This window comes from Phytophthora cinnamomi (genome assembly GCF_018691715.1).
Source record: "Phytophthora cinnamomi strain GKB4 chromosome Unknown Contig14, whole genome shotgun sequence".
Taxonomy (NCBI): Eukaryota; Oomycota; class Peronosporomycetes; order Peronosporales; family Peronosporaceae; genus Phytophthora; species Phytophthora cinnamomi.
This window is the reverse complement of record NW_027150947.1, coordinates 1,672,466-1,813,203: the sequence shown is the minus strand read 5'-3', so window position 1 is coordinate 1,813,203 and position 140,738 is coordinate 1,672,466. Positions and strand designations below refer to the sequence as shown.

At 51.5% G+C, this 140,738-nt stretch overlaps 22 protein-coding genes across 23 annotated transcripts; 12 read left to right on the top strand and 10 right to left on the bottom strand.

Annotated features, from left to right (window-relative positions):
* Positions 1 to 10,133: 10,133 nt before the first annotated feature.
* On the top strand, positions 10,134 to 11,783 carry IUM83_01327 (RING-H2 finger protein ATL81; the record flags this gene model as incomplete). Its single annotated transcript, XM_067925172.1, has 1 exon — positions 10,134 to 11,783. The coding sequence occupies one exon, from the start codon at positions 10,134 to 10,136 to the stop codon at positions 11,781 to 11,783; it is 1,650 nt and encodes a 549-aa protein (XP_067797325.1).
* A 1,177-nt stretch (positions 11,784 to 12,960) lies between these two features.
* IUM83_01326 (Phosphatidylinositol-4-phosphate 5-kinase) lies at positions 12,961 to 13,698 on the top strand (the record flags this gene model as incomplete). Its single annotated transcript, XM_067925171.1, has 1 exon — positions 12,961 to 13,698. The coding sequence occupies one exon, from the start codon at positions 12,961 to 12,963 to the stop codon at positions 13,696 to 13,698; it is 738 nt and encodes a 245-aa protein (XP_067797324.1).
* Positions 13,699 to 13,717: 19 nt separating this feature from the next.
* Positions 13,718 to 14,584, bottom strand: IUM83_01325 (Tail-anchored protein insertion receptor WRB; the record flags this gene model as incomplete). The annotated part of the gene is made up of 3 exons (XM_067925170.1): positions 13,718 to 13,760; positions 13,853 to 14,337; positions 14,417 to 14,584. The coding sequence occupies 3 exons, from the start codon at positions 14,582 to 14,584 to the stop codon at positions 13,718 to 13,720; spliced, it is 696 nt and encodes a 231-aa protein (XP_067797323.1).
* A 184-nt stretch (positions 14,585 to 14,768) lies between these two features.
* Positions 14,769 to 18,362, top strand: IUM83_01324 (exportin-6-like protein; the record flags this gene model as incomplete). The annotated part of the gene is made up of 3 exons (XM_067925169.1): positions 14,769 to 17,458; positions 17,539 to 17,680; positions 17,751 to 18,362. 3 exons carry the CDS (start codon positions 14,769 to 14,771, stop codon positions 18,360 to 18,362), a joined length of 3,444 nt encoding a protein of 1,147 aa, XP_067797322.1.
* Positions 18,363 to 22,867: 4,505 nt separating this feature from the next.
* On the bottom strand, positions 22,868 to 27,520 carry IUM83_01323 (uncharacterized protein; the record flags this gene model as incomplete). The annotated part of the gene is made up of 6 exons (XM_067925168.1): positions 22,868 to 23,345; positions 26,421 to 26,495; positions 26,560 to 26,628; positions 26,705 to 26,754; positions 27,046 to 27,406; positions 27,474 to 27,520. 6 exons carry the CDS (start codon positions 27,518 to 27,520, stop codon positions 22,868 to 22,870), a joined length of 1,080 nt encoding a protein of 359 aa, XP_067797329.1.
* A 4,609-nt stretch (positions 27,521 to 32,129) lies between these two features.
* On the bottom strand, positions 32,130 to 33,200 carry IUM83_01322 (purine nucleoside phosphorylase I, inosine and guanosine-specific; the record flags this gene model as incomplete). The annotated part of the gene is made up of 1 exon (XM_067925167.1): positions 32,130 to 33,200. One exon carries the CDS (start codon positions 33,198 to 33,200, stop codon positions 32,130 to 32,132), a length of 1,071 nt encoding a protein of 356 aa, XP_067797156.1.
* Positions 33,201 to 43,680: 10,480 nt separating this feature from the next.
* Positions 43,681 to 44,625, bottom strand: IUM83_01321 (putative aquaporin; the record flags this gene model as incomplete). 2 transcript variants are annotated; one of them, XM_067925165.1, is made up of 1 exon in its annotated part: positions 43,681 to 44,625. In XM_067925165.1, the coding sequence occupies one exon, from the start codon at positions 44,623 to 44,625 to the stop codon at positions 43,681 to 43,683; it is 945 nt and encodes a 314-aa protein (XP_067797327.1). The 2 variants fall into 2 exon arrangements, with proteins under 2 accessions (XP_067797327.1, XP_067797328.1); XM_067925166.1 differs by having other exon boundaries at positions 43,681 to 44,442.
* A 465-nt stretch (positions 44,626 to 45,090) lies between these two features.
* IUM83_01320 (putative nucleoside diphosphate kinase) lies at positions 45,091 to 47,221 on the bottom strand (the record flags this gene model as incomplete). Its single annotated transcript, XM_067925164.1, has 2 exons — positions 45,091 to 45,187; positions 45,261 to 47,221. 2 exons carry the CDS (start codon positions 47,219 to 47,221, stop codon positions 45,091 to 45,093), a joined length of 2,058 nt encoding a protein of 685 aa, XP_067797326.1.
* Positions 47,222 to 48,935: 1,714 nt separating this feature from the next.
* IUM83_01319 (putative nucleoside diphosphate kinase) lies at positions 48,936 to 50,902 on the bottom strand (the record flags this gene model as incomplete). Its single annotated transcript, XM_067925163.1, has 3 exons — positions 48,936 to 49,019; positions 49,298 to 49,341; positions 49,417 to 50,902. The coding sequence occupies 3 exons, from the start codon at positions 50,900 to 50,902 to the stop codon at positions 48,936 to 48,938; spliced, it is 1,614 nt and encodes a 537-aa protein (XP_067797670.1).
* A 354-nt stretch (positions 50,903 to 51,256) lies between these two features.
* Positions 51,257 to 51,685, top strand: IUM83_01318 (thioredoxin-like protein 4A; the record flags this gene model as incomplete). The annotated part of the gene is made up of 1 exon (XM_067925162.1): positions 51,257 to 51,685. One exon carries the CDS (start codon positions 51,257 to 51,259, stop codon positions 51,683 to 51,685), a length of 429 nt encoding a protein of 142 aa, XP_067797671.1.
* Positions 51,686 to 51,865: 180 nt separating this feature from the next.
* Positions 51,866 to 53,048, bottom strand: IUM83_01317 (Nucleoside diphosphate kinase 7; the record flags this gene model as incomplete). The annotated part of the gene is made up of 2 exons (XM_067925161.1): positions 51,866 to 52,913; positions 52,987 to 53,048. The coding sequence occupies 2 exons, from the start codon at positions 53,046 to 53,048 to the stop codon at positions 51,866 to 51,868; spliced, it is 1,110 nt and encodes a 369-aa protein (XP_067797228.1).
* Positions 53,049 to 54,138: 1,090 nt separating this feature from the next.
* On the bottom strand, positions 54,139 to 55,181 carry IUM83_01316 (M96 mating-specific protein family; the record flags this gene model as incomplete). The annotated part of the gene is made up of 2 exons (XM_067925160.1): positions 54,139 to 54,148; positions 54,208 to 55,181. 2 exons carry the CDS (start codon positions 55,179 to 55,181, stop codon positions 54,139 to 54,141), a joined length of 984 nt encoding a protein of 327 aa, XP_067797677.1.
* Positions 55,182 to 55,820: 639 nt separating this feature from the next.
* IUM83_01315 (uncharacterized protein) lies at positions 55,821 to 100,321 on the top strand (the record flags this gene model as incomplete). Its single annotated transcript, XM_067925159.1, has 4 exons — positions 55,821 to 55,997; positions 56,065 to 56,252; positions 56,326 to 56,530; positions 100,148 to 100,321. 4 exons carry the CDS (start codon positions 55,821 to 55,823, stop codon positions 100,319 to 100,321), a joined length of 744 nt encoding a protein of 247 aa, XP_067797674.1.
* A 9,985-nt stretch (positions 100,322 to 110,306) lies between these two features.
* Positions 110,307 to 111,523, top strand: IUM83_01314 (Glutathionyl-hydroquinone reductase YqjG; the record flags this gene model as incomplete). Its single annotated transcript, XM_067925158.1, has 3 exons — positions 110,307 to 110,400; positions 110,510 to 111,249; positions 111,332 to 111,523. The coding sequence occupies 3 exons, from the start codon at positions 110,307 to 110,309 to the stop codon at positions 111,521 to 111,523; spliced, it is 1,026 nt and encodes a 341-aa protein (XP_067797675.1).
* Positions 111,524 to 112,131: 608 nt separating this feature from the next.
* IUM83_01313 (Mediator of RNA polymerase II transcription subunit 10) lies at positions 112,132 to 112,845 on the top strand (the record flags this gene model as incomplete). Its single annotated transcript, XM_067925157.1, has 1 exon — positions 112,132 to 112,845. One exon carries the CDS (start codon positions 112,132 to 112,134, stop codon positions 112,843 to 112,845), a length of 714 nt encoding a protein of 237 aa, XP_067797271.1.
* A 1,553-nt stretch (positions 112,846 to 114,398) lies between these two features.
* IUM83_01312 (DnaJ subfamily C member 3) lies at positions 114,399 to 116,176 on the top strand (the record flags this gene model as incomplete). The annotated part of the gene is made up of 4 exons (XM_067925156.1): positions 114,399 to 114,452; positions 114,589 to 114,669; positions 114,754 to 114,986; positions 115,066 to 116,176. The coding sequence occupies 4 exons, from the start codon at positions 114,399 to 114,401 to the stop codon at positions 116,174 to 116,176; spliced, it is 1,479 nt and encodes a 492-aa protein (XP_067797272.1).
* Positions 116,177 to 116,669: 493 nt separating this feature from the next.
* IUM83_01311 (uncharacterized protein) lies at positions 116,670 to 117,894 on the top strand (the record flags this gene model as incomplete). The annotated part of the gene is made up of 4 exons (XM_067925155.1): positions 116,670 to 117,206; positions 117,281 to 117,467; positions 117,566 to 117,597; positions 117,667 to 117,894. The coding sequence occupies 4 exons, from the start codon at positions 116,670 to 116,672 to the stop codon at positions 117,892 to 117,894; spliced, it is 984 nt and encodes a 327-aa protein (XP_067797270.1).
* A 311-nt stretch (positions 117,895 to 118,205) lies between these two features.
* On the bottom strand, positions 118,206 to 119,339 carry IUM83_01310 (uncharacterized protein; the record flags this gene model as incomplete). Its single annotated transcript, XM_067925154.1, has 2 exons — positions 118,206 to 118,628; positions 118,695 to 119,339. The coding sequence occupies 2 exons, from the start codon at positions 119,337 to 119,339 to the stop codon at positions 118,206 to 118,208; spliced, it is 1,068 nt and encodes a 355-aa protein (XP_067797226.1).
* A 1,678-nt stretch (positions 119,340 to 121,017) lies between these two features.
* IUM83_01309 (uncharacterized protein) lies at positions 121,018 to 122,248 on the top strand (the record flags this gene model as incomplete). The annotated part of the gene is made up of 2 exons (XM_067925153.1): positions 121,018 to 121,749; positions 121,823 to 122,248. The coding sequence occupies 2 exons, from the start codon at positions 121,018 to 121,020 to the stop codon at positions 122,246 to 122,248; spliced, it is 1,158 nt and encodes a 385-aa protein (XP_067797350.1).
* Positions 122,249 to 128,039: 5,791 nt separating this feature from the next.
* On the bottom strand, positions 128,040 to 129,415 carry IUM83_01308 (uncharacterized protein; the record flags this gene model as incomplete). The annotated part of the gene is made up of 2 exons (XM_067925152.1): positions 128,040 to 128,489; positions 128,552 to 129,415. The coding sequence occupies 2 exons, from the start codon at positions 129,413 to 129,415 to the stop codon at positions 128,040 to 128,042; spliced, it is 1,314 nt and encodes a 437-aa protein (XP_067797349.1).
* Positions 129,416 to 129,597: 182 nt separating this feature from the next.
* On the top strand, positions 129,598 to 130,710 carry IUM83_01307 (uncharacterized protein; the record flags this gene model as incomplete). Its single annotated transcript, XM_067925151.1, has 1 exon — positions 129,598 to 130,710. One exon carries the CDS (start codon positions 129,598 to 129,600, stop codon positions 130,708 to 130,710), a length of 1,113 nt encoding a protein of 370 aa, XP_067797084.1.
* Positions 130,711 to 132,204: 1,494 nt separating this feature from the next.
* Positions 132,205 to 133,317, top strand: IUM83_01306 (uncharacterized protein; the record flags this gene model as incomplete). Its single annotated transcript, XM_067925150.1, has 1 exon — positions 132,205 to 133,317. The coding sequence occupies one exon, from the start codon at positions 132,205 to 132,207 to the stop codon at positions 133,315 to 133,317; it is 1,113 nt and encodes a 370-aa protein (XP_067797312.1).
* Between the last annotated feature and the right edge of the window lie 7,421 nt (positions 133,318 to 140,738).

Here is a 140,738-nt window from a genome sequence, read left to right as displayed (position 1 = left end):
ATATCCATCGCCAGTGCGACTGGGAGGAGTTTGTTGAGTTCGAGGATCCAGTGTTCTGTGTCCCTGGCGTTCGCGACCGGGGACTCGTGGCCAAAAGAGGAAATTGCAAAGTGAATGAATTAGCCTGCTTAGAAAAAATGCAACCGAGACTGTGAATGTTCCCTACGAGGCTCGAGGCGCTTTCACAGCGCCCTCACGTGCCTCCATGACCCAGGTGTGATATCCTACGGCCTCGGTGAGATCTCAGCTCCATCGACATGGGTGGATCATCCTTGTTTACATGAATCCAGCCCCCTGATGCTCATCATCTGGGGGCATCATCTGGCAGCCGCCAGAACACTTCCCCTCCGCAGAGTTAGCGGCGTCTGCGGCTGCGTGTCGGGCGGGTGGGGTGGGCCGACTGCTCGGTGGAGTGTCGAGACCCGGATTGACGAGACCGCTGTACACGAGCCCTTGGTTGACGAGACACGGCATGCAGCATCTCTGCAAACTGCGGCTCCTCCTTGTGCGCCTCGCAGTATCGAGCTAGCAGCACCGGAACATCCGTCTGGAGTGATGCATAGGATTCCCACGTATTCTCGAGCCCGTCCAGGCCAAGCCATTTCACCTCCACCTGCCACTGATTAGCGGTGGTGTTAAGGCGAATCCCACGGAATTCTTCGACACAGTGGCCGCCTTGTGCGTGCAGAGCGTGTTGCAGTAGGTCTTCAGTGACTTCCCGCGCTGACTCAGCGTAGAAGCGCAGTCGAGACACGTGGTGTGTAGACATCACATGGGGCTCCACCAAGTCTTCGACTTCAAAGATCCAGTCACTAACGGCCTTCGTGACGCGTTTTGGACCCTGCCACTTGATCGACAGCTTGTTTGGGGCCGCTACAACCGACGCAACGAGCACAAAATCACCAACGACAAAATTCGGGGGCTTGGCTAGGGCGGCACGACGAGCTCGCGCTTGCATCCGGCGCTGGTCACCGATTTCCGCCACATCTCTGTGCATTGCCTCCAGCGCCTTGGCAGTTGACGATAGGTTTTCCTGAATCTTTACGTGCAGCGTTCCTTCATCCATCTCGGAAACGGATCCCGACGAAAAAATCGCCGATAGCGGGGTGGTGGCTGGGAGACCCATGAACGCTGTAACAGGAGCACGCCCGCCTAACTTGTCTGATGGTTGCTGGTTCAGGGCTGCCTGTACCATCCCAACAATGCTTTCCTATTTCGCTGGGGAGAGGCGCCGCTCACTTAACACCGCTCGCATGCATTTCAGCAGCAACCGATTCACCACTTCCACCGTGCCGTTTGCCCACGGGCAGTAGGCTGTCGTTAAGTGGTAATTTGCGCCGACGGCCTTGGCGAGTTCATCGATGACTTGGTTCTTGAAGTGGGTACCCTGATCGGAAACCCACTGCTTCTCAACACCATAGCGGTTGAACCACGCTTGCAAAGCCGCAGCACATGAGATGGCGTCCGGGTTTGCCGTCGTCCACAGCCCCACGAAGCCACTAAAGTCGTCCTTCAGCACCAGAATATACTTGCTACCTGAATCTTCATCTTCCGGTAGCGTGAGATAGTCAAAATGCAGCACTTCGTTTGGTGCGGTGGCATGTATCGCGGGGCCGTATGGGCTTGACTCCTTTCCATCACGCGTCGCGACGCAATGAATAAAGGACTTGACAAACCGGGACACATCTTCACGGAGCTTAGGCCACCAGCACCAAGCAGAAATAGCTGACGCGGTGGTGCGTTCGCCTCGGTGCCCGCTTCCTCCGGCGTGCGCCACCACACATATCCTCGGAATGAGATCGCCGTTATCTGGGATCCAAACTCGGTCACCTCCAAACACAAAACATGCCTTACTTTCGTCCTACGTGACATGCTCAGGCCTTGACTCCTGCAGCTGCTGCGCGGCGCAAATTTCGGCAAACGTTGGCCACTCAAAAGAATTCTCCGTGAGTGGCGATACCGCCGGCACAACCACGACCTGATGCACTCGAGCGACCGATTGACCCATGGGCGTCGGTGGACTACCCCACCTACTGAGCAGATCAGCCCAACTATTGTCTTCTCCACGAACGTGTTCGATGACATACCGATAGGTGGTCATCGTCATTGACCAGCGTTGCAGCTTGTCGGCTTGGTACCTCTGCATGCTGGAATCAGTTGCGAACGGGTTAAACATGTGCACCAGGTTCCGGTGGTCCGTGAAGAGATGGAAATCTCCAGGACGTAGTAGCAGGTACTCGAGCCTTTTCGCAGATTCGACTGTCGCGTAGGCTTCCTTCTCTATCGTAGGCCATTTGAGCTGTGCCCCCGTAATCACCCGCTTAGAAATGCAAGAGGAAGGTGGTCTTGCTCACTCAACGGCTTACCCAGGTCCTGCTCAGATACTTGGGTACAGATGGCTCCCCACAAATCTTGCGACGCATCACAAAACAGACACACGGCTTGTGTGGGATCCGGGTGCGCAAGCGGCACCATCTTCATCAAAGCCTCGCGAACTACGCCCAAAGCATTTACATGCTCGCGATTCCAGCCAACTTCAGAGAGAGAGAGACCTTGGAGAGTTGCTTTGATTTTCGACTTCCAGCTTTCGTGGCGGCAGCGTCCACGACGGCCAGTAGTGGTGCAGCGAGGGTCGCATATTGCGGGATATGCTGTCTCATCCAGTTGATAGCACACATTAGCTGCTGCAGTTGGCCGGCATTTGTGGGGTCCGGCATCTCGACCAGGCCCTGCACCCGCGTAGGGCTGTGACGGATACCCTCCTTGCTCAATCAACTTTCCACACCATTTAGCCTCCTGAAGAAAAAAATGGCACTTTCCCGGATGTAATTTCAGTCCAAAGCTGCGGCACGCCGCGAGCACGCGCTCCAACACCTCCAGCAGGTTTACAGGATCAGCCGCGTAGCCCAGGATGTCATCTAGCCAGGCAAGCACCCCATTTATAGAGGACGGGTCGGAATACCTCCTCAACCACGTGCTGGCAGTAGGCAACCGAGTCTGTCCCGCCCATCGACACCCTAGTAGGTGTAATAATGCTGCGATGCGTCATTATAGAGAACATCTCCTGAGAGGCGGGGTCCAGTGGCAACTGCCAATAGCCCCGAAACCAGTCAAGCATAAAGTAGCAGGTCGATCCTTCCAGCAATCCGAGGGCGGCCTCCTGGATAGGCATCGGCCACAGGATTGGCTCCGTCCTGGCATTCACGGCTCTCATGTCCACAGTCATTCGATAGGTCCCAGGATCGCTCTTGGAAACAATACGCGGCGGGGATGCCCAGCGACTCGAGGGGTTAATGAACGCCAGACCGTTATCTAGCCGCTCCTGTACATGCTGATCAAGGTATGCCATGTGAGCTGGTGGATACCGTCGTGTGTTGCTCCTCACAGGAGTGGCGCCTTCACGAAGCCGAATGCGTAGCGGCTCTACGCGCACTGGAGGATCTCGACCAAACTCCACGCGAAACACATCCTGGTAGTCCTGCAGTATGGTTCTCAGCCGCTCGACTTCCTCAGGAGCTAATCCAGCGTCCGCAGCCTCGACGACCCGGTCCGCTAAAATCGCTGCCACCTGCGCTTGGGCGTTGTCACCCGCAACCCCTAAGTCTGGCGTCGCCGCTCTCAGCTCGGCGTCATTGATCTTGGCGGCTCTTGGCGGTGCGTGCTGAAGGGAAGGTTCTCGAATGAGATGGATGGCACCCCCGTCGCTTCCACTGAGATCCTGCATATCCCACTCGTGGCTGGTGTCACACGCTTGCGCCAAGATAGCATCCACTGAATAGGCGAGCCGCTCCGTCACCGGGCGTGACAGCACCAAAGTATGCTTCTCTTTCTCATGCTCAAACACCCAAGCAGGCGAGTTGCGGAGTAGCAATGGGCCTGCCGTTGTCTGGACCTGGATAGCTCCGAACCTGACACGCTTCGTGACTTCAAAATGACTACCATCGAAGGTAGCCAACTGACAGGGACTGCAGGTCTCCTCCCGCACAGCGACACCTCGATCCTTCAGTTCGTGTATCAGCCCCCGGCTAGCCACATTGACATCCGCTCCTGAATCCAGTAGCACGTTGTCCAAGTCGAGGACATTTTCAAGGCGCGCCAGGCAGCCACTTCCGGCTTGCACAGGGACCTCTTGAAGCTGTAGGGCCTTGACGTGGTGGACTGGTTCAGCGGGCGCGGCGGCGCGCGCTTCTCCCGCCATTCTCGCAAGAGCTGTTCCGCCTCCCCTGCACCAGCGCGGGGACAATCTTTCACCCGGTATTCTTCACTGCCACACTTCAGGCAGGTCCGCTTGCGACGCGCTGTCGGGGGTGTTTTCGTGGGGGCAGCTTTGGTGGGAGGTGGAATCGGTTTCCTAGCGGGCGGTTTGCCCGTAGATGGAGCCTTGGGACTTGCTCGGGGCTCCCAGCGCACATACTCCTTGCAGCTGGTGCGCAACCACTTGATAAATGCCACGACGTTCTTGGTGAGCGACTTATTCGACTCCCGCGATAGCTCGTTCTTCACCGTGCGCCGGAATTGATCTGGAGCCAGGGCATCGGTAAGGTAGCTAACGATTTTCTTCGGCTCCCTCTCCACCATCCACTCCATGTTCTCCTTCTCGAGAAGCTGGTACATCTCGTGCGCGAGCTTTGAGACACGCGAGTCCGCGTCCGCCAACTGGACGTCCGTGCTCAGCTTGGTGCTCATAAGCGCCTTCACCTTGTCAAAATCGAGCTCACCCGCAATGCGCCCTTCCCAAAAGTAGTCGATCCAGTCCTCCTCTGTAATATCATCGAGGGGCTTGCAGATATCAAACAGCGCGATGAGGCGGCGACGTTCATCTTCGACACACGCGCCCACAGGCATACGGAAAGGCCGAAAGAATGCTGTTTCCAAGGCGGAGAGCTGCCGACAGTACGCTTCGTACTTCTTCATGAACATCTGCTTGTCTTGTGCCGTAGATCCTCGAAACACCGGTGGGGTTGGTAGGGTTGGCATGGTCTGTACACGTTTGCTCGGTGGCCCCTCCTCCTTCCTCTCAGCGGACCCGTCGTTGGCTTCGCCGCTCACGTCCACCATGTCGACGTCCTCGTCGCCGGAATAATCACGGCGCGGCAGCGCAAAGGGACCACCAGCATGAGACAGGAAGCGTGCTCTGGGACGACGGGGAGCGGCACCTTGGGTTGACGGGACCGCCGTGGTCGGCGCGAGGCTTGCAGGCTGGCCCTCGTCAGCCTCCACGGGGAGTTGTGAGGCGAGGGGCTCGACCGGCGGGTCCTCGCCGTCAGAAAGTGTGAACCCGGCCATCACGGAGCGGGGGGTTCAGGGCGACTTGCACAGTCAGGAAAGCGCTTGCACAGCGACGAGTCGACTTGCACAGCCGGAGAGAGAAGCTTGCACAGTCGGAGAGAGAAAACTTGCACAGCAGTCCACTTGCACAGTGAGGTCCTTTGCAATTAGTACACAGTACTAAAGCTAGCTTTGTTCTGTGTCCCTGGCGTTCGCGACCGGGGACTCGTGGCCAAAAGAGGAAATTGCAAAGTGAATGAATTAGCCTGCTTAGAAAAAATGCAACCGAGACTGTGAATGTTCCCTACGAGGCTCGAGGCGCTTTCACAGCGCCCTCACGTGCCTCCATGACCCAGGTGTGATATCCTACGGCCTCGGTGAGATCTCAGCTCCATCGACATGGGTGGATCATCCTTGTTTACATGAATCCAGCCCCCTGATGCTCATCATCTGGGGGCATCATCTGGCAGCTGCCAGAACATCCAGAGACGACACATGCCGCCAAGTTCCGGGTCACGTGTCGTCTTCCAAATGGAAAATATGCCTCGTTAAAGCAGCGAATTATCACACGTCGTTTCATGGAGGATGACCGAGTGGTCATCGTGTGGAAGTCCTTCATTACCGGCGATGGTTCATTGCGTGGAATCCAGACGGACGAAACTGGGTGGGGTATCATTCGACCCTCGTTGACAGGGCAGGGCACGATGATGCAGGTGTGCGTGAAGCACGTTCCGCTGCATCTCAACGGGTGCTGCCCTGCTTCGGAGCCAGTGATGCGTCAGTACAACAACGTGCTGGAGAATGTAGTTCAAGAGATGACCGCGAAATCCCAAGTGGAGCAGAAGCGCTATTGTTGGAGGACGCTCTCACAGGCATCAACCAGCTGTGACTTCGCATCGAGACGTGTACTCGACCGTTGTCTAGAAGAATTCCACGCGAACGTACATACCGCCACTTGAGAAATACACACCATCCTAGGCCGATCAGCGCTAAGAATGCCAAAACACTCGAATTGCACGATGAGAGAGTAACATGTCATTAGCTATCACTCTGTTTAATGACCCGATTAATCTCGCCTAACCCTAGCGATTAAACAGTTTGGTGAGGTTTTGGAAGACACCCAAAATGGCACCGGGATCATACAACAGCGGTGTCTTGTGCTTCTTTTAAGTTAGTGGTCGTTGGAAAATGTTAAGAACTCGAGGAGTTACATCGATCTGAAAATATTTCCATTTCCGTATGAGATAATGGATAGGATTATCCCGACAGGTCAGGAACAAAGACGAAAGATTGCCAGGACTTGCGTGATTATTGCGTTATGTAAAGTGGATATTACTCAAATTGTAACTTAGGCGCTGGTTCTACCAACGCAGAATGTGGAGTGCATCTCATTTTGTGGTAGCGGCGAAATATGTTAGATAATAACCACCCCCGACATTCCGGATTTTATTTGGAACGTGTGACCTCAATACTTTTCAATTTTAACGCATTGTATATTGTTTGAAAACTCATGTAAAAAATCGAATTAGAGTGATTGTCGCTTTCTTCGAGTGTGTTTAGCTTTGATGTCCGGATATGCACGAATTTTGACTGGAGATTATCTAAATGGTGCGGTCTCATCTACTATCAAATTATGATAAAGTTCACAAACATGTCTGCAGAGGACACTATATTTGAACAGTTTGTACTTACTTGCGACGGATGCTCGAGTTTTTTTGTCTACCTGATGTACATAGTGATAATACTGCAAACTTCTGCTCACAATTAGAGCCTGCTGGAAAAGATCCAAGCAAAATAATAAACGCGTGTCTTGTGCAATGGCTCGCGTATTTTTTCGTTCTCGTTTCGCTGGTGCTCGTAGTTACCGGAGTCCCGCTACTTGAAAAGCAGCAACACTGCTTGCGATTGTGATTTTGCTACCTTGATGCACAACTCGATTCCTGTCGAGCCACAATAAAATCTCTATTAGAGAACTGTGAATACCGTCACTCAGACCGTACTGAGGATCCATCAAATTCGTTTTCACTCTCGCTCGTGCTCCGCAAATTCGCTTGGAGTGTAACGCTGAGTCGATGTCGTAATTCTGGTGTGAAAGAAGGAGGCGATCAAGCTACACAACTTTTCAAGATGTGATGGAGTAGCGAAACTCGGCATTGTCGAACTGTCAACATCCTTGCGCACATGGGAGAGTGTCTACTTAATGTTATTAGTACTTCGAAATAACGTTAGTAAGTAGTCGACGCAACCGGTGGCAGTGATTGACTAGAGGCAAAGCTGGCACGACAGTGTGTGTACGTGTATAGACTATACAGTATAGTGTAAATTCTGAAAATAGGATGTGGGACGTGGTAGGACTATCCGTTCATTTCTCCGTGTTGCAAAATGGTTGGAAATAAGCGTAAATTGGGGAGACGTCGGATGTTGCATGCACATCGTGAGAAGCGCCCGTGTGTTGGTGCTGAAGAAGCAAGCTGTTCAACTTCTTCGGTGAATGGAGATGTGGAGAATTTGCTAGCTCAGCTTCATGCAGGTTGATGGACACCCATCGTGGAAAATTCACAATGAGGTTATTTGGACAGCAGCACGAGGAGACATCACAATACTCCATTCGCAAGAGTGGGAAAGGGTTTACGTTCTACATAGTCAAACGTGAATTCTTTCTGCACAAGATACTCAACGTTATGGAGAACAATGTTCGGTTGACGAAACTTGATACGTCGTAGTGGCGAAGCGAGGATTCGGATCGCGACACTTTGAACTGTTATTTGTTAGCGGGTTTTGCTGCCTAGTTTCCTTGTAGTAGTATTCTTGGTATGCACTACACCTATGGAACGGCTGTGGTGATCAAGAACACGTCATATAGCTGTACCTACACGTTCAAGGAAGCAGCAATCATCGTTGAAGTAAGAAGATCAGCATATCTGATTATCGCGTAGTACAAATTAAAGCAGAAAGCGCAGACTTGTCTGGCCTTAAAGAATAGCAAGAGAAGTAAGTTAGAGCTGAAATAGTAGCTTTGTCTAACCTCGAAGCGTAGCCTAACCTTAACCAAGTTAGAGCAGAAAGAGTACTCGTGCACGACCTTGACATACACTGAAGCCGCATGCATGATAGGACGGTTTCATTGCGGTTGTAAGGCCTTTGATGGAGAAAATGCTACAGTAGTGGATTTGAGTGTACTCTCTGGTCCCAAAAAAGAACCTTGATCCGAGCCCGCTAGCCACGTACAGCCACCGGGATGACAATAGCTAGCCTGGCTTAGGGCAGCATCCCCGACAATCTTTAAAATAAGTTAAATACCTAGTTACATTTCCTCCTCCAAGTGCAGACACTCTCTGCCTGCCACTGGCAATTTTCACCGGGAAAAAGCTAGCACCAACGAGTCGTTGGCAACGACAGCATTGCTGCTTCGTGCCGCGTTTGTCAACGCAACGACCACACGTTGCAGTTGGCGCTTCAACCTGACCCGACAGGGACATGGCCAGCATGGTTGCAAATGGACGATAAGCACGCTGTACATGTATTTTGTCCGAAGGCAGCTCGACCGAGCCACTTTGCACAACCAGCCACCTCTTCTTGTTCAACGTGATCGGTTTTCTCCTCATTGGAATGCCGGCTTCGACTCACAGTCACAGTAAACCATAACTAAATACTGTAGCTTCAAATTGGACGCCGCGTTCCAGACTAGCCGAATTTTGCTTCGTGGTGTACAGTACAGTCAGGTCAGCGCAGAAGAGATTTATAACATGCAGACTGCGCTTTGTCGTTGAACCTGGAACCCTGCGACCTGGATCCAAGCAGAGTCGATTACTCTAGACCTCCTAGCCCGCTTTGCTTGGCAGGAAATGAAAGGATGATGCGAGTTTGCGCTGCGTTAATCGCAGCAGACAACACCGAATGTGTTGCTCGGTTGGCCCAGGAGCTCCTAGCCTTCCGCCCATCTGCAGATGCGGTTTAACAGCCACGGCAACTCGACGCCCTGGCTCACAACACAGCTCGTGCATCGATCTCGAGTTCCTGCGCGGCGCACAGTGTGCGCTGCAGCACGGGGATCGCCTCTGCGCGGTGGTGCCAGGCCGAGGCTCAACTCGGTCCCTCCGCGACTCGAGTCGCCTGCTCGCACGCTCTTGGCGACAGACCACGCACGGTATCTGTACGCCACTCTCTCTGACGATTGCACCAGCCCGCGACATCTCTTGCACTGCGCTGCAACCCGCGCAAGTGTCGAAACTTCAGTCGGGCACAAGCTGTCGCCATGAAGCGCAAGGCTGCTGTATGCATGCTGTGTGTACATGTATAATACCATTGGGCTCCGCTACAGACCGCAGCGGCCATCGATGGGCTGCACTTGACTCGCAAGTTGCTTGGTTGCCGCGAGGCAGCTGCCCGCGGCTCCAGCCGTTTTCCAGCTTGAGGATCCTGAAAGTCGGCGGCTAGGGCTAGGCGCTCCCGTCAGCTGAAGTATATGGCGAACTGTATGCGGACGCATAGAAGCGGCGCGTCCGGATGGATATTCCACGTTGAAGAGTGGGACTTTCTCGCCGTTTTCTCCAGGACCCGCGAGACCCGATCGCTCGCCGTCCTCGCTCCACACCGCGTCAGTACCGATCTCTCCCCTCCGAAACCACATAATTGAACCCGTCGTGCACCCGCCGTGCGGGATCAGAAGTTCCAGGCAATCGCCGCGTCGGTTTCTGGACCGCACGCGATACCGCGTGGGTTGCCGAGTTCCAGAACCCTCTGTACCAGGCGCGTTATAGGCGTCATTTTAGAACTTCCCGTGGCGGCGTGAAGGGCAGAGCAAAAGGTGGCGACCATAGTGAGCTCAAGATAACCGCAGGGGTGTCTCCCACCAGCAGCACACCATGGACGGCATGCAGCAGCAGCGCGTACTGGCCGACGGCTGGGGCCAGCAGGCCTCGGGCAGCGTCTTCTGCGCCGACTCGAGTCTGCGCTACATCTACGAGAGCAACAGCGCGCAGTCGCTCTCCCCGCAGCAGCACCAGCAAGCCTTGGCGTACGCGAGCGGCAAGCCCCAACCCCAGCCCTACAATTACCCCAAGCCGCATACCGGTACTACCAGTACCCATACCGGTACTCCCATGACCTTCGCCGGCAAGCGGCCGCGCGACTTCGCGGCCGAGAGCGGCGTGGACCTGTTCGAGGCGGAGGTGGCGCGGGCCTGCACGGCCATCCGCAAGCAGGCGGGCGCGCTGCCGCCGTCGTTCCTCGAGTGCTCGGTGTGCCTTTCGGCCAACGCGCAGGCGCAGATCCAGGCGTGCGGCCACACGTTCCACCCCAGCTGCTTCCTGCGCTGGTTCCGGCTCAACCGCTCGTGCCCGCTGTGCCGCGGCGCCGTGGACAAGGTGCAGCTGGCGCCGCCCGCGGACGAGCTGGAGGCCATCATGGCCGAGATGGACGACGAGCTGCTGGCCGCCCCGCGCGCCGCCGACGTCCAGGCGCTGGACGACCCGCTGCTGGCCAACTCGGACCAGCTCATGTCGTTCCTGGGCGAGGACTTCGACGCCGACATGGAGCTGGCGGCGCTGGACGACGCCGGCTTCGGCCTCGACATGAAGCAGGAGGCAACCGCCATGGACATGGAGCTGGACGAGCTCGTGGACGGCGGAGACCACCGCCCGCAGGACGTGGCCAACACGTACAGCGGCGGCTTGGCGCCGCAGCAGTTCCCGGCCGCGTCCGCCATGCCCAACTACTGGAACGTGCTGAACCAGGGCTTGGCCCCGCCCGTCATGCCGCCCGCCCCCGCTGTACCGCCCGTCAGGATGGTGCACATTGCCCCCAAGCCTGACGCACAGCAGGCGGCGTCTCCTGCTGCTGCTGCTGCTGTGAGGACGTCGGAGCCCGCGTTCAAGGTGCCTGTGCCGCCTCAGCACAGCCACCACCACCCGCATCTTCAGGCGGTGCGAGCCTCGCCGCCTGTGGCCCCCCGTGTGGTCTCGTGCCGATGCACGGGAGGCTGCAGGAACGGACGCTGCGCCTGCGTGAAGGAAGGAGGCATGTGCGGCGCCTCGTGCCGCTGCACGTCGTGCAAGAACCCGTTCTTGATGGTCAAGGCCGCGGGCGCCGACATCGACGCGCTGCTGCAGGACGACTGCTTCATGCACAACGTGTCCAAGACGAGGGACATGGTGCAGCGGCTGCAGGAGCCCGTGGCTGTGCCGTGCTGCGACGCCACCATCAAGGTCGTCGACTGCGTGCAGGGCTACGCGTGCGCGCCGTGCAAGCGGCGGTACGACTTCTCGTGGTGCATGAACAAGCTGCTGGACAGCGAGCGCACGCCGCGCAACCACTGCGCCATCTGCAAGCGCTGCTGCGACCACCGCGACGTGCACTGCCACGACTGCGGCCGCTGCTACTTCGCCGGCGTGGCGGCGAGTCTGCCCTGCCCGTGCAAGGAGGCGTCGAGCCACAAGAAGCGCCGCGAGGCCGCGGCCAAGGACAAGGCCGAGGAAGCCGAGGAGGAGGCTGAAGGCGAGTGCTGTATCATGTAGTCGACCCCCACGTAGTTCTCTTTCAACCCCCCACCGCCACCATGGAGGTTCTGAACAACTCGTGTCGTCACCTTGTAACACTAAATTATTGGCGCCACTTTTGTGTCCTCCACGCCTTGCCTCGTCGCAGAGGTTCTCGGCATCGGCGCCGCGTTTGTGCGCTGACAGCCTTTGAAGTTGCCGTGCTCGATCGGTCGACTGGTTCAAGCTGCCGATCCGCACGAGTGTGCTGGTTCAACCTGGTTGCTGCCGATCCGGGCTAACACGGCAAAGCAACTTACTTTGACTTGCTTGGAACAAGTGGTTCAGAGTGAACTTGAACACGAACGGCCGATGCAGCAGATCCGGGCGGGGTGGGTGCTTGGGGCGGCATAGCCGACTCGTCGCAGGCTCCGCTGCAACTTGAAGCGGTTCAGGGTGAACTTCCAGCGATGTCGCAACGGCGACTTTGCAGTGGCAAGAAGGCGCAGGCAAGTTTCCACGTGGCCCACTCGTTGGTGGTGTTGTCGTGCTGTCAACACGTTCGACCAAGCTCTCCGTTGAGATCCGCCACACACGCAGCGCGCTGAGAGTCTCCACTCAACTTAACTTGCTCGTCATGTTTTGTTGGCGTCATAATGAAATGACTCAAAACGTTTGGAGATAAGACATGAGAACTTGTCCAGCAAAACTGCATGGAGACTTTGTTTCAATAGAAGCATGTTCACCACAAAATCCACAGGAGCTCTGCGAAAACGTTGGGACGTTCGCCAGCCATTTGATGTCAACTGTCCGAGCCTCAGTTGTAGTTGTGACCTGCGTGATTAGTAAAGTCGCGATGCCATGGAGGAACTTTCCAATTGAGACTCGGCGTCTACCAAAGAACGCGAGCTACCAGCTTATCGAATACTCTATCTTGATCGGCTGTGACCGAATGCTGCGTTTGGTAACTATTATCCCTATGAAAGTGGGACAGCTTCGACAGCACCGGAAAAACACATTTCGGATGAACGTCATGTGATCGAACTTGCTACTTATCGCGCCAGCAATAACCTGTGAATCCGACGCTTTCAAGATTGCACATGACCACCGCGTTGCCAAGAATACAGAGGAATGCTGTCTCCATTCTACTGCAGGTATCACGCTCAGAGCGGTTTTAGTTGGCGTAACGTTCGTTCTCTTGGAGCCCCTTGCCGAAATGCGGGCCCTGTACAAGGGAGAACTCGCAGACGGGATCCGGCACGGCAAAGGCGAACTGACCTTCGTGAATGGGGACAAGTACGAAGGAGAATTCTTCCAGGGCTACAGACATGGGCACGGAGTTTTTACTTCTCACCACGGCAAGCGCGTGTACGACGGTGAATGGCGCCGAAGTGAGAAACATGGCGTAGGTAAGGAGAGGTGGCTCGATAGCGGCGACCGGTACGAAGGCGAGTACCAGCACGATCTCTTCCACGGCAAAGGCGTCCTGACGCGCGGCTCCAACAAGAGTAAGTACGACGGAGAATTCCAGAAGGGACGTCGGCATGGTTACGGCCGAATGGAATTCGCCGTCGCCAGGAACACCAGCGCCTCCTCTGGCGCACTCAAAAAGATCATCGGAGCCGCACTAGCAAGTAGCGCTGGTGACCAACAGCTCCCAACAGGGATCGCAGTCTACGTTGGTTCTTGGAAAGATGGCAGGATGAACGGCGAGGGCAAGTACACGCGTCCGGACGGTAGTTTCTACGAAGGGTCTTGGCGCGACGGACTAGCCCATGGTTTCGGCAAAGAGCTCGTCATGGCGACGATGGAGGTGTACGAGGGGACATGGCACGCTGGACTTCGCCACGGCGACGGCACCGTCACGCGCAACGGGTCTCGCCGCAAAGGAACCTGGGAAATGGGGCAACGTATCAAATGGACAACAGCCGAAGTTCCGTTGCCAAAAAGTTGATCAGTAAAACATAGCACCGCTACTTCTTCGCCAACTTGGCGCCTCGTGGACCCTTCCGTCGCCTGCAAACACAAAAAAAAAAACAAAAAAATGAAAACATCGTTGAGCAACCCTCCTGGTAGTATATCTACAAACAAACAAAAATGCAACGTACATGGTCCCCGTTGGGACGTGTCTCCTCTTGAGCACCATCGGATTTACCGCCGGCGTAGCAGTTGCGTTGTCTGAGCTTTGGGATGCAGCAGCAGTCACCCCCTTCACCTCTTGAGTGGCTATTGAGCTGCTGGAATTTTGATCAGCACTGAGTTTAGCTGCTGCAGCCATTGTCTTCTGCTTGTGCTCCAGCTGCTCCTTCTTCCGCCGCTGCTGCTCGGACAGCATGGACAGCGGGGGTGAGGCATGAACACTGGCCAGCAGCGTCACCAGACTCTGCGGCGCGTCTGTAGCCATGATGGGCAGCTGGAAAATGCCCCTCCGGGAGATGGTGGGGCTGAACTTGTATGTGAGCGACAGGAAAACTTGGGTCACGGCGTCGTCCTCCGCCTCCAGCTCCACGTCCACGCACTCGCGCTGCTCCAGCGCCTTGTACAGCAGCGTCTTGAACGCGTCCGCCTGCATCTCCAGTCCCAGCTCCTCACTCTAATGATACCAGCAAAAGTGTAGCCATCAGCAAAAATGTAGCCATCAGCACTCGCCCATTACAACACGGCGCTCTTACGTGCCGAGTTAACGCGGCGGCGTCCACGCGGAGCTCGGCGACAGCATGTCGCGACTGCAGCGTCACCACGACAGTAAATACGAGCGTATCATCGCGCTCCTCCCTCGCAAACAGCAGCCACTTGGGGCAGCTCGACTCCTCCTCGCCTGCATACGAGCGTGGCAGCATTTTTGAACCCATTTCCAATTAAAAAAAAAAAATTGGGCGCAACACAATGACACCTGGGGCGTAATACACCGTCGAGACACAAACCGACAGTACGCAACGTACAATCCGCGCACCACACACACACACAGCCAGATACCCTCGACCTGCAGCACGTCGCGACGTGACGTGACGCGACGCGACCGCCATGAGCTCAGCCAGCCCGAGCGCCATGATCGCCGAGGTGGAGGGCGCGCTCACGCGCCTGCTGGACCCGGCCACGCCCGCGGCGGACAAGCTGCAGCTGGAGGCGCAGCTCACGCGCTTCAAGGAGACGCCCGCGGCCTGCCTGCCCGTGCTGTTCCAGCTGCTGCAGACGTCGCGCAGCGAGTACGCGCTGTGGTTCGCGGCCACGACGCTCGAGGAGTACGTGGCCCAGCGGTGGGCGCACTTTCCCGTCGCGGAGCAGCTGCACGTGCGCCAGTTCGTCTGGGACTACCTGCTGGCCTCGGCGTCCGCCGCGGGCGCGCAGATCGCGTTCGTGCAGCGCAAGCTGAGGAAGGTCCTGGCGGACATTGCGCGCGTCCAGTGGACGCCGGCGGACGCCCGCTGGCCCGACTTTATGAGCCAAGTTGAAGCTCTGGTGGTGGAAGATCGCTCGCGGGAGAGAGGCCTCGAGCTCTTATCTGTCGTGGTGGACGAGTTCGGGAGAGACGACGCGCTCGTGCTGGCTACTGTTAAACGTCGGGCTAAGCACAAGTTGACGACGCAGCTGCCCAGTGTCCTGGCGCTGCTGGCCAATATCTTGAAGGGGTGTAGCCATGTCATGCGGACGTCGGGGGACGCCCAGGCGGTCGTCGAGCAGGACCGCGTCGCTAACGTGGCGTTGACGACGCTCAACTCGTTGATCACGTGGGCGCCCGTGGCCGACCACGTGAGCGACGCGTGGATCGCGCTGCTGTTCGAGCTGGCCAGGAACTGGGAGGGCGTGTTCGACAGAGGCTTCACGTCGCACATGTGCGTGTCGAGCGCCACGGCGCTGCAGTGTCTGGCGGAGCTCATGAGCAAGCGCTTTGTGCCTGCCAGAGTGGACGACATCGTGGGCCAGGTCATGTTCGGCTTGTGTCCGCTGCTGCAGAAGACGGTGGAGGACCAGCTGATCGGCAGGGCCACGGAGCAGTACCTGGACAAGCTGAGCGAGTTCGTGGAGCTGTTCCTCACGCAGCATTTGAAGAGGCTGGAGAACCCGAAGTACGGCGATATTCTGCCCACCTTTTTGCAGTCGGTGCACGCCTTCACGACCAAGCAGCCCCATGTGGAGGGATTTCTCAACTGCTTGAGTGTGTGGGAGGTGTTCGTGTCGTACGTGGAGGAGGTGGAGCAGAATGAGGGCGCTGCCAACGAACGCGTGCGCGCAGTGCTGACGGCTTATGAGAAGGGGCTGGTGGCCGTCATGCTGCACCTGGTGGAGCGCGTGACGTACGAGTCGAATAGAAACCAGTTGGACGAGCTGGATGACGGCGACGACGCTGGAACACACGGAGACAACGAGGATGCAGACAACAGTGCCGCGTTTGACTTGGAGAGCACGGGTGGTGCCTATGGAACTGGATCGCTGCAGGATCTGGCGCAGGTGAGAACGGACATTGCGAGTGGAAATGGCTCCGGGGGTGCCGCTACGATGGTGGAACTCTCGGAGAGGAAGCAATTTGTTGTGGACTGCATTGCACTAATTCGACGAATTGCAGCTTTGCCTTCGTGCGCACCCCCGTTACTGGAGATCATGTTGCCCCGTGTGCAGGACGTTACTCAGAAGGTGCTGTTCCACATCCACGAGATGCCGGTGATCGCCCAGCAGTCGGAACAAGGGGAGCAGCAGCGCTGTGTGATTCGAGATCTGACGGTCAACAGCGCGATCCTCTCCAGTGTTTGTGCGAATTACTACAGTATCAGCGACGACGTGAACCAGCAAATGGCTGGCTGGCAGATCCTGCACTTGTTTATCACCATGTCGGAATATATGGTGCAGCACAGACTGCACACCCGTGGCGACGCATTTGCCGAGTTGCAGTGTGAGGCGCTGACGAGTATCAGGTTCTGCTTGAGCTGCATTCCATTTGTGATTAAGAGCGGCGCTAGACAAGACGTCCTGAATGCTTCGGAGAGTGTGCTTCAGGTGCTTCTTCACACGCTCGATACGAGCATCGTGCCGTCCCCGCTAGCTGTGATGCAGAACTCGATGCAACTGCTAGCAAACCTTGGTTTTGTGCTGTCGTACGAGGATATGCTCCAGATTCCGTCCATGACCCAGCTGGAGGCGCACATTCACCAGTTCAGCTTGCACCTACCGCTGGCGATTCAAGGCGACCTCTACACTTCCATGTCCAATTCCATTTTGAACTCGGCGATTTCTCTTCGAGGCAATGGCGCATCGAATGAATCCCAGCCGTGGGAGAACGCTTACGGTTCTTTGCTGATCCCGATTCGTGAATCGATTGATCAATCAGCTGTGGCCCTGCATCAAAACGAGCAGCGCGTGCTTGAGCACGCCATGGTTGCTCAGCTAAGGCGGGACTGCTACTTGGTTCGCTGCCTCGCACGCTCGGTGGAAACGAAGCCGAAGGTAGCGAAGGACGCGTTCTTTTCGGTATTCCAGTCCTCGTTCCCATCGCTGATGGCGCTGCTGACGACCTACTTCACAACGATTCGCAAAATGGCGGCATCAAGCGGACCCCAATCTAAAACTCAGATTAAGAGCGCGCTCAAGGTCGTGAACGAGATTGTGCGTTTGTATGCTCAGTTGCTCAAGTCGATTCGCAAGGAAATGCAGAAGGATACCGTTTCAGAAATCATGCGCACGTTCGTGGAAATCTTTAACGACAACCAGCTTTCAGCAGTGTACGTGGCCGTCCTTCATAACGATGGCTGGATTGCTCTTTGTATATGCTATCTAAACTAACTTGTTTTTTCGCTAACAGACTGCACACCCAAGGCAATGCTGGATTGATGGTTCTGTGCGGGTTTTTGCAGCTACTGAAGATTGTCGTCGAGGAGCCGACGTCAGTGTTTTCCTCGTTCTTGCAAAACATTCTTGACCTGTGTTTCGGCCCGCTAAAAGAGGTAAGTTTGGCACTTGCTGTACCTTCAGTTTCGCCGTTGTTCCACAACTAACTGCATTTATGTTGCTTAGTCAATTTTTTCCCACCCGGAGAGTGATTCGGTCATTCTTGGCTACTTTGTGGCCTTGGTGGAGCAGTTGCTGGAGAAGCACTACCGCTTCTTCATTGTGTACTCCGGTCAGTTCACCCCCGATGGCGTTCGCGAGCGCGGATATGCGTCAGATCAAGCCCATACATACTTCCTGTCTATCTTCCAGAGTCTCGCGAGTGTGCTGAGCCGCGAAGGCTCCAATCTGGCTCCGCGCATTTGCAAACAAGTGCTCGGGTTGCTGGACCGTGTCGACAAGGCGCAGAGCCTGTTCGCTTTCACTGGATTCCAGAGCGAGCTGCGGATGGGATTCCTATCGACGCTCATGAACATCCTGACCCGGGGCGAGATGAACTTGCTCCAGGACGAGGTCATCCAGTTGCTGCACCGCGTCGCAGCGGTGGACTTTGCGTCCTTCTACCAGGTGTTCCTGAACGGGTACATCAAGGAGATTCTGACACAGCCGCAGCTCGAGGCAGCGTCAAAGATGGACGGCGAATGTCTGCAGTGGAGCGGGCAGACGGATCTCCCTACGTTCTCGCAGGAGGTCGTAGCTTTTTTGAACGATCTCAAGGTGATCAAGGCCCAGAACTGACAGTTGTAAGTGGCAGTGGATGAATTTAGAGCCGCGACGAACGCTTCGATCAATAGTGAGATGTCCCAAACAAAAACTAGTTTTTGAAAATGCAGTGACAAAGAGATGAGTCATGCTCATCAACATAGTTATCATTTTTTCTTAGTGTGACAGAGTGCCGAGATGTCATCGATGGCGCCGGCAGCTCCCAGCCTCACCAGAACCTCCACGTCTTGGTCCTCGCGCGACAACCTTACTGGGGCCACGAGTCATGCCATCGAGTCGGGTGGGCAAAAGACATGGATTTACAACTGGGGTTCTCGGATGTGTAGTCAACTACATTTTCATTCTGGGCAACTTTTTCTCGGGCGAAAAGCCGGCCGACCAATCCAGAGCTGCATTCCTGACAGCAACAATAGCGCTGACAACAACTTGGCATTATTCGCCCGTAATGTTTCTGTATATTGTCGCTGAGCAAGCTCCACCGCAGAGATAGTCCTGGAAAGTGTTCGGGTATCGGGGCAGTTGATGCTGCAAACTTTTGGGCTCTACGCTGTCGTACTCGGGAACAACATACACGATTGTGGCCTTCACTAGCCCACCGGTAGCGTCGACCAAGATTTACCTCTATCTTGCCTGCATTTTCAACATGCTCTACGCAGCTGGGGTTGCTGAAGCGTGTAGAAGCATTTTTCGCGGCGGACGGCCAAGCAAAGGCGACGGAATCGAAGTATTCGTATTTGCGATGGGGTCTCCGCGCGTTGCCTTTAACTGTAAATTTTTCCACTACCATTATGCTCTCCACCGGTTGTGTTCACGTATGCAGTAAACTTACAATCACTTCTGAGGTGGAGCTGGTTGTTTTCGGACTTGTCAGCATGGGTTTAAAGGACTAGTCCTCGGAGTTACCAACCGCATCGTATTCGAGAAGAAAGACATGCGTCCAGAGTCGATGTACATTGCCACGGCAATTCTCACGGCCATTTTCAAAACACACAGCTCCGTCTTTTCATTCTACTCTCACGTTCGGCGAGCGAAGGGATTCGTTGTGTTGGGGTTGGTCGAACCCGGTATGAGGATGTCTGAAGTTTCGCTGATGTAGCACAGCATTCGTGTACGAGAGGCTTCTCTGACAAATCCTACCAAAACACAAAGTGGCTGCTACAAATTCATAAAACGGATTAAGCGAGATCCAGGGGCTACTACTTATCCAACGGTCAAAGTTATTCCGCTGAAAGGGGTTCCACGAAACATCGATCGTCCGTTCGCTTGCTGTCATTTGTCGGAACCGAGGTAGTTTCCACACTGCGATCGCCACTGCCGACATGTGCCCGGAGTACATTGCGATTGCCTGCTCAATTTCTCTCTACTATTTCCTCCGAAACACACCTCGTCATTAGCAAGAGGACTCACAACGGGCCCCTGCCAGCTTGGTATCGGGATCTTTGTAGATTGGGTGTGCTGGATGTGGGAGGTTAAACAAAGTGTTTCGTTCCGCCACTTCAACCATCTTAACGGGATCTTCACAGCTCTTTTTCGAGCTGTGCGTAGACACCGATCTCTGTTGTATGTGCGTGACCTGTAAATACAGAAGAAATTCCTTCCTTCCTATTTCGAAGTAGTAGATAGTAGGAGTATTAAGGTGTAGTAGCCTTGAACTTGCTACTTCGAAGTACTTCGATTCAGTCTAATGCATAGGCTAAGTGGTAAAAGCTAGAACTATTCACTTTTTAAAGTACAATAGCCCATATAGCGGCTTGAAACACTTACTCGCTGCAACCAAGCCATTTCTCCTCGACTGGGTCGCACTTTTGACCGACACCTCTCTTAATTTCGGTTCGCCGCAGTTCAATATAGTCTTCGTCTACAAGACATGAAAGAACTTGGAACCGAGCGTTGTAGCAGATACCCGTGATATTTCCTGGGAGGTGGCACTCGCGATACGGTTTACCATCGCACATCTCAATCGCCTCCTTCATTGGGAATATAGTCAAGCCAGCCGTATCGAAAACTGATGCCTGACAAATGTTGGCGCTGAACGCCTCGAATACCTTCTCTGTGGTGGCATCACCATGATACGGCGCCATATTCAGACTCTGATCCGTACCATAGCTCAAGCATGTGGTTGCGGGAGTCAACATCGCACTGTTAGCCCGACACGAAACATGATCCAAGGCGCATTGGCCCATGAAACCATTGCAGCAGAGGTAACTGGGCCCACCTATGGCAAACTCCACCAGGTTGTTCAGTGGCGATAGATCAGGTATCATTTCGAGCCTTGGCATGATTGACAACAGTAAGCGGTTGAGCTTTGGAACATGCTCAAATGTTGGTAACTCTCGCAGTAGATCCAACCAAGCGAGAGATAAGCTTTGGAGACGAGGAACTCCAGTGAAGGGCGGAAGCTCTTCAAGATCCAGGTGCACCCCCAGGTGAAGTGTCGACAACCAGGGCCAATTGCTGAACAAATCGTCAGGAAGTTCGTTGAGGTTTCGACTGCCATATTTCCCTTCGATGTAACTGCACCAGATAGCGTATGTGGTCAGTCAGTAAGAATCAAACCCGAGGTCCATGTATTTACTTACACTGTCTCGAGCTGTCGGAGTTCTATCGCCCAGGCTGGAACTTTTTGTGTGCTAGTGTACATGAGGTAACTATTAACAAAGAATAGTAGAGATGCAGGACATGTTAGAGCTGAAAAGTAAAATACAGCAAAATACAGCACCTAGCTCGCACATAGTTTTTAGATTGCGACATAATCGCAGCTCTTCGGGCCATTCGAGTAGCTGGCGATTGATCACTTGCAACGATGTTAACATTCCTGGTGCTGCCAGCACTTTCACTTTCTCGTATGCATCGATGGGGCTTATCCACTCTTCGTACGTCTTCGGTGCAAGATCGATGTCAATGAGGATGAGACAGGGACAATAATCGTCTTTGGTTCCCCATTGATGAGCGTACACTACACACTCGGAGTGTATCGAGCATAACGCTGTTGAGTTCGAGACAGCCTTGTTGGTAGCCAGCAAAACAGCGAGACTCAATGCGAGAAATACAACCGCCACCCCTTTTGGCACCGCATTCTGAGCAACAGGGATAAATCTTGCAGACTTACGTCTCTGGAATCTACGTGCTTGCTGGCGAGTATGAACTAGCGCGACTAAAACGCGCTCAAAGCGGTAGCAAAACGTCAGATTCATGCTTATCCGCAACAGAAAGTCAAGCACCGAGGAAATGCGAAGCGAATCGAAGCATATGCGAAATAGCGCGACTTCCGATGGGCTTGCGAATGATCTCGCAATATGCTCAAAGCTCCCAGGTGGTAGAATTTCTAGGTAAATACGAAAGACGTCTCGATCGAAGTCAAAATTGAAGTAGCAATAGATGAGCGTCGCAATTGGGAATAAAACAGCAGCAGACAAGTCAAACCTGTAAGCCAGATACATGTAAACTCGAGTATTAGGATACCATTAAGCAAATAAGCACATATAGATGAAAAAGGAAAGCAAACGTACACCGAATCGATGAAAATCTCCGTCAAAGCTGAGAACCGATTCGTCAAGATGTTTACAGCACAAGACAGTGAATTCACCGCCAGAAAGCACGCATATCCGTACGTCAGAGGCGTAGGGATTCCGTTTTGGAGAAGCCGTCGAAGCATCGCAGTCTCCGTCGTCAAGTCTATCAGCTTCATGAACGCATTCTGTACGTTGATTTGATCAGGATGGAAATGAAAAGAATGTCAAACAATAACTTCAATCGTACCCATTTTTTGCGATTTTTGCCCTTGAGCGATGTAAGCTCATGCCACAGTGCACGAGGCTTCGACGCAGTCATTTCTTTTTGATGAGCCAAGTCAATCAGCCTATTCCTCCAGACAAACATCTGCAGTGCCACAATCAGGTAGAGGATATTGACGATGACGAGACCCACAGCTCCAGCCAGCGTAATGCCAGGATTCGAATCGTTGATCAGCCAAAACTCTCCGTTGTCGTACGATGTCGTGTTCATGAGCCAATTAGCTGCTTTGTTCGGCTCCAGTGCTAGGAAAATCAGCCACGATGTCCAGACGATACAAACCGCTAGAACGCAGACCATCAGTACACCGAGAAATCCGAACGCCTTGCTGAACGAGAGGTGTGTTTCTAGCTCCAGACTTCGCCTGCTAATCTGAACAGCCATCTTCCTGGCTGAAGGCCCACTAGGCAAAATCCGGCTGCGCTTCATGCTGCGTTTGCTATCAGCAATCGTTTTTTGTTGGACTAAGCATCGGGGTCGTAGTAATTGTAGTGCTCCGTCTTTGCCAGAACATTTTGCACAATGGTCGAACGTCACGTTTTGAAGCCCTAAAATACTACACTAGTAGAAAGTACTCCGATGAAAATACCCCATGCATCGCATTTCTTCACCACGGCAGGTTCTGATCTGGTTGAGAAGTTTCCGTGAGATTCACTATCATAGGATTACCTTGTTCAAACGAGTCTGTGATTGTAGGGGTGAAAGATTGCAGGAGCTACACATTCTCCCTAATTTATTGCCTTGCACTCTGAAGTCATCCGCGCGTTACTGAACACGTGAGCCACGTCCTCCAAGCTCCCAAGGATCCGAAGCAATGGCGTGAACAGGTCTGGCGTCATGTGGATGCTGGTCATGCATCCCCTTTCGCCGTCCCAGTTGAACTCCGTTAACGCCTTCACATGGACTTGCTGTCCCAGTAATTTCGCTCCAATTGGGTGCAGCTTCCCGTTCTCTTCGTCGTCGAGTAAGTGAGGAAATACTACGCGGAGCGTATTCTCGGTAATAGTGAACATGGTGGTGCTCGTTGCGACCACGGACCCGTCAGTACCGCTCTCCAGACGGTCTAGCTGAATCTCAATGCCTTTGAAACCGAGACTCAGGTACCTCCAGTTCTCCAGGAGAGCTTCGACACCCTGCACAGTCCCGTAGTGCACGTCAGGCGCCACCGCTGTACGAACAAATCCCTCTTGGACTTGAGGGTTAAGTCTGATGTAGTGATCGTCAGGCGTCATCACGGGATCACTACGACCGAATCGGAAGAGACGATAGTACTCCGCCGTCACGCCCCACACCGTCGAGCACGTCGAAGAGTACAGCGTAGAGATCTCCTTCTGCAGCTGCAGCTGGTTGATATGTCCGTGCAAAGCTTGGATACGGAGCTCTAGCTCTAGCAGAGTCAGTCTCCCCTTCCTCCTGTAACGCTCTTGATACTGTCGATCACGTTGTCGGCGTAGCTCAATGCGACGAGCTTCTGCTTTGTTTCCGTGTGTCGACTTAGCTTTTCGGAGTTCTGTCGTACCAGTCGAGTCGTCACGCGCAGTTGGAAAAAGCTCTCGGCTTCCCAAGAAAGCATCGGCTTGCGTGAATAAAGGGGATATGTCGTTCGAGGGGGAAGTTGAGGGTGCACTCGTCGTTACTAGCGGTGCGAACCTTACTGGCGCACGAACACCAGTCCGTCGGATGCACGGAGGCGTTGAGATCGATGGTCCATCAGCTTCGTTGGGGGTTGGTGGGTCTTCTAGTGTGCATCGTCTCGGTGCCACATCGATGCTGCGAATGATGTCGTCCGTCAAATTGCTGGCGTTTGGTGGATGAAGAACGCTTTGAGCTTCCATTGCGTGGTTTACTTGGGGGTCTGGCGGCGTGGCTTGAAATGAATTAAGGATTGTCACGGTTGATGTGAGCCTATGATACCCCGTTAGGCGACAACTGACCGACGACACTGGCTTGATCTCCATGATCACGGTGCGGCAGAGGTCCGCCAATACAGTATGATATTGAATTGGATCCACCAGCTGTCACTAATAAAAACTGCAATTTTAAGCTAAACAATAATAAAAATTGCCGCAATTTATATTTATTGATATAGAAATGGTACAACTTATATCACTTTACAGAGGGATACAGCAGTTGAGATCGCAATTTTCAAGAGAGTAGGCTCAATCTAATGGTGCTAGCTGGGAGTTGAACGGCGCCATCAACAGGTTCAGGGAACCCTAGGCGCAAAACTGTCCTGATCCCGTCACTTTTAAGATTAAACTCGGTTGATCGGCGATAGAGGTGCTGGTAGTGGTGTCAAATGAGCAGCTCAAACGGGGAATGTATGGGCTGATCGCACGCACACGTGGAAATAAATATCGTTCCGGAGGCGCATGGCTGTGTAGATGCGCCATAGAAGGATCTCACCAAAATGGCGCCATTCGTCATGGACATTGCGGTCGTACGGGAAGATCAGCAGCTTCCACCCCAGGGAGCATCGAAAATCTGGAGCCCATGGTTCTGTCACAACACCTGGACGGGGTCACACTCGAAGAAGCAATACGTAGCAGCCTCTATAGCCCGGCAGCCAGGGCACACACAGTGTTACGCCAGCGGTGATACTGCACTCAAGTGACCCTGGCCTATACAGACTGGAGGTTTATTGGCTAGACTTTCGGTATTTGCCAGTGGGGGCACTTTTTACAAATTTATTGCCAATAATTGGGTCAATTTTATATTGTATTGAGGTCAGTGTAGTCCAGTAATAAAATTTATATTGAAAAAACTGATTATTTATTGTATTGCACTATTTTTTCCGACCTCTGCGTTGCGGATAGGACGTGTACACAAGACTCTTGACAAGAGGTTGTGTTGCCCACAGCCGACCGCTTTGGCCGTATACATGTAACATGCTGCATCTGCCAATACCGCAGACGAACTCACTTTAAATCGAGTAGTGGCAGTATCAGAACGCGAGTGTAGTGGGATGTGCACTACGTCCCACCTTCTTACCCCAGCTTCGCCTGGCAAACCCCTCCCTTTTCCTAAACTGTTTTTTTTAATTTATTTTCTTCGAGTTTAAGCAGTTTCTCTAGACCAGAAACAATTTAGTGCTGTTCTGTTTAGCTGCTGCTAATGTTCTCGCTCCTCCGAGGGTAAAGTGGCGCTGGCAGACTCGACGTGAGAGCAACGATACCGTGCAACACCATTACGCAGTCAACGGTTGACTCAGCTGTCACCAACCTGCTGACAACGCAAGATCCTTTGCGAGTTCCACTCCCACGGCAGCGTGGACGAGCGTCTGACTCACTGGTTTTGAAGGAGCGGCAAGAAGCTGTGCGGATTCCATGAGGCTCGAAACGGGCCCCGTTGCCGGCCAGCACTGATAGAAAGGCACAGCTGCCTTCCTATCCCCAATGTGATCCCGGTCGTCCATCGAAAGGGCCACATAAACTTCAAATGCTGAGCACAAAGCTTTACCTCAGTAATCTTCGAGCGTTGAAGGAAACAGTGTGCTGTCACTTCCTTCGCTGAACGTGTTTCCTGAAGATGGATTCAGTGACTTCAAAAAAGGAATGCCCTTCTATCCTGTTGTAAATTGACTCCTCCAAGGCGTAAAAAGTTTATTCGCCACAACCTAGCCATTTTTCCTCAACAGGATCACATTTGGGCCCGACTCCTTTTTCAATTTGCAGTCGCCGTAACGCGATGTAGTTGCTGTCAGGGAGGCACGATAGAACCTGGAACCTCGTGTTGAAGCAGATACCCGTGACATTGCCGTGGAAAACGCATTGGCGAAACGGTTTGCCATCGCACACCTCGATTGTTTCTTTTGTGGGGAAAGCTAAGTAGTCGATCCAGTCGAACAGATTTTCCTGACAAATATATGGCGCAAACTTTTCGAATGCTTTCTTAGTCGCGGTACTTCCGAAATACGGCGTGACAGGGAGGGTTGGATCACCTTCGCTCATCAGACATGTCGCGGCAGAAGTATTGAGCAGAGCGTTCGGTTTGCATGAAACATGGTTCAAGTCACACGGACCGACGAAGCCATTGCAACAGACGTGGCTTGGTCTGTAAACGACAAACTCAACGAGGTTTTGCAGCGGTGACAAATCAGGAATTACCTCCAGTCGGGGTAGAACTGACAGGATCAATCGACTTAACTTCGGTACACAGTTAAAACTGGGCAATTCGCGCAGCCGCGTTGTCCAGGCAAGCGTCAGGCTTTGTAGATTTGGTACCCCTGTTAGAGGTGGAAAATTCTTCAGGTTGAGCTGAACGCCCAAATGTATCATTGACAGCTGCGGTAGATTGATAAATAAGTCTTCGGGGAGCTTGAGTAAGTTTTGGCTCTCATATTTCCCTTCGATTTGACTACAATACACACATTTGTTCATTAGTCTGGCACCTCCAATGCAGAACTAGCCTGGTGACATACATGGTTTCTAGGCTTTTAAACTCTTTTGCCCATTCTGGCACGAGTCGGTTGTCTGTGTAGATCAGTTGTCTGCGTGGATAAGCAATGATGTCGCGTTAGAATCAAAACTAACAATAACAGGACATCCAACCACGACACGACGAACATTGTTTTGATGCCGCGACACTTGCGAAGCTCCTCTGGCCATTCCTCGAGCTGGCGATTGATAATCTGGAGCGATTTTAGCGCCCCAGCTGCAGCAAGAGTCTTCACCTTCCCATAGCCATCATTTGGCTCTACCCATTGGGAATACGTCTTCGGTGCAAGGTCGATATCGATCAGAATAAGGCACGGGCAGTGCCCTTCACTGCTCTGCCATTGGTAAGCGTAAACTACGCACTCCGGGTGGATAGAGCACAGTACCGCTGAATCTGTGATAGCTTTGTGCGTCGACAACAAAACGGCGAGTATGACTGCAATAAACACTGCAGCTACACCTCTTGGTACCGGGTTCTGGTGAGCAGGGGTGGAAACCTTCCGAACAGTCCTCTTGACCCCTCGAGAAGCATATTCGCGGTATCGCGACCGAATCAGCGCCTGCAGAACGCGCTCGAACCTGAAGCATAAGGCGAGATTCATACTGATGCGTAGGGTAAAATCCAGCAACGAGCTGATACGAAGCGAGTCGAAGTTCACGCGGAACAACGCAATCTCCGATGGATCAGCAAATGATCGTGCATTGTGTTCAAAGCTGCCAACTGGGAGTTTTTCCAGATATGTCAGGAAAACCTCGCGATCAAAGTCGAAGTTGTAGTAGCAGTAGACAAGCGTCAAAATCGGAAATAACACGGCCGCACTCAAGTCGAAGCTGAAAAAAAACAAACACGGTGATTAGCCTGTGAATCGAATACACACAACGACTCGGAGAAGCGTACACTGAGTTGATGAAGACTTCCGTTAACGCTGAAACCTTGTCTACCATCACATTGGCTACGCACGATAACGCGTTTAATGCCAAGAATCCTGCGAAACCGTACGTAAGACGCATAGGACTCCCTCTTTGGAGCAATTGTCGAAGCATTGCAGTCTCCATCGCTAAATCGACTAGTTTTAAAAAAGCATTCTGCATATTCAAGCAGGCAAGTTGAGAAATCAAACGGATTCAGGTATACAGGAAGAGCAAGCGCACTCACCCATTGCTTGCGATTGCTTCCTTCGTAGTTCGTGAGGTCATTCCATAGGCGCCGACCTCGTCTGTAGTTTGGTCCAAAAACCTTTATCCACCGTGATGAGGCCCACACATACGGTTTATTGCGAGTACTGGAAGATAGGAGTTTATTTCGCCAAAATATCATTCTCATGATCACCAAGAGGTAGCAAATGTCCACAACAACAAGACCCGCAGCTCCTGCCAGCGTCAAATCGGGGTCTGCGTCATTAATATACCAGAACTCTCCGTTGTCGTATTCCCCAGTGTTCATGAGTTGGTTTGCTGCGTGGTTTGGGGCCAGCGCCAAGTAAATGAGCCACGATGTCCACCCTAAACATACCAGGAGAATAAAAAGCATCGGAACACCGAAGATTCCAAAGGCTTCATGAAACGAAAGCTGCTGCATCAGTTGATTGGTTTCTAGCGTGAGTTCTTTGACTGTCGGGCCCTGCGGAAAAATCCGGTTCCGCGTCACACTCGTATGTGCAGGCTGAGCACTTGATAACATTGCAAGGCCATGACTCGGTGAAACTGAGGTGCCTACCACGGGCATTGTTGATCGAACAAGACGAAGGATGGTCTTGCCGATTATTTCGTTCAGGCGTCCAGGCATATGCAAAAATACCACCCCAATCATGGCAAGCTGGTTATTTCCATCGCAATTCTATTTTCTTTTCCACTATCGTTATTGCGAAGAGATCGCGAATGAATCCCATCTAGTTCCACATGTAAGCGAAGAGGACGGGTAGAACTTAATACATATTATAATAGGTACATGTAATGCTGTGTGGGACTACTTCGAAGTAACAAGTTACTCCATTAGCATTTTTCATGCAGAATGCGATATCATATTCCAGGCAGATTCTTGCCAGGACCAGAAGGTTAGGCAGTGGGAAATATGAAACCATAAGCGTCTTCCACAGTTTTTAAAATTAATACATGTGAAGCCCAGATAGGCGGCTTGATGATAATTTTTTGCCTCACTCGGGCTTCTCTCGCAGCGAAATGCATCGGTCGTGATGTAGCATATGACCACACCAAAACTCGTTCTGACCCCAGCCCATGGCATGCGACCACACACCGAACTACCTACCACAGGCTGATACATTAGAAAACTGCCAGTAAAATTTTATCGATCCTACTTAGACTCAATTGTTGATGTCCAATCAGTGATCTCTACGCTAGTTGACGTCAACGTTTTCTTCACCATGGCGCGGCATGTACCTGTGCGTACCATACCGAAACAGTTTATGTTGTCATACACGTAGTGGTCGGTAAAAAAAGATTTGTCACTAAAAGTGGAGATTTTTCAGTCCTGACTAGACCAGAGGACGGATTAAGAAGTACTGTACCATATTATTATTGTATCCACCAGCTGCTCGGCTCACACTGAGCCGCGCGCGACCAATTACTATCCGTCCTCTGTAGTGGTGTCAGCGCGTAAGAGTACTGTACAGTGTAGTTAGGTAACATACAGTACATTCCGCAGGCTGTCGAGCCATGTGAAATCTGCGCCGCGCGGGAGGGGGTACATAGATGTATGTCATGTATTAATACACTGAGTCCTTCGTGTTCACGCTACTTTCACGCAATCTGAGTATACATCCAGATGTTGCACAAACAACAGCACATATGGGCTCACTACTCTGATGTGCTCACTTAGCGTTTTCCCGCAGACTCAGCACGTCGTATCAGTCCTCATTTCGAATCGACGCGAATGGTTGGATCAAACGCGTTATCATCCACACTAAGCGACGACCTAGCTGGCGTCAATCACACACTGGATGACCTGGATAAACCACACGATCTCCTTATCAGAACTGGCAGCCCATTAGCGATTGTCATGGATAAATCATCGACCACTAGAAGCGATCGAAACGACTCCGACGCCAGCCGAGGTACTGGCGAGAACGAATCAATCAACAAGCGTAAAACCTGCCCTTCGAGAACGGCGAGGCATCGTCGAATCTACCGGAGAACCCAGAAACTCGGACGAGAAGAACTGCGGCGCCAGGTGATCGAGTTGAATGATAAACTCTTGCGACTGAAACAAACCCAAGCGAAAGAGAAGGAGAGGCTTGAGGCCTCGCGCTCAGCGTCTTTTTACTTCTGGAAATCGGTAGCACTCCGTCAACTGGAAGAACGTCGACTGATTGAAGCCGAGCAAAGACAACTTATCGCAGCTGTCAACACTCAAACCACATACATCGACATTTTGAGCAACATCGCGCACACGGATGTTATGACTGTCGTCGGCCTGAACGACTTTTCTTCTCTCAGTCCGAGCTATTGTCCCAAGATGATTGAGGCGGCGTTATACGACGCATGTATTCGGGAGCTTAACACGAACTACGCACGGGCAGATGAAGTGTTGGCGACTTGCGTCTTCGGTGAATTGAAACCGAATATAACGGTGCGATCAGAGCTGAAGCGCGAATCGGATGGACAGTTGGAGTACCACCAACGATTGACCAAAGAAGTCCAGCCATTTTCGCTGTACGAAACTGGTTGTTTCCTATGGGATGCGATGGAGCGCTACCACACTGCAAAAGTCGCTTACAAGCGCCATGAACACGTCAAGGACCCAGAAAATACGTATGCCATTACATATACGGACAACGTCACATTAAGGACTGGCGAGGTGGTGGTAGTACGGCAGCGCCTAATTCTACGTCGCTTTTTCGAAGATGAACGCATCGTTTTCATATGGAAAGTCATTTCTGAGGGCCAAGGGATTGCTGAAGGAACGTACCAGGAAGACATGGGTTGGGTCTGGTTGTATCCTTTGACAGACACAATGGAGCCCGGTACGATCCGAGCAACCTGTAGTCGTCGTTCACCGATGCACTATTCGTCAACAGTAACCGAGGATATAAATTGCGAATTTGAACGGATGCTACAGGAACACTACGAAGAAGCTTCGGAAGAAATTGCGTCTTCATTAGATCAGCTCTTACTGGACGACGCGTTGGCCACTGCTGACGTTTGACCCGTAGTAAGGATTGATAAAGCGTATTGGTAAACAATACATGCTCAGTTCATATACTCGATGCATTTTGCTTCATACGCATTAATGTAAGTGGTTTGTTTCTTGATTGTGATTAATGGCCGTCTAACAGCTCCTACTGCTAACATACTTAGTCGTGCTAAGGCTTTTTACCACATTTCAAAGCTCGAGGTGAAGATGCTACGACGCCAATCGAGATACCAGGTAGGTAGATAGGTTGACAACTATAATACAGTTCTTACGCTCCATTTCCTGGCTACAAATGAACTTTATTGAAATGGTTTTGCTTTATAATTGTCTACCTAAAGTAATGCTTCGAATGGGGGGAAATTGCACGGAGAGTCTCCGAAGTGTGCATCGTTCATACCAGATCCGCTGATCAGTGCATCAAATTTCCCTTAAAAATATTATGCGTTGAAGTTTTAGCTTTTAAAAAAGCATTAAAGTCCACCCATGAGATAATCGGAGGACACATTTCAACAATGTCTTGCTTGGGCACATATGGGAATCGATGTATTGAATGGGAAGCATGAGGAACAACGGGAGTTGAACACTGTTCGAACCGTTAGCTTATCTACAGCAACGACGAACCGCGAAAAAAAATGCCCACAAGGCAACACAGTTAAAAGCCAGATAAGGAATCCAGACAGGTGCCTCGTGAATCGCGTTAAAAACTACCTCAATTCAGCTCTCATACGAACCTACCCACTTTATGTAGGGTATAATCTGATCTCCACTACACCATCGAACCTGCAGTCACTATTCGCGATGCTGTTGGCTGAACCTGGTCGATCACGCAGTATGCGCAAAGGTCCAGGAAAATTTTGTACCAGCAAACCCCTAGTACAGGTGCAAGCTTCTACTGATCGGATTTCGAATTCTGAATAAGTGCTGAAGTCTCGCTTGACAGTAACATGAAGCCCCTGCCAATTCGTAATAATATGTAGTAAATGGAAAAGGGTCCGCCCTTTATTGGCAGCTTTGGTCAGGCCGTTGAGCCACCGGAGCGCAACATTCTATTGTTTGTGTCTAAGCATAAACTATTGAGTCCTGCACTCGCTGTTGTCTGTTCCAAGATCTACTGTAATTAAAGGCCCTTGTTTAGTGCTTGTGAATCTTGTTCCATTGGTCTTTGATGATCCAACATACTAGACGCGTTGTTTTTGAAAAGATCCTTGCGCACGCGTAGAATTCATGAGTATCCTAAATTTCGACATACTCTACAACTTTGCAAAACGACGTTAGCGGTAATTTGTCTGCTGGGAGAGACGAGATATGCATGCACAACGTGGGTCTGTGTCGGTAGCGTCTAGTTTATATTCACGGGGCATCTAGGCAGCAAACCTCCTAGCTGGATAACTTAGAATACCTCGTCTACGCGTGGTGTTGCTTGCCAATGGCTGCGATCAGGTCTCGCACGTACGTTTCGATGTCGTGCTGCGTGGCCTGAACGGTTTCCAAAACTTCATTATGCGATGCCGCCTCGCGCTCCTCCCCGGGGAAGAGCGCCTTGTTCGTAATGAGCGACAGGCCGATCACCTTGAGCCCGCAATGCGCGGCCACAATGACCTCGGGCACGGTGCTCATGCCAACAGCGTCGCCCCCCACCAATCGGAGGAAGCGGCACTCAATCGGCGTCTCGTACGTGGGTCCAGACACGAAGCAATACGCGCCCTTGCGGAGCTTATGGCTGAGCCCCAGATCCTCTGCCACTTTAACTGCCAAGTCTTGCAGCTTCTTGTCGTAGCAGTTCGACAGCGGCGTGAACCTGGCACCGAAGCGCGCGTCATTGGGGCCAATCAGCGGGTGCTGGCCGGACATGCCGGGCATGTTCAGGTGGTCGTTCATGACCATGAGGTCCCCCACGTTGAAGTCCGGGTTCAGCCCGCCGGCGGCGTTGGTGACCAGCAGGTACTTGATGCCCAGCAGGTACATGACCCGGATGGGCAGTGCCGTCTCGCGCATGGCGTAGCCCTCGTAGCAGTGGAAGCGGCCGCGCATACACACGACGCGGAAGCCCTGCAGGTCTCCGAAGACGAGCTCCCCAGCGTGGCCCTCCACGGTGGAGCGTGGGAACTGCGGGATGTCCTCGTACTTGATGGTCTCCGTGTTCTCCAGGCACTTGCTGAGCCCGCCCAGGCCGGAGCCGCACACGACGCCGATGAGGGGGCGCTGCGTCACGCGTGCCTGCAAGAAGTCGTTGATCACGTCGATGCGCTCCTTGGGCACGGCCTCGTCGGCCATTTGGCCCGTGGACAGGCGGCGAGCGTGCTGTTGCTGCGGGTGCAAGTCTTTATTGGCTGCAAGGGCGGAGGTGGCGCTCACGGCGCTGCAGGAGGCGCGTGGACTGAGACCGTCCACGCTGTGGCTGTGCTGCTGGCGTGGTTGGCTGCGAGAAGAGGGCGGGGAGAAGGAAGGAGGAGGCGAAGGCTTGGCGGCACTCATCGTGGCGGAGCTGCCATGGGGCGCGGCGAGGAGCTGGGAGGACGTCGTGGTGGCTGGAGGGGGAGGGAGCTGGAGACGTGCGTGGTAGGAAGCAAATTCAATTGTGAGCGGCGGTTGGCACTGCGCAAAAAGGCAAGTTGAAGTTTTGAAACGACGAATAACCCTACCCCCATAGGCGCATATTCGCATTCAGATCGGCTTGGACAGGTGTAGCCATGTTGGCAACAAGTCGCTGGTGCTCATGGATGGCTGCTGGGCGCGCATTCAGCGGTATGGCGGCGGCGGATTGCTGTGGTTGAAGCGTGACGACTCGCGTGCGCGCTTCGACTCGCTGGGCGGGCGGCTGCTTTCTCTGCGAGAGTCCTCTGTCACGCGATCAGAGACGAGCGGCGATATATGCTGTGTACAGTATGTATACATACAGTACATGTATATGCGCCAGTCGCGAACTGCAAGGCGAGGCGCTCGTCGTCGCATCGGCAGGGCTCTGTCGCAGCAAATTCGTGGGGTGGATGTTTGGTAGGCTCACGTCTCGGCGCAGTTGCAGTTGCGTCTGCGGCGGGAGCGAACGATGGTTCGTCACCGAGCACTTGGCACCGCAGATTTTGCGCCTCCAAGCAGACCTGTTGCACCGGACGACGTTGAAGTACCCGGCGCGTTTTTCTGACGGTCGTGGTGTTGCGCGGTGACTCAGCGCGAAGGAGAGATGGCTGGCTGTCGGGACTTGCTTTCGTGGTGCTGCAGGACCATAGGCACAATACGCACAGCCTCCCAGCAAAGGACAGTGTCGCGATAGGTTGCAGTTAGGTACGCGAGAGAGCATTCAACTGAGTTGACAACTCAGAGTAGGTATCACATCACGGTGACCTGCAACCCTGACATGCCCCCCCCCCCCCCCCCCCCCTCCCAGTCTATTATACTTCGAACAAGTCTGACCAAAGCTTCGTGGAGTATTGCCAGTTCATCCTGCACCTCCAGGACCAGGTACGTGCTGTTAATTCCACTGGTGAATATGAAAAGGTGAGATGAATCAACCCGGTCTCTCGCTTGATTGTAAAGTGGCCCGGTTGCCGGCTCGACGAGAAAACGGAAGTTCAGAGAAGGCGAGGCTGACAGTCCACTGGCATTATAAAGGCCATCTTTTTTATCTATGCACCGTGCCGTACCTGAAGCTATTTTAGTATTTTGGGATTGATGCCTTTCAATTAAGGAACCGCCTATGCTGGTGGATAACCGATGAAATCTCTCTCTCTAACCTCGACTACCCTGACATTCAAGACCCAGTGAACACGCTAGCCACGAGGTTTCGCATTACCAAGAAGCTTCCCAACGGAGATCGGGTTTCTCTAAAGGAGCGCCTCGCGGGGTATCGATTTACGGAAAACGAGCGAACAGTTTTTGTGTGGAAGGCTGCTCTTGCGGGTGAAGGCCCATGTTCAGGTATGCAGACGGACGAGACGGGGTGGAGCGTCATTCGACCCTCGAAAACAGGCCAAGGGACACTTGTAGAGGTATTCGTGCGTCAAGTTCCTGCACACTACAACAGCAGTGCCGAGCCTGTTGTTGCAGACCGCTTCGACAACTTGCTCCAGAGTGTCATTGAAGAAAATAACCAAGAAATTACGAACGGGGCGAAAGCACTGCTACTAGAAAGTATGTTGTCAGGAATCAATGCTTGAAAACAATGGAATAGTCATGTCCAACGAATATTGTGATTGAGTGGCTTCTTATTTTCAGAATTGTGCTCGTTGAGTAGACGAAGGGTTTACTAGTTGGTATGAGTGCTATGTGAATCACATGCAGACTAGGGCTGACTCTCGTACGATACCACTAACCAGACACCGAACTGATACAGTTTCTAGGAAGCCGGAATGATCCCAGTCGCTCTCCAATGGGTTTTTATGCGTGGACATGCCACACCGTCGAACCAGATACACTAGCAGTTTACTTCTCTCTAGAGATTGAATGATACAAAGCAGAAAAAGAACGGTGAGGACAGGAACGACCTTCATTCGGTTCAATATTGCGTATTATTGCGGAGATCTCGACCTTATCACCTGAGGCAGGATCACGAAAAGTCCCGAGCTCACTTTCTTCATGCACAACGGAGGTTGAAACAGATGCCTACCTTCGGGGTATAAGCTACATTACATGTATGGGTATTTGACAGACAGAGCAGGTATTTTGATCGGTAAAATAATCGAGCTTGATGAGAACAAAATACACAAGCTCTCATTGTCACCTCTACATGATTATTATAGAACTGAAGTCACTGGCAATTGGATTCAGAGGTATAATAGCTCTGAAGCAAGTTCAGACACGAAGATTTTGTATTTTCGTCCTATATCTGCAGTTTCGAGACACATTACGGGGAAGATGCTGCGGATGCGAAGCCGGCGCAGGAGATGACCAGTGGGATGTAAGGTATTCCTTACCTAAGTACTAACCCATAAGTAAATCGGTCAGATTCCTCTTACCCGGAACCCGAGCATTTCCAACTTTGACTTCCTGGAATGTATCTCGAAAGTAAAAAAAAAACTAATGGATGATCTGACTGAATGAACATGCCATATTTCGTCGAGTGAATACTTCGCGACCACAGACACCAGTCGTCCCAGTGTCCCTCGTGAAATCAGTCGCAACACAGCGGTGCGACCTAGGTTTTGGACCAAGGAGAATACACCGGAGTCCGGTGTCCACAGCGTTGAACACAGCCATCGGCAGGTGAGGATGACAATGAGAGTTTGTGTTGATTTTCTTTTTTCTGACGTCGTGTTGCTACATCGCAGCGGTGGCTGCCCGATCAAAACCTGTTGTAGACGCATGTAAGCTCGCAGCAGTCCGAGAAGTCTTGTCGCTACCGTACTGGGGCGAGTCGCAGCACTAGTTGATCGCGTCGAACCTCACTGCGTTCATCTTGACACCTTGGCAGCGGGGCGCTTTACAAATCCTTGCCGCATAGCTGGACATTGCGGCCACGGCAACAAGAAGAATGGCGCAGGAAGTGAAGGTTCATTTCTTGATCACTTGTCTTGACGGGGCGGGCGGGTATGGCGGTCTTGGTAAATCGAGCACTGTTGCGTGGTTCAGTATGACCTAAGGCGAGCTGTACATGTAAATAGTTTGGGATGATGAGAGCATGAAAACTACGATAATCACCGCCTGCTTCAAGCCCGGACGAAGGACAGCCTTGTTGACACTCTAAACACTTGCAAAAGGATTCGTAGATATAATATAGTTCGCATACTCGCAATGCCTTAGGCGTCAAAGTGTCAGCCCCCAGTAAGTGCGTACCCAGTCATTGCTTCCATGAACCTATTTATTATAGCTCTACAATAGTGTTCGAGCAAGCATGAGCTATACAGCAAACGCTAGTGATGGCAAACTGTTTGTTAGCATGCATGTATAGCAAAAACTACTAGCGTGTTGGTGTAGTTAGATGAATTTATCCTGAAGCTCTCTCTCTCTCTCTCTCTCTCTCTCTGTCTACGAGACCTTGTGTGAGCTCATTATTTTTATCCGTTTCGCTGCAGTCTAAACGGATCTGGTGACAGAGTGCAGTTTCCACCGTGAAGATGGATTTCGAAGAACGAAGAGCGGCTCCCAGAAGCGAACTCATAGCTGATTTGGAGGCTTTGGCATGGTGCAAACAGTCTAACACGTATGCAAACAGCACTAACAGATTGCTAGTGTTTGATGTCATCACCGTTCTTTTTCTGCTTTGTATCATTCAATCTCTAGAGAGAAGTATGCTGCTAGTGTACCTGGTTCGACGGTTGGCGTGTTTACGCATAAAAACCCATTGAGCGGTGACTGGGATCATTCCGGCTTCCTAGAAACTGCATCAGTTCGATATCTGGTTAGTGGTATCGTACGAGAGTCAGCCCTAGTTTCCCATAGCACTCATACCAATTAGTAAAGCCCTTTCGTCTACTCAACGAGCACAATTCTGAAAAAAAAAAGCCATTCAATCACAATATTCGTTGGACATGACTATTCCATTGTTTTCAAGCATTGATTCCTGACAACATACTTTCTAGTAGCAGTGCTTTCGCCCCGTTCGTAATTTCTTGGCTATTTTCTTCAATGACACTCTGGAGCAAGTTGTCGAAGCGGTCTGCAACAACAGGCTCGGCACTGCTGTTGTAGTGTGCAGGAACTTGACGCATGCACACCTCTACAAGTGTCCCTTGGCCTGTTTTCGAGGGTCGAATGACGCTCCACCCCGTCTCGTCCGTCTGCATACCTGAACATGGGCCTTCACCCGCAAGAGCAGCCTTCCACACAAAAACTGTTCGCTCGTTTTCCGTAAATCGATACCCCGCGAGGCGCTCCTTTAGAGAAACCCGATCTCCGTTGGGAAGCTTCTTGGTAATGCGAAACCTCGTGGCTAGCGTGTTCACTGGGTCTTGAATGTCAGAGTAGTCGTCTCTGTCTTCCTGCCGGTGAAGAAGATGAGAGAGCATCCACATGGACTGACACGTACTCTCGTAATTGAAGAGCATGTGCTGCCTCCACACGTACTGGATGGAAACTTCATCTGCACTCTTGGTGACGGTGCGCCGAAACACCGTTGTCTCTGCTGAGGTCGGATTTAATCCACTCGCGTTGAAGACCGAGTTGGTACGCTTATACAGCTCGTTGACATCGTGCATATCCATAGCGTAGAGTAAGTCGTCCGCCGGCTCAAGAAACAATCCCCTTGACGGTGCCTCAGACAGCGCCATGTGTTTACGAACGAGGGCCATCAAGTCGCCGATGAGCGCGTTCTTGCCGGCGATTGTAGTTTGAAGCCAGGTTCGTCGGGATTCCGACGCCACTAGACTCTCCTGGCAGTACCTGGCTATCGCTTCCCACTCCGACACGGTTGACCGGCGTTTCAGTTTCGAGTTTGACTTGGCTCGCTTGTTTGCTTTTTCCTGTTGTAGCATGCACTCAAGGGTGACAAGTTGCTGCGTCAACGCTTCCTTCTCGAGCCTTTGGCGCTCGTATAACCGAGGTTTGCGCTTTGCTTCTCGGATTGATCGTTTGGTTTGGCGTGGAGCTTGGAGCACCTCATAGGTAGTGATGCCGCTGAAGAGCAACGTGTCAGTATCGAAGAGTGACGAGGGTGACGGAGGAGAGGTATACTGGTACATCACACAAAAAAAGTTTAAATGAGCGTTGGTTGGACAACAGTTCACTGATTATTCACCGGCAGAAGCAGCTCAGAAACCATAAACTGCACATGGTCGAAATCGTCTGTTGGCTCTAGCGGCGCTGTACGTGTACATCCATTCACATATTCAAGCCAAGGATCACATGGACCAGGTGTGTAGACTCTACACACCTGGTCCATGTAGACTAGGGTTGACTTCCCAGCTTACACGTACAACGGCACGTTTGAAGTTTATTGTGCTCTATCTGCCTATGCCAACGAGGAACAGAACGAACGGGTAATCGAGTCGCTACACATGTATAATACATGTACAAGGTCATTTACGCGTGCAATGCATGGATACTGTACCAGCTTTTCGTCGATGTCCTCGGTTTGCGGTCTGTGATTGGCGGAATCGTTGTAGATACCATCTAATTGGCGGAATCCCAAGTTCAACCCTTCTTGTAGCAGTGCGAGTGGCTACATGTACAACTTCAGTAACATCAGAAACAGAAGGTTATCAGCTTCTACCTGTTCTTTATTCAGGCAAAAGACTGTAGTTGCGACTCGCTACTGTTTGCCATTCCCCATTCTGAGGCAGTCTGACTTTCAGCCCTCTACAGCTGGGGAGTCAGCCCTAGTTTGCACACCTGGTCCATGTGATCCTTGGCTTGAACACAGTGCATGGCACTTGCCATCGGTATATGCTTGGGAGATAATCGCAACGCGGACCACTTGTGGGTCAAACACCTTGTACAACGGACGAGCTCATTGTTGACGACTTGGTGGCCTTGGCGCCGCTCTTCGAGTGTACCTTGATCACTAATCGACCCGCCGATCCATCTCTGGCCAAGGAATAACAAGAATCCAAGAGCAAAAGTTGTCATTATAAGCGGCAGAAACAGGATATAAAAGCCCTAGACTGACCCATATGCGAAACTCGAGCACGGGAGATGTATCTGAACTACTGTTGCTTCGATGCATGCATCTAAGACGGCGGGATGCATCAAATGTGCATTATATTATCCATGCATACATGTATCAGAACTCTACGAGCCAATAAGCTCATTCAAAGTGAGCTAGGAACCTCGACAGCGTAAAACATTCCCACGGCAGCAGAAAAGCATTCCTCCTCGAAGTAGGAAACGTCCATGCCACGACATTCAAAATCCCAGTTGGCTAAAATAGCGAGTTATAACTCATTTTGACCTGTTTTACTACAATCCTTTTTTGCTTTCGGATCGATGTTTGTGGCTAAATCAGTAGATATATATACCTGCCACCGCTTAGAGGGTGGCAGAAGTCGAAGCGTGGAGCACCCAAGCGTTCTGTCTATCAGGTCACCGCAGCGAAGCTGAGGTCGGTGACCAGGTATCCCTACCAGGAAGGGGCGCTCGAAGGCATCGATCGCTGTGATCAGCCTTCACGAAATATGGTTTAACCGCAATCGAGCAGCGTTTCAAAACGCTACGGTAATCCTACCATTCAGAGCACTCACGGCAGGCAACTTTCACCAGTTTACTGCGCACCTTCGCTCTATGTGAGCGAGATGGGTCTTGTGTACGAGTTCATCCCCGCCGGATTGACTTTCACCATGTAGGTTTGTGACTTGTACGCCAATCGCCCTTTCAAAACTGCAGTTAAGAAGAAATTCAGATCTCTCAGAGAATTCCACTTGGTGGAGTACCAAGTTGATCGCGTGCAGGTAATTCACTCACTCAATAACCTCTTCACAAGTGTGTGTGGAAGCTGCGTCCCACACAAGGCCAATTTCCATGTCGAATCTGATCATTCAAAGCGTTCTTCTTAGCGCGTGCTCCGTGCGCCTTGTCCCACCTCGCGTTCGAGCCATCTTGGAGCGAGACTCAGAGCTTTGACAGAAAGATCGAGTACATGTTCAACAAACTCGGACAAGATCATCTGCAAGAAAGCGTAGTATACAACTCTCTTCTCCTCAATCAAACGGCTGAATCGCTCGATTAAGGAGCGAATCTGCACATATGCATTTGAAATTACGTAGCTGAATCTTAACAGGAAGAAAGCATATTTGCAAGCTGAGAGCACCTCTTAACGTTAAGAAAAATGATTTCTTCAAAGCATTTCATTTGTGAGGTACGGTATCTAGTTAATTAGTGTGGAAAACTGACTTTCCACGGGAACGCGACTCCTTAAAACGAATATCATTGCGCCGTCGCTTTGACGCCACAAGACTACATGTGCGATTATTTTTAAATATCGGGTTTAAAAATGCTCAAACTTTTAACCCCTCAACGACCAAAACAAAATTCGTACTCAAAGAATTTCCATTCATGTTGTCAAATACCCCAGTTAGAGCCGTGCAACATTTAAAAGTTGTATAGTCCCGAGTAAGTACGGGTACCTTTTCTGAAAAACGCGACTTGTCACTTTGACTGTATCTCAAACATGCTGGAATATACAACGTCGCCGTTAGCTTAATGCAGTATCCTACACCAAGTGGAGCATAACGTGGACATCGTGTACACTACTGTACTTTCCGTGGTTGTCCGAGACGCGACGTTTGCTCGTCCATGACAACGAGTGGTAAGCAATCAAAGCCGACACTGGAAAACTCACTAACATTAGAGAATGAAATGCTTCATATATATTGCTTTGGGTTAGCAGCGAACACACGCATCAAGTGATTGTCTGCGCGAAGCACGGCCCTTCCCACCAGTTGCTTTGGGTTTCCAACTGGCATCGTGCGTCCGCTGACTTGTGCTCTTCATCACTTGCGCTGTCCTGCTCGTGTTCATCGGCGCCCTCCTGGTACTCTTCGTCTACGGACTCCCGCGCTTCGGCTCCACGGCTTTCTTCGCTTTCTCGATGGCGCTGCTTTCGATTTTCAGCACCACTACCTACTTCGCGGTTCTGGATATCGCGCCCACAGCGGGGGCGAGGTCGCTCGGTTCCGTTCTTCCACTGGAAGTGCCATGTCTGATGGCATGTGGGCGTGTCGTTCTTGCAGTGGGACCAGACCTTGTTGCACAAATACGTTCTGCAGAGCGAATATAGTTAATCTTGATGCTGTTTGTATCGCTGTCTTGAGAAACCTCACCTTGCTTTATCCGACGGCCTGAATCCCAACCCAGGCAGTAGAACTTCGTTGCACACTGCTCCCCAAGGAAGCGCTTGCGGATGGAGCATACTTCACACTGTTGTTGTCTTCGTTTGCGCGGGCCAGTTATGATTAGGTAGTCAGGACGCTCTCGCGGAACGTGATCTGACGGCAGCACCATCTTCCACAGTACAGTTCTAACCTGTTCACATACAACACCAACATAAGTTGTCACCGACAACATCTTAGCACACAACATGTTGTCTCCAGCGATAACAAAAAATGCTGCGGCTTCCGTGAGCCCACGGCACGTGCAATATATCACGTACTTTAGGCAGTATGACGATTTGACGCAGCATGTCATGAATAACTTGGAGCCCGATTCATGGGGTCTGTTGGTAACGTACGAACGGATTGGGTAACGGCGACTGTGAAGTGGTATCATGGCCTCTCCGAAAGAAATCAGAGGAGGTGCAGTATAACCAACGCGAAAGCATGTTTGTAGAGATGTTCGATGCTTCTTGGCCAGATTTTCCGTTCAATTTGTTGCTGACTTGCGTTTGTACATGTTCGTGTTTTCTTTCTTCTTCGTCGTCGCTTCGATTCGCTCCCGAACCGCTTCCAGAGCTTCCTTCCCTGCGGATTGATCATTGCTAGCTTCCTCTGACCGCTTCTTCGCCACTGCAGCCTTTTTTGCAGCTGCTGTTGCCTTTCTCACCTCTTTTGCGAGGGTACGTGAACTCGTCGCGGGGCTTCGTTGCGGTTGTCGCCTTCGTTGCTAATGAATCCGATATCGCAGCTGTCATAGCAACCAAATCTTACTATCAGTCCAAATCCAACAATGAGTATCACATTGTAGGTACCTGTTGGACTTTCACAGCTACAGGCTGCTTAACAGCAACAGGCTTCTTACCTGGTACAGACGCTACAGAAGCTGCAAAATCAAGACGTAACAAAAAATGATGTCAATACAGGTATGTCAATACACACATGTTGTAGGCAAGTCATGTTGTATGTGCCTTGTTCTTCTTCTTCTCTTCATGCGTCGTTCTTGTCGTCGTTGCCCTCGTCCTCATCGTCGCCTTCGTCGACCTCGTACTCGATGTCATCGTCTTCGGATTCGGATTCGCTCACAGCTTTCTGCCTTCGAGCAACCTTCTTCTTACCGGATCCGGCAACAGTCTTCGCACCAATCGCTCTACGCATTTGCAACACTATCCGTTTGCTGGAGGCCAGGTACAATACACCTGTTCCCATTGTAGGATGGCGATAAGCTTAGGCGGGCTTCTCTCTTGGTCGGGCAGATGCGAAGTCAGCAGCCGTGGGCCTGTTCCCATTCATGAACTCGCGGTGCTCTCTGGTGAGGCGAGCACGATCAGCGCTGTGAACGTGCCTCAAGCGCTCGATAAAGGCCTGCGCTTCCGAGCGGGTTTCGCGTTTGACTGGCATTCATTCCGGCGGCTTCTTCCCGAGGGCGCAGATTCTCAACTGAGGCTGAGCTTGTCTGCCTGCCACACAATTTGCACACAGAGATGGGCCTGATTTGATGATTTCCCGCAACTTTTTGAAAAGGTACCTTTTTATGCTCAAACTGAACCTTAACCCTGTGCATCTACCTTTTTTTTAGGGATGTGCATATACTTGATTTCACTATATTTTGGCTGTTTTCGAGCCAATCCCTATTAAAACATGTTGTACGTACAACATGATTTCATGCTGTTTTATACAACCTTGGGTTAAGAAATAACCCACCCTAGGATTTCCATTTAATTTTATCTTTCAAAGCTAGTCACGCTCGCTGCAATCAACTCCCAAACCTGGCATCGCGCTGCAAGCGATGGCCGGTGGCTGCGGACTCGCGGATTTCCTTACTCGCATACTTTGCAGCTATTTTTTTTTTTACTCTCAAATCCACTGGCTCGAAGGCAACAAAGGTTTGTGCTACTGCGATCGCCAGCCTGGTGACGGTCGTGTTCAACGTCGTCTGGTACAACAACAACAAACATTTTTGATGCCTCGCATGCAGCTGCTTTCTTGAGCGAAACTCGGGCGGCTGCGAAAGATCCACCCGACGAAAATATGGTGTCTAGGAAGAGCTTCGACAAATTGTGTGATTTTTTTATACCACTACACGTAGTAGTAGCGTTGAGAAAGATTCCGAGAACTCAAAGTTGAAAAAAAAATGCATCTCCTAGGCTACTTCGAGCGACGATTTCCATTAAACTTTACGAGTACGTATGTGCTCACTTGAGATAGCAGTAACAACCTCAGCTCTCGTGTTCATGCGGGTGCTGCATCTGGACCAGGAACGTGTACAAGCCAGCGCCAACAACGCCTCCCACCAGAGGACCGCAGATCGGGATCCAGAAGTAGTAGTGGTCCGCCGTCCACACCTTGGAGCCGTAGCCCACCACGTACGTCAACAACCGAGGCCCGAAGTCGCGCGCCGGATTCATAGCGTACCCCGTGTTCATACCAAAACTCATGCCGAGCGCCATGATCATGAGCGCAAACGCAAATGGCGTGCCGACCGTCCCCGGAGACCGGTTGTTCTGGTCCGTGATGGCGTAGATGCACAGCAGCAGCATGCACGTGGCCAGCGCTTCCGTGTAGAAGGCCGTGACGTTGCTGATGTCGGCGCTCGGGTACGTGGCAAAGTTTGACTGCGTGGTCTCCTGGTTCGGGTCCACCTTGTTGAGCTTCTGGTAGTCCAGCAGGTAGATGGCCGTGGCGCCCAGGAAGGCGCCGAGCACCTGCGAGGCCCAGTAGCCCGGCAGCTTCCACCACGGCAGGCGGCCGTACACAGCGTGCGCGAAGGTCACCGCGCAGTTCAAGTGTGCGCCGCTGACACCTTCCGAGCAGTAGACGCCCATGAGCACGCCGATGCCCCAGGCCATGTTGATGCTGAGCCACGTGCCATTGGCCTCGTCCGAGAGCGACACCTGGTTGTTGACGCCCATGCCGAAGCAGATCATGACGAAGGTGCCCAGGAACTCGGCCAGACACTCGCGGATGTGCGCACGATTCATGACGAACCACTTCTTGTGGTGCTCCTCGCCGCGCTCATACTGACTGCGGTTCGTGCGGTGCAGCGAACGTTCGCAGCGGTCGATGATGCGGTGCGCGAAGTTGGGCAGGTGGAAGGCCGAGTACGCCGTGGTGGCGGTCTCCGGTGCGGGGCCGCTGCTTGGCTCCAGGTTGAAATGCGCCATCTCGTTTTGGGACAAGTCTGGCAAGAGAGAGAATGGAGGTGGGCGGAGTGGCCACCGCATGAAGACGCTCAGCGATCGGGGCCCCCTGCTCTGCGCCGCTCGTGGTGTCGTGGCTTCACGGACCGCTGGAATCCAGACTGCTTAGGGATTACGGGCCGTTCGACATTGCAGGAGAACGGCCAGCGTCGCCCAAATGGACACCTTCGGTGGCAACGCACGCGGTGTGATTCACTGTGAAGACGTCGGAGTGTTCTGGTGTTTTAAGCTGACGTCGTTCGTGGTTGCTAAGCAGTGAGTGATGACCCCGGCTCATAAAGTTGAAGCGGGTTAATTGCTAGGATAAGTTCAGATTCGTGTCTTCGGCGATCGATTAATCGTGTTGTACCGGCAACACCGCGCAGCTTTCATATTCGCGCTTATATTCACTTTTACCGGCATGAAATTTGTATATCTTGAGCGTCGTGCTCAGTTGTAGCCTCCGTATAGGTTGAAACCTTGGTCGTCGCGTATCGGTGGTGTTGAGGTGAGACGGAACTCTGCTCGGCCGGGAGCAGGCGACGAGCTGCAAGGAATGACAAGGGCTAGCGTAAGCTCATTGCCGGCAGTAACAAAACTGAAAGTGGGATCATACTTACTACGGTGACTCGGTCGGGATGCTGGCGTCCGACAGTCGGCGCTTCATGATGCCGCGCCAGCCGCGACGCCGCCGCTTGGTTTCTTGGAAGGCAATGTAGCGCTCCACCACGTATGCCTGGCCAGCCTTGATGCCCATTGCAAACACTGGCAGCAGTGGCAGCGGGCCTGCAAACCAGGGCGCTACAAGTCGACTGGACTGAGCGATGCAGGCCAAAATGGCGATCCCTACGCTGATCATGGAGAGCGCGTTCCACACCGAGAAACGGCGTGTGAATGTCGACGATGACAGCGCCAGTGAAACGATGCCCATGATTGGCGACACAACCAATGCAAGAGGTGGCACCAGCAGCACGGGAACCATAATGGACGCACTGCAGTCGTGATCCACCTCACCATTGGTGACGCATTTCAAGTTCGCCAAGATGGCAAACGTAATGGCCAGGTCCACCATCAGAAGTGTGAGCAGCGAAATGCTCAGCATCCACGCCAAGTTCAGCGAGCTGCTACGAGGTAGATTGCGAGGCAGCAAGTGGAACTGTAAAAATGATTTCAACATTTGGCGCGGCGCTCGATCGGCTAAACGCTCACGGAGTTCGTCTGCGCAAATAAGCACTCCGGGTACAGGTAGCGATGCATCCACTGGTCCCAGCCAACCTTCGTAAAATGTGTGGTGAGCAGCACTGTTATGCCGTTTCTTCTTCGATGATCCAGATGCCATCAGCACTAACACATCATCCGAGTTCCCACCACGACCCGAGTGGCTCGCTAATCCGTCTCCGTGCGAACTTGACGACCGAATGCGTAGAGCCTCTTCTCGGATACTACTAACAGGGTTTTGAGTCGCCCCGTTACCACTTACAGGACCGTTGGAGCTACGGCTTCTCCCACGTGACGAGTTACTGTTTGTCAGAGCAGTGCCCCACCCGCCCATATCATAGAGTAGACCATCAGCATTACCGAAGCTCCCATTGCTTCGGCGCGGTCCAGGATAATCGAGAGAATCACCGCGTCCATACCCATATACGTCATTGATGTTGTAGTAGTTGGTGTCCTTGGAATAGTGGCTGCCGTAGCCATATCGATTTGAAGATGGCGGTGCTTGTTGATGGGCTTGCTGGATGTTGTTGTTGCTGCTGACATTGTCCATCGACTCGTCAGCAGTTGTGAGGAAAAGACCAAGCTTGAATTCTTCGCCCATGTCCAACTCGTCCTGGACGTAGAATCTGCCAAGGTAGATGCGCAAGCCGCCAAGCTTGCTTGAGTTGGTTCCCAGCGCTGCCAGTGCGCGTTGCTTTTCTAAGTACACGGCTACAGGAATAAGCGATTCCACAAGCGATGCTTCGTCACGCTGCACGACGCGCAACAGCTCGTTAAGCTCAGCTACAAATTCAATCCACGGCTCGTCGATGAATGCAGTAAGCTCCGGGCACTGAGGGATCGATCGGACGAGTAAATCGTTAGGATCCAGGTAAAACGGAGAAAAGTAGGTTCCACAGCCAGCAAACAACAGCACAAGCGGTAGTGACGGCTTGCCGATCTTGGTCGTGGGTACGCACACCGACTGCGAGCTCTCCTTGTACAGCAACTCGAGGTAGACAAGTGAATAATCAGCACAGTAGCCTAGTTTTACTGCGTTTAGTAGACCGCGCGCACGGGGGCCCTTCATGCAGGCGTGATTGTACTTCGCTACGATCCGCTTTAGCTCGTTCACACGAATGTGTCGTCGGAAAAGTTCCACCTCAGACGCAAACGGGTAGCAGAGCAGTGCCACTAAGAAGTAGACAATTTTCCCCCAACTAGAGCATGGCCCACGCTGCCATGCCAGAACGCGGTTGATCCGATCAGCCAGATTCTTGAACTCCACGTCGTACAACACCTTCTTGAGGGATGGTGGGACCGTCGTGCGTAGCTTGAGTGGGGATTCTGGATCGTTGTACCCTGCTAAGTAGAGTCGTGCCATGTGCTCAGGTAAATCACGCTCCATTAGCTTCGGATAGCCAACCCGAGGCCAATAGAAACAACGAAATACAGAAGCAAACCAGCTACGTTGTGAGTTAGCGACCGCTGATGATAACAAATGTTGTCGCTCACCCTTGGCACCTCGGCTGTTGTACATTCGAGTGTATGATGGCTCTTTGCGGTTTCTGCAGGCGTAGCCCAATAAGATGAAGAAAGCCACGATGCTCATTAGGACAAGAGCAAACCCAAACTCGCCGCCGCATGCATCGAGTAGTTGCTGAATTGGCGAGACACAGTAAAAGCCAGAGTAACCGGGATCACATGCCCAATCACAGCGCGCACTCGTGGCACCAAGCCCAATGTAATGGGCGTTTGACGGCGCGTTGGTGCATACAACGCATTCAGCGCTGTTGCTCTCAGACTTGTACTTGCCCACTGGACATAACCGACAAAAGAGGCCCCCAGAGCCAGGTGGACATGGGAAGCCGAAAAAGGACCCACTAGCACCGGCAGGAACAATCGACTTTTGCGCCACCGTTGAGGCCGGTGTTGGTGCAGGCAATCCTGGTGTATCTCCACCACCGTTAACAAGTTTGAAGGACGTTGCACCCCCAGCCACTGTGTAGTTGCCATCAAACCCTCTCGTACACCGATCAAATGTACTAAGCTCGCACCCTGTGAGTTGCAAACGGCCTCCGCCACCACCACCTCCACATAGGCGGGGCACAACTTTCGAACTCATTGGTGACTGGGCCTCAGCTTGTCCGTCAGCAGCGTCGTGCTGGAGTTTCCCGATAAGAAACGCGGGTTCCTGCCAGCTCTTCTCACTCTCAAAACTTTCAATAGCATCCGTGCATTCGGAGCCACCACCGACAGCACTGATGTGGCCATGTCCGCGCAAATATTGCGCCACGGACAGTCCTAAAAATCCCCCGGAACCACCTCCTGCCCCATTTGCTCCGCCGTCGCCATTGCAATGAATTTCACCATTTAGCACAAGACCTGTAGCGCCAAGCATGACGATACCTCCACCGTTACCACCGTCGACACAGCCGCCACCAGATCCTAGCATTCCAGCGCCTGAACGTGTACCGTACGGTAGACCGCCAGAGGCGTAGTTGCCGATCTTCGTCACCACGCTCGAGTCCGCTCCCCGACCGCCGTAACCCGCGCCCCCACCGATAGAGCCAACACACGACCCCATACCAGGCCCCTGGTTAGCCAGCTCGCCCATACCATCGGCTGAGACGATAGATCCGGGTGAAATTTCGACAGAATCGGTCGCACATATCAAAACGGCTCCACCACGAACACGACCAATAGGTTGCGGAGGGAGCTCCTCGTTTTCTTGGAGCTGATCTTGTAGCTGCTTCTTTAGCTCATCTGACTGTCCAACATAGATGGACCCACGTGCGTGAAGAACCAGAGTAAAGTTGCTCATAGCTGGTAGTGCCGATGGGATATTCGGTATCGGTGACCCATTCGCAGAAGCGTCATGGGGATCTTCCTTCCCCAGGTCCTCCTTTAATGAATGAAGCGATAGCCATTGTTGCTCCTTACACGATCGAAAAGTTGACTTGATGTTTGGATCATTTAGTGCTGCAAGGTGGCCGTTGATCGTGATTGAAAACTCGGACGATACCGAGAGGGCACCAACTCCGATAACACCGCCAAGGTACACATCACCACCACTTACTAGCGCTAACATTTTACTGTCAACGATCTTGGTGGCCGTAGAAGAAGTCGAAGTAGACGTTGCTGGTGTTGATGTCGGAGCAACGATAATAGGACTCAGGGCACTGGAGACGTTAGCATCAAGGTGAATGTTCTGGCTTGTAATGATCTGTGCACTCCATGTAAATTCGAGAGCTGCTGTCGCGTCCATCGATACAGAACGAGCAGAGAGCTGAAGCGCGCTCGTAGGCAGTATCATCTGAGAATTACTTGAGACGAGCATGTCGCGCACACGAATCTGCAGTAGAGGAGGCTTGCTGTTGCTGTGTACACTAATCGAATCAGGTAATTGATGCGGAAATCCCACCAGTAGTGCATCCAGGAGAAACGAGCCATTAAGTACCCTTAAGTCTCCCCCAGATAGTTTTAGAGAACTCGTTGCGACAACTGCGCCGTCAGATATCGTCAACGCATCAATATTTGCTGCCTCATCATCTCCAACGTACAAACTCGTAACCGCACCTCCAATTACTGTATCCATTTCGTCAATATCCAGTGCGTCTCCGTCATCACTTAAGACTCGGTTCGGCCACAAGCGCTGCATATCGTTGTCAACAAGCAGCTGGGCTTCGTGCACTCCGTCCGAGTGCTGCACGACCTGGTAGTACGTACCCGCTGCACCAGCTAGTGCCGAGACCTGTACGTGACGAAAACGGTTGTTCTTCGAAAGCAGTTCCTTCACCTGGTCCGAGTTCAGCGTGCCACCAGTCGTATCGATTGAGTTGGTGTCGAGTTGGCTCGACATGAAGGTTATCTGCACGCGACCACCACCACCTGCAGGGTAACAGTGCGTAACGCCGCGGTCCGCAGCATTATCTGTACAAAACGCATCTCCGCCCTTCGCCTCCACTTTTCCGCTCACCGACAGCGCGTTGGCGGAAATGTACACCGATCCGCCTGAACCTCCACTAACTCCCTCAATCGCAGACGCTCCGTTCGCCTGAATCGTCGCGCCATCCATCACCACGACATCCTTCGACGCTTTAATCTGAATGCGCCCTCCTCCATCCACCGTGACGACATGTTCACTCGAGTCGCTCCCTGCAACCACAACCTGGCTTCCACTGCCAAGCAAGAAGGGCCCAATGGTGGCGCTGGGGTCCCCCGACGCTCCTGACGACGCCGTCATGACCGCCGGGTCGGCCATCAGCGTCTTCTCCCTCGCCCACAAGTCTGCGAGCTGCCAGCCGGCGCTGCTTTCCTTGAGCAGCGCCTCCTTCTCCTCGATCAGCTGCACGTCCACCGTCCTCCCTCTTACATCAAAGAAGCCTCTGGTCGTCTGCTGCGTGAGCATGGTAGCGTTAGCAATGAGTCGCTGTCCTCCTCCTCCACCATGGCTGGCTCCGAACTCGTCCGTTCCCGTGAAGAGCCCGCGGCCGCCGCGGAACGAGCCGCTGTAGGTGGCCGAGATCTGCGCTTGCACCTCCAGGTGCACGAACGACGCCTCCACGCTCAGCGACGACGCCTTCAAGCTCGCCTTGGCGCCCAGCAGCACCATCTGGCCCGAGCCCACGTGCAGCAGGCAGTCGTCGCCCTCCACCGCCACCGCCACGCCCGGCGCAACGTGCAGATCGCCGGCCACGTCCCAGTGGCACGTGAAGCCCGCGACGGCGGAGACGCCCGCCTCTGCGTCCTCGTCTTCTGCGCTGGAATCGCCTGCAAACGACGCGGCGGAGACCGTCGCGGCGTCCAGGAAGGAGCCGGAGCCGGCGGACGCTGCTGTGGGAGGCTTTAGGGCGCTGCGAGGGCCGCAGACGAAGCTCACGGACTCGCGGAACTCGCACGAAGACGTGCTGGCGTTCCACGCGCAGTGCTGCAGGAAGTCGGCGCAGTGCGGGCGCGTTTCGGCGTCAGCAGCGTCGACGGAGGCCGCAGACAGTAGCGACAGCAGCAGCAGCAGGTGCAGAGGCGGCCGTGTGTGGGCGCTAGGTCCCCGTGGAGAGGCCATGCTCAGCTGCGGCCGAGCCGGAGACGCGCGCGATGCGGAGTGCGCACAACGTGCTGCGTCGAGTGCGGATTTGGATGTGGAGACCCAGGAGTGATGGTCGGCGGATAAGGTCTCTTCCGTATCACATATCAGAGCGTTGTGAATATGGTCGGTACTTGACGCGTCAAAGTTCCCGTTCTGAAATGAAATCGTTGTATGAGGGGTGCAGGATCTGTTAAGAACGATATCTGAGTTCTTTTAGCGCCGGGTCGAAAAGCCGCCGTGTGACCGTTACCCCGATTGAGTGACTTGTGGCACTACAGTCAGTAGCCATGCATTTGAGAAGTGGACGCCTGGGTGGGTGAGAGCTAAGACATGTCGTACCTGCTGCCGCACCTGGAGAGCGGCTGGGCCGTGGACCAGGCCATCCTGAACGAGGGCGACCGCGTGGTGGTGATCCGCTTCGGCCACGACCACGACCCGACGTGCATGCAGATGGACGAGGTGCTGTGCGGCGTGGCGGAGGACGTCAAGAACTTCGCCGTGATCTACGTGGTGGACATCACGGAGGTGCCCGACTTCAACACCATGTACGAGCTGTACGACCCGTGCACCGTCATGTTCTTCTTCCGCAACAAGCACATCATGATCGACCTGGGCACGGGCAACAACAACAAGATCAACTGGGCCTTCAACAACAAGGGCGAGATGATCGACATCATCGAGACCGTCTACCGCGGCGCGCGCAAGGGCCGCGGCCTCGTCATCTCCCCCAAAGACTACTCCACCAAGTACAGATACTAGACAATACACACACACAGCACGCAGCAGAGCAGGGCAGAAACAGGAGCCCCCCCCCCTCTAGCTACTGTGAGTTTTCATTTAGCTGCTGTCGGAACTCAATCTTGAAAGCTTTTTTTCTGCAGAGACTGATGTTGTGGAAGGCTGTTGATGGCTGAGGAAGGCTGCGACGCAGTGGGGTTATTAGCTGCGCACTTGGCGCCGCGAGAGGATGTCGAAGAAGTACTGGCACTCGAGCGCGCCGTCCTCGGCCAGGTCAGTGCAGTGCACAGCGTTGCGGACGCGGTCGTGGCCGAACTTGGCGCGGAGGGTCTGCGGCTTGAGCTCCTTGGCCATCTCCACGTCCCAGGGGCCGGCGCTGGCGCGGAACTGCGTCACGACGTCGTTCGTGTGCTGCCCCACGAGCTCCATGGCGAGGCACGGGCCGGTGGTGAAGTGATCCACGGACTCGTTGAAGTGCGGCACCACACCTTCGTACACCTCGAGGAACTCAGCCGCTGTGGTGCGGTCCAGAATAAACAGCTCCATAGCGGTGATGTCCACGCCGCCGTCGCGCTGGATGGCGGACACCACCTCTCCGGCCAAGCCTTCCTTGATCACGTGGGGCAGCACGACGCAGCATGTGCAGTTCTCGAAGGTGGCCGTGGGGGCGTGCGGCGTCTCGAAGTAGAAGCTGCGGAGCTGCTGCGCCTCCAGAACGGACGCTGCGCTTTCGAACTCGCCTGGCTGAGCGTTGAACCGTGCGCTCAAATTCGCCACGACCTGCTTGAGTTTATCGAGACAGTTCTCCTGCACAAGCTCCATGGCGACGACGGGCCCTCCAGCGAGTTGATCGACTCGCGTTTCAAAGTCGCCCGTCCCTCGCTGTAGCTCATATAGCTTCTCCACGTGTTGCCGGCCCACTTGCATCATTTTGATGGCCGAAAAGGCGAACTGCTGGTGTGACAGGAAGTCCAGCACGGCGCCGACGTGTTTGACCATGTGGGCTTTGATCACCAGCACGGACTTTTGCTGCTGCCGGCCGAGCTTCTCGGCCGTGAACGGGTCCAGGTAGTCCTGCAGCTCGAAGTGGCGGCCGTAGATGAGTACCTTGGCCCCCAGGAAGAAGTCCTTGGCCGAGAGCGCTGCAGGACACTCACTCTTCTTGAGGAAGAGGCGGCTCGTCTTGGTGTCGAAGATCTCGACGTTGTGCGTGTCCACAAAGTACCGCACGTTGTACTGGCGATTGAGTCTGCAGCAGCAGCAAACGAGCAACAACGGATCAATCAACCAGCAGCTCTAGGGAGGCATTGCAGTGGACGCACTGGGCGTGGGTGTCGAACCACCGAGCCTTGAACGAGTAGATGGTCTCCCGAATGGCCTGCATGGTCTTACACCGCTAGAGCAAGGGGTAGAGAGAGATTGCTCAGCCAGCGGATTTACGGCTGTATAAAGGAAGAAGAGGGCGTAGATCGAGGCAAGGAGTGTGCAGGAGGCTTTGACGAGACGAGTCTCTCTTGCACCACGTTGAAGCGCCGCGCTGAGCTTGCACATACAGACGTCAAGTTCTCACACGTCACAGAGGGCTCCCCTTTTCAACAAATCAGCGCCGAGGAGAGACTTCAACATCCCTTGAGTGTGGTGTGGCCCTCCAGCAGCGCTCTGGTCTCTTGAGTTACGTTGAGAAGCAAGCCGTTCGCGATGGATTCGTAGAGCGGAGTTCCTGGTTCGTCCCGAACGCCACGCCACGGAAAGCTTTCATCGGTGAATGGTCGGTCACAATTTACTCTGGCAATGAGTTTTCAGAGATACGCAACCTCTACCTGGGGCATAATGGACACTGCGGAACTTGGTGGGGCTCACTCGCTTATCATAAGCGTTCAGTACTCCCCTTTGCACCCACACGGTAGGTTGCAACGTTGAAATCGAGTATTATGTCGATATTGCCAGGAAGTTAGCACTACCGACTGCGAACACAGCTAGCTACTGTAGTACTATAAATCCGTCATCTCACCAGTTTTGTTAGAATGAGCTTTGCATGCCGTAACTACTGCGCGAAGCTTCGGCCGCCGCTATGAGTGGCAGCTATGTCATCCTGCAACAGGAGGTCTTCCACCATCGTACTCAACGCAACGACGTCATCCTCGTACGAGTTGATGACGAAGTTCGTAAGTAACCCAACCTCGCCTTGCTGCATCGGAGCCGAATAGTCCACGCGTTTCGGAACGACATACACGAAGTTACGCATGACACTACCTGTGATATTGACCCCAGAGTCCGGAGGGATGCGTTTCAACACACTCCAGCCAGTTTCATCCGTATACATTCCTGAAAGCTCTTCTTCCCCCCGCGACATAGAGCGCCAAACGATGGCGAGACGATCTTTTTCCGAATAGCAACGCATAACCATGATGACATCTAGCCACGCTTCGACGCCTCGTCGGTGAGACTTGCTCCGATATTTCACCGCGATCGTGTCATCTCTCGCTGTCACCCCATGGTACGAATGGTAACAATCCTTGCTATACTGTCGCTTCACCGCGTACCACATCGCCGACGACACGCGTTCAAACTCGAACGGGAGGACATTTACATCCTGCAGTTCGGCATAGAGTTCATCCTGTCCCTCTGCGCCCGTTCTCGTCTTCACGTAGGCCTCCCTCAGCGTATCATCCACTGACGTCTCCATTCCATTTTCAAGGAACAGACTATCCATCCGCGCGTACAGCCCATCCAGCTCACTCAAGAAAAGATCGTACATCCTGGTGGGGTCTTCACCGCCAATACAAAGCCGTTTGTTGTATCCTTCTCCGTCCCCAAACACCGACACATTCGGCCGCTTGTGCAGCACCTGCTCCAGTCTCTGAGCCAATTGGATCTGCCCTTCCAGCACCGTTTTGAGCCGTCGGTTCTCCTCTTCAGCTGCGTTTCGTCCCTGGGCCTGGCGCTGAGCGATACGTTGCCAAACGCGAGCACTGGCCCCTTTGTCCCCGCGATTCGTCATTTCCGAGCCTATCAGGCTCAAATTTGGGCGCTTTGCGAGCTGCAAGACTCTCAGTTCGCCCTCCATCTCCACGACCTTCTTTCGGAGGAAGGCCAGCTCGTTCTGGAGGCGTTCGCGCGATGGGTTCCTCATTTTCCCCGCCCCTGTGGTGTTGGTTTTCTTCCTTCCCGGTCTTCTCCGTGGTTTTGGCTCGTTCGGAGCTGAAATTTGGGCTACAATATCTCGAGATGTGGTGGATCCTAGTGGTGAAGTTTGAGTTGAATCGGAGGCATCTAAGGCTTGTAAAAGCGCCGACACTTCGTCCGGCGTCAATCCGACACGGTCGCCGTCAGTTGACACGTCGTAATTTGGGCTGTAGGCGTCGGTGGAGGGCGTGGAGCGGTTCGAACTCAGCGCCAACGCGTCCTCTACATCATATTCCGCTGTTATCTCCTGGAGGAGGTCGGGGTCGTCCAGGAGAGCCATGGAGGCAGATGCATTCACATTCACCTGGTCGCTAGTGTTGACGGGCTCCATTCCGCTGATGGAGCGAAAATATGCCATAATATTGCTACATACGCAGTTTTAACCAATGAGGAGGTCGTTGAAGTTTGTCTAAAGGTAGCCATCTTGGCTGATCACCCAGGTAAAAATACCCTATAATGTACTATAGTTTTTATATAGACCAAAGTCTACGTCAATTCAGTGCGAGTGGATAACTCGCTGTATGTCGATTTTCTCCCGACGATGGCGGCCAAAGGGGTTGCTCCAAGTGGCTCGAATACGAGGACGCCAGCGGGGTCGACGTCCGTACGGACCAACCGAACGAGTATCAGGCCAGGCCAAATTGCCCCCTCAGGGCCGACGACCGAGCAGCTCAAGCTTGAGAGCAAACGAATTCTCGGACGTGGACAAGTAGGCGCTCTCTGTTTCGGCGAGGCCTATGGCATCCTCGGTGTTCCGATGCTCTGCATTCTTCTGGTTTGTATCGCGTGGACATCCTGGCTCATTTTCTTGGCTGTGGCGCCAAACAAGGCGGCGAACCTACTCATGGGCACCAGTACGTACGACAACGGCGAGTTCTGGCTGATTACCGACACCGACGTGCATATGACGATCGCTGGTGCGATAGGCTTGGGGGTTGTGGACGTATGTTACTTGATTGTGACATTACGGATGCTGTTCTGGCGCGACAAGCTGTTCGGATCAGCCTTTAGCAGTCATCCGAGCGGTATTGATACTTCCAGACGTGGATTCATGTTATTGGTGAGCTCGGTCATTCCAAAGTACAAACTTGTCCGCCACCTCTGGGAAGATTTGACGGGTTTTGAAGGGAAAAACCGCAAGAGCTGGGTACGGCAGTGCCCAACGAGCAGTCTTTTCGTACTTCGCATTCTCATACTGTGCATTTACTGTTTAGAACGCGTTGCTGAAGCTAGTTGACATCGCTTTTGAGACAGGGATGCTCCGCCAGCTATTGCAAAACGGGAGCCCCACGAGCCTCACGTATGGGTTTGCGGGGTTTATAGCCGTCAACGCGCTTTCCTGTGTCATTAACGTGCTAACCGACCGCTTCTCCGCCTTAACAGAAGTCTTCATTAGCTCCATGTACGTTTGACAATACGATTGCTGTGCTGTATACAATTCTACATGCTTACATTTTGCTCGAACATATTATCAGCTTCGACTTAGCAGCAGCCGTTCTGTTCCCGATCGGGGTGTTAATTTATTGCTACCACAACTTCGACTTTGATCGGGAAGTGTATTATACGTACCTGGAAAAGCTCCCTCCTGGAAGTTTTGAGCGCCTGGCTCGCTCCTTTGCAAGCCCGTCCAACATCGCACTGTTTCGCGTGAACTTCGACTCCCTTCGCATTAGTTCAATAGTGGGTTTTGCGTTGCGAATTAGCATGAATCTGACATTCTGCTATCGATTCGAGCGAGTACTGGAGGCCATCGTGTGGACACGGCATCGCAACCGAATTGTCCAGAGGCTCAGGCCACAAGCTACCCCTGCTTTACATCACCCGGTGCCGAAAGGAGTGGCGATCATATTCGTGGCAGTCAGCTTGGTTGTGTTGTTGTCAACTCAAAAAGCAATGTCCGACTCAGAAGCACTCTGCTCCTTGCACCCCGAGTGTGTTGTATTTGCGCATCGGTGGACGTCCAGCGACGAAAACTGTCCATGCCTCATTGTTATCGATATCGACATTGCGCCTAAGACTTACGACGAGTGGATTAACCCCATTGACGCTTATGAAAAAGTGAGGTCACTAGCTGCGGCCGGTATGCTGACTTCGCTTCAGGTGATCAACCGTCAATTATTGGAGCTGCCAGAAGAGCTTCGCAAGTGCAGAAATCTGAGAGTCATGTGAGTTTAAGTATCAGTGTGTCTGTATCGTGATTTTCTGACACATGTGTTGTATTTGTTATCCATGTCTACTAGTTATTTGATGTACACAAGCACTCAGCACATCCCCTCGTGGACCAAAGAGCTGCATTACCTGGAAACGATGTAAGCGTCCTTTCATATTATTTATTGAATCGAGGAATGCTAATATCCGTCTTGACACAGCCATATCGAAGGAAAATACGGCGATTCGAATCTGCTTGGTTTGCCAGAAGATTTGTTCAACAACTTGGCCCGACTGTCAACAGTACACTTTGGAGTGCACGAAAATATCGATCATATTCCGCCGCTTGCTGGTGTTCCGAACCTTCAAACCCTCTCTCTTGCTTGGTTGACGAAGTTGCGAGAGCTACCGACATTCGAGCACATACCAAAGCTAAGCCGACTCGTCCTCTCACTTTTGCCCAGCATGGAGCAGCTACCTGACATGTCCTCGCTGCAGAATCTTGTGGAATTTGCACTACTTCGTCCAAACCACATTTGTTGCAATGGTTTCATGGGATTATGTAACTTGAGCCACATTTCATGCCAGAGTTACCCACTAGCCAAGGTCACTGCGGCGACTTGCCTGGTAAATGGCACCGGCTCAAACCCCGTCACTCCATTTCTAGGAAGCGTCAGCACGAAGACCACATTCGAGAAGTTTGCGCCAACAATTTGCCAGGTATCAGCTTTCGATTCGCCTGACTATGTCGACTTTCCTGTCAAGGAAACTATTGAAATGTGCGCAGGTAAACCATACCGCGAATGTTATCTCCCCGGAAACAGAACTGGTCTTTGCTACAATGCAAGATTTCAAGTTCTATCATGTCTAGCCGACGACAACTATATCGCCCTTCGCAGACTGCAGATTCAAAAGGTGGTTGGCCCAAAATGTGACCCGGCAGAGGAGAAGTGGCTTGGCTGTCGTAAATAGAGAATGCTGCTGTTGCAATCGATTTTAGTCGAGCAATCACGACTGTATGTTTAGTATTGCTACGTTATCTACTAGGTGATACTATTTTCTTCGTGATGGATGTAGAGCTTCATTTTTAAGACCACACGCTTTCTCATATGTAGCCTCCGTTTGTTTTACTCGTACTTAATTGAGATGATTCTGTAGTGCTGTGGAGACAACCGTACCTCACAAATGAAAAGGTTTGAAGAAGTCATGAATTGCATATTTCTTAACGTTAAGAGGTGCTCTTAGCTTGCAAATATGCTTTCTTCATGTTAAGATTCAGCAACGAAATTTCCAATATAAATCTGCAGATGTGCGAGCGATTCAGCCGTTTGATTCAGGAAAAGAGAGCTGTATACTACGCTTTCTTGTAGTTGGCTCAGATATTCTTGAAAGAGTTTATTGTTTGGCTGATGAGGGTCTTGTCTGAGTTTGTTGAACATGTACTCGATCTTTCTGTCAGAGTTCTGAGTCTCGTTCATGGCAGAAACGGCTTTTTCAACCCAGTGAATCACCTGCACGCGATCAAATTGGTACTTTCCACCAGGAGGAATTCTCTGAGAGATCATCAACTACAGGAATTTCTTCTTAACTGCAGCTTTCACAGGGCGATTGGCGTACAAGCCGCAATTCTGCATGATGGAGGTCAATTCGGCGGGGGTGAACTCGCCTTCTCGTTTACATACTCAATAACCTCCTCACAAGTGTGTGCGGAAGCTGCGTCCCACACAAGGCCAACTTTCTTGTCAGGAAAAAGACTAATTAGGAAGTCGATATACTCTTTCGCGGTGGGGTATCTGTCTAATAAGACAGTTGAAAAGGACACTAGCGTCACCACCTTCATCTCACCAGGTTGAGGATAGACGATCTAGCGTCCAATTATGCGTTGCAGTCATCACAATGAATGGCGGTAGAATCACAGATGATAACATTTCCGCAGATACCATATAAATATCGACCATCGAGGTAACAATCAGTGCAACTGCGTTTTGATTGGTAAAAAGTCGCTCTAAACTACACGCGGAGCGCTGGGTGTCCGCCATTCTTCTTGTCGCGGCGAAGAGCTGCTAGGATCGCTGTCACTGGCCGCTGGCGTCCGTACGCTGCGTAGTTCCTGTCGGTAGCGACGTCGCTCGTGAGTCCCGCTCGAACGAGGTACGCCACACTATCCCAGAAAGCTTTCCGTCGCGAATATGCGAACTTATTTGCTCCTCTCTCTGCTCGTGTGAATTCTTTTGCAGGTTGGTTCCATTCAAGCCGAACTCATACGCGTGTCACAACCGGAACAAATCTCGCGGCCTCTTGGCCAGCCGCACGACTCTGCGAACTGCACCAACACCAGCAGCAACGTCAGAAACCTCACTGCTCTCTGCCAGCGTTCGGACAACAGGCTGCAATGCGATGCGTCGCATCACAGCCATCATTCTTCGGTGCTCCTGCTGCATTTCTGTTCTCAGCCGAAGGACCTCATTCATGGTGTTTGAGAGCTGGCGCTGCACTCCAAATAACTGTGAGTGTAATGCTGTGAACTCCGTTCGAGTATTGTCTGCGCTCATCCTGGTGGGAATGTTGCTGTGTTCTACAGGTGTGCTGCTATCAGAATATGGGCCGTCTTCTGTGAGCTCAATAAGCTGGAGTTGTGCACCCTCCCCCACGACCTGAATGGGGACCCGTTTGACGGGATTTACCGTAGGGTTTCCGCCAGCATCCCGATACGCTGTAATCACGCGTTGTTTTAGCGCCGTAGGGACTAATGGATAGTCAAACGAGCCGTCGGGCACCAGCGACACCCACAACAAGACTATACTCAGTTCGTGTGCTACGCCTTCTCCCATTTTCTGCTTGATGACGCTGCCGATTCGGTTGACGAGCAAGTTATCGGTGACAAATCTCATGCCATCTTTGATAACGTAAAAGCACGGGCCCAGTGGACCTGTTAGCACGCTGGCCGTTGCGGCGTCCGGATAAGGCTGCGTGTTATCAATATAAACGTCGACGACACTCTTCTGGGCACGCCATCTCCCGCGACGATTTATAAAATCTCTGATCAAACCACTTCTTGTCCCGTAAGTCGCTGCCCCTTTACACAAGCTGTGAGTCCCCAGGTTGCCTTGCTTTAGCTTGTGAAATTTATCACCGTTAAATATCTCTTGCAGAAAGCGTCGGACAACACGATCTCCGTCCACCGCGTTCCCAAACACGTATGGAGACGCGCCATTTCAAGATGAACAGCCAAATTCAACAGGACACACACTCGTGGGTCTAAGCTACCCAGCAAAATCTGCTCCGGGGCGTCACGCTCCTCGGAAATATTCTTTGACCAGCGTAGTTGACAGAGTAATGTGTGAGGGTGCTGTATGTTAGGAGTGAAGCTGTCGAGCTTTAGCTGCATCATGTCGTCGATTCTTGTAATCATGTGCCATTGCAAAGTGAGAACACTGCTAATGACGTACTTGATGCTGCCTTTGTCATGATTAGAGAGCACAACCTCGAGGAGGTTAATGAACTTTTCGTATTCGATGGGGCGGTGGACTGCACTCCTTCTCGGCGAACATCGAAGCCTTTCACCATTTTGATCACCTTATTCACCAGCTCCGAGCGCATCGGATTGCCTTCTTTTCGAATTGGGTCCCAGGTAACAGCAACACGAGGCATAAAGCACGAGATAGCTTTTTCGGCGAATGCGAGAGTGGAAGATCTGGCAAACACTGGCTTAGCGTCCTCGCCAGGGTATGGCTCACCAAACGCACGAAATTCATCCACCGGCTAACATCTTCAGGAGTGATGGTTAGCAGCATCTCTGTCGTAAATACGGTCTCCGCAGTGTAGGCACGAGCATTGTTAAAGCTCATGAACTCCGTCAAAATCGCTCTGTAGCTCTTCGGTCTCATTTTTCTCCGTCTTACAATCCACACCGCAAAGCCAGTTTTGCAACAAGGTGAGAAATGACCACGTCTTTTTTTATGGAGCTGGTAGCATATCCATGCGACAATACAAACGCCTAGATCAACAGAAATTTCAAACGATACCTCAAAGTTAGCAGGGGTTCCGCCATCTTTGGGGGCGATACCACAGCCTAGAGCCGTTATCCACCAATGGGATCGCTCGCTCAGCGGAAATACTACCTTGATAGCAAAAGGCCAATTACATTACGGTATATCGCGCAAGCGATCAATCGACAAAGTAAGAGACCAGCAAGTATCTTAAGAAACGAAAAAATGCATTGATTAAGAGGTGTTACCTTAGCCTTGCAGGCACATACGCAGGTAGCGGTATCGGAGACATTGTAATGCTTTTTTGTCAAGGTGGCCTAGCGGCTCAGCTCCGCAAAACATCCCGAACGCGATCAGCACGTAGATGCCACAGATGTAGTTATCTGTCTGTACTCCGAGTCCGGACTCGTACGTCTGCACGCGCAAGCACGTTTGTACAGTAGCTGGAAGAAGCGGCATTAATGGCTGGGCAACTGCACGGACGCCTAGAAGGTAGGAGGAGGAGCTAGAATCATAGATATAAACCTTGCCTTTGGCAAGGTTCACCATGATCGCGCACCAATGGTTATTGTTGCAGTTCACCGGGAAGAGCACCATCTCTGTGGACGGTCCCTCCATTGCCCGCCGAGTATTTGTAGTGTCCGCACTGACGCCTCCATCTACCGTAACAACCAGTGCAGAAGCGTCAAGTTGAGCCCAGTTGTCGAATCTGTGCGTCGCAGACCAATGCGCGTGACTGCTATCACTTCCGCTTGCCTTGTCCACGTGACTTGTACCTCCCCGTGTGTGTACAGACGAAGGGCTTGACGTAGTGCACCCACTCATCCGGCACAAACGGCTGCGTCGACTCTTCATCACGAATTTTCTTGTCGCGTGCGGCCCCTTGTTATTGGTACGAACTCGAAAACTCTAGCAAACAGCAAAGCATAATACGGCATAGATAAACCAACATTATCGCGTATGAAATGGTTGTGCACAAGTAGCATACCTGGTACGTATTGACCATATACTCGCGCGGGTATTCGTCCAACTCTACCCAAGAGCCGAACTGCCGCTACTCGGGAGGTGTGTGTGTGGGGGGGGGGGGGGGGAGAGAGAATGTATACACTATACGCCGGACGGATAGTGTCATGTCGCAAAATGGTTTGAACCTACCTCTTCAGTTGGGTGCAGCATTCACTCTCTTCATAGAATGTCCTCGGAGTGAAAACAAATCGTAATAAAATATTGAGAGCAGTGCTAAATCACGAATTTACCTCAGCTACATGCAGCTCCGTGCAGTAGCTATGTTTTCCAGCTGATTGCCAGGAAACACAAGACTGCTTTTTAATTATTAAAATAATTGATTGGAATAGCATCATATTCCAGTTCTTGGCGCTGTCCCTGTTACAATCTATCAGTAAACGCGGTTGGAACTGTAATGGATCAGTGTAGGACCTTAGCGAGAATGAGCAGCGTCACGGCGTCGATACACACGCACCACCCGGCCATTCGGCGCCTCGCACCGTCAGTTTGACCACAGCGGTGTAGCTAAACTCTTGTTTCCACGCGTTGTGTGAAGATACATTCTCTATCCCATGAACTAGCCATCCTGTACTTGCATTCCCAGCATTAGTACTTTCGGTTCATTTTTTCTGATAGACGACTAGAGGTGCTAGTTGCCATCTTCGTACGGCCACCGAGAGCCTTCAGCTGTACAATTTGCTGGCTGGAGCCGCCGGGTATGGTGTGGGTTACTCGGTATGCGGAGTTGACCAGCCGAAGTGCCACCAGCGTTAACCGCAAAAACAAAATTAGGTTGGCAGTTCGAACAGCTTGTTGAGTTCGCATGACAAGGGGATCGATGGAATTCCTTGACCCTTGTCCAAACGTTTTTCGTCGCAGAATACGAGCACAACTTCGCTAAACATCTGCCAAGAGTTGGATTCGGTTTGTGTTGCGACGGTTGTCGCCCTTCCCGAACTTCACTTGGAGCAGCATTGCACGGACTCCGTCTACGTCCCCGTTTGCCAACTCCCCGTCGAGATGGCACTCCCACGTCGACCAAACACGTGATGTCTCCCTCCGGTGCTGTCCTGTTGCTCCACCGCGCCGCGGTTTACTGGAAGCATACATTTACTCAAGTGCATTTTTTGTGCAAAGGAGATCTACCCTTGGGACAACACGTCTACTAGGTCACTGCAAGCAAATTCATGTGTTTTACTGCCACCTATCGAGTTATTGTAACTCCATCGTAGGTCACACAATGTTTGAACGGATAGAACGGGATTTCCATCATGTTACCTCAAGTTTAGACGCCGCGCGTCGAGCAAGCTTACCGCCAGAGCATGTACCAGTTTTGACTTCGCAGAGCCAATCTGCGTACGTCGCTTAGTAATACTTGAGGATCTCGGCGATCCTTTCCTTGCTCAGACCAGCCTTGTTTAACTTCGTCTCGATAGTGGCCCGGGAATGCTGTTTACCCCTCCATTTATTGAAGAAGCTACTCCAATAACCATTGTTCAGTTTGTCGATTTTCCATGTGGCGTACCTCTCTTCGTTGTCATCGTCGTGCATGGCTGTGTAGCTCCGCAGGGACCTCTTGTTCTCGTTCGCTGGAACATTAATCGAAGTGCCCAACTCCGATGGCGCCAGCTTTGGAACGGTAGCCTGGTCGGTGTTCGTGGCGGTAGGCAGAGCGTGTCCATTAGCAAAAAGGATGGCCGCAAGAACTACCGCGAGGGGGTTGGAGAGACGCATATTCGCTTGATTGGTGATGAGACGCTTGAGGGATCGACAGAAAATTGCAGAATGAAGTCCTAATTGGTCGTGCCCTCAGGTCGCCGAACGGTTTTGGTACAAGTTTGTGAGTCGCCGCTGAGCCACTAAGTGGCGAGCCACCAACACTGGCGACCAAGAGCTCGTACATTATCGCAAGATCGGAGGTGGTAGGTAGTACAATCACAATTAGTACTATACAACACTGATAGTGCTGTAACATTAGTTGTAATAACATTATAAATTCCAAGTACAGTCATTAGTACTAGTATAAACATAGTAGAAAAACACGATATTAGTACTAAACAAACTACTAAATTTCCTACTAAATTCCAGGCTGAAGTTCAATGTCAACACCACTAAGGACGCGCGCAATGGGTGTTCCTCCCTGAAGATCGCAACCGGGTCCGATGAGATGCAGTAAGGCCGATTGCTGTTTGCCTGATATGACGGAAATGGCGCCGTGTTGTATCTCCGGCCATCCTGTTCATCATATCTGCAGCGATCAACTCTGGGGTGAGGCTGAGCTTTCCAAACAGTACGGCTAGCACTACTAGGGTCCATGATTTGCTAGCATCTAACCCGGCCACTGCTATGCGTAGCTTTTGCAGTCCAGCGTGTGTTCTAACGACCAGGAATAATGATCAACCGCCTATATTTGTGTCGAGGTAGGCTACGGAAGTGGATGAAGCTACTGTTGCGGGTTCTGACAACCTTACTCAAGCAACAGCGGGTCGTAAATCTGGTGTTGGGATTCCGGCTGATATTGACCATTGCAAACCCTCGCAAGCTTGTTTGTACTAATTTTTCATCACAACAACGAAGAGATTGAGCGGATGAGGAAATGCAAGCGGAATCTGTGGTAAGGGCGTTTTAGTAGTTTGATATTACTATTAATAATATTGCTATTTTTAATTTCCATGCACTCATTTTGAAATATTAAAACATTAGGAAATTAACATCATTTCCCGAAATATGAATATTAGTTTAGGGGCGAAATCGATATTACTATCAATCCCTGATACACGTGTAGACATAGTACATGTAACATTGTAAAATGCTGTTGGAGTGGTTAGAGATCGTATCGTGTCGTCGCCTTGATGACGGTACCACTACACTGTACCGTGAACCACGGGTGCATCGCAACGTACGGCCTCGAATTATATAGAACGGGAATTTTTTTACGAGTGGTGCTATGAACCCGTTGTTTACGGTACGTGTACAGTAAGCCAAATCCAAGTTCTTTGCAATCAGAACATGCGAATGTCCGTCTCAATCTAAATCAGTATCAGTTTTTTTTGTGCATGTATAATTGGCGAAAGCACACGAGAATGGGCGAAAGGGCACACTCAGGTAGCTGCTGCCATTATGTTTGCATACAGTATCTGCTTTCTCTTGCTGCGGCTCAAAATTACAGAGTATCGTTCCTGTGTTTACCCGCTCACCCTAAACAGGTGGTCGTGTTTGACAATTGCATTACATGTATATCAGGGTCAGCCAAAGTTAATTCTGTAGAATCACTCAACAATTTTTGCAAATCCTTTGGACTTGGCTGGACTACGGTGAGTCCCTTGATCGGCGAAAACACGCAAGTTGAGTTGTTTTTTTTTAGCGCGCTTGGGCTTATGCTCGTCGGATGCTTCGCTTTATGGGCGTTAGTGTCCATTTGTCTGCTAGCAACAAGTCTTGACTCCATACATGTATGTATGTATTCTCTGGATTTTATCCAGAGTCCTTAGCTCAGGTACCATTATTCTCTAATCGAAATACCTGCTGGATATGATTCAATCGATTCGGTTCAACAGGCGCTTGAGGGGACTGTGATGTTGAATTACCTGTGCTCAAATCAAATTATGCTGGAATTTGACCCATCCGTTTTACTGTATGAAGTAAAAAACCTAGTTAGAACACTATTATTTCCAGAAACAAAAGTGTCCGGGTTATTGGTCAGATAATTTTATTCTACACCCAAATCGTTGCACTTTCGAGACCTAAGTCGCACATTTTGATCGAGAAATATTGGCATTCCATGAATCTTGAGAAATTGCCCTCAAGCCACCTAAGTTTTAAAGTTCGGTGCTACTAAGAAGCAGTCAAGGTCTAGTTCAATTCACTCATGGACGATGACATGCTTCTCTTATTTTTCATTTTATTTTCCGCGGATAATGCGGTTAGCGCCCAGGGTGCACTATACTTCTCCTCCGTACCTGCAGTTACGGCCGTATTATGTTTTTTTCTCTTTTAGTGAATATGATATAATATCTGTTGACAGAGCTACTGCTATAGTTTACCTGACACTCCCAGATTGAAACTCATGTTGCGCATCTAAGTTTACCTACGTTGGACATCGTTATACCCAAGTTCACCAAATAAACCTTCCACAGCCTCAACGATAAAAGTGTTGCTTCCCGTGGCCGCCGAATGTGAGCGTCGTACCACGTATTTTCTATTGGAGTAATGGACCTCACAGAGAAATGAGGACAGATGAGGACAGTAGGCATGTAGTTCTCAAATTTCCAAGTCGGCCTAACTCGCCCTGTCAACCGAAGAGCCAAACCATAAAGTTCCAGCCCTACATCATCGTTATCCTTGCTGTCGCTGCTGCCGTGCCCAGCTCTGCTACGCGGGACCTGGGAGAACAAGCTACTCCCCGTTCCAAATTTCTGAGACCATGCGACGTGGATGCCTGTGGCCCAGCCAACTCCGACAAAACATTAAAACCAGCAAATGCTGCAGCTCTCTCGTTGATCATCATCTGTACAAAACCTGTAAGCTGTGTTGTGTTCAAAGATGCTCAACTCCCCGTGCAATGTGATGTATATAACCACTGCAAGTGTGATAGGAATCAGATCACAAAATATCACACAAGCTGATTGGCTACTAGGTAAGATTCTCAGAGTCATGTGTACTTTTCAATTTAATTGGCGTATGCGCTCACTAGTTTTTCTTTGCTGGTATTTACACAGTCGATTGTAAATTGTGCCACAGGTAATCTCTTCTGGTCGCTTTGGTTTAGTTTCGTATAACTGGGAGAGCATATTTGCGTAGGCGATGCCAAGGACGTCATCAGCTGCTGACACTGACATTCCCGAGATACTGTTTACTCCTTCTGGTAAGATTCCTGCTTCATTTACAAGATGAACTATTGTGGTTTGCAGATATTTTGTCGCTCAGATTTAAGGCTTAGATCGATCTCTGAGATAAAATAATTCGAAGACTTAAAAATGCGAGACGGTAGTAAATCGACCTCCAGGCGTAGGTAAGTCGCACCACCTCTTCCTACTTAACATAACGGGCGCATCGTTGGTTCTCAGGACACCGAGGTAACGTCGCCGGCCACTGCTACTCCGGTACGGCTCTATTGGATGTGTTTAACGGCTCATTAGCTTGGTCTGTGAGTGCACGTGCGGCTCCTGCATCACTCGGCTTTCCGCTTCTCTTTGGCGCGAGCTGCTCCCCGCCATGTAAGACCACATGATACTACACTACCATTTCACTTTAGGAAAAGCGTTTCGTATGAACTGATGTAGCTCCTCTAAATAAAATGTAGGGTGGGCTTTCACGTACTTTCGAACACGGGTAACCACGACACTCGGCCAACGCGACGAGCGGTTAGCTCGATCTCCTTCATCAATCACACCATCGGTCAAAAACAAATTGTACCAACGTTGCAGTGTTCGCACGTTACGCCAAAATATATCGCTAACATACTGCACACAGATTCCATACACATGCATAAGAAAAACAGCTCGTCAACGGTAGTCGATAGAGTGCATGCTGCACTTGTGCAAGATGAAGGTTTTCGGAAACTGCGGTGCTTCGACAAATCGGCAGCGCGATCTGCCGACCACTCGTCAATTGTCCAGATGTACGTGTCCAATTGCAAATTATATATATATATATAAAGCGAGGCATTATAATCCGTACACAGCCATCGCGATTTAAAACAAATCGGCCCGAATTGCGTTTTTGAATCGGCAATTCGACCACAGATAGCGTAAATCGAGATCGATATCGAGGCTGGTGAAAATAACTTGGTCGAGTTAGTGGCCATCTGTTTTTATATCGGGCACGAGATATTATAACTGGGGCAAAACACTAGGTGAAAACGACAAACGCATTGCAAAGCATAATACATGCTCCATTACTTTTCGTACGCGTGAGTGGCGCATCTTGTCGGATACTTTGGTATCATGCTGCTTGTTGATCAGTCTATACGGTCGAATACCGGTGTCCTTATTGCCAAAAAAACCATAGATTCCACATCTGCTTCACGCTCATTCGAGCAGGAAACTCCCAGCCTTTAGGTACAACATGTGCAAGTTGGCCGTCGTTCCAGTTCCAAGACCGCCAATCTGGTTGCTGCACATCGGTTGACGTAGCCGCTCTGGGATCGTAAGGATGCTGAATAGCGCTGATCGCGCTTCGGAACTCCGCTGCAAGGTCGGAGCGAAGACTAGAGAGGTCTCGAAGCGATACCGGGGCGACTCCGTTCACAGCAAAGTGCTACCTCAATTCAGTAACTACTTTTGCAGCGACATTTTCTGGTAACACGGAGGATACATCAGACTTGAGCTGATTAATTTCATTGGTTAGGTCAGAGACCTCTTGCCGTAGATCTTTTACCTCTTTTGCAGTGGCAAGATGAGCTAGTATGCCTGTCGCTTTCAGCGCGCAGACTGGAGAAGCACCGATTGATATAACCGTAGAGCCTAGTTGTAAATTTAGCAAAGGATTCGACGAAAAAATTCTCGCTGCAAAATTCGGATGACTAGAATTGAGGGTAGCACGCAAAAACTGTTCGTGATGAATTACCGAGGCCAAAAAATACGGAAACGACGACCGTATACCTCGTGGATAAATTCCAAAGCCACTCACTAATTTTTCCCAGTATTCACAAGTCATTTGGGCTGTTACCACCGGAGGAAAATGCGGTGGCAGCACCCCAAATTGCTCAGAATTAAATGGCAGCCCTGCAATCATTCTACCGCAAAGCTGATCTGCTCCTTCGCCGAAATGAATGTACCGGTCTTTTAATTTTCCTAGGCTTAGGCCCATTCTTAGGAACACGGAGACGGGCGTGGGGCCGTTGACTTGTCCTAGGGCATAGGATCTGCTGCCCTTGCGTAGACGGTGCGTTCCAAGATCACCAGGACTGCAACTTAGCACTGAAATCTCGTCTTCACCCAAAGAACCAATTACACGGCGTAGCATTCGTCCACGATTTTTACTATCGTCACCGAGAAACAATTGCTGTTTACCACCTGTTAAGCGCTCCGGGCAGCAAAATAGATGCACCGCGAGAGCTAGAATAGGACAACGTGAAGGTTCGTATGGATTTGCGTACACGTGCTTTCCGTATTTCTCAGCACCAGTCTGGTCACCTTTATGACCTTGCTCCTCAACAGTGAGACAGTCATCGACCCATTCAATGTGCTGTAGCATAATGGTGCTAATTGAGTCCGAACGACTCATTAGGTTCCACATCAAGACGAAATAACCCCACCCAAACAGAACTGTACGCCATGCTTGTCCTCTCTTCACTGATGTTATTGTCATCAACTTCAGCGCCAACATATCAAAACCACTAGTTTTCAGCTGACTTTTCCCTTCATTTATCTTCATCAGCCCACGTTTCTTCAAGCTGTTGATCACTTTTTCGTATCCATCAAGCACTCGCCTCAATTCAGTATCCGCTGGCTGCTCCAATTCAATCAACTTACTGTGGTAGACGTCAACCAGCGCACTACGGTAGACCCAGACAAAAGACACGGATAGCAGAGGGGTTGAAGCGTCTCTTGCGTCCATGTTGGCACGGTCACATGCATGTGCGGGGCTGCAGATGTGTCCAAAGAACGCCAAGATGACGTTTTTCGGCAAGGGGACGCGAAGCTCGCTTGTATCGCTGTCAATACAGTCTGGGTGGTGACGTTGAAGCCACTCCTTCATAGCGTTGATCTTCGAGCGGTATGTGCGCTTCGTGCTGCTGCTCGTTCGCTTGGACTGGAGCGACGCAGCTACTGCGGCAGAATCGCTTGGATCATCTCGGCTTCTCTTCGTTTCTCGGGGCATACTGAAATGTGGCTCCCCAACATCAAATCAAAGGTCGCCGCTGATCTATGATAGACGGCTATCACACTTGACGTGAATCTATGCATCAAGTTCACATCATACTCAGTGCCAGTGATTAAGAGATAGGTTGAAGTGCATTTTGCTCAAATATGATAACCTACTATCACACGCATGTTGCAGAAAAGCAGTGTACTATCACGGTTGCAGCAGATGTAGATATCAAGTGGGCGGCTGAACGAGCAACTCAAATCAAGGCATACACTTTGTTGTAGCAACCAATTTGAGATTTTTATCAACACAAACAATACACACCATGCACTCGACTACTCAGTGATCATCAAAATGGACGTGTCAGACAAATATGTATTATGAGTTACTTTCATTTAATGAAGTCCGCGCGGAGCGCGACGGCGTCTGGGGGAACAAAACCAGAGCTCGGAAAAATAATTATTTATTTTAGTGAGAAGGTGGGTCAACTGTCACTGGACTCTGTAGCACCCGCGGCAATGACAGCATCACCCGTCACCTCCATCCTCAGCTTTACGCCATTTGACGAACGAACCCTTGTTCGACTCCAAGTACTCCCTGCGTCCAAGGCGGCTAGCATGCAGCTCTTGGTGCCCACTCCTGGCCGTGGTCAATAGCGACCACCGCTGCAGAACGGCAATGACGCCGAGAAGGAGATCAACAGGCAGTGTCATACTGCAGGATTCCTGCAACAGGGAAAAGAATCCTGCTCAACCCGAACATGCTGTTTCCTAACTTTTGTTGTTGTTAGCAAGCTAATGATGTTACTTACATAAAATATTAAGAGACGAAAGAATAGCGGATCAATGCCCACTTCCGAAATAGCTGGAGAGCCGCGACGTGGATCGCGTTCGGGGGGAGCCCTTCTCATCGAGGAAGGGTGTGAAGTAACACAAAAGCACAATCGACTGTTGACGAAGGGATTTTCATTTGGCTGGACTATACGACCTTCTATTAGGGGTATTGCGATCTTCCAACAGACCGTGAGCGCCGACATGGAAGGCCTACCAGAGCCACCTGGCGAGGGCCCCCTGGGGCCCATAACAGAGCATGTTATCCGCAGAGCGCTTGCTGGAGGAGAGGATATCGGCGAGCAGACGCTGAACGACGGAATAACAGATGGATTATGCAACCAGGAAGCACAGCTTTCATCATAGATCAGAGTGCAGAAGTCGGACAATGAATCGATGAAGAGTACATCGGACCCACCAGCGTTTGACGAAGCTACCGCGGAGCCACTATCATTTACGGAGATGTATGAGTATCTACGGAGCGAATTGAGAGGATTAACTTTGGGAAAAGCAAAAAATGTGGAGAGTGCAATGGAGTACATGCAGGATCTCTTCGAAGAAGTATTCACTGCAAGGCCAGTCGAACCTCTCCCGCCAGATCGCGAACATTATCCTGATCTCAGCAGCGAGGAACTCGACAAACTTACTCAGCTTTTCCTTACGGAAATTGCAGACGATCGGGCGAACGCCAGGAAATGGCGAGCTCGCCTCCATGATCTCACACGAGCTGTCTACAAGTCACGCAAATCCCTAGCGGAGACGATGGAAGTAAGCACACAAGCAGCCCAAGCAAAGCCAAAACAGGCTGGCAACCCGTGGTTGGAAAGGGCTAGCTCTACTACGAATTCAGCAACAGAAGATGTCGAAATGAATGGAAAAACGCAGGATTCTACGTTCCGATTTCTCCGCAGCAGCTATCCACAAAATAAATTGGTGATTTGCGTCGCCTCTGCGAAACCCGGTATGGATTTCCGAGTCGCCTCCGTCAACCAACCGATAATGAGTGGGAAATAGTCAAGGGCATCCTCGAAGGAACGATTTTGTGCATGGAAAGACTGCCAGACTTCCTCAAACGAGTATGCACCAACGCTGCACTACGCGTCATTCAAAATACTATCAAGGCGCAGGTTGAAGGCGAACTTATGCTGCTACTCTCCCCTGATTTCAAAGTGTTCCCAGAATTTCAGACACGGCGCAGGTTTACAAGTGATTTTTTTCTCGGCATCAAGAATAGCGGTAACAATCCTGCCAAAGTAGCTACGATGCTGCAAGAAGCCAAACAGATCTGCTATGATCAGGGGCATCACACAGTACACTTAATATTCTGGACACGAGAGATGGCAGCAAAATGGGTGAAAGAGTTTGGTACACTGACCTTCCGGAACAGGCGTTTCCCGGTCCAGAATGCGCACCAAGAAGATGCATCCTTACCTGAAGACAACACACAGAGAGCAACGCGAATGTGGGCTAGGCAAATAGGAGCTGATGGAATCCGCAATGAACTACCACATGATCGTTATCATGTTCGACTTCTCAATATTTCTCGTTTCATGGACGAAGCCGCTATTAATGCGTTTATTCAGGTGAATTTTGCGGGAGTTTGCACAACGTGGCAAGAGCCTTGTGATAACAACCGCGCACTTCAGACGGACACGTGGGATATATTCTTTCGAAGTCCGCATTGCCCTCAGTTCTTAGAAGGCAAACGATTCATCAACTGGGCAGGAACCAAAATTCTAGTGCACCATGTTAGCAAGAATCGGGCTTCACCGTGTTTCTCAAGTGGTAGCCACGGGCACACGCGAACGGTCTGTACTGTATCGGATAGCTACTGGCGCACGCACTATAGTGTGGAAGTAACGGCATTCACGATAGCTGAACTTCCGCGCCAAGCCTCTACAGTAACCAGCCTGCAAGAGCTTTCTACCCTTTGGGTCAATGAGCAAGAGGATCCGGTAGGTCAACTACGAACACCCTCACCAGTAGCACCTGTCACGTTGCTGCAACGAAATCAAACAACAAAGCCGACGTCCAATTTACCAGAAAAAAATGCATATACAGTACCAACAAGTGCAGAACAATGGCTCGTGGCCGGGAAGTTAAATCGCACGCAGAATAACAAGAAAACTCAGCAGAACGCTGGCTTCCACCAGGAATTACCAACCGGTGAACTAGGTCAGCCTTCAGTAAAATCGACCGTGCAAACAGACTGCCAAACACCCACGAGCAAGGCGTCCTCAAAGCCGACTGAGAGCGGGACATCAATCTCTGACGAGGTAAAAAGAAAGTTAAGTCAACGGTCAGCAGCGATGGAAAAACAGCAACGATTAATTGAGCAGAAAATACTATCCAAACGCACCAATTACGACCCTCAAGCCCTGGGTCGCTGCCAAGAACTAGCACTGGAAACGCAGGTATCCTGGAGTGGAAACAAAGTGCTACAGGAATGTGGGCTCCAAGAGATGTTTACACCACCAACAGGCAACTGTCAGTATTATGCCACAGCTATGGCATTACTCAGAAGAAGCTTCGACTCCATGGAAAGCAAAATCGCAATCGAGAATTTGACTGGTAAATTAAAAAAAGGCATTGTCGCGGCCTCGAACCATTCTTTGAGGATGAATTCCCACACGGTATTCGTGAGGCAATCCTCAGCACACTAGATACTACAAAAGATGAACTAACGCCTGTGCAGTCTGAAAAGGCGCTACGGAGCCACTTACAAGCTATTGGGCAATCGAACTCGAAGAGAGATGATTATATTGATCATCGCTACTGGGGAAACGAGGTAACTCTGAGAATGATGGCAAAAATTCTGAACAGAAAAATTTATGTAGTTGTTGCGGCGAAGGGCTTAGAAAACCCTAGTTATCAAATCTTTATTCCAGCCCAACGGCAAGTATCCAGCGTGGAATTTTCTTCAACGACAGATAAGAATTTCCCACTCGGAGCACCAACAGGGTGGATAAACGACATCCAACATGAAATTCATCGCGGGGCTAAAGTGCAAGAGAGTCCCATTGTACTGCTTTATCAATCTGAACACTACAGTTGGCTTCGGTTCAAGCACCGAATGGAATGTGCGGAACCTCTTGAAGAAATAAATCAAGTCAGCCCGATGGATGTAGATGACACCATTGATCTTACCAGGGAAGAAAATGTAAATGTAGTTCACCGTGGCCAACTCACGGGGTCGGAAGGAAATCAGACCAGCAATATAGACCGCGATCAAGACACGATCCGGGAAACTAATCAAGATCCGGATCAGCAAGAGCGTAAGGAAATAGAGCTATTTGGAGAAGCACGGAAGCAGGAACTAGAAGCATTCCCCACTGCCGGACTGCACGGCCTATCACCAGGGAAACGACATGAACTTCGCGAATTGAATTTGGAGGACAGAGTAGTAGTGGGAAGGTGGACTAGTGTCTACGAGATAACACCGAAGACACTGAGGCAATGGAAAGCAGAGCTGGAAACAGCGGGTTGTTCATATACCTACACAGATACACAATCTCCAGACAGCTGTGAAACAGGGTCGGAATGGTCTCGGTCCGATGCCATAATGACAGAGCCCGAAGCAGAATCCACAACACAAGCGACTGGGATTGGAAGGTTTCGAAACGATAATGAGTTCAATGGACTACAGAAACGAGCTTTGAAGGGGGCATGGAACCAGCTCCAAGACCGTTGGACCGGGTCAGTTCCGCTTCCAAGTTTGCCAGCATCAACGGCAAACTGGAAAGAGGTAGTTCAAAAAGAACCAACAGCGTTGATGCAACTCCTCCAGCACTTTCAGTCGCCAGAATATATTCTTGCTGAAATGACTGATGCAGAACTGGAGGCATGGACACTACAAACTCGAATGGCGGTCTTACTTCACTGTCTGGATCACATTGCGACGACCTCGCCCAACAAAGAATTCGGGTCATGGGCCCGACAATGGAGTGAAGCGTTTATAACGCAAGCTCACGCAAACCTCGAATTGGTGGAACATTATCCAGAAGAACTCTGGAAAACCCTAAAGAAACATAAGTACGCAGGTTCAGCGCTTCTAAAGCTCTGCCGCTCCAACCAGCGGAAAAAATGACTAAGATGCTGCTAACAGCACATATTTATAAGGAAGAGCTGCGAATGACATTCGTTCCCGCAAGAGAATCCCCAGGATCGATCACGGAACACTTGGATACCCTTTTCGCAGTAATGGAGAGAATTCCCAGCATTAAAGCGGCCATTGAGCAACCTGATAATGTTGGGTACTGGAGCAAATTGGAGACTTTATTTTCAACCACCCTGGTTGGAAAAGAATCCGTGGAAAATACGAATACAGTCAAATCACTCTAGCTGAAATAACCATGGACTCTAACGACCCGACTCGGGGAGATTACTACGCAGATCTCAGCAACATAGCATCACTATTCGAAGAGCCCATCCTCAAGCAAAGACAATCGACTACCAAAAATAAAACAATTTCAATAGCAACACAGAATCTACGAGGTTTTGCGAAAGCATATCGAAGAAGATGGATAAATAGCTGGAGAAGGTACCGTGAACATCGGGCTCCAGACATCATCCTAGGACAAGATACCCATCTCCGGACCGATCCAGAAATCGAAGAAGTACGTGCACAATGGCAACGAACATGACAACTATTACGTACAGAGACCCAGCTTAGTTACTGGAGTGTTACAGACACACGCTCCGCCGGGATGGGAATCCTGGTTACGCCAGAAATTAGCAGCCGTGTGAAACCTTGGAAAAAAGCATCTTGGACTCATCGGATAATGGCAATTGAAGTAAATAAATGGCTCATTCTCAACATATACGCACCGGCAAAGAAAGAAGATAGACCCCAATTTTTTCGCGATCTCGAACCGTGGCTAAATAACCATGACTCAATCATCATGGGAGGAGACTTTAACTGTGTTCTCCGTCCTAGTCGTGATCGTATCACCAACAGACAACCGAGCTCAGCCCCCTGCGAAAGCACAATCTTGCAAAATCTCATAGACAAACAAGATATGACAGATGCGATTGATTTGCACCAAGATTTTGATGAAGATGAAGAAACGATTGACCCTCTCCATTATTTTACTCGATGGAGCAATGATGGAGCGAGCCGTTTAGATTGATTCTATGTGAAGGGAGAACCATTTCTTGCAACGCAATCACTAACTGTATTTGATGCAGCCCATGATTCTGATCATCAAGAAGTAAGACTTGATCTCTCAACAGGAAAATCTCCGGCTACACGGCCAACACATAAAGTATTTTACCCCATACACAGTGGACGACCACAAAGAGTGCATGACGCAATCGAAGAGGGTCTGTTACCGCTACTAGAAGCTTTCGACAAGAATCCCCAGCCGGTAGCACGTTGGGATGAACTCGTTGCACAAATTCAACAGCTACTGCAACAAGTCAAACAAACAGATAAAGTGCAAACAGCTCGATATTACAGGAAGCTTCGGGCGGAAACGCTCGGACTCAGAACGACCAGACGAGAAATACTGCAAGAAAAGGCAGTTAAATCCCGTGCAGGCGCGGCAAGATCGTTTGGATGTAAACTTAGTAGATCTGATGAGGAAACAAGGCGTTTCTTCAAACGCAACTGTGATTGGCAACGGGATCAAACCATTACAACGATCAAACCTTCTCCTGACCACTTCTATCGTGACGACTGCCCGCTGGAGGAAAGAATGGCAGCAGAATGGAGTCACGTGTTTAGAGCATCTCACGCAGATACACAACACCCTGATCAAACAAAGATTAAAAATTCTTAAGCATACCAGCAAACCGACGTTTGACTCGTAAAAATGCCAGGATGCTGGTTGAACCTATTACCGAATCGGAAACTTTGAGAGCTATTGAACATTTGCAAGCACACAAGTCGGGTGGGACGACAGGTCTGAACCACGAGTTTTATAAGGATTTCGTGGAGCTGCTTACACCAACACTCACTAAGCTCTTCAATAGTATCATGAAAGGTGATGGAGTTCCAAGATCCTTTCTGGCTGCAACAGTTGTTCCCTTGAGAAAAAACGGAGACTCGGCAGACGCGATGGACTACCGACCCATTGCATTGTTAAATACAGCTTACAAGCTCTTTGGCCGTATTCTAGCTGAACGGGTCCATGTGATACTCCCCAAGTTAATCAGCAAATCTCAACAGGGCTTTGTGCGGGGGCGCAGTATCGACAAAACAGTGACAATATTGCGTAGTATCTTGGAAAAGAGCGAAGAAGACTCAAGAATGGAATGGTCTGATTCTGCTGCGGTGTTCTGTTTAGACCTCAGAAAAGCGTATGACACCCTTGACAGAAACTTCTTACAGAGTGTTCTCCGAGCCTATGGATTCTCTAAAAATTTCCTCAAAATAATCAGAACTCTGCATGAAGGAACTACAGCGCAGTTCCTAGTCAACGGCAAACTTTCTACGCCATGGGTGGTAAGATCAGGAATTAGACAGGGGTGTCCGTTGGCGCCTCTCTTATTCATTCTAGCGGTCGATACATTGGGTCAAGCAATTAACAGTCAGTCAGAACTAAAAGGAATTGCGATTTCAGGATCAGGTAGTGAACGACACAAGTTTTCCGCCTTTGTGGACGATAGCACGATATTTATGAGCTCCAAGAAGGAACTTAGCCTCGTTAAACGATTGCTGGAGGATTTTGGCGGAGTATCAGGACTTCGGGTTCAACCGCACAAAAGCATTTTGATTAGCCTCAACACCATCGGAACACCAACAAAATGGAATGGTTTCCCTGTCCTTCATCCCTCCAGTACAACGAGACAACTTGGATACTGGGTCGGCAATACATCGGCCGCTAATGACAACTGGGAGATCCGAATTGAAAAAATTCAACGACGACTAAGAATTGCTACTACTATCAGCAACTCGGTGGCGCAAAGGGTAACATTGTTCAATGTCGTGGCACTACCATCAATACTGTACACGGCTAAGCAATTTATACTCCCAAAGGACGCCCTGCGTCGGCTAGAAAATCTTCAAAAGCAATTTATCTGGAAAGGTTAAGCAAGTACAGCAGCAACCAAGCACAAATTCAATCCGGCTTTAATTTTTACCCCACGTCAACAAGGTGGGTTAGGACTCCAAGAGATCAAATCAGCACTAAGAGCGACCCGAAGTAATCTCGCGGAGAGATGGCTCCACGAGGAAACAGATATCTATTCTGCAGCTTGGCATAGATCAGTTCATCCCGAAAAACTCATGAAGAGTTCATGTTGTGGTTTTCAGCCTACTAATGTAAGTATGATTGAACGAAGCCTGCGCGAATCCAAGGGTATACCCCAGATATCCGCGCAACGCTTAGGTCTGCAAGAGCTTTGGTGGGCACACTCCACAGGCCTACTACCAGATGTTGCACAACGTGAAGAGATTAACGTCGTCAACAACAAAATACTGCAACAAGCTCCTGTTATTGGATAGAAGGAAAACTACTGCGTTTCACCACAACAGACATCAACCATCATGATATCCCAGCAGATTTAGCAGGGTTTCTGCGAAATTCGACTTGGCATGACAACGCGTGCATACTTGATCTCCAAGGTCAACCCCTTCGCCTCAGTAATTTCCCCGCTTTAACGTCGGCAAAGCTTGGAGAGATTTTAGTTAAGCCAGAACCCGGATTAACACCAGGCCAAGAATACGGAACTTTGATTCAACCGCCACTAAGTTCATCGATTTATAAAGCTCGCCAGCACCGCCACATTGTTCGTTGGTGTAGAAGTGTTCTTCTCAGCCTGCCGTGGAGCTTTTGGACAGCGCCTAGCGCTCCTCTGAGTTCGTATAGTCAGCCCCAGCTGCAAAGTAATCTACAGTGGGTACTCCACAGTACCAACACGATTATGGCAACAAGAATCGATTGTTATCAGAGTGACGCCGTCATGCAGGTTATGCGCAATTCGGACGGGTGGACGTGGGGCATCAGCTACGCCTCGAACGAATACAGGCAAACAAATGACTATCTTCAATGGGCTGCGTGGGAAGTACGAGACGGAATTGCGTTTACATCTAATGCACAAACATCCAAATATCCGTGGACAGCGCCGCCGGGAACAAAAGCGCTACAGTTAAGCTTTGCAATCCGCAAACAACGGTCCAAGGACATTAAACGTAATCTTCAACCGGATCTGACAGAAGTGTTAGCCAAAATCCAGAAGAAAGGAGCGCTATCACCTTGGAGAAAGTTTGCGCTTACTCAATCTCCACACCAAATCTGGAACAATCAAGGTCTATTCACTGATTATCAAAATTGGACAATCTACCGCATTTCGCTAGGTGCATTGAATCTTTTCCATAGTGGATGGCACCATAATAGGGGGTGTATGGGGCCTACATGTACCGCTACACTGGAGACAATAGATCACATAATTTGGGAATGCGAGAAAGCCCAAATCGCATGGAAAACTTGGTTAAACAGCTGGCTGGGCCATCCAACTAAACCCAGCGACCGCAATTCCCTGCAACCTTTTCTCGCCTCACGACAAGCTCCTAGAATAACACAATACTTTATCGCTACTGCTCAGCAGTGCATAACCAGATGGACTTCTCAACACGATGAAGCCATGGCAACACTGTGGGTAATTTGGTCAACTCTCACTCCAACACTATTGTGGCGTCTCCGAAATCGACAAGTATTTGACCAGCTACACACATCAATAAAGGAAACAGCATCTGTTGTACGTGCAGCAGGAACGTTTCAGGTGATGGCAATCGCTAGTGCATGGAAAGCCAACCACAAAACTAGGATTCAAGGCTATTGTCTCGAAACCTGCCACCGCATTATGATGTCGACGGATGAGGAAGTAGAACCTACAGAGCTCACCGTGTGGATGCTTCTATACCACATTAGGAAATTACAGAAAGGAGGAGGATGGCTGCTATACAAGCTACAAGAAGAAAATGTGTGGGTGCTACAAGCGGCTGGAAGTATCTGCTTTCCTCCACAGACCACACACAAAGATGATGTGGAATATCTTCTGCGTCAGGGGACTGATGCAATATCACGAACGGAAGAGACAACCAACGTATTGCTGCGAATTGAAAACATGGAGACTGGGACGAAGCTAAACCCAAGGAGCTCCACACCCACAGAGCGTGAACATCCCTTGGATCGTTTATTCGCAGTCCAAAAGGTGAAGCCAGTACGGTCAACGCTTGCAGTGGCAACATTTCTCGCCAAGAGTAAGGAGACCGTAAATTGTAAATTCCCGACTGATCGTGAGCAAAATCCTCAGGCTTACCGTTGGAGAACAGCTGGACACCTCCAGAGAAAACCAACTACCGCTCTACCCCGACAGATGAACACATTGATTGCTCGTCTAACTGCATATCAGGCATCTATAGATAAAACCTAACACCAAATAGAACGCCGTTAACCCCCCCCCCCCATTGCGGATCAATGCCGTGGACATGGAAGGGTAGCTTCCTTATGGCGGCACGCCCGAACTGGGTAGTGTGCGACTTGGCCAGGAACACCTGTGTTGCTGCAAACATTGATACATATTGCCGTAACCTGGTCGACCTCGAGATCGAGATAATACTTCGATCAAGAAGAACAACATTTCTTGTCGTTGTGGCCAACTTGCTTCATTTCTCGTCCTCCACCTCGTCGATATCTTCATTCGCTTCGGCATGCGATTCATCATCTCGGTGCAGTGCCGCCATAACTTTTGGATTCCACTTGACACCGGAAAACATTTCGACGATCAATTCGGCTGGAATACACACTGTAGCACACAAAACGTCAAAATAGGGATATTGCGAAATTCTCGTCCACTTCTGCCGCAACTCATCATGGCGGTCACGCACAAGTTTCATCTTGCCAAACTACGCAGTCACGCACTATAGCGTTCTTACCTATTATACATCTCACCCAATTCTATTAGGAACCGTCGGATTCATAGCCCAATCGAGCAGCCCTCCCGGTTTAAGTGACAGCGATCTAGAATTAGCGCTTGACTATATTATCATATACCAAAATCCAGAGCTGTTCCAGGCGAAGCCCGGCTTTGCGTATGTATGTATGTATGTATGTATGTATGTATGTATGTATGTATGTATGTATGTATGTATGTATGTATGTATGTATGTATGTATGTATGTATGTATGTATGTATGTATGTATGTATGTATGTATGTATGTATGTATGTATGTATGTATGAATGGATGCATGAATGGACGCCTACCAAAAATAGGGAAATCACCCAACATAGATGCAGCAGATATGACAGGACATATCACCAAGTATGTCAACATAGCCCAAATTCTGTCCACCACAAATATCTTAATGACCAATCTCTGGTCGATTCAAACGGTCTCATATTAGAAAGATATCGATTCAGTTTGCACTACATAGGACAGTTCGAACGGGACACTTGTACAGCCAAATCTATCCAGTTCTGCTTGAAGTTTGGCTTGAAGGTCGCCATTTCCCTTCGAGATCCCTCCTGCGAGCTTCCTGCGAGCGCGATGTTCGAGGACGACGACAGCATGCTCCTGCTCCTGTGTGAGGCGTTTAGGACGCACAACGAGCGCGTGTGCGACGCTCGACGCGACGTCCACCAGCTGATGCTGGAGGAGGAATGGCGCATCGCCATGCGCGCGCGCCACTACCTGACTACTAGGTGCCTCGATGCACCGTACGAGTCCGCATGGATGACTCTCTACAAGCATGGCTCCGACCGGAATTTTCTGAATGCAACGAGTCTAACCAGGTAAGCTGCAACTAACATCTATGACTCTATTCCTACGCTAACACCTCCTCCATGTACATGTATATAGGGGTGCATTTCATCAGCTGCTGGGTAGGTTCGCTAGCTTCTACGACCTCCCGCCCCCGTCGGCACGAGGCCGTCCCCCAAAGCTGCGCTACCTACACCAAGTGCTGGGGCTCGTACTAAGTTTTTACGTGGGATCTATGGAACAGAGCTCGCTGTGCATCACGTTCGGGGTGCCGCCAAGCACTCTATCACGAACGCTGCGCAAGGCCGAAGAAGCGCTATCGCTAGCGCTGACTGGTTACGCACCTGCACGCATCTCCTGGCCCTCGCCCTCACGTCAGGTGGAGCTTGCACGCATGGTCAACAAACGCGAACCTCTGCTGACCCACACGTTCGGATTTATCGACGGTAAAAACTTACGCGTGCGTGTACTGTACATGTGAATGATATTAGCTGCTTTTAGTCTATATCTACTAACTTTAGACGGATGTGACGTGGGTAATGTACAGGTCCAGCAGCCCTCTAACGCCGACCTTCAAAACGCCATGTACAATGGCTGGCTGCACTCGGTCTTCGTGACCGGCACGATTTGTTTTGCGACCGACGGCTGCATCATTTGGTCGAAGCACAACTGCCCGGGGTCGTGGAACGACTCGGACACGTCCTTGGAGTTCCGCAACAAGCTGACGGACCCGCAGTTGTGCCCCAATGAGCTCATGAATGTAGTGTCTGACTCTGCATTTCCTTGTTCTACGGCCATGACGGGGAGGATCCTGACCCCCTTGAAGGACGGAGACATCGAACGAATTGAGCCTTGTCTTCGCAGTGCCGCACGCACACTGCACAATGCGATCACCTCCATTCGGCAGGCTGCCGAGTGGGGAATGGGCAGTGTCCAGAAAGTTTACAGCCGCCTGAATCTGCCGCTACCCTACGACCCGATCCTACGAGGCATGCGCCTCAACAACCTATTTAGGATGGCGAAGTACAGAGTTCGCACGGTCGGCATCTCCGAGATCAAGACCACGTTCGCGGGCGTGATGGATTTGCCGAATCAGGACGTGTTTGAAGCTCTATGATTGCGTTGGTGTAAAGATGGTTGAATTCAAAGTTTCGTAGTTGATTTCCTTAGTTTTCGTACAGCAGCGCTACCGCTGGATGCATCGGCACAGCTACTAACCAATACAGAACAGGGTTCGCACTCGAAGCTATGTAAATGGACTGTGTTGCTGTGATCGTCATTACTAAGGGCTGTTTGAGATGTTACGCAACTAAATGCACTTCCTCCCTCTTTGTATCTTCCGCGCTGTTATCTTCACCACACTAGAGCATTCACAGCTCATTCTTTCTTTGTTAGAGCTCCCAGGATGAGCAAGAGTTCTTGAGTGCGTGTACGAGCGTCTTCCTTGTCACGACGGGCGCGCTCCTCCGCCTCCTGTTTCTCGTGACGGCATCGCTCTTCTGCCTCCGCCTTGTCCGCTAGATAGCGTGCCTCGCGTGCCGTTTGTTCGTCACGACGACGCTGATCTTCATCAGCGCGGCGAAGTTCCGCCTTGCGCTCGTTTTCCTCGCGCATCACGAGCAGCATTTCGAACATGGTGCCCACCATGTTGCTGGAGCTGCTCTCCAGGTCAGACAAGCGCTTCTTGAGCTCTGCGGTCGCCCTCATAGACTTCACGCGCTTTGTTTTAGCATAGCTTGCCTCAGCCAGTTCTTCGTCTTCGTCCGCAGCACGCTTGCGTCCCACGGTATCGCGGAACTCAGCCAAGTTGATGCCTCCAAGCCTGTTGGAGGAAGTCGCGTAGCGCTTCTCCGTCGGTGGTTTCTTGTCTTGCGGACGTCCAGCCGAGGCTGGTTGGGGCAACTCATTGCACTAGCAGCGTCGGCGGTTGCTGTGAACGCAGCAGAGACCGCCGGTCCCGCCGCACTCGGGCCTTGACCCGTCTTCTTTGTTGTAGAAGATCGCAACTTTCTCTGCGTCAACTGCGCAGCCAGCGGAGACGGTCGCGGCGTAGCGAAAGCCTCCAACCCCTCGCACACACCGGACGTGTGCAGCAAGTCCGAGAAGACGCCGCTGGCCATGTTGGTGTTGTCCCCGACCGATGTCTGCGTCTCGCCAGAATGCACGGAGTCGCTGGTGGAGACTCTCTCGCTCGTGTCCGCATCGCCGCCCACGCGCGGGTTGTCACCGAGCCCCTCGTCGCCCTCGAAGTCGAAGCACAAACCGGCTTGATACTCCTCCTCCTCCTCGCCCTCCTCCTCCACTTCATTGTCGACGACGGCGCCGTCGTCCATGTCGACCACACTGGCCTTGGCGTCGATGGACTGCTTTAGCAGCTTCGCTTGCTTCACGTGCGGCGGCATGTCGGCCACTCCGGTGGGTTTGCGTGCTCCGAAGAGCATCTTGAACTTTCGGCGGAGGCTCTCATGGTCTCGCTCTGCGACGCCACGCCCTCGGTTGGAGTTGTAAGCGATTGCCAGTCGCTCCCATTCGTCCTTACCGAGGGGCAGGTAGTGCTCGACGAGCGTCAGGAGGCGGCGCACTTCAGACAGCTTGTAGTTAGTACTTCCGGTCAGCTTCGCCATCTGAACAAAAGCATGAACACGTAAGTTGCAGTGATCGGTGACGGTAGCACTAGCCAGCAAATCAGCGTACCAGGGATGATGAAGGAGGAGAGCCGTCTTGGTGGTACGGAGGAGGTGACTTGTGACGGCTTGGTAAAAGCAAGAATGAAGGTTAGTAGAGCTTGGCATCCGCTCGGTCGGGCGAGGTTTGAACGAGGCCGGCACAACTCAGCTAGCTTGAAGTTTTCGCCTCGGAACTGATAGTCGTGAGGTCTAACCTGCAGGCCGAGTTCGCGCGCAAACCGAGTGCGCTTGCAGTAGATTCGAATAGAGTATGCAGAGGCTTGTTCATTTTGGCGCCAACGTAGCGGCAATCTCCGCTGACACGTCAACATAGCTGGCAAAGCTCTAACACTCGAGGCAACTTCAACGCAGTTAGCTTCAACAGCAGGATCAAATTAACGTGAATACAGCATACAAATTCCATGCTTACCGATGCAGCAAAGCTCCCACTATCTTCCTCATGACTGCAACCTGTCCTTCACGTGCGCGTCACGCCTACGGGTCTTGTTGATCTTGGATGTCGCGATGGCGGCAATTGGGGTAACCGCAGCGACACACGAACCAAAGGTCGGGCCCGTAGTCGACGGTGATCTCGTCGCCCTCGTACACGGCGTGCGTCGTGGCAATCACGACAGTCGTCCGGCGTCCATTCGCCACTTCCAGAAACTGAGCCACCGGTGCGCACGAGTGGTTGACGAAGCGCATCAAGCCACCCATCTGCCGAGCGTTGATGGCAACGCGGACTGGGTGGCTGGGCCTCTCGGGGCGTTGTGTCATGATCAGGCAGTAGCCCTCGTTGCGCGGCCGAGTCGCGTGAGAGACGCTCACGTGTTCGATCTCGCCCAAGTACTCACCCAGTACCTCACCCGCATCAATGAACTCCTGCGCCACCACGGCCAATTCGCGGGTCGCCGCGTTCCTCGCCAACGCGACCTTCGACGACTCGACCAGGCCGTTGCCACAGTTGCCGCCGTACGGACAGCAATTAATATTGCAGTATAGCTGCATCAGCGAGTTGCGGCAGCGCCCAACTCGGCACGGGTCCACACAGTCGCACCAACCAAAATGAGGAACCGCAGGAAAGATTATCCCTGTTGGGTTAAACTGCTCGCGAAGGTGCGCCACCGCAAATGGCCACCGCGCAGGAACGAAGCGACCTTGCTGCTGGCGGTGAAGAGCATGACGTTGGGCAGCACGTAGCCTGACACGAACACGCGACCCACGGGTTGCACGCATGACAGCCTGGGGGGACACCGTCGGCAACGTGGCCTCTTGATGCTGGCCAGAACGACGTTGATATGGAGCGACGACCGCTCGACGCTCCCTCCGCGAACTCTGGCGCTCGCGAAGCGGCCGCCGAGATGGTGGAGACGGAGTTCGTGAACGTCGAGCAGCCGCTGCTTCAGGCAGGACCGGCGACGGAGATCGTGGGCGTGAAGCAGGCGGGTCTTCGAGCAGGACGGGAGACGACGTAGTCGGACTGCGTGGGTTCCAAGTGGTCGGCGGGGTTTCAGGCGGGAGAGGATCCGTCGTGGTCAGCGTGGGCGCTGCCGCACCAGCCTTCGAAGGCTTCGTCGGCGGAGGGTTCGACGTCTCCCTCGGCACGCGAAGACCGTGCTGTGGCGACATCCACGGCGGCGTCGTGGTCCCCGTGGAGTTGGCGGGCGAAGAAGACTTGGCGCTCTTAGCCGGCGCTTGGACGCCGCCTCGTTGCAAGTTGGGCGACACGTTCTCGTCGCCGCTCGACGTGTCCACGATACAGCGCGAGCTCCAGTGCACGGCGGAGTGGACGAGATGAACCATGGTTGCTGTGCACGTTAGAGAAGTTAGAATAGACTCGACTTGCTCGCTAGTCAAGGTATTGCGTACGCCTTCTTTGTTGCTGCACGCAGCGCTTCCAAGCACTTGCCACTTGGCCGCGATTTTTCGAAAGTGCGAGGTTGAAGCTGGTGCGCACGAAATGAGTTATGTCCGTGATATATGGCAGCGACATCTGCAGAGTGATGGTCTGCATATTCTATACAAATTTCAACAATAACTTTTAAGATGGCTACACGAAATAAACATAGGGGTAGGGCTGTTTATTGAGACGATTTTTACGTCTCACGAGATTTATGTCTCGATATGTCCTGTCATATCTGCTGCATCTATGTTGGGTGATTTCCCTATTTTTGGTAGGCGTCCAATGGATGCATGTACAGACAACGACGAAAAAACTCGGCAACACAAACATCCGGCAATCGGGGTGGTACCTAACAATTACTATGGACTTTGCTGTCAAATTATTAACCAATAGAAACGCTTCATTAGGATTTTTTTGGCCAATTACCTACCAAAAAATTAGAATGGTTCGTAGCAGAAGACGCCCTCGATCTACCTAAATCGCCACTTAGATATGAAAAGTATGCGCGCCAAGCGCAGCTTTTCGCTCAAGCGCAGGAGAGAGGCACTTGATTTTGTTTCCGAGGTTGGAATCGAGGCAGCGGCGCGCGAGGTGGCCGCTGTGTGTGTGATCGTCCACGAATGAACGAAGCAACAGAAACAAATCGTGGGTTCAAGGGCAACGCGCAATCCAAAACGTTGAAAGGGCAGGGGCGCAAGGAAAAATTCCTTACGTTTCTGACCTTTTAACTTACATGAAGGACACCGGCCGCGACGAAGCAGTAAGTCAGAAACTTGATGTTAATGTCTGTATTAATTCTAGTAGCGTGAAATTACTTAGATAATGTCAACTGCTGGGATACCGGCTTCTTTTGTTTGTTACTGATTCCCGCTTATTACTGATGAAAGCTCTGATCCGATCAAATCGCAGCAGTTTACTCCTCTATTTGTTATTGACGGCATCGCCACATTGTGTACTGACCATCAGAATCGAATTGGCGCCATGCCACGCAGGTGCGCAACAAACGCGGCTGTCGAGGAGCTGAGAGTGCTGTCGGTCTGAGCGGATTGTGGTGATGTCAATGCTGTTGTTGCCACATTTTACCCAGGGTTGGATTAGTTTGGCCACGAGCAGCGCCGCAAACTCATCTATCAGTGGCGGAAACACCATGGCCTCATCGATGCTGCATGCAAAACCGCCAAGGGCCGGCGCAACAAGAAGGCCAGACGCCGCGGAAGTGGTACCGCCCTCCCCATGGACACTGAGAAGGAGCTCGTGGTTTGGGTGAATGACTTGAGAGAGAGAGAGGGGGGGGCGTTCCTATTTCGACGGTGATGCTTCAGTTGCAGGCATTAGATGTTGCTGCCTACGATGTGACTAATACCGCGCATCATGGTCCTGGATGAAGGCGTTCAAAGCGCGTCACAAATCGTCTATGCGTGCCAGAACACACCAAAACCAGCCACCAGAGAATCTCGCCAGCACACCGAGCTGAACGCCCACACGATTACACCAGGTTACGCGAGGGCTGGGCTCGGCTTGCCCGAGGTTCAGGTGGTTGCTAGCGCATTGGTAGGTGGGCTGGCTAGCCTAAGCTTGATTGACCGCAGTGTCGGGCAAGCAGCCGACGATAGAGATGTTACTAGTTGTTAGAACTGCGATAACATTTTCAACTAGTCGTAGGCATGTGCGTCGCACATACATTGCATTTTTAATGTATTTTCTATGCAGTCCAGTACCAACAACATTGCTGTCAGTAACAAACAAATGAAGTCGGTGATAGAATTTAGTGGAAGATAAATCCAGAGTGGATGAAATCTTACCTGAGCGACAAGGACTACGGGGAAACTGCGCTGGAGCGCATGGTTCAACGCATTCCAAAATGGTTATTTATTTGAAGAAGTGATATTTGGGGAATTATTCGTATTAATATGTTTTATTTTGCTGTAAATTATATTGTTTAGCTACAGATTTTCTTCACAGAAACTGCAGGAGGCCAAAACAATATTACGACGAGTTAGAAAACACTCGTGCAAATTTAATTTGGAATTCTGGCCGAAGGAAGGTGACTTTCGTGGCGGTGTCGTCATAAATGTCGACGAGACTCTTGTTCTGCATGCCGCCCACCAAGAGTTGGGCTATGAAGGGTTGGCACGATTCGGCGCCCATCCTCGGCAATATCAAACATGCGGACCGGATGACCGCAGTTCTCACGATTGGAGATGACGGTAAGAATTATTTTTACTTGCGGTGATGTAAGTTATCTGATGTAATTATTTTATTTGCATTATGGCTGAACCAAGTTGTCGATTTTATTTATCATCCGTGGTGTGCCTGGAGGTAAGATAGAAAGTGAGGAGTCCGAGTTGTACCCTCCCGGACATTTTTACTCTATGCAAGAGTTTGTGTGGATGGATAGAGAAGTATGAAAATTATACGTAGAACAAATATTAAAATATGAATTTGATCGGCCAGCTGTCCTCCTACTTGACAGTTTTGATTGTCACGTATCGTAGGAAAGACAGCTCCTTGTAGCCGAACAGTCAAATGCTACTGTGGTCCCGATGTCACCGAGTAGTACCGCGGTTTGTGAATCGCTGGATGTCGGCCACTTCAGGCAATGCTGCGAAACACCGTGGTGGTACAGCAAAACAGAAGCGCCTCCGTGGTATCAAGTCGACCATTGCTGCATGGAAATCTATTAAAAAGAAGACGATAAAACGTAGCTTCAGGAAAAAAATTCAGCGGTACCCTGAGATATCGATCAAACGTTCTGTGCTGTCATATGTAATCTTGTTTTTTCTATGCATGAAAATGATATTACGGTCAATTGTAACGCTCTATTTTTTTATGCTGATTTTTTTGTTTGCCGCTGGGGGGTCGCAATCCTATCTAGGATGGCATTCAGTTATGCCGGATATTTTCGTCGTTGTCTGTATGTCCTTTGTGATAGTGTACACACATACACCTTCCATTTTCTTGTCACGCCCAACATGATGCCACAAAGCACGATCCCAAGGAACCGCACGTTCAACTGGTTGCTCGCGAAGCAGCGTATTATTGTCGAGCATACAATCGACATTGTGAAAGCAAGATTCCCCTTTTTGAGCTGCCTTTTAAAGACAAAATATCGAGCGACGAAGACTTGCATCTCGTATGCAAAAAAGATCGAGTGTTGTTTCGTGCTGTACAACAGGTGTGCTGAATTATCACAATGCATTTAAAGTTGTAAAGCGTACGGTAACTTGACATGAGGGCGAAGGCGATGAAGAATGGATAGATGACAGTAGCGAGAACTTGCGCATTTGTGACCAAGAGGTAGTACTAATGAGAAATGGTTTGTATAACGTGTAAATACAGCCATTCGGAATATAACATCGTTTTTATGCCTTTTTATCCGTTCTGGTAATTTGCTCTAAAAACTGCGGCAAGTTCAAGCTCTAATTGCTTGTGCTGTAGGACAATATGTTGTTTGAGTAGTTCAAACTGCTGGTCTATCTTCTTCTCAGTAAGGCGGAGTTCTTCTCTGAGCAGACCAAAGCGCTCTTGCTTTAGCGGTAACTTGCGCTCGCTGAGCTCAATGTCCGCTTGTGCATCTTGGCTCCGTTTCGTTCGCGGAGGCTGCTCGACATTATTGCAACAGGCCGAGGACTTCGAATGACATTAGACGATGTGATCGAGCCCGAGATCTGGAAACCTCCGTCAGCCTCAGCTGCTCCAACACCATCTATTTCCGCGCTGTTAGCTTTGCCTTGGCCGCCAGAGTCGTCTTCTGTGACCAACTCAACTGGTGCAGACCGCTTTGTGCTGCCTCGTAAGTTGAACTCGGTGAGGCACAATATTTGCGCTGGGCACCAAAGATCTCGTCCAATTGGTAGAAGTACTTGCATGTTTTGGCTAGAAATTATATCATAGCAATACGTATATCTCAAACGGTTATCTATCCAGTTAGAACAAAACCACACCGTGAGGAATTGTATAATACCATTTTTAGTTGGCGGGTCGCTTTCTTTTACACCAAACTCATGTACTCTTTGTACGAACTTTCGAGCTCGGTGTTAGATTACACCTGGGTAGGAATTTTGGACTTGAACGTTTCACTAGCGCTAGCGTAGAATTTGGTCTTCACACCCGTCGTATACCGTTTAACGTCCTCCCCTCTAAAACGCTATTCAGGTGCATTCTTCTGCCTCCGGCCAACTCTTGTTCCCCATATCGACACAACGGGTGTGATCCCTACCACGGCAATCAAGGGCAACGCAGCCATCCGTTGGGCCCGCGAATTTCGCTCAATAAAAGCGAACCTACTGCTTCCGTTAACAGCTACTCAAACAGTTTTTGTCGTCTTCCTGTCGAACTTTCCTTGTTTTGGATATATATAATGTAGTGTATAATATACAGTATTCGGATCTGAGACACCGAAGGTCATAATAGTAGGTGTACTTGATTTTTGTGTTGGAGCAATCTTAAGATGGAGTAACCCGATCTTAGCACAGGCCTGATGTAGTGGGCCTACTTTGGCTCACTGCTTTAGCTTACACGTCGCGCTACGTGTATGAAGACGCGTAGAAATTTATTAATAATTTGAATTAGTTATACTTGAGTCCACAAGTATAATATAAATCAAATAAAAACACCAAGTAGCTAGTTTAAGGTAAAATGAGAACTGTATTGTTTGTAAATTGATCTTCCTCCTAAATTTGCTAAAATTGTTTATCATCTATGAAAAGGGGTTGACAGCGGCTGGCCCGCCAATATGCACGTCTCTAATTGGTAGAAATATGCTGTTTTCTACCTATAGGATCTTTGGGTAGGTGTGGACCACTCATGTGTGGTGACCCACTTCAATGTATCCATTGGTGTGTCTTACACCAATGTGAGGAAGTATCTAAAACCTTTAACAGATATTTATCTGTTAAACCATAAGTGACAATTGTCATGCACAAGTGACAGTTGTCACTTGTGTGTGTGTAACCCCGTTACACCATCCCCCCGTTAAGCTTAGACGTGTCGGTCTCGACACGTCAATTAATATTGACTGCTTGTCAATTGTTTGTGGTGGGGATTTCCGTACTCATCCGCAATGAGCACGACCAAGCTGAAGATCGCCATTGCAACAGAGGGTAAGCTCTCTGTTGCTGAATACCATGCGTGGTAGGGCGAGGTACGCCGCTACCACGGGAACAGACAACACAGTGTCTGTGTAAGATTCTTCGATGTCGACCGCGTCTGTGCGTCGACATCTATATGCGAATTTCTGTTGCTTACCGTGATCGGGTAAGCAAGCGCCAAAGCACTTCGAGTCCTTCTCGAAGCGAGGCAAGTATTAGCAACTCCACGCTGTTGCGGTGGAGGCTGGTGTCCGTGCACCGTGCGCACTGTCCGTCCAGGTGGCGGTGCATATTAGCAACCGCGATCACAACAACTCGGTGCACGCCTCGACCGGGCATACACCGTTTTATGTCTACTATATGTATACCTGAGAGCTTCAATGATCTCCGTGCTAATTATCTAGCACGCGAGTCGTCAGGCGTTGTAGATTACTACAGCGCTCGCACTACCTTCTTGCTGGTAGTGCGTGTTGGGCTTCGTATTACTTTACCATGTCGGGAACGTTTTCCATCAGGACGAGCCGTGGTTCCCATGTGTCGAGTTGGGGAGGGAAACCTCTCCAGCGAATGCGAAAACAATCTGGACTCGGATTGTTTTCCTATGATCAACAATTCGCTGGTCGATCCAGCGAATTTCTCCGCGTGCGTCTCGCAGCTGGTGGAAACACGCCCCGATGGTCAACGCCATGTTGACCTTCATCTCGTGTCGCTCCACGACCGGGTGACGGTCATGGAGTACCTTCAGAGCGCGGAGGTTGCCGCTCTGTACCATCGTGTCCCGGCTGTGGCGGTCTCCCAGACCGCCTTGAACGTGCCGGTCGGGCTGTAGGCCCGACTGTATTAACTGCTCAAGCGCGACCACGCGCTGGAGAGGAGGGTTTCCCCTGCCGATTCTGTCTCTTCGGGTCCGACGAGCCATGAGGCTCGTGCTGAAGGTATGGCTTTAACCGCCCGACATAGAATGTCGGGTGGAGCCGCATGCTAGACGGTATGTCTAGCGTGTATACGTTACCGTGGCGTGCTATTACAGTGAATGGCCCGATGAAGCGCGGAGCAAGCTTACTTGCTCCGAAATCTGAGACTTTATGTTTAGGCAAGTTTTGAGTAGCTAACAAAACCAATGAACTAACTTTGAATTCAGTTGTGTTGCTTCTGCCCACATTGTCTGCGTTCAGCGTCTGTTGATCAACGGAAGCTGTTATTGCATCTAGGACAAACTGAATTACGGCTTGTCTTTTGTTAACGAAGTTGATTGCATCCGAGCTGAAGTCACTCAGCTCGCTCTACGCTAGAGGCCCGGCCTCTGTGTGGTTCTTTGCGGTGTCTGCGCCCTGCGCAGACCCGTGGTCGTTGGCCTTGTTGTTGGGGGAGTCTGCGCCCTGCGCAGACTCTGTGGTTTGTTCGTTGTTGCAGCTGACACTGTGCAAGTGTCAGCGGTTTTCTGCGACTGCTGTGTTGCAGTCGTAGATCCTCCCCCACTTAAAGTGGGGGCCACCACTCCGAGTAAACTCGGCAGACGGGGATGCCGCATAGCATTCACATAAAACGGTGTATGCCCGGTCGAGGCGTGCACCGAGTTGTTGATGGCGAATTCTGCCATCGACAAACACTCGCTCCAGTATTGGAACGAGTGAGCGTAGCTCTTCAGAATGTCGACGAGCACGCCGTTCACACGCTCGGTTTGGCCGTCCATCTGCTGATGGTCCGCCGTCGACATAGAAATCTGGCTCCCAAGAAGTGTAAACACTTCTTGCCACAGGTGCGCTGTGAAGCGCGGGTCTCTCTCCGACACGATGTCGGACGGCATGCCATGGTGTTTGAACGCCATGTCGACGAGCAGACGGGCCGTCTGCTTCGCGGTCACCTCTGCTGGCACCGCAGCAAGATGTACCATCTTGCTGAAGCGGTCTACAAAGACCACAACACTGGTGTTCCCTACGCTATCCGGGGGAAGACCAAAGATGAAGTCCAAAGACATGGACTTCCAACACTCCGACGGAGTCGGTAGTGATTGCAGTGGAGCCTGCGCGAATGGCGCAGGCTTTACGCGTTGGCATACATCGCAAGCACGGATGTACTTGCGCACCCACTTATACTGGTGGTGCCAGTAGAAGTCGCGCGTGAGAAGGATGTAAGTCTTCTAACGTCCGAGATGTCGCGCCGTCAGGGCATCATGCTACTCGTACATGATCCTGAGTCGCAGGTCATGGTCATTCGGCACGGCAACGCGAATCGCGTTGTCGTCGACTGCATTATAAAGCAGTAGTCCGTCGTGTACCCGATAGCAGTGTGCACGCGCACGAAGATGCTTGGACAGCTTCTGACGAGCCTTGTCAGAAGGTGTTGTGCCATAGGCCAGCAAGAGCTTCGTGCCCGCGTCGTGCGCGTACGCGACCTTCACGTCGTTCAGCAGAGACGGCGTGGGTGAACTCGATCGCATCAATGGCATTGACGTCAGAAGCTTCTGCATAATCAGGCCGACGTGATAACGCGTCGGCCACCACATTCAATCTTCCGGGTTCGTATTCGACCCGGAAGTTATACTGGTATCCAAAGGCGACTGGACGGGTCGAACCTGTGTGACGAACACCAGGCGCCGAGAATCAGGTCTCAGACCCTGATCACAGTTGGTCACTGCTAAGCTTTAGCTCAGCGTCCCAACCCCTAAGTTTCAGAGTCTGAGAATAAGCCAAATTTCAGGTCTTGGTTTCAGATCCCAGCGTTGCTACCTCACGGCTCGGGGTAGAGTAGAGTACCTGATGCCAGGCTCAAATCCCAGACCCCGAACTTAACATCCCAATCTAACGCAAAGGCGAACCTCAGGCTGAGTTCTAGATTCCAAAATCTCACTTTGGTACCATTCTCAGGCACTCCGTACTTTATATCCCAGGCTTGGGATCTCAGACCTAAGCAGCCAAGCGACTCCATATCGCAGCCTCGGAATGTCGAAGCCCAGATCCGAGCTGTGAACCAGATTCTGGGCCCGAAGTACCAGATCGGTGAATTCTAGATTGGGTCCCAGACCTCATGTTCCAGGTCAAACTCAAATCTCAGACTGGGGGGCCCAAGCCACTGCATTCAGGAGTCCGCGGAGGCTAGTTTTCAGATCGGGCCTGTCCAACTTGAAGTCTGTACAGACACCATACTTGGGTCAAAAAATATCCACAGTTCTGATCAATGTGGTTGGTACGAGGTAGGGCTTATGGATCTGACTGGCGGGTTCCGGCCTGGAATTCGCGGGACCCTTGCCCAGCTGTCCCACATGTTCGGTGGGTCCAAACAAATCATTCTCGAGTTGGCCCCAACGCACATAACCGAGAGATGCTCATGATCACCTCGACCCGGTCGTGAAATTGCCTGCCACGACTCCTGGGCATCAGGCCTAGCTATTTTGCGAAATGCTCGGAGTCACTTAACGTTCAGTTGCAGCGCTGGCACTCGTGATACCTTTTACACATGGCCGGTGACGAAATGGCAGATCAGCGGCTTCCCATATCATCGCAAGGTGTAGGCGGACGGGATATGGCGTCGTGGGCGCTCCTGCCACTCCCTCGACCTCCGGCAGCGCAGGCGCAACCTCCGGCAGCACATTCATGACTTCATGCAATATTCCCGCGTCGGCCAACAGGACGTACGCATCGATGGCAGCCTCCACGAACGCGTTTACGTTCCTCGAGGGCGCCTACGAGCTCTATGACGTCTTCCGTGATCTCCGGAGTACGTTCAGCGACTACGGCAGCTACATGCGCGGTACAGCACTCTGCGCAAGCAATACGGGCTTCACAGCCATCGTTTAGCAGCTCCACGAAGGCTCCCACGACGTCCACGGCCACCTCGATACCCATGGCACTCGTGACAACGACGACTACAGTGTTGACGCCTCCGCCAGCGTTGCAGACACCTTCGACAACGTCCCCGGCTGGCCCACAGCGATCATTCGCGTACTTTGGTCCCTCGCAATGTTATGCCCCCCCCCCCCCCCCCCCCCCGTGCCGTCCACCATTCGGGTGCCTGCGACTGGTGACGACGTTGATGACCACACAAACCTTGTCGACGGGCTGGATTGGGTCGGCGCATCGACAACACCACGCGCTTTTCGAACAGCGAGCTCGCGTCGCTCAGGATGGCACACGTCGCCGCCTTGCAGGATGTGATCCAGCTAGTAGGCTCGACACCCCTCAACTTCACTGATCCAATATCATACCAGTGTTCCGAGCGCGAAACGGTCTCCCTGGTTCAAGGCTTTGGCATGAAGTGTTTTGCACACCCTGTCATCGGCACGACCCACTGCTTGCAGCGTGTACTGAATGACGTTCAAGCGCTCAAGAGTCCCAGCTCCGGCAGCACCTCCAAAGTCCAGATTGGACAGCTCTCTGCAGAAGTTGATCGGCTGGGAGTTAAGCTGAAGTGCGAACGCGATTGGCATTCTCAGGAAATGCGGGACTATCAGAACTCCTATCAACACGAAGCCAGTGCAGCTGGATGGGAACAAGCAGTCCGCGACGAGATCCAGCGTTTGGAAACTCAGTTTAATTTCCAATTATCTGAGAACAAGAAACTCGGAAATCAGCTCAGGCGCAGCCACAAGTCTCTACCCGCCAGTCCAGCCCAACAACTTGAAGCCGAGGTCCAGGCGTTGACGAAGAAGCTGGGCAAGACGCAGGTCGAGAATCAGATGCTCTTCCAGCATTTGGAAAAGCGATGCAGCGATCATCTCGCCTGCCGGAGCACTCTTCGCACCAGCGACATCTCCACTACCCAGCTCAAGCGCCAGTTGCTGAGCGCATTCTCTCCGCTGAGGCGCTGATGAATTTCCTAAAGGCAAACAGCAACACCTCAGGATACTAGGAGCGACCGTACAAGTTGCTCTAGCATATCCAATGTCAGACAGATGCCCCAACCAGCTTCCAGACAACCCTGCAGATTTCACATCGTGATCAACCCTCTGATGATTGTGGCCCCTAGTGCTGGCCCAGTACCAAGCCCAGCGTCGGTGATCGTTCTCAGCCCTGCAGCTTCGACGCTCACGTCGCTCCTCGGTGCTGTCACACCTCCAGCGATCTCAGCCAAGGTCTCCGGCTTGGCTCCAGTCCAAGCACAATCTCCATCTCAGCCCAGCGGCAAGTCGGCTCAGCCCGAGGCTGCGTCAACTGCAAAGCCTAGCAAAGGAAAGGAAAACACAAAGCTCGGCTCCGCTCGAACTCCATTGCTGTGTAGCTCTCGGAAAGCTGGGGCAAGGCAGGGAAGGTTTCGTCCCAGTCAAACCATTCCGAGCGATCCCTGCTGCTTCCTGTGCAAGGTCGCCCCAGCTCACCAAAGTCAGGTGCCTCAGTAATCGGATGGCCTAGGTGATGCCCTGGAATTGATGCGCGCCAGCGTGGACCTCTGGGATGCCGTCGACCAAGCCAGCAACGGCAGCTCCTCCACGACCGGTTCGCGGAGAAAGTTCTCGCGAGGATGCAGGTCTACTGGGAGCAGCTGGATTCATGATGGATACGCGCTTTGATTACGATGTCATGGCTGTATTTCTCAACATCCCTGAGCTCGTGGACTTGTACCACGACCGCAAGGAGAGCAGCGCCGAATTCGAAATCGGGCGCCGGGACATCTGAGGTATACCGAAGGTTACACGAACGACATTAGGTTCGATCCAGGGCTGTGGGTCGTCCTTCACGATCCGTGCCATTGGATTCTGCGCGACCCAAGCCTCCAAAATGCTCGCACAAATCAGCTCGAGACTTCGGACGATGTTGAGCCGGCTCGCACACAGTTCGCCACCCGCAGCTCGGACGATACTTGTCTGGACTTGGTTCTTTATGGGCTTCAGGGAGATCACTTGGACGATGAAGAGCGAGCTCAAAACCCCATCGACCCAGGCATCATCTACGACCCAGCTGAGCTGGAGAGAGTTGCCAGATTGGGTTTTGACTGCGGACCATGGGCGCGAGGCCGAGGTCTAACGGCATCGAGGTTTTCGAGAAAAGCGACCGACTTCTCTTATTGGTTACTCGCATTTACCGCGCCAGAGTGGCATGAGGCTAGTTAGTGACTGCGGGGCTCGGCGGGTCCTAATAAATCCCTGTCGAGTCCTCTGGATAGTCATAGTGGATACACTTTTGCCTCTTATTTGGAATCCGGACTTAAGCGGAAGGCTCATCCGGTTGTAGAATTAGACCGAAAGCTCGGTCTATATTAGATATTTGTATTTATTGTGATAACCGGTGATTTTGTCACTCCGTATAGCTCTGTAAATCAGGGCTGTGAGCAAAAACGATACGTGGTAATTTGTACTGAATACGAAGTTAATGTGGGTACTAATCTGAGTAAGTCGGCTTAAATAGGAGTTGGGAACTGGGCTCTAAAGCCATCTTGTCAGAACAGAGTGGTGAGGGAGAGAGACAGCGGAGACACGATGTATGCCGCAGAATTTCGATGGAGAGCTGTGGTTAAGCCACCCAGCCCTGCTGAGTGGCGCCTTGACTTGGCTTAGCGTAGAGATTAGTATCAGGGCGCAACGTTCTAATATCGAAAGCAGCTAGCGCGGCTACGATGCGCTCTTCCGCTCTCGCGTAGAGGTCATCAAAGTTGCCTTTTGGGTCGAAGCAAAACTCCGCGTCATCGACACGGACGCTGGTTCTGCTCGTCCTGTTGATTCCTCCTCTTTTGACTGACATCTTGGCTAGTGTTTGCATAGCCGCTTGCTCGGTGGATTTATTTGTGCGGACTTCCTCGGAATGCCGAGGTTGGAGCTGACATTTCAGTTTATTTAGAGACCAAATCGATTCCGACTCTAAAATAGCTTTGACGCGATGCTCCATAAGACCGAGTATAATTAGGGGTACACAATTCTAAATAAGGGACGGATCGAAATAAATAAGGGTTCCCGTCTCTAAATAAGGCACTAAATCAGCCGATTTACTATCCGATTAGACATTCTGATTGCTTTTCACAATACACTACGGATTAGTTGTAGTCGAGGCCTCACCACCTCTAACTATTTAATCAGAGCAAAATATTCCCCCAAGCCACCAGAGTCATGTCCGTCTACGGTAAGGCTAGCTCTCCTAGCCGGATGGTCTGCATACGCTCGGCCGACGCAGGGTATGACTGTCGGTAAACTTAAGGTACACTGACCGAGAGTTCGCCCTGGTAGGGCCAAGAGTGAGTAGTGGGTGAGTGTTGGGAGGTAGAGAGTCCTCCCAGTACGTTTGTACGTTGTCCTGGATGCGTGGCATAGCCCCCCCCCCCCCCCCCCCCAGTGTGTCTGAACCTTTGGCCGACGGCGCCCCTGTTAAAGGCCTTGACCGGTCCGGTACCCTTCCTTTCTGAGGGACCACAGTGGGTTTAGCACGAAAGCGTTTACATTTACGCACCCCAATCGTTGCTCGTGGCTGGCGGTGCCTTTGTGTGGGCTCTACCTACCTGACCGATACTTCGACACGAGGCATATTTCCAGCCCGGTGTAAGGGATCGGACGTGGTTTTCAGGTTTAATCCCAACAATCTTCGCCGACCTTTCGTGGGAAGCGTGTGTTGCTGGTAGGACTCTTCCCATTTGGCGAGGCTGAGGGACGAGGACTCGTACAATCGTGAATTCCTACACCATAGAGTGTTGGAAAACCTCGAGCGTCTCCAAGGAGAAGAGGATGAGTAATTCACAGAGACCTAGCTTTAACTTAATATGACACCTTCACAACTTTGCAATGCTTGTGCCACTTGAGTCCTTCTGCGTCTCAGCTTCTTTTCATTTCTTCAGCTTGGCAACACTTCAGCTTCAGATTGACGTGGGGGCGGACGATGCGTCTGGCGGGATCGAGAAGGTAATCAACTTACTCAGTCAGCTGGCAGGCTCAGACGGCCGTATGAAGAAACGTCGCTATGACGCTGCTTCTGACGGCACTAATCACGGCAAGCGGTCGCGCACAGAACACACAGCTCCTACAGCCACCAGTAACCAAAAGAAGCCACGCGACCGATGGGATTTTAGCAACGCTCTGTGTAAGATTTATGACCAGCGCGGGTATACAACTAACTATCATGACCGTCACGTAGCCGAGCGGCAGCGCAAGCAGTCCACCAATCAATCCGCTGGACACGCCGCAGCCGCGGTGCAGTCCTCCGATGAGAAATGAAGGCGCGGGGTGTTGACAGACACCGCGCACAAACCACTCGATCCCGTCAACACTTTTGTGGGACACGTTGTTGACTCTGGTGCTTCATTTCACATGACTGGAATTCGAGAAGCTCTACTGAACATTGCGCCTTGTGATGACTACACCGTTCAAATGGCTGATACGCATATTGCTGTAGGAACAGAAGCCGGCGACCTCAAGATAGCCGACGGACCTCTTGGTATTGTACACAACGTGGTCTTCGTACCGTACCATCTCTCGCTCGAACGCTCCTCTCCGTATCGATGTTTACAGCAGATGGATTCAAGTGCGATTTCGGTGATAACGGATATACCGTGTACGGACCAACTATCTTTCGGAGCGCTATTTGTGATAGAGTGTATGTGAACACCAAGCCGACTGCAATAGGATTTGCAGCGACATCGCTCACAGTAACTTTCCCGACAGCAGCAAAAGATTTACTTGATTACTGGCATCGCCGAATTGGGTCATTTGCGTTATCAAGCAATATTGGACATGGAACGTGGTGGCCTCGTTCAAGGACTCCGCATCAAAGGCTCAAAGACATTCACCATGTGCACGGCTGACGACCATGTAATCGGATCCACTATAAACTTCAGGCTAAAGCGCCAGGCAAACGGTTCAATTGATCGGTTCCGAGCCCGGGTTTGTGCGCAAGGATGCGGCCAGATATACCTGCTCGATTATATCGAGACGTATGCTCCTGTTGTAACACTAATCTCTATTCGTGTATTTCTAGCAGAATGCAATCACAAAGGATGGCACTTTCGTCAAGGAGATATTCCCACAATCTATGTTAAGGCAGGATTGTGGGATGTCATTTACGCCAAGCAATCGATCAGATTTGAAGAAGGAGAACCCGGGCATGTCTGGTTGCTCGGCAAAGCACTGTATGGTCTGAAGCAGTCTGGACGTAAATGGAACGCTGAGCTCGATTATTTCCTTCGAAGTAGAGGCTTTACACTGTTGCCAGAAGACCCGTGTGTTTACAACCAGCCTAAAAAAGCTTTGGGTATCCTCGTGTACGTCGACGATGTCCTGATCGGTTACGACATCACGGAAGAGAAGAAGGAGTTAATGTCAGCCCTTCACGAAAAATACGACATCAAGGATCTCGGAGAACTCTTGTGGTTCCTTGACATGCGCGTCACTCGTGTCGGCAAGGAATAATGTGTATCGACCAAGAGCAGTACGCCACCGAGTTTGTCATTGATTCGCAGTGGACAAGTGCAGAGCAGCGACAACGCCGATGGATCAAAATACACTGCTGTACAAGGCTGGCGAAGAAGAGAACTCGCAGAACACGTCCCGTACAGGCAGGCAATTGGTACCTTGCTGTACCTCAGTCGGGTATCTCGACCAGACATATCCTTCGCTGTAAATCAAGCAGCGTCGCAGTGCAACAAACCAAGCGTTCGACATTGGCATGCATTGAAACGGATACTACGCTACGTGTTGACTACGCGATCCATGGGGTTAGAATTCCGACGCACCACAAAAGCCCCACACCTGCCGTTGTTCACAGATGCGGATTGGGCCAACGATACACGCGATAGAAAGTCAATTTCCGGTCAGTTATTACGTGTTCACGGCTGTCCCGTACACTGGTCCTGCAAGCGTCAGACTGTCGTGGCTAAATCATCAACCGCAGCAGAGTACATCGCAGCTGACATGGGCCTGGAAGACCTCAAGTGGACGACGATGTTGATTCACTCGCTCACAGGAGTGAAGTTGACCACGATACCTATGATGATCGACAACCTTTCAACGATACGGAGGTTCAAGAAGGAGAAAACGTCAAACTCGCAGAAAAGCGTCGACATCGCATTTCACTCTATCAAAGATGCATACCAAGATGGCGCCACCAAGCTCGCGTACTGCCCGACTTCCGAAATGCTTGCGAATGGCTTCACAAAAGCGCCGCGGAAGACACAGTTTTGTCACCTTCGAAGTGCGCTCGGACTTGTCAAGCTTGCTTCGACGCTCGACTCGCGGGGAACTGTCGATGCCACTGGTGAGGGTGACACGAACTCGAGTCAGAGCTGGTGGCTCGAGGCAACACTGATGACCCGAGGTGCACTATAGGTACAGGTAGGACGAGGGTGAGCAGGTTAGTGGGAAAACTCAGCGGTAACTCAGTCCAAAATTCACCACCTTCGCGACGGATGCATCCCAAAATCCATAGGGATCACTTCAAAAGGCCGAGATGCCAGGATATTTCCATACGAGTGCCCAGGGCCGGGCGGAGCTCCCTTAACTACGACACAATCGACACCTTCCTTGAAGTAGCGCTCCATATCTGCATTGATCCCAGGATAGTAGTATTCCCGGCGAAGTCTCTCGAAGGTCCGAGTGATTCCCTGATGGTCGACTTGGTAATCTTCATGGCTAAGCTGGAACAGGCCGCCCCTGAGAGAGGAAGGTACAACCAATCTGAGATTCCCAGTGGCGTAACTGGGTCGACGTTGGTGGGCCGGCTCAGATAATACAGGATATCACGAGAATCCAGTACAGAGAGATCGATCGCCTTAGCCTATTCTCAGCTTCAGCAGCTGACATATCCTCAAGATCGCCTTTAAGATAAGCTCTGAGCTTTTTCGCTCAGGGATCAACTTCTTGCTGCGCAAGAACTTGTCGCCACCTCTCAGGTATTAACGCGGCCGGCGTCGTCGTCCCCGTTGTATACCCAGGCTCTGCATCAGTCTTTGTTTCTGCGGTCTCAGCTATTGTGTTCCTGACCTCCTCGGGCTCAGCTTCATGGCGCCGCGCTTGTTTACGAGTAACCATGAAAATCTCAGCGTCGGGAGTCAGTGGCTCAGCCGCAGCTTCGAGGGATATCGGTTCAGGCTCAGCACATTCAGGTACCTCCAATTTCACAAGCTTCTCAGGGATTCGGTTGAACTGTCTGAGCTGGCGCAGCTCCATCGGGGCATCAACACGACCGGGTGGTTAGTACGGAGTGGCTTCGAGATCAGATAATCTCCAGCCGTGTTGAATGCTCGCTTGACATGAACCGATTTCAGCGACTTAAACTCGAGACGGATAGACTCAACAGATGAAGCCCAGGGTTCAGTCATTGAATCAAATTCTGTATGTGTTCAATCGCAATCTGAGAATCTCCAACCACAACCAATTCTGATATCCTGTGTTTCAGCGCGCCATGCGAGCACCTTCGATCAGACCGTGGTATTCAGCTTCACTCACCGTGATACCATCAAAGGAGAAACCCCGAGCTTCAACAGCGTCCCAGAATGGCGACTTCCACAGGATGCACCCAGCACTGCCACGCCGATCTGAGAGTTTAGCTGCTCCGTCGAAACTACAGCCATCCCTCGTAATCAGCTTCGAGTATCTCCAGATTGAACGGCGGAGCTCGGACTGGCTGGGGTCAGGTTCTCAGTGATTTTACCAAGCAGCTTTTGGGTGGTAATCCCAGTTCCCAGGATTGCAGCGACTTACTCGACTCTGTGAACCTCCAAGGACCATAGCGCCATGCGAGCGGCCCACTGTTCACAGCGACCTTCAGAGACTGAGATCTGAAAACCATCTCAGGACCGAATACCGGTGTAGACTGTAACGGGGTTACACGTACAAGTGGCTGCAAGCCACTTGTGAATTTAACAGATAGGTTATCTGTTAAAAGTTTTAGATACTTCCTCACCTTGGTGTAAGACACACCAATGCATACATTGAAGTGGACCACCACAATGAGTGGTCCACACATACCCAAAGATCCTATTGGTAGAAAGCAGCATCTTTCTACCAATCAGAGTCATGTATATTAGCGGGGCTCTGACAGCCAGCCGCTGTCAATCCTTTCATAGATGATAAACAGTTTTTAGCAGATTTTAGAGGAAGATCAATTTACAAGCAATACAGTTCTCATTTTACCTAATCTAAGTCACTTGGAATCCCTTCTTATTTAACTTATATTTGTGTATTCAAATATAATTAACCTAAGTAATTACTAAGTACTTACGCTTCTTCATACACGTTGCGCAACGTGTAAGCTAAAGTAGTGAGTCAAGTTAGACCCACTACATAGACGTTCAGCAACTTGCATCCGACTAACATCGTGTAGAAAGCGCTTAGAATTCTGAGCAGGGTAACAACCGCCTTCTCAGTTGAGTGGTATCTGAGGTCCTGATCGCGGAGCACTTTCCAGCATAACGCACCGGATGAGTTACTCCATCGTACTCTTGTCCCAGCACGACACAGACAACCCAGAGATTAACATGAACTATGGTCACAAATTGCATCTTCCTGTCTGGATGTCGAGGCAGTGGTGTCGACACAATTTTATCCTTCGGGATCCGGCAGTGATGTCGGCTATCGTGGACTTGATCGTCGGTCAACTTATAGAGAACAGAGGCTATAACTGGAAGGTCTTTAATAAACGTATTGTAGTAGTTGAGACTCCACAGAAAAGATTGAACCCCTTCCGAGTCAGAGGAATGGCAAACTATGGACTCCCTTGGCGATTTTTGGCTTTGCTCGAATCCCGTCAGCCCCAATTTCATGGGATAGGTGCGAGATCGTCTTGTCACCAAATTCGGTCTTGGGTAGACTCACAGGAACCACCAGTATCGCAGTCGGCGCAAAAGCGATCCAGTTCAATACACAATTGATCCGACGAACTTCGTTCCAGAACTGGGCTCAGCTGAGGTGGGGCTGGGATATTGCTGCGGAACACCGTCAACTCTGCAGACAGCACCGGCAATTCATCCTCAGCTCTATCTGTGCTTTCTAGCTCAATTCCCAGAAACGGCACACAGCTGGGTCCACCTGAGCCTCTCCCGAAGGTGGGGGGCGGACAAACCCCACCGACAGTTGCCAACATGTGCTGGTAGATCAGCGGGGCTTTAACAACCCAAGCGGCATGCGGGTCCACTGCCAATAGTCTAACGGGTAAATAAATGCTGAGGTGAGCTTAGCTCTAAGCATCATGGGCACAGCCCAGAATCCACTAACCATGTCCAACTGAGAAACCACATTACACTCTCAACCCCAATCGATAAGTCATCAACCAAGGGCAGAGGATAGTGCATGAGCTTGATCAGCTGGTTCACCAGTCTGTAGTCGAAGTAAAGTCGAATAGCAACTCCATTTTCTACATCACAATGACAATTGGTGATGCCCAATCTGAGTGGGAAGTCTCGATTATCCCGGTTTCCAGTAACTTCTTGAGAAGATCGGACACCTTCGGCAACCGATGTGAAGGAACACATGTGAAGGAATTGATTTCGAGCGCTGAGCCACAGGCTTGGCATCACCTACATCCAAATCACAGACAACGCATCGTGAACACCACTCCCAGAAAACTTGCGTGGTTTCTTCCTAAGATTTCTCGGATCTGAGAGTCCATCTCAGATGTGGTTTCACCAGCTTCACCGATGTTGACTGAGCTCGCGCCCGCTTTGGGGTTCAGATCCTTCGGTTCCGAGAGAGCTGCCAATTGATCTCGGAAATCGATCAGTAGTGCGCTTCATTCGTGATAGAACGTCATAGCTTCTTCATCTGCCTCAGCCTCCATTCTCAGACATCGAGTAAGCGCCTCTTCCAGCTGAGATATGAGCTTATTAACAAAATTCTCAGGTTTTCTCGGGAATACTCGCTTCGTTTCTCACCTGCACTCTCAGACGTTTCACCACATCCAGCAAGCGACGGGGAGCGTGGACGGGTCTAAGACTCATCACAATCCTAGTGTTTCTGAGATTCATCATACTTAGGCTGATAAACATCTGGACCCTAATCACTTCTGGGCCCTTCCTCCTCAAACTGAGAAAAGGAGCCCGGGGGCAATGGCGGCCAGGTCTGAGCTTAGACTGAAGTTGGCTGCGTAATCACGAATCCCGGCATAGATATCCCTTTAGCTACATATGCCGCTGCGACTGAAGTCCCAGACTCGTCCTTGACCTTCAGTTCAGAATATCTCGCAATCTTCGGATTCCGTAATATATTTTGAGGCCAGAGATGAGGACGCTTCTCAACTGCACGGGAGTTATTCAATTCCCGGAGTTTCTCAGCTTCCACTTCCTGTCTCAGAAAATCTTCGGAGGGCTCAACTTCAAAGATCAACCGAGGTGGCGCTTGTATAGGCCGAACTTCAGATTGATTTCGTTGAACCTGGACAAGACATCTCGCAGATCTTTGACATGTTACGTCGTTGAACACCGTAATATCGTCGATGAAGACGCGACCACGGTAGTGGTTGTCGCTGAGAGCGCCTTGAATGATCCGACACGTGGTGTGAGACTAGTGTCAGTCCGAACGGGCATTCGTTGAACCAATACTGCACGCCACCCCACGTGAACAAGACTTTTGGGCGGTCACAAATTTCAACCATGAATCGATGGAAGGACCGCTTAAGATCCTGCGCTGAGACGATGTGTATGCCCTTGAAGCCCGTGTGCGTCTCCTTGATTGTCGGCATAGGGTTCTTGAGGACAACCACGAGGATCACGTTAATTCCTCGCGCGTCGGAGTATGCACGAATGTCGGTCTTCCTCGCGTCCGGCAGTTTTTTTTGTATGAATAGGTCATCTGGCTGTTCCAGTCGCAGCCTGGAGGTGCCCGCCCGATAACGTCGGCGGCCAACCATTCTCGAACCGGCTTGCTAACCGCCGGTTTTACCGTTTGACGTAGCGGATACTGCAGATGATGGTAGTGCTTCCCTTCTACCGTAGATATATGAACCTCGTTGTTTGGGACGTTGTAGAAGGAATCGAGAGGGGTGCCGTAACTCGCTGAGAGCTCCGGTTCTTGAAGTCGTACAGCCGTGTTCCGAAGCTTGTTGTACTCGGGTGTCGAGCCGAATACGCGAGGTGGCACGTAGTCAGCTTCGTCTTCTTCTGGTATAGGCGCGATTTTCGCTGCTGTTACATGACACGATGCGCCTCTGGATTTTTCCCGTGGCCACATCCGACTGCCGAACTGGACGGATACGATGGAGCAAGATTAGTCGCTCTGGATTGGAATCCAGTGGCGTGCTGTGTGACACGTAGAGAGTGATTTCTTGTGTGGAGATTTGGTACTACCAGTGCTTGCAGTTCGTATGGGCTCACAGGATCGGAGATGTGCCCCTGGATGAGCATTCATATTCAACGTGGAATAACACATTCTGTCCGTCCGCCGACATCCTCACCGCTGGAAAAGCCTAACGCGTAAAAGCGTAGTCGGAGAACGTATCCCGACTACAGCATGCATTGGCTCCGTTCAAGACACTGGATCAAGACCAAATGACCGCGCCCCCCCCCCCCCAACATCATGACCCAGTGCATCAAGCACCCCAGTGACGAAGATTCACGGTTTACCAGACAGGATGGTGGCATCCCGGATCATGACACACTGAATGACCAAGTGCCACACTGAATCGAGTTGATCTCCAGATGAACACCCTGGATGGAGTCAAGTGAATTCCCATTCAGTGCAAGCTACCCGTGATTACACAATGGAATTTGTCCCCAGCCTGAATGCGACCAAGACAAACCCGTCGACACTGTATTAGCCGCACGTCGAATGGCGAAGGCCAGTTCGACCGCGAAGGGTCGATGCACCAGATACCGCTGTCATCAAGTGATGAGTGATGCCGTGAAGAAGGTCGACGCCATCAGATCGAAGAATAGTCAAGTCAAGTCAAGCATACCGAAAGCTTTACTAAAAGTCAACGAAGTTATAGAAGATAGCTAGCCAAAGGAAACAATCAATTGCCAAGAACAAGACAAGCCCCCCCCCCTCCCCCCGCCGAGAGCAGCTCGACGGACCCGGAGACGACATCTGGCGCCGTGTGGAAGACAAGCTGCCCAGAACATTACCCGGGGGCCCAAGACGACAGTCGTTCGAGGCCTCCCCGACGTTGCGAGGGTTGGGTGAGTGGCTTCTCACTTGTTTCAAGCCGAAGCGGGCAATGACTGGGGTGTCGCACCCTGTGGTGATCTGCTCTGGCTTCATATTCAAGTTGCCACATCCATTCTGGATGTCCATTTCATATTTCCCTACTATTGGTTCAGGTGCTTGTTAGCGATTGCCCCTGGGACTGAATTGGTTTACTGCTGCGTGATAGGATTGCGTTTTGTATTGTTTTATATCTCCCTTACCAAGTGAGGGTGGTGCGCGAACGCTGAGTGCGCATCCGGTACTGACCATTGTACGGGGTAAAGGCTCGATTGTTGACTGGTGTATAGACCCCCCACCCAAGGGTCTCAAAGAATAAGTGGTGGCTGTATATTGTGTGACGTTTAGCTCGACATTGCATTTCTGTGTGGTTGGTTATTCTGAATTACGGGTCTGACTGTGACTCCTACCATTCAGTCTGATCATTACTCCATGCAGGATAGTTTTGGAGCAACTTACATTTCTGTAGACTCAATTGTATATTATTAACAACTTCAGGTGGCAAATCCGGTCCGGCAAAGATAAACGTACCGACAGGGGTTGACTTAGGGACATCGCCAATACTGGACCCTCGATCCAGTAGTCCTGATCCCGTTCCTGTTCCAACTCATTCAATGTGTTGGTGACTGGATCGTGGTGACAGACACCGAAGGTACTCCGCATCTGGGATCCACTTCCAGATTACGGCACTCGCACTATACACCTGGACGATACACCTACCTCGCCTCATACAGCCGTCGTGAAGAGGAGATTTGACACGACGATGCCCAGCACACCAAGGTGGTCGCGGCCCAGTAGGAAGTCTGGTCGGACCAAGCTCCATGATCCGAAGTCGGGAGTGTGTAAAGCTCATGTTGCATTCCAGCTGGACTGATCCCTTGAGTTATCATCCTTCACAGAGCATCTGCGCGTGTGCCAACTGAATAGGTCGAATACTGGCGTGTTTCGGCGAGAGCTCGTCAGCAATGCGCATAGACAGGATGGTATGCGATGCCCCCGTGTCTACCAGCGCAAGAAGCTGGCGTCCAGCACAAACAACGAGCACCTCGGTGGGCGGTACTACGGCTGCGGAAGTGCTCACCACAGCTTGTACTATGCTCACAGACGTATCGCTGTCTGCGTCGTTCAGTAGCGTCTGGTTTACTAGCTCCGAAAGTTCGTTCTCGTCAAATCCGGCATAGCCAGTATCTACTTCCATCAGATCAACTTTCACATGGTTAGTACAGTGATTGGCGTAGTGTTCAAATTGGTGACACTTGTAACACTCCACCTTGCTCAAGTCCTTGACGCCATGCTGACAAGCACATTCACGACCGCCGCTAAGCCAGTAGCTTAGTGGGTGTTTCACCCTTGTTCAAGGTGTACTCAGGGGACGTTTGCACCCTTACTTGATAGGCCCATTGTATGTGCGTATGGACGATATTCAATCAGAATTTGGTTTGCCCCGACTACCGCACCCTGCGGAATTAACTTGCGCCGACGGGCGTGTTGCTTAACAGGGACCAGGTCCCTGTACCGCCCCCGAGGCTCGCACAAGGCCAAGTGGGGACGCTCCGAGTGATCTACAGTCGAGTTCTGCTAACCCCCAAATAAATTCCAGTTCAACATCCAAGCCGTGTCGTGTTTCGGCCTGGTTTCCCTTCGTTGTTGTATACTCCACACGCGGGGCATTGGTTTGCTGGTTTTGCTTGCTGGATGGCTGATTTCTTGGTGATGCTTCATATTTTCGGGCGGAAGGTGATTCGGCCTGAGGCTTTGGCAGAGCAACACCTGGGATAGTGGTTTCTAGTGTTGCTGGTGGTATCTGTGTGGCGCGATTAACCTGGGATAGTGGTTCCCAGCTTCGCTCTGTCGCCTATATCAAGGCGTGGTGCGCGGAAGTCCCAGGGTGCAGCGTGAGAACACTGGATCAAGACAGGTTCAAGCCGAACAAATTCTCGCGGCCACTCTTAGGTCTGAGGGCGAGTGAAGACCTGTTGTGCGGCTCTCAGTCTGAGCCGCTGGAGGGGGTGTTGTGACTGGAAGCGACTCGGAGCCGGAGAGGAAGAGGTTGTTAAGGCCCAGAGTCCAAGGGCCTGATAAAGCGGAGTGAGCTAAGTGTATGCTGAGGTTACGTGTATATATTCATTTAAAAAGATGGGGCACAGCAGACTTCGCACGTCCTTTCACGCGAGGATCAAGCTTCGTCTGGGACCGACTGGAAATTCTCGGGTTCGGAGGCATGTGGTGTTGTCGATGGAAGTCTGGGCTCACAGCGTAGCCTTAGGAAGAACCTAGACAAGGGGTTGCAAGGGCGAGGATCACACGCCTTGCCCAGCCTGGGATTTGAGACTTGGGCTCAGATTCTGGGTTGAATGATCTGAGAGCAAGGTCTAGCCTCGCGGCTACTATCTGATTTAGGAACCCGCATCGCCACAATTACTACGCCGGGATTCGTTAAAATAGAGCAGAGCGAGCCTGTGGCGCGACGGCAATTGTGTGTCAATGCGGATGGGCGCCTTCTTGCACACAACTAGATGGGGGTCATGAAGCGTCCGGGCTGGCCAGTGTTAAAACGTCGGTCACAGAACCTGTATTTGACAACAATTTTCCCGTTGGTTTTGATCTCCCTCACAGCGTGTTCCCATACAGGATAATCAGAACGACCGGGACGTCGAGCGGGAGACCGCTGGGACGATGGTGAAGGCAGCCGCGTCGAACGTTGCTGCACGCCAGCCACACTAGGGGAGACTGCATGCGGCTCGACTGACTCTGTCTTGTCTTCGCGGTGGATTGGGGACTCCGAGGCGCGATGCTCCAACACTGTTCGTAGAGAACCGACTGCAGGTTCGCCGCTGTGCTTGAACGATCGACGGCAGTCTTCTTCTCCCCCCGTGATGGGGCGGGAAACTCCAGCGCTAGTCTAGTGGCCGGTGGCAGTACCACTGACCACGAGCGATGGCTGGATGGAGCCTCTCATCGGATGAATCTTTTACTGTAAACGACAACGATGCGCTGAATTGTGTGTCAAAACCGTCGCAATTATTTTCTAACCATTGAAAACGTTGATTACGTGAACAACGCTGAGTTGATTACCATCAACGGGTGTGATTGCCATCGACGAGGTGATTACCATCGCTCTCGTTCTTGCATGTACATCCTATTGGCTACTGTTTCTACCAATCAGCTACACCATTGATTGCACCGCCACCAACTGCACCACACAAACAAAGATACCACCAGCAACCCAAGCAACCCCTGCAAACCACCAACCAACCTACTCATGTCGGTCTTCAAATCAGCAAAAGCGCAGAACAAGCCTGCGAGCAAATTCCGCAACTTCATCGAGCGCAGCAGCGACGCTGCGTTCCCTGCTGGTAAGTTGTTTGGAATTCATACCACGGCGTTAACTTGAGCTGATCATCTTCATTACGCAAACACGTACATCATCATCATCAACATCATCTTCATGTCGCTCCCCTGCAGAGAAGGACAGATACCACCTGTACGTCTCGTACGCATGCCCATGGGCTTCGCGCTGTCTGAGCGCGATGTACCTGAAAGGGTTGGACGGCATCATCGGGCTATCTGTCGTGCACCCGTTGATGCAGCGCACGCGGCCGAACGACGAGGAGGATACCCACACCGGGTGGACTTTCGTGGACCCCGCGACTACGCCTTTTCTCACTGGACCAACCGGTTTTGGGTCGTACTCGTCTAAGGACTGCACCCCCGACACGGTGAACAACGCGCGCTTCCTCCGAGACTTGTACGAGAAATGCACTTCGGAGAAGACAACCTACTCGGTGCCTTTGCTCTGGGACAAGAAGAAAAACACCATCGTCTCGAACGACTCCGCGGACATCGTGCGCATGTTCAACAGTGCGTTCAATGATCTGGTGCCTTCCAAGCTGGACCTGTACCCCGAAGATCTGCGCTCGGAGATCGACGAGATCAACGACTGGATCTACAACGACGTCAGCCACGGCGTGTACAAGTGTGGTTTCGCTGGGTCGCAGGAGCTCTACGACGCCGCCGTCGCTAACTTGTTCGCCGGCCTGGATCGCGCAGACAAGATGTTGTCGGAGCACCGCTACCTCGCCGGCGACCGGTTCACGGAAGCTGATCTCAAGTTTTTCCCGACGCTCGTCCGCTTCGATGAGGTGTATGCAGTCCACTTCAAGGCCAACAAGAAGCTCATCGAGCAATATCCGAACCTCAGCAACGTGCGTGCCTCTCGTCATATTGCTCGTGCTTCACACTATGTTTCGACCACATGACTAACAGCCATTGTGTGCATTTGAACAGTACGCCCGGGACATCTTCCAGCTGCCTCGCATGGCAGCGACCGTCAACATGCCGCACATCAAGACCCACTACTACGGTTCTCACACGCACTTGAACACGTTCGGGATCATCCCCACCGGCCCCAACACTGACTTCACGCGCCCACACGACCGCGATCGATTCACCACCGCAATCCCCCCTACGATCGAGTAGATGGAGTCTGCGGTCATCGAGGCACAGGCACATACAGCGGAGGCGACGCTGATTCTACTGGTGGCAAACACAGGTCCATAAAAAGCGAGCATTGTTGAAATCGACGGCAAGATTTGGGGACCCACGTCGTCGTGAGAAAAAAAAAAACTAGTTTGGACACAATGTGAAACACGTGAACGCACTACATTCGCTTTTCAGGGATGTATCTCTCTCTAGACAGTTTGTAGCACCTTACAGAAAGAAGTACGTAAAGTACGCTGGAGGCGGCCAAGTCGTCGATGCGGTGTGAATATGGCAGAATCGGCTCCAGCTCACTTGGTGCCCATTACTTGCCCCTGGCGTCCCTCTCCTCTCTTTTAAGCATACTAGTCTTCCTTGAATCCTTATCGCCCCCTTAGGACAGTTAATACTCGTTTCATGACTTTAATCATCCCTTGTCGATTGATTCCCTGTTGTTTTTGCAAAAAAAAAACAGGTATGCATGTGTCATAACGTGCGTACCCAGCTGCTGCGTCCATACAAATAACAAGTAAAACCTTCCAAATAATTTCACGTTTTGTCCGTCGGAAATAAAAAAATAAAAAACCGTTTCTTTCTTTCTCTCAAACATGGACGCGCCCAAGGTGATCGAGGACGACGACGTGGAGGCCGAGCCGGACCAGTTCCTGGCGGACCTGCCGCCCTCGGGCCGCTCCGAAGGTTCCGGCGCGGCCGCGACGGGCTCGTCGCAGCAGCCCACGCCGCTGGGCGCGGCCTCAGAGCCGCAGGAGCGGCGCGCGCAGGTCGGCGCCAGCCCGTACCTGGCGCCCTTCACGCCCAGCGGGTCCCCTCCGCGGCCCAAGACGCCGTCCACCGTCGCGGGCCCGGGTCGGGCCCGGGCCGCCAAGCCGCAGCTGGTACCCGTGGGCCGTGGCGGACCCGCGGCCTTCGGGCAGGGCCCGGCGCTGCCCCGTGATGACGTGGTGAAGCACCTGCCGCCCAAGCTGCTGGAGACGCTGGTGGACGTCGTGCGGACGCTGGACCAGCTGGCGGACGGCGCGGCGGACTTCCGGCCGGACCAGCTGGGCTTCCTCAGCGACAAGGCCGCGCGCTACGTGGAGCTGCTCAAGGCGGCGGACGCGGCGGCCGCCGACTACCACGCGGACATCCCGCTGCAGGTGCTGAGGGCGCTGGACGAGGAGAAAGACTCGAACCCAGAGCTCTTCACCAAGGCGCAGCTGGAGAAGTGCCAGCACGAGAGCGAGCAGGCCGCCGCCAAGGCAGACACGCTCGAGATGCTCAAGGAAGCGCTGCAGTCCGGACTGCAGACGGAGATCCAGTGACTGTTACCGGCAGAAATGAGGTGGTTGAGGTGGAGCTTGCTGGCAGTTTAGAGCCAACGGAGGGTTGAGCCATACACGCTCGCGGGTGACCTGCTGGAGGTAGCGGTCGTGTGCAGTACAAAAACTACTACTTTTTTTTTGTTTTATTGGAATGACTCCATCGTTTTCGAATCTGAGAACGAGGATGGACACAGTTAGATCGAAACTATTATACCAGTCATCGTTTGCAAGAAGAAACGCAGCATTCGTTGTCAATTCAATAACCGGAATTGTCTACTGTAGACTTCCCAAATTCTCAGAATAGTACACTAATCATGCAGGCAAGGCACCCCCGTCAGGCAACTAAAAGTGGAGGTAAATAAGGAGAGGCGTATAATGGTGAAGAGTCTTGGGTGGGCTTCGATGAATCGATCAAGGCTGATCGACGTGCTGAAAAACTAAGACAGCGAAGGGCCCAGTGGGTTGGACGGGAAAAAATCGGAAGTGGGCACCAAAGACCGAATATACACAGTGACACGGTAACATGCTGTTACAAGGAGATTGGCCCTCAAAATGCGAGTTCGGCAACGGCAATTGCTTCCAGGACTGGAAATTGACGGTGCGGAACATCGGCAAGTGCAAGAAGCTGTAAGAGTGCATCGGGAAGCCATTTTGTCTCGGCTGGTTAAGACTCGACCTGCCTAGGATACGAAAAAAAAAATTCTGTCTGGGATTTTCCTTCTCGTGCTACAGTTGAGTAGTATGTGTGATAAACCTTGCAAGATAATGACCTACTTTGGACTTTGGTCGCCTACCACTTCACTGTTTTTCTTCTTCTCTCTGGTGCAACAACAACATATTGAATACTCAAGAAACGTGATGCAAAGCAATTAGCATGGCTTACGATGCCCTTTTCGGAAGCCTAGACTGACTCAAGGACTTACACTATTCCAAGCCACCAAGAAACTTGTTCAGTTGTATCCGAGCAGCGTACGTGCACCATCGCAATGGCTTGACATCTCTATTTGTCCTCGTTTTGTTATGCTACTTGCCTCGCATGACGAAGACCATCAATATATTCAGATTCCGCCCTTGTCCACATGACCGCGACGGATTCACGAGCGCTATTTCGCCTCAGCTGAAGATCTCTCTCGCTACTTCATCAAAGGCACTTCTTGTCGTCATTCATCCTTGTAGTTGGGTGTTGAGTTTCACGCTAACTTTTGGATACCGGTACATGGAGATCACAGATGCATATCGGCTGCAGTGCCTGCATTTAACATTTCCTCTCACTTTCGAATTTGCAGCGAGCAACACACTAGCTCTAGCGGTGCTGCAACATTTACTCCCGTTGTCGAATACACTTTCGAGAACGCGACGCTAGCAACTCTGCCAGTCGAAATCCCAAGAAATCGTACAGCCGTAGATAGGTCGAAGTGTGGACACGTGGAACTACAGATCCGAAAATAGATCCGAAATTAAGTCCATACAAACCCCAAGTCATCGGGGCCTTCATGAGCCACTTTAGGATTTCAATCACAGCTCGACGCGTCGACAAGACAAACTCTCGAGTCATGCGCGTCCTGGGGCTCCTGGCGACGGCCGTCGTCGCCGTCTGCGCCGTCAACGTACGTGTCTGCTACACGCGCACCTACCCCAGCAACGCGCGCGGTTAAATTCCTCCCACACGCCGAGATACCCTCGTTTTTCCAGCTTCTGACACGAAATAATCCGTTAAATTGTGCCATATCTGCCGCTATTCAGCACGCGGAGGCCAGCCAGGACAACGTGGCCAAGGTGCGCGTGGCGGCGGACAACGCCTTCGCCGGCGGCGACATGAAGACGGTGCGGAACGCTGTGTATTACCGCTCTTTAGGGCAGAATAATACTAAAAAAAGTTTTTTTTTATTGTTTTTTTATTTGCTGCAGGCCATCTCGCTGCTGTCCAAGCTCATCGAGCTGGAGCCCAAGAACGAGCGCAACCTGTACAAGCGCTTCCGCGCCTACCTGAGCGAGCGCAAGTACTCGCACGCGCTGGCGGACCTGTCGTCGTCGCTGGACGTGAACCCCAAGTACAAGCAGGGCTTGCTGCAGCGCGGCAAGCTGCTCATGATGCTGGGCCAGTGCGCCGAGGCCTCGCAGGACTTCCAGCACCTCGTGGAGTAGGCGGCATGCACGCTGCAGTTTTTTTTTTTTTTGCATTTGATGCTTATTTTTTCATTTTTTTTCATTTTTTTTTAGGTTGTACCCGAAGGATGCGGCGGGCGCGGAGCAACTGGACAAGAGCAGGGAGTGTGCGGCGTATATTGACGAGGCAGAGCGCGCGCACAGTCGCGGAGACTACCAGGCGGCGTACACGTACCTGACGCAGGTGCTGGAAGGCTCGGCCATCTCGAGTGTGCCGCTGCTGCTGGAACGCGCGCAGCTGAGCGTGTCGCTGCAGAACCCGTACGACGCCATTGCGGACCTCGGCACGATTCTCAAGCTGGACCCGTCGAACCTGATCGCGCTGCAGATGCGCGGAGAAGTGCTGTACTCGCTCGGAGACAAGCAGTCGCTGGAAGCGGCGCAGTCACACTATCGACAGGGCCTGCACTCGGACCCGGAGCACAAGGGTATCAAGACGCTGTACAGGAGGCTGAAGAAGGTGCTCAAGTACGTGAACAGGGCGGAGGACGCGATGCAGCGCGGAGCGCACGCGGAGGCCGTGGAAGACTGGCAGTCGGCGCTGGAGGTGGACCCCGAGCACGCGGTCATGAACAAAGAGTTCTACCTGCAACTCTGCACTAGCGAGCTGCATCTGAAGCACTTCTCAGAGGCGCGCGATGCTTGTGGGAAGGCTGTGGAGATTGACGACAGCTACGCCCAGGCATTTGCCAAGCTGAGCGAAGCGCAGATCGGGCTCGAACTATACGAAGAGGCCGTACGATCAGCGAACCGAGCCTTGGAGTTGGATGACTCGAATCACGACTTCAAGGAGAAGGTGGCCCAAGCCGAAGCGGCTCTCAAGCAAAGCAAGACCAAGAATTACTACAAAATTCTGGGCGTGCCACGCAACTCAGAAGCGAAGGAGATCAAGAAGGCATACCGAAAGCAGGCTCTTGAATGGCATCCAGACAAGCACACTGACAAGGATGAAGCAGAGCGCGAGGAAGTCGAAAAACGGTTCCACGATATCGCGGAGGCGTACGAAATTCTGTCCAACGAGGAAACCCGTGCAATGTACGACCGCGGCGAGGACGTATCAGGCAACCCGCAGCAGCAGCAACAGCAATACCGCGGCAACCCCTTCAGCAATGCCCACTTTTTCCAGCAGGGTGGACGTACCTTCCACTTCAACTTCGGAGGCTAGACAATAACTGCTGGTGTGTACAGGCGTAGCCGGAGATGGTGATCACGTGGAGGAAATCAGAGAGCTGTCACGGAATAGTGTCAACAATTAGCGTCGAGTGCCCATTTCCTAACCAATAATGGTAGGCCTCCATGCGGTTGTCATTCATGCGTTTCTTGTTATTGGTTCAAATTGACCATGTTTACGCTTGTCAAGCAAAGGCATCATCATGCAATGTACATGCATCGAAATATGTGTCGTGTTAGGTTGGACAGAACAAGGTACTCATCGCCGATAAGTTTTCAGCGCCGTTTATCCGGCGGGACACCTGTGAATGGTAAATACTTCGTGTCCCCTTGTGTCCGCACAGAATTCGTTGCGGGCACGGCACATACAAAAGTATCCTACGACTGAAACCTGTGTGCATGTAATCTGACCGACTGCATAATCCTGACTGAGACTCACCATCAATTGCCCAGCATAAATCAATTCAAGGCGCAATAACCACCGAACGATGAAGAAGCCCATCTCTCAGAGGGCCGGGACATCGCTGAACGAAGTGCTGGCGTTCCTGGATACCTTGGATAGCTGCGAAAGCGACTTCCGTGACAGCTCGTCTGGAGAGAAAATCGAGGGCAAACCAGAGGTGGGCATACTCGTCACTGGCGGTTGTAAAGAGTTGAATTCAAGAACAACAGTGCAGCTGAGGCAGCAACAGAAGGTGGAGAAGGAAAAACTTCAAGACCGATTTGTTCCATACTCGACCGATCTACAGCGCCGCAAGAGAGCCGAGCTCCACGGCCTTCGATCGCAACTTCAGCTACTCCAGAATCATTTGGCAGAGCTGAAGCAGCTCCGTCACAAGAGGATGGAGATGATGTCAGTATCAGACTCAGTAGATGACAATAATTGGCAGAAAGCAGCGCTGATAGCGTGCGAAGAGCGCCAGCGCTCGGAACGTCTGAATCGGAAGTTGAAGTCGATTCTGGAAAGTCAGGCGCAAGTGCATAGGTCCGTGGGCGATCTGCTCAATAAGCGCAACGTACTAGAGGTATGGCTGTGTAACCTAGTACCTATGAAATTGTTAGTACTCATGAGTCATGCCGCTGGTTGTCGTACGGACAGGGAATAGAAGTCGTGTTCCGAGATCAACCTACTGCCGGCCGAGATGCCATTCAACTCGACTTCAACGCTTCCAGTTTCGCAGAACTGTCGCATAGTGTTGAAACTATGCGGCTCGAAGTGGACAACGTGCTTCCAGCACTAAACGATTGCTCCACTCTTGCTTTTTGCAGCCAGCAGCCCAGAAAGAGTATGTGGGGATCTGCGTCGAGACATCGTTAGCGACACCCATGGCTTGCTCGAGCCAGGTAGCAAGTGATATTTTGTGAAGTTATGTGACCGCGACAGACAGAGATACAACGAAGTCTTCATTTTGCAGAGTAAGTGCAGCGTGTGTGGTGAATGGCATTTTTGATAATGCGAATACTTACCAAAAATTCATCGTACAGATTCGCAAGAAAAAGTGTACGCCGGACCAAGTGAACGGCGTGGTAGCACTGCTGGATGGGGCCCAACGCGTTGACGGCGTCAGCGTCTTCGGCGATTTGAGGAAGGCGATCGAACTATTTTGCTTGGAGCAACACTTTGGACTTTTCGAGATGAAGGTTTCCAATTTGAAGACTGCAGCTGGACTGTCATTTCGCCGTCACCAATGGACCCTCTGGGCGCGTCCGTGAGCCAGAACTACTGCCGAATGCACCAAAAGATTTCAGATCCAGCTAAGCCTTACATCTTTGTTGGTGGACACGAATCGATCGAAGGAGGCAGCGCTGGCTTCAGTCAACAAAAGGTTGCGCAACATCAAACACTTGAACCAGCTGTCAATCCTGCGTAGTACAGACGATGGTGTTAGGTAGCTCGAAGCTGATTGACCGTGAAAGCGGATCATTACATTTAATCCAATAGTTTTAGAATTCCCGACTACTTACCACGCATTCTTCAATTCTACTACAGCACGTAGATACATCGATTTGTAAAAGGTGTTGAGCTATGCACGAGCTTGGTCCAGCAGGATGTTTTCGATTACTCGCCGCCGGTCCTCCACGATCAGCTTGTACAACCTGGTCACCGAGTGTTGAGCCGCTTGATCGACACCATTCATCTCCTCTCCTGATAACGTCGAAGACGTCATGAAGATGCAATTCTTTACGGACGTAATGTTTCCGGCATCCATCTTCACATCGAGCGGGGCCATGATACCCCATCCATACTCCCGCGTCGTTACCGCTTGAGACCAATCCCCGAACGCGTCCCAAACGTGAATCTCCCGACCAGACTCCACGAATTTCTTGAGCACCAGTCGAATCGTGCACGATAGCATCGCCGCGTCCTCTTCTCCATTATCACCCCCTCTCAACACAATCTCACGCTTCAAAACAATTACGCGTCTCGCTTCCCCCAACTCCAAGCCCTGCAACAAAATGCACGATTAAGCACCCAACTATCCCCAACAAACGAACAAAGCAATTCCACGTACAATATCCGTGCACTCTCGGTCCTTCAGCACCGTTTGTTCCTCCAGCGCCGTCCACATAGCCTCCAGCACCGTGTCCAGGTCAAAAGGCGACAGCGCCACCGACCTGATTTGCAATACACTGCCATCCTTGGCCTCCAGCACCTTCGTCTCACTCATCTCTGTTCCCACCTCCTCCAAATCCGCAGCCTGGTAAACCTGCTGCACCTTGCTGTAGTTCTCGTCGACACTTCTACTCAGCATCTGCAGAATCTGCGCGTCTTTTAGAGCATCATAGGGCAGATTGCGACCCACCGCTCCTAGACGTGGCAGCATGGAGGCCTCCACTGTCTGCTTTTGGCTCTGGTAGAGCTGCAGCTTGCTCTCCAGTAGGTTGACTTGGGCCACGCTACGTTTTAACTTGCTGCGGAGCTGCAGGTTTTCAGCTCTGGCCCGAAGCTCCTGGCGCTGCATTTCATCGGCTCTGGCCCAGAGCGCGCGGACTTCGCTCTCCAGCACTGGAATCTGCTGCTTGAGGCGCGCGATCTCGTGGATGGGGCGGTTGCGGTCTCGTCTCGACTTGGGCTTGCGTGTTTTTATCGGAGACTTTTTTGCCATTGGAGATTGAGAGAGTTCCCGGTCGAATTCGGACGCCGGAGAGGTCTGCATCGATGCACAAGGCGCAGAGCTAGCTGATGCAATTGGCTGCGGCGAGGAAGACGCCGTGGAGGCGGAGCAACAGCTCGGCGAAGGCGACGCACGTGCGCTAGGAGAGTGCGTCATGACGACCGTTACTTTATGATGGGACAGAGGATAGATGAAGTTGGACAGGTTTTGCCAGTCGAAGAGGACAAGTTGACGTTGCTGCAAGAGGAACGCAATGTATGTTGTTCATTATTGCACAGTATTCGTTTGTAGAGTAGATGAGGCCCCGCGGACCGAATCCCAGAGCATATTTTCCAGGCACTGGCGTTGGGAGCTCACGAGCTCGGAGAAAGAGGAGACAATGTCTTTGTCGGCGCAGAGTGGGGCTTTGTCTGGGGAACTGCTGCTTGAACGGGGCTTTTGCACAGCTTCACTCCGCGCTTTTGCGCTGATCTGACAGCCAGGAGCGCCGAAAGAGTCTGCAACGAGAGAAATATCACGAAGTACGCACCAAATGGACTCGCGAGACTGGCGGCTCCACAGAATTGATACTCCGTGGCAGGCTGACCACTCCGAGCAAGCCTCTGCCAGCAATACGCAGCCTTGCGGAATCACGAAGCGTTTGACTACGCAGTGAACGTCAATAGCCACAATGGTACCTTGGCCCAGAGGCAGCGCGAAACGTGAATCGACTGCGTGGACGTCTTCAGAGCGCCTCATGACATTCGAGACCTGCTTCTGGGGGCCACCGCCTTCCTCGATGATACTCCACGCTGCTTTTCGGGTTACTTTTGCATCGAAAGGCAGTAGACGAGTGCACTTGTACTCCATCGCAGAGATCGCGTCTTCCTCTCCGCCACAAGTCTGCACGTGTTCTTCATCCAGCGTTAGTGAGGCTTGACGAATCTCCTCGAGAAGAGGCTGAAAGCTGTGAAAACGTTCGTCGACCTGATCTTCGAGAATTTTAAAAGTGTTGAAGCTGCTGATCGTGAGGTGGCGCTGCACGCCCATATCTGTTGCAACAATTGACGTGCGCATAGGCACCACACCATCGAGAATCTCCTCTCTCTGCACACTCAGCGCCGTGATCGTTTTTTTTAATACGCTTGAGACTCGAGCGCACGCCTGTAGCTGGCGTTTCAAAGCCTCGTTCTTCTCTTCGGCTTCTCGCTGCAGCTGCTTCTCCCTGTCTGCTATGAGTTTGCTCTGGTGAAGTTTGTCGAGTCGACCCGGCGTGATCCCGAGCTGCCTGCATCGTTTATCTTGCTGGCTCTTGAGAAAAACTGCTCGGGTCTCCATCTCCTCGCTCTGCTGCCGAAGAGCTTGTAGCTCTCGTTTCGTTCTCAACCATGTCGGGATCCTCCTCTGACCACAGGTTTTCACCTGCGGTCGACCAGCATTGCATGTCTGCTGCCTCGACTGGATTCCTTGTTGACGCTCGAGCGCGTCCATATCCTTTAGGAACAAGTCCACAACATGTGCAACGTCTCCGTCGTCTTCCATTTCCATATCGACTTGTGTCCTTTGATACCAAAGCAAAACTGAGCGACTCTGGTCGGGGTCTAGTCGTTTCTGGTGATGATGGCATGTACACCATGTAGCAATCACATCAATGTCGCTGATGCTTTGCGGGACCGGCATCTGGCAAGGCCCTGCACTGTCCACGTGTCGTGATAACCATCGAGTTGGACATCTACCCACGATGGAGAGAGCTCCTCGTGGTGACGGACTTTGCTCGCCGTTACTAGACGAGGACACGATGTTTTCAGTCATGAACGACGTGTTGGACGAGTCAAACAACCTGTCTGCAGGTTTCGAGCTACTGAACGAAGACGAGCGAGCTGAAAAGCCCAAGAAGAAACGGCGGCGAGACCGCAATCGACCGTGCCACGAAATCGCGAGGCTGCAGGCGGAAGCTGTGGAACTTGAGCAAGAACTTCAGAATCAACTCAACCGAGCTACTGAGACAGCACGCAGCAGCTTTGGTGCAATGGTTCAGAACGCCGAATTGAAGTCTTTGCTGCGCCAGAGCCTCGAGGACACACGCACGCTCGAGCTGAACCTGAGCAAGCAGGTTGACGAACTCGTCCAAATGCTGCCGCCCTCGATGAACACGATGGCTCGGAACCTCGCGTTTGACGCAACACATGATGACGATTTGTTCAAAAGGATGGCGAATGATGTAGATGAACAATACCGGAACATGGGGCGCATTCTCCACCTTGCGGGGCTCCACGGGGGTGACTCGGAGGTGACCGACGCCTACATTTGCCAATCGAGGGGTACTGTAAACGGCCAAGTCGGACACTTGCTGAAATCTCGCACGCGGATTCTATCGCCGTTCACCAGCCAAGCTCTGGTGAACGCGTTATGGACAAGTGTTGAGAGCGATGAAAGAGCGACGCTGAGGACGAAGCAAGCTACCAACAAACTCGTAGGTTCCTCAGTAAGATGCCTGCTTTTGATTTATGGCTAACCGCGGCTACTTTTTGTGGGTTTGGAACTAGGATCTGCCGCTTGGTTTGGCGTCTCGCATCGCTGTTCAGAAGTATGAAGTGGTGGTGGGAGACTACGTCTGCACCATGCGGACGGTAATGAAGCAGTTCATCGAGAAGGACCGGGTCGCCCAAGTGTGGAGTTCTGTCGGGGACTGGCCGCACATGGAAACAATGCGCATTGCGAACACACACGAGCAAGGGTGGGGCTTTATCCGACCTGTTAATGACAACACTAGTTTGTGTGTAAACTACGTCATGATGAACCCGACAGTCGAACGCTTGGCTCCCGACGAGAGCTGCGACGCACAGCTCAGATCTCTGGCAAAATTGTACCAGGACTTCATCATCTCTCGACTGCACACGCTTGAAAACCAAACGCTCGATCGGATCATGCAGGAGAGGAAGAACGCAACGGCCTGCTCTGTAGAAAGGTAAAGCATGATCAAGCGAAATCCTCGCATCCTCGCAGAGGAGGGCAGATAAAATCGGACACAAATTCACTCTTGCGTGCATCCAAGACCGCCAGAGGACAGAAAATGGCGGACGACGACGCAGATCATTTGATCGCCAACAAGAAACTATTTCAAGTCAATCGAAATGCATTGCTGTAAGGCCAGAGCGTCCACAATAACCCTTGTGCGAATATTCCTCCATTTGGTGGAGACTCGAACATTTTTCTCTCAAAATCTGCGAGGAAAGACAACGTCGACGCTCTGGGGCCTCGCAACGTTGCAAGTGATTTTCAAAGTCAACCGTCACATTAAGCAAGCAGGAAGCGCCACTATCCAGACTACTTAGTAATAACAGTAAAGCGTACAAGTATTTGACACTGAGTTTTTGATGCAGACATTTAATTTCTGGGTGGCTGTGCTGAACGGTATGCTGCGTGTTCGTCCTCCTGTACCCTTGCAGAGGGATGGATTGTGGTGCAGTCTACTCAGTCGATGGAGGGAGGAGAAGGGCCGAAGAAATAGGCGAAGAAAAAGTCGAGTCAGACTTGGTTTAAACGAAGGCAGGAGCTTTCAGCTCTTCAACAATAAACTCAAGAGATGGAGACGCTAGTTGAGTTCCTGGAGAATAAGCAGGCGATCGGATACAGCTCCCTGACCCCTAAGTCTCTTTTCGAGCCTACACGCGCTGCTACGAGGGAGAAGATGCAGCCGAAGAAGGCTCAAGACGATAATGCGGTGTTGAAGCATCGAGTTCGGGCGTTTGCTGTGTGCTTAACCCGAATACGAGAAGCGGTCACCCTGGCCAACTTGAACCAACATGTCGCGAACGCTGTGGCAGCTACTCAGTTTGTTGATTCCGTGGTGACTTCAGCTCAGCAACGGCTGTCGCGCAACTTGAGCACTTTCAACGCACTCGATTGCTCGTATTGATCTACTCTTCCACGATTCCCGTCCACCTCAGAAGAACTACGAAATGCATCAGCGGTTGTCGACCGGGAGGACTTCCAAGTGCGCTGTGGTGAAGGTGCAGGCACGGCTGTGATGGAGTTCAAAGTTTCTGTGTTGCCTATTCATGCACTTTGTCCGTGACGTCGCATGCTCTGCGCCACAGCAGCATCGTTGCTGAGCTCACCTGAAAACTTCGTCTGTCTGGCAAAGTCAAGCACGGAATACCGTGGGATCTCGATTGGTCGGAGTTTCTTGACTCAAGCTCGCGATTCGCCGGGTTCGTCTTGGTGGATTGTTAAAGCGAGAATATACTGAAACCTTCCGGTGTGAAATGAGGGCAGTAGTGCGGAGCGAATCAGTTCAACCGAAATTACCGGATGACATAATGCTCGCCTTCGTAATGAACTCGGTTCGAGATCATCTCAATCGTAAGATGCAAGTTCTGGAGAACGCACTGTGGGACTCTGCACGATCGATCAAGTAGCTAGCTAACGGCGAGGTCATCAAGCTGGAATCATAATAGTCCCAAAGTCTACTCGACTGAAACTAAGGACGTGCCCAAAATTGCGATTTCGTGGAGGAGGACCGCGTCCCAACCCAGAAGCAATGGTGGGGGTTTATCCAGCCTGTTAGCGATACCACCTTGTGCCGTGATGAGCCCGACAGTCGGAAGCTTGTCCCTCGACAGGAATTGGGATGCGCAGCTCAAGGCCGTCGCCAAATTGCACCAGGCTCGCGGCTACACACGCCTGAAAACCAAACGGGGAGAAAGACAATTAATTAAGGTATGACCTGCTCGTAAAACCCGGCGGGTAAGGTGTCTGCATTTATGTCAAGCACTGGCGTAACGTGCGAATCACACAGTGCGATTAAATAACAAGGTCTGTGAAATGAACGAGCTGCAGTTTTGTGCCCACAACTCCTTCTCTCGTAGCTGTCGTGAAATTCGACCCGGACATGGAGTATGAAAATTCACGCAGTTGGAAGAAGCTGCTTCAGAATCTTCGCCCACGCCGCCCCGCATGTTGTGGGGGCAAACGACGCAGATAATCAAGCGCGCAATGCCATGGAATCCCTGATATCTGTAATTTCTCGACACAAGAATCGATATCGTTCGGGATTCGCCGGGTTCATTTTGGCCAAGGTCCACGATCCAGGAGCTTGGGTGTCAAATGTATGTTACCGCGGTAGTGGCAATCTGATCAAAATGCTCAGAATATTAAACGCCACAGCGTAGCTCATAGCAAAGAACAAAAAAGTATATCCGTGAGGTGCAAGCATATATATTTCGTAGATTTCGTACAGACAGTCAAGAGCTTTTGCGCAGTAGTTTTCCTAGGGAGGTTATAACTTCGCGTTCATCTTCTTCGAGCGATTCCTGGAGCATGAGCTGAAATGCCTTAACCGCATCATCTTCAGCGTCCGTTGCAATGCCGTGCACGGAAACAAGGCGTGTGCACACCTCCATCAAAGCACCCGTTCTTACGTCATCCGAATACGGTCGGTTGCGAGCCCAACTGGTCTCGTTGATATCCATGCCGCTGCAAATGCCCTCACCTTCCCAGAAAATCTTCCAGACTATCAAAACGCTATTGTCGTTGGTAAAGCGCCGCGAGACGACACGCTTCAAGACAGAGTGCGCGCACATGAACGCTACAGCAGGTATTCTTCTCGAATTTCCACAGTACAGTACATATTATATACATAATATGAAACTTGGACTGGCGGTGCGACGGGTCGAACATAATCCTGAAGATATATATATAAATGTTCTTTTATCCTGGGTCATATATTAGATGACTAGCCCGATGGTAATAATGCAAGATGAAGGTGCCCAAAAGAACCTGCTAAACGTGAAAGGTTTGCTCTTGCTCTTCAACCATTATCCTGCAATAGCGCAGCTAATTTTATGGTGGGATCACCTTCTAGTCTTACAACGAGCAGCATTTGATCACCCAGTACTAAAAGAAGATTTTGGCGGTGGCGCAACGTTTTTCTTTTATAATTGAAGAACTAGAGACACTTAACCTCCCTGCTCCCTGTTGGTGTCTGGAAGAATAATGTGCGTGCGATTATGAAGAGTTGAAATTACATGTATAAAACTACATGTAATAACAGTGATGAATGAACTCATGCGTGTCGCTGTATCATCGCCTGTACCGTACAGTTTCAGGGAGAACTGGATTTTCTCCATATGTGATTGCTCCGGCAAAATGTGCCATAATACCACGACCGTAATACATGCATGTACATGTAGCAAGCTCACTTTCCCATTATCGCAGGGGATCACATACGTCGTTTTGCAGAGGTCAAAATGACAGAAGAACAAGCACTGGGCACTGCAGAATGCAGCCGCGTATTGGACATGTTTCTGACGGACATGCGCGAGTTGGACGAGAAGCGTTCGGAGGCTGAAGCGCCGAAGGAGCAGCCCCCGTGGAATTTAGCGTCGAGAAATGCTCCACTCGTGAAGAGAGAACGAGATGGAGCTATGCACGTGGAGGCTGAAAGAGCATCGCAGACACCGAGGAAGAATCACAAGAAGAAATCGAGCCAAACTTGGTTTAAACGAAAGCAAGAACTCCAAGCCCTTCGACAGGAAGCACAAGAAATGGAGACGTTGGTCGATTCTCTGATGATACAGCGAGTGAGGAAGTGCAAACGATTCTCTCACGGCTTAAAGGTCGACCACAACTTGGCTGCTACAAGGGAGAAGATGCGGACAAAGACCGCGCAAGACGAAAATGCAGCGCTAAAGCGTCGAGTCCGTGGATACGCGCTGTGCTTATCAAGATTGCAAGCAGCAATGCCTAGTGTGAATGACTTGAACAAGCAGCTAACAGATGCCATGGCATCGACGAGCGTGTTTGCGTCTCAGATCATCCCTGCGAAGCGATTGCCTACGGAAAGGCGGTGCTCTTTCACTGCGCTCGAAGCTCGGGTTGACCTGCGTTTCCAAGAGTTTCCGTCCATCTTGGAAGAGCTTCAGAAAACGTCAACTATTATGGACCAGGAGAACGTCCAAATTCGGTGTCGAGACACAGGAGCAGCAGTGATGGAATACAAACTCACTCGCGTACTTCCTTTCGATGGCGGCAAGACCTACGAACGAGTATGGAGTCTCGTCGAAGCAGGGGGATATCGCTCCAAACAAGCTTCCAAAGTGTCGAGATGGTCCGATAACGCGCACGGTGTCGAGTCTCGTTCCATGCTTCCTCTCGCTGGCAGTAATGATATAGCAGCAGTAGACGCTTGCACCGTTGTGAAGCGATTCGTGGTACCTGAACACTTCGTCTTCCTGGCGGAATCGAGCGCGGAGTATCGTGGGGTATCCAGTTCGTGGAGCTTCTCGACACAAGAATCGATATGGTTTGCGATTCGCCGCGTTCCTCTTGGTGTGATGCCAGGGTGCGAATCACTTCAAGCGTTCGGGTGCCAACTGAATGCAGCAGTGCGAAGCGAATCCGTTCGACAGGATTTACCGCAAGGCATTACGCCTGAGCTTGTGATGAATTCAGTTCGGGATCACATCGACCTCGAGAGACAGTATCTGGAGAACACGCTATGGGACTCAGCACGAACCCCCCAGCACCAGTAGGAGCATTGAGAGATTCTCCCATTCCTTCCTTCAAGTGTCAGCTGTAACAACGCCAACAGGTGAGTCAAAAACACCAGTCGAAGTCGAGCTGGATCATTTGGTTGCGGATTAAAATCTAGTGTGAAAACGCTGAAGTCCTAGTGTGGGCCCTGAAACGGTGGACTTCCGTGTGTATTTTAAATGGAGGGATAACTTGCTTAGTGGCTTTTTAATATATTAAATTCAATGCGTATGTATGAGGCCAAGATGGCCGTGGGGCACGCTGGACGAGCCCTGTTTCCTTCTCAGAGGGGCTCTCAACCTGATTCTCTGAGGTTGGATATAGATCAATCCTCGACAAAGCAATTCTGCGGTCCTTTTACACCAGCTTTTAATCTTTTCTCGGAACCTTGCATCCGGATCAAGCGCCGCGAAAACCTCAGAAGAAGAAGATCCATAGGTAGGTGTGACGGGAGCAAGAAGAACACGCGGATCTCGCGCTCCTCAAACTTCACTGTTGCGAGTTTATCGCGGGTAGCTTGCGCGGTAAACGATAGATCAACGGTTTTCCCTGATGCGGAAGGCATTTTTGACTATCTACGCTCAAGTAGCAATACCAGCTTTCTGAATACGCCGAGGACAGTTGCTGCCTACGAGAAGAATGTGACCCCTGGGATTTGTTTCGCAACGTCCTCGAACAATTCCCTGCGGGGGGGGGGGCACGTTGCTTTCCAAGCAAGGAACGTCATGACTTTGAACCATATCCAAAATGAAACACATTTTTCCCCAATGCCTGCTTGCATCATTGGCAAAGAAGCAACGCTGCAGTACTGCAAATTCGTCGCCGATAGGGATGACAAGCTGGTTTCAGATGAGAACAAGGCTTTGAAGAAGGTGATGTGCACGACTGACGAAAAGCTTGCAAGCAGCCCTTGTGAATCAATTCCAACAAGAGATTCTACGTAGTGTGATCGTGAGTCAACGCCCCATTGGACGGCGAGTGAAGGAGACTCAAAAAGGTGCCGGTCCATAGTCTGTCGGGTTGCTGATAAGTCTAAAACCAAGCGCTTCTAAAAGTCTTGGTTGTGTACTGAAGGCGATGCAGCGAAGGGGTTCACAACTACCAAACCTGCCATGTTGGTTTTCCGTGGCATCCAACGCCAGATAGCAGAGAATAAGTTGTGGGATCCAACCTACCGTCTAGTCAATTTATTAGCATATTTCAATACGAAGAGGTCGCCATCGCATCTCAGTTACTGGAATTATTCACTTGATCCGCGTCCTTCTTACAACAACTACTCACTGGTGTGGATTTCCTTGCGCAGATGGACGCGTCCACCAGTGTGTTCTCTAGTTTTTGGTAGCGCGACTCGATCGTTCGGCGATAAAGTTGCATCACACGCTCGACGAGCTCCGGATCCACCGATGGCGTTGACGTGGTAGTCACCAGAACGAAACTCTTAAGAATCGAGAGGTCTGGACAATCTGTTCGCATGAAGAAGCTCCATCCGTATTCTCGAGTCGACACGTGAGGTATCGCTTCTGCTCGAGGCCAGTCGCCGACGGCGTCCCACACGTAGACCAAGCGATCTTCTTCAACATATTCCTTGAGAGCCAGTCGAATCGTGAACGAGACATTGTCCAGATGAACTTCTCGCTTCGAAACGATCAAATTATGTGCCGACCCCATCGGCAGACCCTGTCAAACATACATCAACGTCAGCACTTACCATTCGGTTAATACCCACCAAAAATACGTACCAGATCTCTGCTGGACTCGACATTCTCCGGCAAAATAGCCGATTCACACTCCAATCTGCGCCACATTGCTTGCTCCACCAGCTTCATCTCGTACGGCAGGAACGCGCACATTCTGGTCTTCAGCAAACTGTCGGTGTCTTCTGATTTCGACTTCGGTGGGGTCACGTACGCGTCGAAAATCTCCGACTTCGCATCGCTCAAACCGGCCGTTTCGAACGCGTGGTTCATATCCAAATAATGTTTATCCACTGTCGTCGCGAGTACTTGGAACACGGCGTCGTCCTCCTCCACATCGTAGACCAAGTTCTGGCCCAACACTGCCAGGGACTTGGGCAGAGCCTGCAGGAGCTTGTCCGCTTGCGTCTGCAGCAACTGCTCCACTGCCGCCGTGCTCTCCAGACTCCTCTTCAGCTGTTCCTTCAGCTCATTGTTCTTGTCCTTCAGAGCCTTCAGCTCGTCCGTGTCTTGACTGGCATTGGGTCTCAGCACCTTGAGCTGCCTCTCCATGTCCTCTACCTGAATCTGCAGGCGGTGGATCTCGTGGATCGGCCGGTTGCGGTCCCGTCTTCGCTTCTTCTTGGTCTTCACTCTACTGCTTGGCGTCATCTTGATGAAATCGGTATTCGCAGGCCAGAAGGACGGACCGGGGCTTGCACTAACACTAGTAATACTGGTACCTGTACCTGTACTTGCGGAGACCGAGGAGCCGTTACACCCAGCTGCAACTTGTGTTCTTTCCGGTGTTGCAGCTGCATGGTCGTCGTCGGACGTCGGCATGAGGTAGGACCGCGCTTCGTCCTGGTTGCCGGCGGCGCCGGCGTTCTTCTCCCCATCGACGACGCTGCTAGTAGCGGGGCTGTTCATGTCTTCCCCCTCCCTGCCTATGCCGATTGATTGTGTTGATGGTGAGACCTCTCCGATGATGATGGCGCGGAGTGGTCCGACCTGTCCATGGCGAACGTCACGCGGTGTCGGCCCATTGAAGTCCGACATACGTTTACGTTGGAGGTGCCGCACCATCACCGCACTGCCAAAATCCAATTGTAATGAAGCCTCTCAGCAAGACGAAGACAACCGATGGGGTCAGCAAGCCCAAGCCTAAAAAGGTGCCGACTTGGCTACGTCGGAAGAGAGAGATCGAGGCTCTGCGCCACGAGCGCGAGGAGCTGGAGACCCGCCTGCTGTTTTCGGAGATGAAGCGGGTGACTGCCACCTGCTCACCGGAGTTCATCAGCGTCGACTTGGGCCAGTTGAGGGCCAAGACAAGTGCGTTGCTCGCGAGACAGCGCAGACGAGCTGCGGAAGACGAGAACCAGCGACTGAAGGCAAAGGTGCACAAGTATATAAACCAGAGAGAGACGCTAATGACAACGCTGGCAACTGCCGACTTGGTATCCGGAGCTCTTCGCGTGGAGATGGGTGCGGGCCACAAGCTCCGGTTTAGTGGCGGTAGCGTCCTGGAAATGCTGGAGAGGAGGGTGGACGCGAGGGTCTTTGAGCTTGACGAGGCGTTCGGGATGATGGCGATGGAAAACTCGACCACTTCGATGGACCCGGGGATGTTCGAGACTCGATGCCCAAACGGTGCAATGGGGACGGTGGCGATGTCGCGGATGGAGTTGCTGCCCTTTGACTGCGATGCGTCTTTGTCTGCGATGTGGGACATGGTGGGAATGGGGAAGTCCCCTGAAGGAGAGCACTCGCGCGCGGTTAGACTCTCGGACGACGTGTACGCTTTGATTTCTGTCCTCTCGCTGCGTCTCGAGTCCGGGGCTACCATCGATATCACCGGTCGAAGTGTGGTAAAGCGGTTCAACACAGCAGCGGGGACCGGAACTCTGATCGAGTCGTGCTCGGAATGGACAGCGCATTTGCCGGACTCGGGCTCTTGGACTCACGTAGCACGAGAGTCGGGTTGTTTCGCCGTCCGCGAGTATTGCGTTGCGGGTTGCGCTCTGCCAGGAATGTGTCAATCTAGCTCGGAACTCTGCTTCGGTCCTAGCGAGTTTGTAGGAGATACGACCAAGCACCAGCCGATGACGACAGACCTTCAGATTGAGGTGCTAATTCCGGCTTATAAAGGACTCGCCGCTTCTCGGCACCAATTCGTGGAGAATACGATGTTCGACACGGTCCGTGTTCTCAGCGAGGGTGACTAACTAAGCCAGGCGAAGGCTGTCTCGAATTCAGGTGGAGGGTATCGTGAATGCAACAGCAAACATAATGATCAATAAGGTAAGTTGCTGCGGTTCTCATTCGGACCACAAGTATCAAGTATCAGTAGCTTCTAGCAACGTGAGCATTGCTCCATCGTCAAGAAGTGAACGCTTTCATTCGATTTGGACTGTGATCTCTTTGTCGACACAAAAATACTACCGGTTCATGCGCTTACGACTACTTCACAAGACAGTTCCGTTGAGTTATGGCAGTTTGTTCACGTCCTGAGCGCGCTCACCCCACAACCAACTTCACTGTCAAGAAGTATCAGCACGGTACACGCGCAAGACAATAGTAATTATTTCCGGCTAGCTAACATGCTTGGCGTCGAGACTGTACTTGCCAACACCAATGAAGAAGTTGACGTGGAGCCAGAGGAAGGGAGAGATCGAAGCACTGAACCGGGAACGCGAGGAGCTGGAGACCCGCCTGCTGTTCATGGAGGTGAAGTGCATAATGTCAAACTGCACCGGGGAAGTTATCGAGCCGAAATGCGGTCTAGGGCGGCTGCCATACGGTCAAAACGGGGAACAGAAGCCGCCGAAGATGAGAACAAGTGGCTCAAGAAACGGGTGCAGAACTTTATTCAACAATGCGAAGCATTCCGAATGACGCTTGAAAGCACAGAGTGTCAGAAAAGTGGTTTTGTCCTTGGCACTATGGTACCTGAAGCAGCTCTTCGCGTGGAACGAGTAACCGGCCACACTCTTCGGTTCAGCGATGACTAGCATACTCGACATGCTCGAGAGAAGAATCGACGCAAGAGTTGATGAGCTGAGTGAGGCGCTTCAGAAGCTGAAGATGGAAAGCTGCTCGACGAACTCGCTGGAGTCCGGAAAGTTCACGACTCATTTTCAACACGCCAACGTGGGGTCAGTGCGGCTTTCGCGAATTGAGATGGTGCCGTTCGAACGCCATGTCACGTCGTCGGCGATGTGGGCGATTGTAGAGTCTAGCAGATTCCCCGAAGATGACCACTCGTGCGTCTTCAGACGCTCCAAGACTTCGTTCGCAATTCATTTTGAGTTGACTCAGCGTCTCGCATCTGGAGGCTCTAGCGATATCAACGGGCACACTGCGATCAAGAAGTTTCAAACTCCTGGAGGAATTAAGTCCAATCTAGCGAATAACGTTTCTCGAAGCGTATGTCTCCAAAATTCAGGGGAGGATTTTCTACAGTATCAGACACGTTTCTCCATAAAGCGACGACGAAGCACATTCACCCGTTCCCAGGTGTCTTCGTCGAGAAGTGCGCGTGCAATTTATCTCTCAATACAAAAATACACCCCTTACCTCGAATTCTGAGGACCTGATGGCAACTAGCGTTAGGTTCTGGGCGTGTTCAGTTACACTCGTTGCATTTGTAATGAGAACAAGCACAGTATCAAGAAATCTCAACAGTACAAGCGTGAAGTCGAACGTAACCCTCAGGAAGTATGGTTGGAGTGGCGACTACGTGTTCGCTTACGCAACTGAATGCATCGACATGGCTCCGAAGGAAGGAAGAGATCGAAGCGCTGCAACAAGAGCACGAGGAACTAGAGAACCACCTGCTCTTCATGGAGATGAAGTGTATGACAACAAACGACACGGGGGAGCTTATCGAGATGAACTGTAATGAAGTGCGGTCTAGGGCGGCTGCCTTAGTGGCAAAACGGCGAAGAGAAGCTTCTGAAGCTGAAAACAAGCGACTGAAGAAGCTGGTACAGGTAGCCACGAAGCAATGTGAGGCATTTCAAGCGTCACTAGACAATGCAGAACTGCAGATGAGCAGTCTTGCCCACGGTGCTATGACTCCTGAGCTAGCACTTCGCGTGGAGTTAGTCGCAGGGCGCAGTCTTCGGTTCACTGATGCCAGTATAGTCGGCATGCTCGAGAGGAAATTGGAGGCGAGGGTCGGCGAGCTGAGTGAGGCGCTTATGAAGATGCGGGTGGGTAGCTCCTCGACAGACTCGATGGAACTGGGGCTGCTCAAAACTCACTTTCAAGATGATCAGGTGGGGTCATTGCAGCTCTCGCTGATGGAATTGATGCCGTTTGAAATGAATGTCACAGAGTTTGCGATGTGGGCACTAGTTGAAGCGGGCAAGTTCCCCGCTGGAGACCACTCGCGCATGGTCAGACGCTCCAAGGACTCATTCGCCATTGATTCTGAGTTGACTCTACATCTTGCATCTGGAGGCACGATCGATATCAACGATCTCACTGTGTTGAAGAAGTTCCAAACACCAACTGGGGGCGGGATGTTGGTGGAGTCTCGTGCTCAATGGACCGTTCGACTACCAGGCTCGGAGGCATGGACGCACATGACGCGAGAAGCAGGGTGCTTCGTAATGAGCAAATGCACTACAGAAGGTAAAGCAGCACCACGCGTGTCTGCATTTCGCTCCGACATTCGTCTGGAACCGAGTGAATTCGTGGGGCCGACGACCCAGCAACAGCCAAAGCAAAACATGCTCAGCGAAGTTGTGATCCCATCCTTTCGTAGGATTGTCCTCGCTCGACGCCAGTTCGTGGAGAATTCGTTGCTCGATATTGTTCGCTTGTGAATAGGACAGGATCAACGCTCGCGTTATTCTCCAACAGAAAGTTGTGAAGCACATTTATATTTTACTAGGTAGATCGGTCCTGTGTGTTAGCGACGAATTACAACAATTTTGCTTGTACGTTTGCGTTGCGCACCCGGAGCGAATTTGCTTTGAGTGCCTGTCAGATTCCTGACAAATAGTACTCCTGGAGTATTGTACTTGCCAGACACCAGCTATTACTTTATTTCTGTGTTATACTAAGCTTAGAAGCCTTGAAGTGGAACTCGTGAACTACATGCTTCACTTGAAGTCGACAGTATCGGTAACCGCGACAGTCATATCGTGGGCTTCTCAGTTTGTCGCGTTGGGCCCGAAGAGTGTTTGTCGTTGAAGTGGGTGCGAGTGTTGGTCCTGTCGAGAAGCGCGGTAGTTGTGGTCGATGTGCGGGGTAGACGGTTTATTTAATACTGAATTGCTACTGCTAGCCTAACATGCATGCCTCGCTGTGCTCCTACGCGAGCACAGGGCTCTCTTTGCGTATTTCTGGGGTTTTCCTTGACTATGTGCTACCCTGCGTCTTTTTGTTTTCTTTTCATTTCTTTTCTACTAAATGCATGTTCCATGTTTCTTTTTCATGTTTTTCCTACAAAATGCATGTTCACTGTGACGGCTGACCCTCTCGGGTAGCTGCCACAGGAACTTCAAGCCTCTGACCGCTAGCAAGCAAGCCAGAGCCTTTGCGCCGCATCGCTCTGGCTTGCTTGCTCAGCAGGCCAGAGGTGGGCCTGACATCTCCCCCTGGTTGACTTCGCGTTGGCGGAGTCGATACTCATCCAGGAGTTGACGCCAATGCGAAACGTGCTTGATCTGCGCTTCGCTTTCCCAGGTTGCCTCATGCTCCGGCAACCCATGCCACTTCACGAGCCATTGACGTTTGCGACGTCTAGTTCGTTTCTTGAGCAGCTTCTCCACAATGTAGAGTTCTTCTCCAGTGTCCTCGTCCAAGATTAGAGGTACAGCCTTCGGAATCGGTCGATTCGGAAAATCCTCACGATTCGTTTGGTAATGGGTCAGTAACTCCACGTTGAATGTCGGATTAAGACGTTTCATCGTGCGCGGAAGTATCAACTTCGCCACGTTGTCGTTCACCATACGTTCAATCACGAACGGTCCAACCTTCTTAGCCGCTAATTTCGCTTTCTTCAATTCCGTGTTCTTGTTTACGGTTTTCAGCGGTAAGTTCTTCGTGTCGAGCAGCACTAAGTCACCTCTTTTAAAGACAACTTGTCTGCGCTTGCGATCGTAGTACTCCTTTTGTCTTGCTTGAGCTTCTTCCAAATTCTTCTGAGCACGTTCTACGATATCCTGTCGCTCCTTCGCAAAGTTCTTCGCGAACTCCGCGAGCGTCACATCATTCTCCGATTGCAGCAGGTCTTTCATCTCCTCTGCCACAATGTTTGACACCTTACGTCCTGTGTCAAGTTCGAATGGCGCGAACTTCGTAGACGCGTTGACGAGGGTCGAATGCGCATATTCGATAGTCCCTAGGTGCTTAACCCAATCGTCACCGTGATACGAGATCATACATCTCAATGCATCTTCGAGCACGAGGTTCTGGCGCTCCGTCTGGCCATCTGCCTGAGCTCGGTGCGCAGTTGTCATGCTGAGTTTGATACCCATCAACTTCATCAATGACTTCCAAAAGTCCGAGATGAACTTCGAGTCGCGATCACTGATGATGACCTTCGGCAATCCGTGATGCCGAACAACTGCATCAAAGAACACTTTAGCCGTGTCCTTCGCGTCAGCTGTCGAATACGTTGGTGCATACTTCGCTCGCTTGGACAACTTGTCCACTGCAACTAGTATTGCATCAAACCCTTCCGACACTGGCAAACCCGTGATGAAATCCATTGACACCACTTCCCAGCATTCCTTTGGCACTGGTATCGGCATCAGTAGTCCTTTTTCTTCTGGCTACTGGACTTCCATCGTGCACAAGTCTCACATGTGCGAACGTATTCCCTTACGTCGCGGTCCATAGTCGGCCAGTAGTACCATTGCGCTGCTTTCAGGTACGTACGTCGACTTCCAGGATGCGCGGACGTCTTTCCATCATGAAATTCGATCATGACATTTGTGCGAAGCTCTTTTACCTTCGGCACACAAAGTCGGTAGACAGTTTCGCCTTTCGTCTGCTTGAAAAACAGAAGCCCATTGTGCTTGACGAACTTCTCCTTTCCTGCTCCATTAGACCACTGTTGCTTGAAAGCAGGGTCTGATTCGTATCCTTCCTGAAACGCTCTTTTCGTCTCAGGGGCCAAGTGCGGACTTACAAAATGATAGTCGACGCTGTTGACTTGCTGCTGTGCTACGCCAATCGGGCGACCCTCCCCCCGTAAGTTGACATCGTCGAGTAACAGGTGAGTATCATCCGTTGACAAGTTGCGCAACACTGCAGACTTAATACGGTGGTCATGAACTGGTGCGGCATTCTTCGCGCACTCGTCGTCGCAGTCATGAACCGTATACGTCACATCCGGAAGAGGTGCTTCTTTCTCCTCTTCGTCTTCCAGTCCATCCGGTGGAGGCCGTGAGAGCGCATCCGCTACGACGTTCATCTTACCTCGCACATGATGCAAAGTAAACGTGTATTGCGAAAAGTGCGTCAAAAGCGAGCCATCTTTGGTGACACTCGTGGGTGATGCAACATCCACGAACACGCTGCGTTATCCGTGTAGACGTCGAATGGGCGTCCATGCAGATAGTGTCTCCACTTCTCCGTAGCCACTTTGATAGCTAGTAGCTCCTTCTCATGCGTAGGCCATCCACGCTCATGTTTATCCAACTTCTTCGAATAGAAGGCAATCGGATGATCTGCTCCGTCATACTTCTGTGACAGAACTCCACCAATACAATGTCCTGACGCGTCCGTCGTCACGATAAACGGTCGCTCAAAGTCCGGCAACTTCAGCGTAGGCGCTTGCTGAAGTGCGAGCTTGAGATGCAAATACGCGTCCTCCACAGGCTTCGTCCAATTCCATGGGGCATCTCCCTTCGTCAAATCCCTCAACGGACGAGCAATCTCGGCAAAATCACAGATAAATCTGCGATAATATCCTGCCAAACCCAAGAAACTCAACAACTCCTTTCGATTCGTCGGAGTCGGATACTTGGCTATCGCTTCCGTTTTACGCGGATCAACGCTTACTCCTGCCTGCGAGACAACATGTCCTAGGAAAGCCACTTCGGACTGACCAAACGAACACTTTGCCATGTGCGCAAAAAGCTTCTCGCGACGCAGTACCATACAAACTGCACGCAGATGCTCCACATGCTCCTCCATCCTCTTCGAGAAGACGCAGATGTCATCGAGATACACGACGACAAATTCGTACTTGTCGAACAGCTTGTGCATGAGCCTGGACCATGTCCCTGGCATTCCAGCCACTCCCATGGGCGCTACACACCACTGATACGTTTCCTTGTGTGTTCGAAACGCAGTGTACGGACGACTTGACTTCACCACCAGCATTTGATGATATCCCTGCGCAAGGTCGATCAACGTGTAGATGACACAGCCTACCATCTTATCGAACAACTCCTCGATTAATGGCAACGGGATCTTGGCAATGACAGTCACGCTGTTGAGATAGCGGTAGTCGAACACCCAACGCAACGGAATCTTCAAATTGCCGCTACGCAACCATTCAGCCCTTTTCGGCATTTGACCTGTGACTGGGTCCTTCTTCGGGATAGCGAAGATGTTCGAAACCCACGGCGAGTTCGACACTTCAATCCATCCTTTCTTCAACTTGTCTTTGACAAATTCTTCGAAAGCATCCTGTTCCATCTTCGACATGCGGAACGGTGCACGAGAGCTTGGCTGAGCCCCTTCTTCAACGTCACTTCAAAGTTGACTTCACGCATCGGAGGCAATCCGTCTGGTAATTGCTCCGGAAACACATCCTTGAACTCCTTACCGACTACGTTGAAGATCGGTTCTGGAATTCCTTCCATTTCGGGCACAAGTTGTATCTTTACCCGAAACACCTGCTCATACTCGCCTTCCTTCAAGTTGTGCGAGAACGACGGTGCATCGACGTCGATGAATTGCATCCGGTCAGGTATGACAACCTCCTCCTTTTGCCAATCCACTTGAGGATTGTAGTCCTTAAACCACGGTTTCCCCAAAATGACGTCGTGCGACTCCGGCAACTTCCATTCCACGAACTCGATCGCTGGAAAGAAGTACCCATCCATGCTCACTGGCGCTTCCACGTGTTTGACATCCGTCGCCGGTGTTAACGTGCCATCAAAGCGCTGAGCTTGAAGTCGTCTTGACAGAAGCACATTACTAGCCAAACCTGGCATAATCATGTTCGTGCTTGCACCCGTGTCCAACAGAATTCGGACATCTCTGCCATTGATGCGACCCTTCCTGATGAAAAGGTTACTCGTACGTTCGGACTTCACTGCGTTCACCTTCAAGGTCTCCGTTGTACTTGTTGGTTGCGATCCTTGCTGAACCAACTTCACTGGCTGCTTCTCATGCAACTCTGCTTCCTGCTCTGGCGGCGATCCGCACACCAGACTCCAATTCCGGTTGCATCGCATGCAAACTCGGTTCTTCAACTGGCTGTAGTCCACACGAGCCAGCATCTTCCGTCATTTCTGACGCTGCAGTGACAGTCTCTTCCACTTGTACACGTGCCTTGTCCATGAATGCCTGTAACTCATCCGCTTGTTCCTGGATGTCAGCCACACTCATAGTCACGCGATCCATGACGACAGTATCCACCTGTTCGTCATCCTCGAGACCATGTTCATCCTCGGCTTACGCCCTTGATTACTGCCCGAGTTGTTGTACTTCGGCGCATTCCGCTTAGCCATTTGTGTCTGCTGCGGCTGTATCGGACATTGACGAGCCCGATGGGCGCTACTCCCGCACCGGAAACACAGGTTTCGGCGCATACATTCCTCCTTCGACGGTACCCTTACGTTGTCGATCTCCATCGGCACTGGTCCATCGTTGTTGCTCTTTGATCGTCTGTTGTCGTACGATCGGTACCTCGGTCTGTCGCGTGCTCCTTCCGAGCGTCCACGATGCGCGTGAGACCGGTCATAGTCGAGCGCTACGGTAATAGCGTCGGTCAACGTTGCACTCCTGCGATACTGGACTTCCTCCCGAATACTTGACGGCAGACCACGCAAGAAATACATGATCTTGTCCAGTTCGCTCATCTCCTTGACTTGAGTAATCAAGTGCCTGAACTTGCTGATATAATCGGGCAAGTCTCGACACTGACGCTCCTTCAAGTCATTCATCTGGTCCCGAAGACGTTCTTGCAGATCCGGAGGCACGAACTCTTCCTCCAGCTTCAAAAGAAGTCTTCCACACTCTTCACATCGTCCTTCTTGACGATGTACCACTGCGCGGCTCCATACTTCAGCGATCCCGCTAACACAGCCAAAATGCGTCCACTCAAGTTACTATCCTTCCAGTCTATGCCCTTAGCTAAAAGTACTGCTCCACCTGCTCCCGGTATAGTTGGAACGATTCCTTGAGCGTCCCCCCGTAGCTGGGCATTTTATCCCATCCAGCTTTAGTTGCGACAGCTGCCTTGACTTGCGCAGCTCGTCGATCAATTCTGTCTGCTTCTCCATGGCCGCCAACATACTATGCATTAGTTGGGCCGGATCCGCCATCTTGAACACGCGAAAACTTCGTACTTTGTGTGTTCACCCTTGAAACTTGATACCGGTGGGAGCAATCTACTTTTAGGGGCACTGACTAAAAGAAAGTAAAAGAGAAAACCTGTTAAAGAAAATAGCCTATGCTACTTCCTAAAATTGGCCGAGTTATGCGCTGTGGGAGGTCTTGGACTTCTTCGATGCCTTTGAAGAGGTCGATGACACGTGAGAGGTCGATGACGCGTGAGAGGTCGAGCGGTGACGGTTGTCGTCCTGGTCTTCGCTTCGCCAAATTTTGCTGTGCCGGGCTACCAAGAACAAAAACTAACCGGCTTCGAGACTTATAGTGCTCGATTTATATGCGGTGCAGTCTTTTGAGAACAGTAGCTACTTTGGCAAATGGGCTGTCACCGGGGCCAGATGCAAAACAAATTTGCACCACGGCTGCCCTCCAGTTCTTTCCCACGGTCAGCGTACAATAATAGGTTGCCCTATTAATGTACCAAAGTCTCCCCAACAGCTGGGTTGGTCACGCTGACGTGACACTTACACCTCAAGCTGAAAAAGCCTCCCCTTGAGTGCCGTGCAGCAGCGAGCCTTCCCCCCGCAAGTGCTACCAGATGTCGCGTTGGGCCCGAAGAGTGTTTGTCGTTGAAGTGGGTGCGAGTGTTGGTCCTGTCGAGAAGCGCGGTAGTTGTGGTCGATGTGCGGGGTAGACGGTTTATTTAATACTGAATTGCTACTGCTAGCCTAACATGCATGCCTCGCTGTGCTCCTACGCGAGCACAGGGCTCTCTTTGCGTATTTCTGGGGTTTTCCTTGACTATGTGCTACCCTGCGTCTTTTTGTTTTCTTTTCATTTCTTTTCTACTAAATGCATGTTCCATGTTTCTTTTTCATGTTTTTCCTACAAAATGCATGTTCACTGTGACGGCTGACCCTCTCGGGTAGCTGCCACAGGAACTTCAAGCCTCTGACCGCTAGCAAGCAAGCCAGAGCCTTTGCGCCGCATCGCTCTGGCTTGCTTGCTCAGCAGGCCAGAGGTGGGCCTGACACAGTTGCACCACTTGCTCATACACAAGCCAGGTATCTCCCACGAAACTAGAGGCGACGACTCCCCGAGAAGCCGGGATAGCACTGGTTGAAGAGCGCTGGATATGCGTAATAATACAGTTGTTATCTTTATCATCGACACATGGCAGCAGCCTAGAGTTCAGAGAAAATGTCGCTGCGATTAGTTTCAAGTTCTGGGCGCACCTACCTCGACTCGCTGTATTTTTTGTAGTTCAACCTTATCGATCACTGCAGTCTCAACACAGTACACGCGTCAAGTATTCCTCTCCGCCTTGCAACATGTTTGGTGTTGAGGCCGTGTGTTTGCCCGCGCCCACGAAAACTTCGACATGGCTCCGAAGGAAGGAAGAGATCGAAGCCCTGAAGCAAGAACAAGATGAGCTAGAGAACGCCCTGCTCTTCATGGAGATGAAGTGCATGACGGCGAGCAACTCGGGGGAAGTTATTGAGATGAATTGCCACCAGGCGAGGTCCAAGGCAGTAGCCTTAGTGGCAAAGCGGCAACGAGAAGCCGCCGAAGACGAGAACAGGCGGCTCAAGAAGCAGGTGCAGAATTATATGAGGCAATGCGAGGCATTCCGAAACTCGCTGGAGAATACCGAATATCAGAGGAGCAATCTGGTGCACTGCGCGATGGCATCGCAGGCAGCTCTACGTGTGGAACTGGTAACGGG